This window comes from Tetrao urogallus, assembly GCF_951394365.1.
Source record: "Tetrao urogallus genome assembly, chromosome: 5".
Lineage (NCBI taxonomy): Eukaryota > Metazoa > Chordata > Aves > Galliformes > Phasianidae > Tetrao > Tetrao urogallus.
The window spans coordinates 15,406,384-15,550,562 of NC_136818.1; the positions used below are offsets into that span (position 1 = coordinate 15,406,384).

The 144,179-nt window shown below is 39.4% G+C and overlaps 2 protein-coding genes across 2 annotated transcripts; one reads left to right on the forward strand and one right to left on the reverse strand.

The window, feature by feature from the left end:
* Nucleotides 1-27,647: 27,647 nt before the first annotated feature.
* On the reverse strand, nucleotides 27,648-58,747 carry HFM1 (helicase for meiosis 1; the record flags this gene model as incomplete). Its single annotated transcript, XM_079536284.1, has 38 exons — nucleotides 27,648-27,714; nucleotides 27,931-28,088; nucleotides 28,333-28,438; nucleotides 28,718-28,778; nucleotides 29,521-29,619; nucleotides 31,411-31,520; nucleotides 31,670-31,752; nucleotides 32,326-32,444; nucleotides 32,831-32,926; nucleotides 33,363-33,515; nucleotides 35,041-35,144; nucleotides 35,779-35,936; nucleotides 37,983-38,066; nucleotides 39,012-39,097; nucleotides 41,290-41,421; nucleotides 41,510-41,607; nucleotides 41,814-41,861; nucleotides 41,953-42,059; nucleotides 42,765-42,856; nucleotides 43,468-43,548; nucleotides 44,037-44,084; nucleotides 44,979-45,112; nucleotides 45,869-45,963; nucleotides 46,445-46,590; nucleotides 48,251-48,352; nucleotides 48,444-48,487; nucleotides 49,343-49,431; nucleotides 49,516-49,716; nucleotides 50,134-50,292; nucleotides 50,378-50,506; nucleotides 50,870-51,021; nucleotides 51,603-51,735; nucleotides 52,443-52,513; nucleotides 54,722-54,769; nucleotides 55,733-55,995; nucleotides 56,765-57,077; nucleotides 58,196-58,317; nucleotides 58,677-58,747. The coding sequence occupies 38 exons, from the start codon at nucleotides 58,745-58,747 to the stop codon at nucleotides 27,648-27,650; spliced, it is 4,362 nt and encodes a 1,453-aa protein (XP_079392410.1).
* Nucleotides 58,748-83,707: 24,960 nt separating this feature from the next.
* CDC7 (cell division cycle 7) lies at nucleotides 83,708-99,954 on the forward strand (the record flags this gene model as incomplete). The annotated part of the gene is made up of 12 exons (XM_079535558.1): nucleotides 83,708-83,811; nucleotides 85,961-86,061; nucleotides 88,338-88,424; nucleotides 90,133-90,268; nucleotides 90,869-90,962; nucleotides 91,045-91,187; nucleotides 92,166-92,421; nucleotides 92,969-93,064; nucleotides 93,844-94,010; nucleotides 95,531-95,613; nucleotides 98,466-98,615; nucleotides 99,581-99,954. The coding sequence occupies exons 2-12, from the start codon at nucleotides 85,968-85,970 to the stop codon at nucleotides 99,952-99,954; spliced, it is 1,680 nt and encodes a 559-aa protein (XP_079391684.1). The 5' UTR covers nucleotides 83,708-83,811; nucleotides 85,961-85,967.
* Between the last annotated feature and the right edge of the window lie 44,225 nt (nucleotides 99,955-144,179).

Genomic DNA, 144,179 nt, shown 5'->3' on the forward strand with positions numbered 1-144,179 from the left:
AGTGAGTGAGCAAATCCCAAGTCCCGTGTTTCATTTAGTTTAGAAATTACAATTGTTTCTTTCTTCTTCTTCTTCTTCTTCTTCTTCTTTTTTTTTTTTTAAGCACTTGGATGGGTTTCAGGAGAAACTATGAAAGTAAGAACATCTTGAAAGAGCCTGCAGAAATAATTCCAAATTTCTCCTCACTTTTTTCGTTTTACCTCAGTGGAACTACAAGTGTATGAGGGCTGGCTTGGCCCAAGGTTAATCCTCTTCTGGAGCCCAGGAGATCTGCAGAAGGGTAGCCTGGATCCCTTTCTTTTCTCCCTTAAGGGAATACTATTTTGATTCTCATTTCACTATTTAGAAGCCCTAGAAGTTCCCGCAGCTGCTGGGTCACATAACAACAGACAGACTCTAATTTCTCATGCACGGCACCCAGCATGGTGTATCAGAAAAAAGGCCCCAAACCTGCTCCTGCATTCTAATAAATGCATGTCACTTTGTAGGAGATCAGAATCCTGTCCAAATTCTGCTAAGTCTAACAGAACAACAGTTGCCAAATGACAAAACCTATCAGAAGGAACAGAGTAAAAAGGCACGTCTTTGTTTCAGATCTTCACAGCTTCAGTACTGGCAAGAGAAATGTCAAGGTTTCCAAAATAAAGCCAGTTAACCACTGTAACTGCTATTAAATGTAAACAAGGACATAAAAGTAGAGATGTTGGAAGCCAGGATAAGAATATTTGAAACAGTAGCTGTGTATACAAGGACAAGCAGACAGCATTGCTCGCTCCTGGGGCTGTGCAGCGCTGGGAGCAGCGGCACAGAACTGCAGGCCTGCACTGTGGGCAGCCTCAGGCTGGGCTGGGCAGCACTGCTGTGGGTCAGCAGGAGGCGTGGGGCTGCAGCGAGGTGCTGCTCGCTCCCTTTCTGTGTCACACAGGGTGCACGCTTTGCAAGGAAGCACTGGCATCCTAACCCAGATAAAATCGCTTGGATAATAATACAAAAATGACAGCTCCGTAGATATTAGTTACTCTAAAAAATACCAGTATTTTCCTTGCATAGACAGCTGTTAAATAAAGGCACTGCTCAGTGCTGATCTTCCATGGGACACTGTAGATGAAGACAGTGTATTCCCATGAATTATGCTATTGGCTACACACAAAAATTACATCCATTTAATTTAATCAGTAAAGAAAGGAATGAAACACAGCCATCGTGCAGACTAAACTCAGGCAGTAAAATGACACTGCACGCATCTGTCCGAGGCTTACAATTGTAGCAGCCTTGTGTCCTGCAGATACAATGCTGGCATTTTCTCTCTGAGCACAACAGAAAATGGTCAAGATTTTGGATGCAAGGATGAAGAGAAATGAGACAGTGACCCACAACCCATGGAGTGAAATTGGTCTCAGAGCAGCTAAACGATGCCCAACAGGATTGTCCAGAGCAGAACTGCACTTCTGCCTGATTGTGGCTGTTAGCGGACCGCCAATGTTTCAGTTAAACTAAAAAAGAAACACGCTCAAATAATTATTTGGCAATTAAACTTCTGTGCTGTTGGACACACATCGCACTCAAAAATAATACATGTTGACAATCCATTATGGCAGATTTTATGACAATACCTCAGTGGTAAAGATTTCCACAAATCCTAAAGCTGGGTGTAGCAAGAAGTCTGCACACCTGTCATAAGCTGCCAAAACCAAAGAGCTGCCAACGCAAAATGAGCTATAAAAACAGTAACAATCAGGCGTCACTCTCATTAAACACCTAATGATGCCACAGGCACATCAGTGGGGAAATGCTTATGAGAATCACGAGGAATTAGGAGAAAATAAATAAATAAATAGAATGGCTGCCTCTCAAACTGCTTGCCAAGCTGCTTGTGCATTCTGCCACAGGCAGTTTCTTGAACAAGATGGAGGACAGTTAGGGGCTATTAGGTGCTGCTGGTAGTGAAGGCAAACCAAAGAACTGATGGTAGAAATTAGGGGCTGTGATTTGCTTTCAGTTATGTCTCATATCTCAACATTTCATGGTATTTAAATGAAGCTATTCCATCAGCATTGCTCCCGTCTCTGCACTCATATTCTCCTTTCTGGTACGGATTGTCTTGGGAAAGTTGCCAAGCGGTGACAGAGCAGTGCAGAAAGGAAATCACGCTCGTACGCTGGGGGTGGGGAAGGCTGCAGGTAAATAGACCCAGTGCAGCATGGTACACACGGGCTCTTGTCTCAAAAACTCCATGTTTAAATGAAACAGGAGCCAGAACACTTTACAAAAAGCACACAGGACTGCTAGAGACCCCAAGCCATCACCTCCGTTTGCACCATGGAGGTGTGAGCACAGGGCTGCTTTAGGAGATTGCAAGAACAAAAAAAAAAATTTCCTTTTAAAATGCTGGAAAATCCCTGTGCAGCATTGAAGATCATTCCTGCCAGATGCTGAGCACCTCCTTTATACTTAGGAAGGATCTGAACCTTGTAATTAAAGACAGAGGGAAACGAGGGTGGACCCAGGCTCCTGTAGGAGTACATGATTACTTACCTGCCAGGACCTGCCCAAAAAGCCAGGCTCTCCCTACATAATTCAGTGACTGCACTGGTTTTTTCTAATAGTCATTGTTTTATTTATTAATAGCCAAGCTCTAAGGTACTTGTTGCCTTTTCATCTGTAGACCTCAAAGTGCTTCACAAAGGAGATCATTATCAACAAAGGAACACAGACATCTGCTTTTGGGCTCTGCCACAACAAGACATCTCAGTTCACCTAGGCAGTAGATTTGCCTATTGAACTTTCTTCAAGCCACATGCCCCACAAACAACCTTCAAACCTCAGATGACTTGAGGGGGCTGTTTTCAACTGAAGGGTATTGCTCACAGGGTATCAGGCAGCCCTGCACAGCACCAGCCTGGCTGAAACAGTCTCATGGAGACACTCAGCCCGATGCTATGGGGCAACCTCGGGGCACCACCACATCAGAGCAGGATCCATCATCTCGAGGATTGCCGTGGGTCACAGCAGCGAGCACGTGCAACTGCTCCATCCCCAAAGACAAGTGTTACTGTCCTCTGGCCATCTTCAATTGCTACAGTAAAAGGACAGGTGAGGAAATGTGCTTAGGTTGATACATTTTTTGGCAGTTTTGCACTACACACAGAGTAGGATTTTTCATCATAATGACCTGCAGCTGAAACAGATGTTTTGCTTTAGTGTTCTAAAAGCACAAAACTTAGCATTAATTTATTCTCTCAAAGTGCAGAAAAAAACATGTTTAATATTGTTACTCACATAACAGAACAATGTGAAAAATGGAAACAGATGTTTCTCATTTAAGCATGAATAAGAAGGAAGTGAAAGAAAAAAGAAAGATGATGGAGTAGTAATGATTAAGAGAAATGTGATGGCTTGCTTAAGTCAGGACCATTTCTTCTGGATCTCCAGTCAGTCCTTAAGCATCGCATTAATGACGTGGTCCCCAGTTCAGTGAGCACGTGGAAGTGCTCAGCTCCAGCTGGGAAAATGTTCTCACATGCCTCATTGATAATACTTTAAAAAACTATACAGCCAAATGAGTGCTTCGTAGTTAGCACTCATTGCTGAGGGTGGAGGTGTTGTTCCTGTGGATACTAAAGCACTGACTTCTCCTACTGCAGACATCCACGTTTGAGTTCCATCAGAGAAATTGAATCAAAATGAAAATACATTGTTTCCGGAAACCAGAAGGGCTCTGATTGCACAGCAGCACATGCAGCATGTTGTGTCACCCCAAAGCAGCAAGCTGGGTACCTCTGTGTGCTCCCTGCCAGAAGGCCCAGCTCCCGGGTTGCAGTGCCCAACACAAGCCCCATAGTGCCCGGCCGCAGGGCCCCACACTGTACAGGCCTTACCCCACTGTCCCCTGCAGCAGGGAGCACTCTGGGACTTTCCTAGAAGCCTTTGGAAAAGCTGCAGTGACTCAGGTTTCACTGTGGGTAAACATGGCCATTCCCAGTCCACCAAAGAGGAGAAATAGCTAGCTTGCAGAAGTGAAGCTGGGAAAGGGGTGCAACGTGCCCTGATAGCTCTGAATGGTGGGATTTGTGTGCAGCCCACAGAACAGACCTTTCTGACAGGACCGGTATGACTTTCTGTCCTAAAGAGCCAAATCCCTGCTCCAGAGACCCCACCTGGCAGAAGGCAGGGATGAGCAGAGAGGTGCAGAGGCAGCCTGGCCCCTAGCAGCCTTGCAGAAGGGTAGCTACTCCCGATGGTCCCAAAAAGGAGGAATAGCAAAAGAAATGTTCCGATTCCTCATGGATTACAGCACTGTTAAAAAAATCTTTCTCTCCAGGCTGTACTAATCTATAAAGAGTCATCAGACAGAAATACAAGCAGTATACAATGCCTTCCATAAAGAAATACTTGGAAGGAAAATCCGAAAGCCAAGAATCAAATTCTCTTCTTTGAGTTTGAAGGAAATGTCCCAGTTCTAGAAAACTCTCCTTTCCCACTAACTTTTTAATATTAAAATAATATTTCTGGAATTGACACTGATTTCAGTACAGACGCTGAGAGAAATTTGGCCCTGTGTGCAGCCCACAGACTGTGCATGCAGAATTAATAATCTCGTTAACATTACTATATGCAAATGTTCCCAGAGTGCAAAGAGAGATTTGTATTTCAGATTAATATTTTATGGGAATTTTGTGTGTACACGATAAATGAATAAGTGAAGGGACACAAGGGGACATGCAGAACATGTGCATCACATGCAAAAACTGCATTAATTCTTAAATGTTTGCAATGGGCACAAGATGGTTAAGGAACAACAAGATTTATTATTGTAATTACATAGGAGGAGAGAGCAAGAGAAGAAAAATTAGAGATCAAGGGAGCTGCTTCATGTTACAGTTTCTCCAGCTGCAGAGCTGGCTTGAGGAGTCCTCCAAACCTTCCTGCCCCCAGCCCTTCTACCCTACATGCCTTCCCCTGGTTGCGGATTCCCATCCCTTTAATTCTACCACTCCAACCATTTGCATGTTCGAGCTCTAAACAAGCTCTTAACTACAGCATGGAATCACACCCTTAGTCGACTTGGTCTGCCATTCATTTTCAGCTGCTGTGTAACAAGGGGCAATGCCATATGACATCTCAGCATTGATACAGCACCGCCCGTATGAAAAAGGGGCATGGAAGGGAGGACTGAGAATGGGTCTCAGAGGCTGGGGGTTGAGAGGCAGATCACTGCTTCCCCACTGCTTCAGCGCCTGGGTTACCCCCTTGCCCACCTCTCCAGTTGTCCTTATTCCACTGAAGTTTTATTGCTACCCTGAAATGGCACAAAGCTCTCTTGTGCTTTAGCTATAAAAAATGTAATATTGTATTTGTCCAAAAACCTACATGAGTAAAAGAAGATCCCTGAGGGGATATTATTAACTGCCTGCTACTTATCATTGATGGTTATTCTCTGAGACAACTCTCCTGTTTAATCTTTATGCTCTCAACAATAACCCCTCTCTCTTTTTGATCAAGTGTTTAATTTTCTTGAAAGATTTTCTCCGACTTCAGTTATTATTGAAAGGGATTTTAATTTTACCCCAACTCTTTAATGGCTAAATCTTGCATATCCACTATTTCAGATAGGGGTATTTCAGTTATTCTAAGTAAATAGTTCAAGGATTTGGTCTTGATAGGTAGATGGAAAATTTCAAATCAAAACAAAATTGAAATTGCACTTTCTCTTCCACTCCAGAATAGAGGTTCTTAGTCTCCTTGAGTGACCTGTCAGAGCACTGGAATAAGAAATGGAGACTGCCAGACTGCTGCAGAGCATCGTCCTGTGCCAGGGAGCTCCATCAGCGTGAGTGGCAGCCCTGAGTGTGTGAGCAGTTAGCTGGGTATTTCATCTGCAGCTGATCAAAGATAAAAAAGACAAACAAAGGGAAGTGATGATGTAGAATGTATTCTTGCTTTCCTGGTCTCCACAGGCAGTATTACTGCTAAGTTTCCTCTAATTGCTTATAGAACTTTAAAGAATAACGGGAGAGAAAAATAAAGAAGCCAGAAGAGGTTCAGTGGAGAGCGAAGCCCAGAAAGCCTTGCAGCCTGCTTACTTTCCCTTCCCACACACATCCTCGCTGCCACTTTATCTCTGCAGACCAGTGGAAGTTCTGATCATGGGAAAATTAACACTACAATTACACTTAAGAGAGCCTCTCGGCCTGATGCAAGACAGCCCTTAGTTCATCATCCTCACCTTCTCCTACAACAGCCTATCTTCATGGCTGCCCTCTCGACACAGACTCCCTCACAGGATGAAATCAGCGTTGCCAAGAGCTGTGCAGGACATGGCTACTCTGTGACTGGGAATTGAGGGGAGGAAGAGACTCATGTGAAAGCGAGCAGGGCCAAGCACCAGCAGACACAGGGCTACATAGGCCTGAATCTCTACATCAAAGCCTTGATTTTCCCTATCTGTAAAAGCTGCCTTGAGATGCTTCCCTTTTTCTCCAGGTTACCGGGGCTAATAAAATAATGCTTATATAATATCACATTGCCTGAAGGCTATTTTTCCTAAATCAACATGTTTTCAAATATTCCACTTGCAGACAAACTAGTCTTCAATACAGGTACAACAGACTAAAATGAGGCCTAATAACATCCAGATCCCAAGATTAATCTAATATTTCAACATCTTTCAGAGTAAGCATCCTTCCTCTGTTGCATTTCTGTTGAGGCAGTTAGCCTCAGCAACCCCATTTGCTTTCTCAGCATCTGACAGCAGAGCACACAAGCAGTACAGGCAGACGGAACACAGTGAGAGAGAGATGTAATCACCAAAGAAATGGAGCAACAGACTTAATAAGAGCGTGCTCATCCCAGCAGGTCAGCTACACAGCAGCTGTGCACTTCTGGGCCAGTACCAAGTGTCTGCTACCACCCTGCAAGAGCCTTGTGGCTTTAGATTTTATTCCTATTGACTGCAATGTGTAAGTATTTCTAACGGTACTGCTGCTTCTCAGAATGCACTAGCTCAGCTCCAGCATAGGACAAACTTTTTCCAACACAATCTTTCTAATCTCTCAGCTCCAATGAGATGTGTAGAGAATCTTTCAGCGCTGCCCTTCACACTTGCATTCAAGTCCTCTCTGCTTAATGAGCCATGGGCTGTTGCTCTGAAACAGAGGACATTAACAGTTCAGAAAAAATAAACCCCTGCAGATTAATCACCTGGCTTCCTCGTGGGTCCAATTCCAGTCAGCAGACAGTGTGAAAGGAGAATATCCCCATGTACACTGCCTGGCCGATAAGCGCGTTAGTTGATCGCTATGCCTGGCTTTGACAAGCATGTAGCATATGGGTCCTATTCCATTGTTTATTTCAAATGAATAACACAGGTCTCCAAATGTCACTACATTCGCAACAACTGACAACTGTGTAACCATTACACATCTCTCTTCGCACTCCTCCTTCTCTGTGCGAGCGAAATAATGCATGTTTCATACTTCTTACTTGTAAAGTGAACGTCTTATTGCTTTCTGAACAGCAGTAAACTGCTGCGTATCCCTTCTGAGTCCACTACATAATAATTCTCACAAAAATCAGGATCTCATTTCACCTTGAGAGCTACACTTTGCTAGGACCAAGCTAATAATGGCATTCCTGCTTCTAGGTAAACCACTGGTAGCTTTACTGTTACTTAGCCCGTGCACTCCATTTCAAGAGGAGGTACATGAGGGGTAGTGTGAAAAAGAAGTAGAATCAAACATTGGCCAAAAGAATGGTAAACCCTTTGCCAAACTTCAAACATGGCAGAGGCATGACACAGCTTAATCCTCTAGAAACACAGAACAAAACCAGCCAATTGTGCTGTCAGCACAATCTCCTGAATCTCATAGCAAAGCAAGCTCATAAAAGACAAATGGGATATGGCATTAAACGGTTCAACAGACCTGAACTGCTTCAATTTATGTAATGACAATAACTCCCTTTTGCTATAACCCACCTTTTCAGCCCTGCCAGCCACAGCCTTCTATGGTTTGAGGGACTTTTTGAACATGATTCTAGCATCAAACAAAGTAAATATCAGCCTTATCTTCTTGATCATTTCTTACTCACCTCCTATCTATTACTGGGTTGAAGCCCAGTCTCACTGAACTCCTGATTTAGCATATTAGCAGGGAAGGGTGAACTTACACCCTCATTTCTTTCCTTCACATATGTACTAGCTTGTTTCCCAGGTTTCCATTTTACAGTCCTTAGAGGCTATGGGAGTGTGATGCTTTGATTGCCTTTACCTTATCTTTCCTACAGGTCATGCAGGTCACTGACATACCTGGAACAAACTGGGACTGTTATTTCAGCTGTCAGTCATGCTTCAGCTGGAAGGCAGCATCCCATCAGCAGGGAGATGGAAGCACGGCAGAGCAGAGCAGAGGACAGTAGGGTCTTTGATGGCAGCTGTGAGCTTCAGCTCCTGCCTGCTAACAGGTATCCATGGGCACCGCTGCTCCCCTGGCTCTGTTTCCCTTTGATCATGTTGTGTTTCTATTGGAGCGTTTCAGTAAACAGGGCCCCTGTGATCATGTACCAGAGGCTAGATCCTCCACAGACTGAAAGTCAAAAAAGTCACAGTGCTTTTCCTGAGCCCTATATTCTAAGCCTCCCTCTGCCACCAAGCAGGGCCCCATCAGGAATGATGCTGAGCAGCACTGGAGTTAATGAAGATCAGCGTGAATGAAGCACACGCAGCATCGCAGATCCCCTGAAACCAGTCCTTTTCAAAGAACAATCTGGATGTTACAAAACAAGCCACGAATGGAGTTCCCATAAATACAACAACACTTCAAACCAGGCTTCCTTGTAGACCTTCAGCCCGTGCTAGGATTGCAAGCCCTGGACTTGTGTGCACTAATTCCTCATTTCATAGAGGCAAAAACGCTGCCAGGAGGGATGCAAACGTTCGCTTTATGATGATGCATAGACTCTGCCTGGAGCTTCCCAAAGAAGCCTCTCCTTCCCTTCAGCAGCATACAAACAGCGCACACTACATGCTCTAAATGGGATTCGAGTCACTTCTTTCATCACTACTAAAGCAGGTACTGCTGGAGATAAAAGCCGCTGTCTCAGAAAAGCAGGTATGACATCTGGTACATAGCACCAAAAATAAATCTCTGACTTCCTCTCATACCTGCCAAACCTGCTCCAAGGAAATAAACCTGGGAAATGTTATAAATGCACACTGCTCTCTGATTTCAAAGGAAGAGCTGACCTATTTTTCAGTTTGCCCATTTTAAGCATTTCCTATGACAAAATCGGTTTGCTGAAACAACTGGTTATGTTTATAGTAACCAAAACCGTAAAAGAAAACTGCATGCATGACAAAGCCAAGCGGCCTGGTGTTTGCACAGGAGGTAATTCACGCTAATACTGCTATTTATAGTGCAGTAGCACCTCGGGGACCAGGGGCGCTCAGCACAGCTACCTGGTAGGCACTATGCAAACATGAAATCTGATGGTCTCTCCCCTGCTGTGCACTCATACCTGGGATTTATGGAGCCCAGTTGTGTAAGTGGCCGTATAATGTGGGAGTGGTCCTCTGCTGAATTATTTTCTCTGCTCCCTACATTCATTCAATAGTCAGCCTAGCTTATAACATGGGAGATCTGGGTATTGGTGAAGGTGACCTACTTAAATCAGAAACAATTAAAGACCCGCTTCCCTGCTTCCTATTTACAAGCTTAACTAAGAAACCACACACAAAGAGATCACACTGAAGAAGCTGGGAAATGTTTCCCAGTGCTACAATTCTGGTCATACAGGAGGGTCTGCTGGGGGGATCAAAGAAGGAAGTACATGCGATTCTTTATTAGCAATGTAAATAGGACACATTTGGAGGCTGTCACCACCCTGATCGCTCATCTGCTTTTATTAGTCCTCATTCTTTATTCTTATTGTCTTTGGTTTTCTGCTCTTGTCGTTAAAGTTAGTTATGTTATATGCATCTGTTTAGCATATTCTATATGAAAATGCAAATGGAGATGAAAACAGTAAAATAAATATATGCAGCTCCCACATCACATATATATTTGCTGTGGCACGTCAAATACAAAAGAATTGTTTATCATTTCTGAAGTCTGCTTCTTCATTATGTGCATTACTTTTTTTACCAGCAGATGGCAGCTTTCCATTATTTTAAATAGGTTCTGTTATTATCAGAGATTTGAAAGCAGCTTGCAAAAAGCCTTGACTCACTTCAAAATTAATTTTTACTTCAATTTCCTTTTGCACCACCCCCTCTAGAAAAAGCAAGGGCTACACTGTTTGCTTCAGTTTACAACGCTGCTGCTGACTGAGGCTGACAGTTACCTCTGAGTTACCTGACCGCGAGTTCCGGCAGCGCTGTCAGCTGTTGTCCGGACTCAAACACTGCCTGCTGCCACCTGCTCTCTGATTCCCAGCCTGCACGGAGGAACTGCATGCAGCATTACTAACAGCAGCAGCAGGAGGTAAATGGGGCTGTACAGAGGGGCCAGGGGTTTATTTCCCTCGGTGTCACATGGACACTGAATTTAGAAAACAGAGAGTTAAATCCACTGTCCTGGCAGCACCAGGCTGCCTCCTGCACTGCTGCTCAAGAAGGCTCGAGGGCACAAGACATCTATGCCAGGAGATACGGCCTGCAGGGTGCTTCCAGAAATCTGCTGAGGCCAAGAGCGGCCCTTACCCAGTCAGAGGTGCAGCTACAGGGCGATTCTGGCTGCCCTAGCACAGAAAGGAGAGTGATTACTTTATCCAGTGAAAGCTTCTAGCCGGGAGCACAAACGAAAGGGACAACTTTGTTGGTCCAACACGGCTTTAATAAGTGGGCACAGACAGACCTTGGGCATTGCCTAACGCACACAGCACTTGCAGCAGTGTCATCCCCGCCCTAAAATAGCAGGCCCTAATGCACCAGGAGTCACATTCCCATCAGCACTGTGCTGAGACCCTCAGTCTGCGTCAGCCCACCCTCCCCTTGTCACCCCAACAACTGCCTCCGCCATGTCCCTGTGGCCCTCGGGCAGCCTGATGGGGCTGGACCTGGCCACCACCCACCACAGCACGCTGCGCCTCCTTTGGGCTGCGCAAGCCACAGGAATTTTGGCTGGATTGAAGCAATTACACGAACCCTGGCTTCTTGCAAGAGCAGCACAAAAATGGCAGCAGCAAGCAGAATTCCCCTCGCCATACACGCGGGCAGCCAGCGCGGCCTTGCACAGCATGAGGGTCTTTCAGGCACACACCCATTTCTGCCAGCTCTTCAGCCACCAAGCATGGCAGCGGGTTGAAGCAGGCTGCACAGAAAAGGGGGTGGGAAGGAGGAGAGGGCTGCCCTCGTGGGCCCACAGGCTGGGACCTGACAGGCTTTGTAGCTTTTTATTCATCCGTTTTTTTCATTCTGCTTACATGGCAAACTGCCCCTTCCCTCAGGCTGTACAGGCCCTCTCACATCCTGCAACTTCTGAATTTCTGTGTTCCTTGCATTCTCAAACTAGAGAGGCAAACAGGTTACAATCCAGAGATCATTTTTCACCTGTTTAATACCTAAACAAAGCTAAAGTTCCTAAACAGTGTGCACAGATAAACACCAGTCTCTAAGCTATCTTGGGAACACAGCATTTTCCTTCGCAAGCAGAGCCACAGAGCCTCTTATTAACGGTTTGCAGAGAGTGAGAAATTCACCAGGGTACTAAATTAGGAGAAGATGAAAACAACAGAGCAGGCAGATGCATTATACAAATGGGCAAAGACAGATGAAAAACATGGAGAGGAGGAAGAACATCATTAGGGAAAATCAGGAATCCTGTTATGCTGTGAGAAACAACATGTACATGATGTCAGGTGCAGGTAGGCCAGGAGAAGGGGTTGACTACATTCTCTTTAATGCCACAGATTTCCAAAGAGGTGGGACACTCCACATGGGTAACCACCACGGGTCCTCATGCTCAGGACTGCGTTTGTAGAGTGTAATTCCAACAGTCTTTTCTAGGAATAAAGAGGAAATGGATGTGTTTATGAATATCATAATGATCTCCAGCCTTTGGTAGATCCTGAAACAATCACATAAGGCAGAAAATAGGCATCAGTCTCTTCCTATTGTGTGCCACTGCACAGAGAAAGCAGGTGTCCAAGTGAACGTGACGCTGTCCTCTCAACTTTTGTTTCCATTTGGGAAGTACTTTAAATAATATTCACAGTAGATTTAATATCGGTTATTACTCTGATTATTGCATTCCTAAGATAATAGATTTCAGAATTGTATTTTCCAGTTGAGGATTAAAGAGTTACATCTAGGCTTTCCACCTTCTTTAATAAAGAAAGATTCAACCTAGTCTCAAAAGCGGAACATTAATATAGAGGAGATTTGCTGTCATCTTAGTAAGGGTTAGCAGTAATCATTTAGCATTCCCATTACTTTGCCACCTAAGTCTCAATCTGCTCATGTTGAGAAGCAAACTGGCATTCTTAATACACATCACCTGCATCACACAGATGCTCAGGGATGTGTCCCACAGCCGGACCCCAGCTTTTCCGCTCTACCTGGCAGAATGAAGGCAGCTTTGTGCCTCAGGGCAGGAGCAGGGCAGCTTTTCACACCTGTGCTGCACAGGTGCTCCAGACCCACACAGCCTGCTGCCCTCAAGGGAGGTGGCTGCAAACAGGACAGAACGTGGCTGCTTCTCTGGGCGGGCAATATGCAAACAGCATCTACAAGATGCATTTGGCACTGCAGCGCATAGCCAGCACTGGAAAGCTTTAGAGTGCCAGGCAAGCAGAGGTCCTTTCAACTGTCAGATAGTGCACGTCAGCAAGCAATCATTGCCTTCATATTGCAGGCACAGAGTCCCAGCTCCTGCTAACAGCTCATGTCCCCAGAAACAGGGGTTGGGGGATGGAGGAACAGAAGCAACAAACTTCCTAGGTGCAGAGCTGAGCCCTCTCAGCCTCACTCTCCAGAGCTGAGCTAGCTCCTGGCCCTGCTGCTGTTGAAGGAAACAGAGGGGAAATCCCACATACGGGTGAGATGCCGTAGCTACACCCCATAGATTTTGGCTGAGATATAGTATTACTTCATCTCAAAGATGCCTTGGCTAAAACAGGAGATCTAATGCCACACAATACAGGACGGAGACTCTTAATTTCCCCCGAGTCTGCCCCTGAGCACTCACAGCTGGTTCACAGGCCTAGGCACTGTGTCACATTAAAAGTTAAATCAGCATCAGGACTCAGCCTCTGACTCTCTGCCACTCACGCTCTCACCGTGCTGCACTAGGAGGAAGGAATACAGGCAATCCAAGCCCATAAGCTCAGCTATGAGCTTCCTCTTTGCCCTCTTTCTTTCTCCAGCTCTATCTCAAAAGCAGAACAGCAACCAGGTGATGTATTTGCTGTCAGTACCTTCTGTTTTTCTAAATTCCTATCAGAGCACAGAGAAGCCATGAGGCTTGAGAGCCACAGATTTCACTTGCAGCAAATTTCCCACCTCCCTCATGATTTACCATTCCAAACTTTGCCACTTGAGTTACAGAAAAAAGAAGAGACGAAGACGGAACAAAACTTGCTGTTTTGCCCAGGAAATTGAAAAAAATACCTAATTAGAAATTATACATATAGACTATGTTCTTGCCCCAAAGTATCACTACAGTGTCACGCAGAGACAAGAAGGGTTGAGAAGTCAGAATGGAGAAACATGGCCATGTACCAGGTAGGGAACAGAAGCAGATCAGAGCCTCACAGCACTTGGGTCTACCAGGTGCTAGCGTGCAGGACAGGGACAGAACAGCCCACGGACAGAAGAGCTTCAGGACATTAAATACCTGGTGGCTGCAGCAACCAAGACAGGTTTGTCTTCATCTGCTCCTGAGCAGGGCTGTGGGCTCCTTCCCGGTGCAGGCGGACGTGGGTCGCGTCACGTGCAGCCGTGTCCCTGGAGTCCAGCTTCCTGCAGCATGCTCTGCAGAGGGCAGCAGCTCAAGCAGCTCGGGAACTGAAGCCAGCGAAAACAACTCAGCCTCTCATGTCACATGTCTCACTGCATGTCCTTGCACAAGATCTCTGCCTTCACCAGTTGATTTTGGGTAAATTAGAGTCCCACAAATGAGCATCCCCAACCTAGCACCACGAAAATGGAACTTTTAAATAAGTGGATGCTTGAAAAGATTTGCACTATGATGTGTTTAGCAAAGCTAGGAATTAAATGTATGGCTAAAATTCAGGATATGATTGTATGTGATGGAAGCCAGGCCGCAGCAGCAGCCAACCTATGATTAAAGTCAGGAATAAAACAAGGTCTGGACACCTACAAAGTGGAGAATACCCTCGAATGAAGCAAACATCTCAAACAAAAAGAACCACTAGAGCCCTTTCACCTTCTGACAACAGGTAAACTGAAGGCTAAGGGTGCTTTAGTGGCAAGTTTTCCCTGACTAACAACTTGCAGTTTTAGATGAGCACCTGAGCAGGCCCTTGGACAAACTGCATGCTGCTAAGTGCTCTGCAATTCTGCTTGGCTGGGGTGCGCGGCAAATGACAGGCAAATTCTCCAGCCAAGACTCACCTACTGTGGAACACATGAGGGAGCAAGAATATACTCACTAGGTCTGCGTGTCCCATAATATAAAAGTGTGGCAACAATTGCTAACAAAAGAAATTGCAGCACGTACTGAATTTCATGCACGGCTTGTTTACTGAAGGTACGGATCCATACCCTGGAGTGAATTCTGCTCAACGAAACTCCGAGTTTAAGTAAACGCAAATAGCCTCCACTAGAAATGTGAAAAATAAACAAAATATAATTTAATTTAATTTGAGCACCCAAGCAAGTCATTTGCAAGTCTGTTTAATGTTTAGGAAGAAAAAGCCTTAGTTCAGTCTCTACAAATGGTTTTACTTACTTCTGTTACTTTCCATCTCTTGAGAATAATCTACTCCTAATAAGGACAATTGCTTAGATTTATTACCCCACAGAGGCCTTGTTAAAGATCTAACAAAAATCCCATTTAAATGAAAGGACAATAGAATCTTTAAAGTCAGTGTAGAGTTTAATTAAAACCTGAAACAGAATCCATGTCTTTATGCATAAGAAAAGCAAAAACAGATTTCAAAGCTGTTAAACTACATGTAATTGGCATAAACTACCCATTGAGCCAAAGTTAAAAAAAAATAATGTAGGCTATCGTACGGAAAGTGGAGTCCATTAATAAATAACAAACCTGATACATGTGCATAGGGGTGCATTTCTGCATGCGTTTTTTAATTTGTCTAATTTGCTAGGCAGATCTTAGAGCAAACACGAGACGTGTGAGCTGTTAAGTTGAACAAATTCAAGTGGGACAAAAAGGGGCTGACTGAAATCAATGCATTAACATGCACCAGTATTTAAAAACGTTTCATAACGTTCCCAAAGAGAGCATGTAAACGGCAGCAGTCTCAGTGCAAAACTGCTGTGATCTGTGTTCCCATGTAGTCGTTACCCACACATGGGAGTATACAGCTCCTACAGTCATTTTTCATGCATGAATTCTTTAAAACTCCCAAATCACTGACAGAAATACACAGCAGGGCCTCCCTTTTGAAAGTTAACACCTTACGAACTCTTGGAGGGGAGGTGAAGGCAGATAGCAGCCCATGCATTGGCACCACTCTGGGACGCTCTGCCTGCAGCCCTGCTGGCTGGCCCAGCAAGGCCAGAGCAAAGGCCTGCAGCTCCACTGCTGCCAGCACACAGCTTGCATGTGCAGCAAAGGGAGGTGAGCCCGACAACTGCTTCGGGCACGCTGCTTCCTTTTCAACATGCAATACATTTGCAGGAAAAAAAGAACAAATCCCTTACTTCTGCATTAAATGCAAGGCACTTTTCCTTCTCTGCCTTTGCACACGCCAAGGGACGCCCGGCTGGCAGGCAGACCTGGGCTGAATGCTGCTGCAGACGCTGGCAAAAGCAGCAGCAAGATGATGGCTGCACCCTGTGCACTGGCTCTGTTCGCACCAAGTGGGTGTGAATGACGAAGCCGACCAGCTACCGGCTAGGCTTTTCCCCATTTAAAGTAACAGCTCTTTCCAGTCCTACACCACAAGGCCAGTCTTTGCTTCTACACTGCATTTCTGCACAAGCGAGAGCCGGCCGCACACCTGACTGAGCCACAGCGGCTGAAGGGATCGGCAGGGCCAACAGCCGCCGGCAGTCACCGACTCCCAGCCATTCCTCATGGAATTCTGTGGCCGTGCTCCTCGGACCGCACCGTCCTCCACAGCCGGGGCTCTCCCCGTCACCCACCCAGCGCCGCCGCAGGGAAGATGGCGGCACCACCGACCCGCCCGCCCGTCTCCAAGGTGACGGCCGCGAGAGCGGCGCTCGAAGAAACGGCCGAGCGGCCTGCACCGGGTCCGAACCCGGGCAGCGCCGCCTCTCCGCTCGCAGCCCGGCACGGCCGCCTGGCCCCCGCGAGGCGGCGCCTCGGTCCCGGGAGAGCTATGAGGGCGGCGGGAAGGCGGCGGCGGCTCCTGGCACCCGTCTGCGTGCAGAGAGGGAGCGCAGCGCCGCCTTAATAAAAATAAAATAAAATAAAATAAAATAAAATAAAATTAAAAGCTGGCTGCTTTCCGTGTACAGTTTTTCCAACGCAGATGGGCCATTCCTCAATGTGCCTCAGGCCGGAGATCGTTAGCGTAATTAAGAAAGGGAAAAGCCCGATGTGAGGCCGATGTAAGAGCCGTATTAGAACACTTAGCGTGCAGTGCATGCTGGGGGTTGTATTCCTCAATGACCTTTGTAAAGAAATATGTTCCGAATGTCCCATCGCAGTCTGAGGGCAGGCACAGCTGCTTACGGACGTTAGCCAGCGCTTGAAATGATGTTACCAATTCCACTTGGCTCATTTCCCTTTGCATCCGCATTGCAACTGGAAATGTAAATTTAATGCTACTCTTTGTTCAGCTCTTTCACTGGAGACACACGGCCAGCAGTCTCAAGGCCACATGTAAAGCTGCGAAGATGGGACGGAACCCTGGTGAATCCCAACACACCTGCAGCTGTCTGTGAGGCTACCAGGACTGCTAAGATACAATTAAAATATACACTTGAAAAGACATTTACTAATGCTAGCGACAGCTCTGTTTAAGTTTAGGGTGTAGAATCTCTATTTTCTTAGTGTATTTCACCTGTCCTTGACATCCTATACATGAAAAAAAGGCTATTTATTATTTTACAATTCAAATATGGGTGAATTATAATCTTGAAAGATGATTTTTCAGTCTGCTTTGTTTTCTGCACACCTGCAATTTATCCCAGTAACAGCATTGCTGAGAGGTAGGAGATGTGGTTCCCAGGGAGAATACTCACTCACTCACTGAAACTCATTACACAGGACAGCCCACAGAACTTCACTGGCACCACAGCTGGTGTCGCACAGGGCACAAGCAGAGCACGCTTTAACATGATATTCTCCATGAGTACTTTCATTATTGGTCATGTTCCACTTTCCCCACGATCACATTTCAGTCATACTGACTTCCAGAACGGCTGGCCAGTCAGCACAACCCAGCCTAGCAATAAGAATGCCTTCCTACTCACATCCACAGCATTCATCCACAGGAAAGGCAAAATGCTGATAGTGAGATGGAGGAATGCCCCAAACGTGTCACCACAAGCCTCTGTACTTCACAAAAGCAATAAGTGGTTCTTAAAGCCGTGCCTCTGAAGGACACCTGATTTTTTTTTCCCTTTTTAAAAAATCGTTATTTTCTTTTGGTAGTTAGGAGATGAACTGCACTAAGCCCTAGGTCAGATGTCCCTTTCCAAAATGCAAGTTATGGGACTGCCTTTATCTCAAAAAGCTTTCTATGAGAATCTTCCTTAGCCATCCTACCTTGCGCATCTCTTTCAGGGGAGCAGACTATGACCTGTTTGCACTTCAAGTTGTTCTGAGGTGGCTGACACTTTTCAGGAGGCTGGTCTGTGTGCTCGCCTTTATCCAGGGCCCCAAAACTTTCCTTGCAAGCCTGCAGCAGGATGCTTCCATGTCTGACAGCGGCCTTACCTCTGATTGCAGCCGCAAGTTTTGCAGTGAACACTTATGCACTGTCAGCACCTGACACTGTATCAGCCTAGCACTCAGAGAAGGTATGAAGGATATGAAAGAATACAGATTCTATGCATCCTCCCAGCCCAGAAAAAGAAACAGTTTCTCACAAGGTTTGGAGTATGCAAAAGGTGTGGCCTGCACTTAAGGCGGGGCCACCATACCCCAGGGCACAGTGAAATATTTCAGTGCTAACAACTGAAAACTTGAAAGTGGAGGATACATTTAAAAATCAATCCGAGAGTGACAAACAACCCAAAAAAGAACATACAGCTACTTTGAAAAGCATTAATGCAGAATATATCTTAGTCAACAGCACAAGTCAGCGTTATAAGCTCTTCTGATCCTTAGGTTTGGTCTTCCAGAAGAAAAGCACATTAAAAACGTGGCAGACATATTGTTTTTGAGTACACTCCTCTAGAGCTTGTACATACCTGAGTGAGCATGAGACTCAAGTCCCTGGCCTGGCCCTTCCCACAACAGGTTCAGAGGACCACCAGCCAGTGTTCTCTGGAAGTCTAAACCCAAAAAACAAAACCAGGAGAGACAAGGTCAAGTAATACTTAGCTCTTTTTGAGTTGAGTCATAACCCTGAATTATCAACTGTCCTTAGGTGCAAGCTTCGCTTTCTGACGAGCATATCCACAGGATCCAGATTTACATAAGAGTAGGTGTTATTAGAACCACAGGATAGAAATATTTGTTCTAAATCAAATCTGATCTGTTAGACGGCTAGATAAAATTTAAAAAGCTTGAAAATGAATGTCCACAGTGGGCTACTATAGAATAAATCTATCTTTCCATTCCTTCTTCCAATCTGATCATTTCCAAGTGATTTACAGAGCACCTCAGCCACTGCTCAGCCTGCTCTAGGGAACTGCCCAACCTCCTGTCACTTCTAGAGCTTGGCTCTAACCTGCAAACAAAGTCCCAGCTCTTTCACAACACTGACAAGATCTCGGCTCACTGCATTTTCCTTCTTCGTTCCACTTGGGAGTGCCAGATGTTCCTTCCCTCTGAGCACTGCTCAGTTCCTCTCAGAAGAGAAGACATCTGCCTGTCCTCTGGTAATTCAGTGGCTAATAGGCAGTCCCTGTGCAGCCTGCCTCTCCGTGCCCTACTGCACTCTCAGCTACAGAGCACAACGAGCTGTACTTCTGCAGCAAACTCAGCACACACTGAATGTTCATGACAAGCAGGCAGAATCCAAGGTGGATTACATGAGCTGTAACTGCAGGATTCTTTTTTCTTTGAAACAATCCTTTGTGTTTACATAGATTGTAGAAAATTCCAGTTTTCTTCAGCATTTTTGTTGTTGTTGTTTGCTTTTTATTTGCTTTTTTGAAGCTGGAGATATTTTATTCACTCAAAACCCAAAGGAACACACTTAACCATTCTAAACCTAAACACTCTTTAGCATTTTATTAGGCAGGCTACTTCTGCTATCTCTATGACTAGTCCCATTTACTGTCACCTCACTTATTATTTTGCTCAGTAGTGCTCAACTTCATCTGCATGTATATGCAGATGCATCCTTCTAAGAAAAAAAAATGCAATCAAGCCTCTACTCAACTTCAGATCTACTTAAACTGACAGTGAAGGCATACAATACACTAGGAACTGCCTGGAAGTATTCTCAAGAAAATGCAATTAAATTTAAATAAAGTAAAAAAAAAAAAAGTTAACAGCAGGTCCAATATGAGTGCTGAGAATAGAACTTAATGCATTGTTTCTTTTTAGTTCCATTTACTTCCATTTTTTTCTTCTTGCCCTATGCTTAAATACTGAAGAATGCTAGCAGGAAAAAATGGTTGTGTTGTTTTCCTGATGTTTCTCTGAGCAGTATAAGATGGCCATTCTCCAGCAAAACTTCTGCAGAGGTAGGCTGTGATAATAGAATGCGCTTAAAAATGATGGCCAGATGGTGGCACAGTAAATGCCCTTCTTTTGAAGGGCTGTACGCACATGTTAGAAATATGCCTTGCTCAATATGCGTATTAGAGAGCATTAGACACATGCACTTCTCACACAAAGCAACTGCCTGCCAAAACGTATGTCAGCACACTATTTACTACCAAATCCAGAAGGAGCTTGTGATTCTAACATTGTTCCCATTAATGAGAAATATGTCACTGTACAAAAGCTTTTTTTCCTTTTTGTTCCTTCTTATCAAATCCTTCAAACAGCTGATAAATAGCTTTTATAGATTGGAGAATCAGACAGAATTCTGAATCTTTTATTTTACTAAAACCCCAGGGGTCAACTTATCACCTGAAAGCCATTTTACATGGACAATTTGACTTTCATGTGGAGTGTCAGAACATACCCTAGATGTGAATCTAAAATAAATTATACAGAATACTGCCTTATTTGTGCCAAAATTTATTGGTCCCACACTACAATAGTTTTGAAAATTGTATTCCTTAAGCTACAGTGCAGAGATATTAACTGCTTGAACCAAAAGTGCATTTCTGATTGGCTGCTATACACTCTACAGACAAATTTCTATCGAATCACACACTTATCTGAAGCTATTTTCTACCATTCCAAGCAATCAACTTTACCTTCTTTCAAAACATACTCTGTTTTATTACCATGATCTGCCTTACACACTATCATTTCTGTGAACCTGTTACAGAAACTAAGCCTTCATGTAAGCCTCTGCTAATAGAATTGTCCAAAACAGTCACACCCAAGAAGAGAGAGATGCACTTGTACCTCTTACCTTCCTAACACAGGTTATTTTCCTCAAGCAAACCTCCAGCCTCTGAAATGCATCTCTGTGATATATCACAAGTCAAGCAGATCTTTTCCACTACTATTAACCACTTTCTCAATCAATTCTACTGCCATCCTTTTGAAATAAAATTACTTTGATAATGTGTCGATGTTTTGCAAATGCTTCTTCTACACCTACCAGTACAATTTTTAGATCAGGATGATCTCAGACCTAAACTTTTTTTGATTGAGGAGGAGATACTGAAAATGCTATGAATGATCCAGCTGCTGAGTGACTATTCTTGGAGTAGAAATTTCCAGCTGGGCAGAAAAACCTCCTCCAGGCATAACTCATAAGACATGAGAATGGTGCCATGGGATGAAATAATTTTGTTTCTGCAAACAGCAATCTAACAAGTCCGAACTACAAAAGTTAAAATCACAACAAGCAAAAAACCTTTGGTAATCTTAGCAGTAAACTCTACTGTCACATTTCTATTCAAATGAATTTATAACACATAAAAAGCAAAAGAAATTGTTGAGAAGGAAGTTCTGCAAAGTTCTACTCCTAGCCTTTCAGGGAAGGAAGTGGCTGGTTGATGACCACAGCCCACATTTGCTTTCTCTCACATTGCCTGTCTTCTTAAAGGAATTGCTTGAGGATCTCTGGGAGCTCTGTCAGCTTGCTGGGGAATGGCAGAAGTCCACTTGCAGAACTTGGCTTTGCTTGTTGTCTAAGCTCTATGTGAGTATTGGTGCTGAAGCCATGTTCAATAGTTGAACATCTTTGTTCAGCAACTAGATATGACTATGTTGAAGGTAGTTCATCATTAAAATAGTCTAAAGCTATATTTCTACTGCAATAAATATATTTTAGAGAATTTGTGTGGTGAGCTGGAATAACTGGTATAGGATGGCACATACAGCTTCAGCTTTGAAACACTCAGTGTTCATCCTGGCTGAGCACTCCAACTGATCAGTGATGGCCTATGTTGGACAGTAATTTTAGAAGCATGAACTTATCTTCAGTAAAAAAGACAACCTGAGGGAACTATCTGGGACAGCAAAATTAATACTGCACTTGCCTGTAATACGTCCTACCATTTATAGAAGTGACTTGGGCAAGTTAGCAGGACTCTTTCTGTCTTATCTAAACAATACCAGAACCCTTGCACCACAAATTCACAGTACTGAAGAAAGAATGAAGAAATTGAAGTTATCCGCTTGCATTGATTAAGTATTCTGAGCATTTATAAGTCTTTAAGCAGCCAAGATAAATGTTTTGGAACCCATTTCTAAAAAATGATTGGTTAATTAGCTCTAAAGCAGAAATTCACAATTTCATTGTTGATACAACTGATAGTTGCCTAAATCTAGCTGGAAGTGCGATCAGATATCAACCTGCAGCAGCTTAAAAAAGTTACACAAGCTGACCTTAATATGTGTGACTATCGGGCTTTCACTGCAGAAATATATATATATTTCAATATCTTTTCTGTGCTGAAATCATGTAATTTATATGCAAATCAGGCTATATTCTACAGCTGTTTCTTCTCTGCTGAAGCCATGGGAATTATTTGCACTTAATAAAGCCTCATAAATAGGTTTTGCCTCCAAATGGGGGGAGGGGGGGGGGAGCAGCAAATATATCATAGCCATTTACAGTTACAAGCATCTTTTTATTTTGAAAGTTATATCCATCCCTTAATGGGAAGTTTCACAGTTATGAAAGAAACACTGTTACATTTGTACAAACAAAATACCCTACCAGCCTCCAAAACAAAGCGTTTTACATTTTCCCCTATGGTCAGCCATCTAAAATATAGAAACTGTTATGCAGCATGAACTAACATGAAAGTCTGTGTAATTGTTACATACTAGCTCCATGTCCTCTATTTTTAATTCAGACAAAAATCAAACAAATAAACAAAAACCCAACAAACCCCTTGCTAGTATATCTGGGCACTACTTCTATTTGAAAAAATATACACCAGCTTTATACAAAATACATCCACCTCACGTACTGATTTCTGCAAAACGTGCAACATTATCGCACACCACTGCTCAGATGCCTGCAAGACCTGGCACATGGAAACAGTCAATGTAAAAACTGCGGGAGAACCAGAGCACATCTCACATGACCAAATGAAACCAAATGAATGGCTCTCATTGTAGCAGTTTGCATACTAGAGTGAATTGGAAAGCAGCTCACCAGCTGATATAAAAGACCTGTATCTGGACTTTGCATTCAGAACAGGACATGCAGTGCAGGACTGCAGGTTAATACTAGCACAGCTTTCCCAGCCACTTCACAACTACAGCAAAGCAGAACAGTGATCAAAGAACTCGTAGAGCAGGAGACAAATAGTTCCTGCCTCCTCCTATTACTCATGAGGTGCAGCCCAAGCCTACTTCATCTGAAAAAAACTGCCAAGAGCATATAGAGACCAGGAATTGTCTCTGGTAGAGAGGAAGGGGCTTAGAGGAATACAATTTTCTCTCATTAGAGGTTTGAGGAACAAAGAATGGCAACATGGTTAAACAGGAGACCTTACCCTCAGCTCTGCAGTGGCAGCCAATAAAGCCAACAACTCTTCCAGCCCAAACTGAATTTCATCACTGCAAACTTAGCACAAAGTATACACCTCATTATATTCTTACGTAAACCTTCAATGAGATTTTAGTGCTCCACAGAAATTGAATTTTGCTCTTACTGAGTAGTACTTCTCTATTTTTTGTTAAACAAAAGAGTGGGGGAAAAAAGGACATCCGTGAGTCTCATTTCATGGATATCTTTTAAAGATTGCACCAGTAGAACAACTGACCTACTGCTCTCACTTCTACATATAAAGCAGAAGGGGTCAAGAGGTAAAGCATGGCACCCTTTCATTTAGATGAGAGACCACTAATTCCGGCATGATGGTGTCTTAGGGGTGTCATTTGTGCTCCACAAAATGAATGACTTTAATTATTTTCAGATGCATATTGGTTCAATTCAGCGGTTTCTGTTCAATCTTCATTATTGTTAATTGCCTTTAAGAGCACCAGCTTTTATATCTCACTTAAGTAAGAACAAGTCCAAAAAAGTAAGATTCCTACTTGCCACAACTTTCATTATTATTTTAACAATTACTGTACAGTTTAACTCATTGAAGTGCTCAAATATATGAAAGAATTCCATGTAATTTAAATGAACACGAGACAAGAAGCATACTCTTGTCACTGTACATTTGCAGTAATCCACATACTATAAACTTACCTTAAACAGAAGCGTGTCTGGCAACATGTTTAAACACTATATATACTTTTCTGCTAGTAATTTTTGATCATGTCTTTTGAGTGCATATTGCATTTTCTTAAAGCACAGACACAGCTGACCTTACTTTATATTTTGAAACCAATACATTTGATAAGAAAAGGAAGCATATAAGGAAGACGAAGTTAAATTAAAAGCAGGTATGAGCATGTATTTTATTACAGAGTATCAGACAAGTAAGACAGTAAAATCTGACTCCTTGTCACACTGAATTTTCTTTCATGGCTCCACTGTGGGAAACAGTATTTTTATAACATACCTTTTATAAAATCATCCACAGAATAAAATCAGTGACATTCTGAAAGAACTACTTATACAATTCAAATGATTCAAACTCAAGTCACTTATTTAATGTTACAACACTATGCAAAATTAAAAAAATAACAAGATCCTCTCATATTTCCACAATATTTTTATTTAAGTCAGTATTTTATCAATGGGAAGCAGCTGAATGAAACAATCTTACAGTAAATTTAATTAGTATATTTTATCATCGACGAGGCACCTCAAAGGAAGCTGCATGCAGCAAAATCAGTGGGGCACAGCCGTCTTTTGCTGTCCAGAAATAGGACCATTCAACATAGAAAAATAACATCCTTATGGGGGTAAAAGAGCCCAAGCACCTCGTTTATGCAAGAGAAGCAATATTTATTTAATTTACTATTAATTTAGAGCACAGCAGCTTTTCCACACTAACTGCACATAGTCACTTTCATCATCACATAATTTGATGGTTCCACCAGAGAGTAATTCAGCCCACTTACAATCTGAATCCTCTTCTGACACTGCCTGCCTCTTTTAGGGCATATTGGTAAACAAGGTTTATGACCTTTAGATTATTCAGTTATAAGACTAAAATTAGAGAGCTCTTAATAGCTTTGTCTATGCACTCCTTTTGGGGCAAGAGTAGGATTTTGGTCCCCGAGTCGTTCATGTCTAGCATCTGCAGAGAAACACCAGAGTTCCTGCTATGGAAATCAGAAATGGTTTGGAGGAGGTAAACTCTGCTTTTTACGTGTCATAACACGTGACTAAGATTTGCTTAACTGGGACTGCTGGTCTAAACACAGCACTAGTACAGTAACTGTGAGTTACCTCTATTTGAATGTTTTAATTTAAAAAATAAACAAAAAAATACCAAGGGAAAAAAAACAACAACAACAACAAAAAAAAAACCAAAAAAACAAGAAAGCTCATACAAACAATCCAACCTTGAGTAGATATTTCTAATTCTGCAGTCAGTTGTCCACATAAGTTGTGAAGCATAGTCACTGTGTATCAGAATACAGTTATTGCCAGGGAAATACACTATGGTTATCAGTTTTGATCTTGCAACTATTATGATTTGAAAAATGGAACAATAAGAAAAAAGATGTTACCATATGAAAAAATCATTCCTTCTCGAGACAGTGAACACTTGTACCACCAAACTGATTCTCTGAAAGTGACTTATACTGTAAAGAGACATCGAGCTAATGTGAATAATAAAGTAAAACAACAACAAATAAACTACTTATCTTTGAAACAATGTTTTTTCATTAGTGTTCAACATTATTATAAAGGCACTGCAGTATTGAATATATGTTCTGAAGTGTTGCCAGTAACAATATATGCCAGTAACATTTTTGTAATTTTCCAAGTAAGATATGTAGGACGATGGCTTCCTATGAAAAATAGTCAGGAATTGATCTTAGAAGCCATATGCAACGTACTTCAAAAAGCCTTGAAAGTATTGAAGTGCATTTACTATAGTGTGTTCTGACTATGGATAAAATTAGAAGTTAAAGCCTTTTAAAATCAACAGAAGGAGAAATACAGTATCCAAGTCTGCTGTGTTCTGCTCTAGCAGAAAGGAAACATAAAAACAGTCAAGGAATAAGAGAAAACTTAAAAATGAAAAGATCTTATTACTGCCACCCACTTCTTCAAGTCATGAAAGGGACTAAATACCAGAATTTACACTGGGTGCCAATAATCAGGCTGTCTAGGAACAGCTAACTCCTCTGAACTTACCTTTGTGCAGAATTCAAAGCAAAGCACAATAGTATTCAAGTTTATGTTCAGAGTTTAAGATAATCTTTTCAATTCTACCTAGAGACCATGACAAGCCATTTTCAGTGCCACTACAGCTTATGATACTGTGTATGACTAAAAGAACACAGGGATACATTAGGTCTTGATTTCCAATTGCAATCTGGAACACCTCTGGGATGTGTAATGATTTCCATACGATACTCACGTGGGTTTCATTCTGAGGAAACCAAGTTGCAGGCAAACTAGTGTTTTCCATACCTAACTCTGGTATCAGACTGTTCTCAGTTTCAGCCTTGATACAGTCAACTACTGGGTTGAGAGTAGGAAGGATTCGATAAGAGATCTGACACGCAACTGTCTTCTGGCGGCAATTAAATAACTGAGGTGCACCAAAGTGCGTTGAAAGATTGGGACTGCTGGAAACTGCACAGTCTAAAACACGTATTGTTTGGGTGTTGAGGCTGCTTGTACTTGGTCATTCTTTCTTACGGAGAAAGAGGGATTTTTATATATGTAACATATTACTAGCCAAGAACTATAGAATCATGCATTCGAGTGAAACATCACTGTGTGTGCTTGCACTGCAAGCAACATTGCAAGAACAAACAGCTAAGGTTCCTTGTGCTATTTTAAAACTTTCACACATTTTGAATAATTAACATTGAAATTTAATATTGCCTAAAATCCAGATGAAGAGAATATCATATTTTTCTATCCAATGAACATGCGATATTTATTGTTCAAACACGAGAGCTGTAAGAAGATAGCCAAATCCAGTACCTGGTTGCCTAAGTATTGAGATGTGTTGAGATGCATACAGGTCTTTTTTATGAGATCAAGTACCAAAGTGAACAGTTAAATACAGCTTTAGAATACTTTTTATAGACATTAAAGAACTGTTCTGTTGAGATCTAGGACAGATGCTAACATGATGGAAGTTGCAGTTGTTTCTTTTTAAACAAGCTGGTAGTACTATCAGAAGGAGTAATAGCCTAGAGTAACTTACTATTCCATCACTCTTTATTTTAAATTCAACTGTTTAACAGAATCAGAAAAACTCAGCGTTAAAAAACTGACAAACAAAATAAAAAAGCTTTAAGAAATTTCCATTTCTTTTTTCATTCATTTAAACAGTACTTAGGAGCAGGCCATGTAATTAATAGCTTACAGCGTCAGCATGAGAACTCCTCTGACACATTCCTATGTTGTTTCTTTCCATCCTGAAAGCAATGAGGTCAGCAAATGAAAATGTAAGCAATTTTCAAAATGAGATAACATACCCAAATTCCATTAAATAAACAACAACTTTTTCTTTTTTTTAATATGTAATGATCTACTGTATGGCAGTAATCCCATTACTGGTAAATAGCTGCAAAACAGAGAAGAAATTCTTTTTGTAGTATGTGAAATTTTGGAAAAATATGTGCTTTTTTCTTTTTCTCTCTCTCTTTTTTTTTTTTTTTTAAACACTTACAATATATTCTGTTTTAAAATATGTCATCAAGTAGTCCAAGTAAAGGCTTGACATCACTGGTCTCATCATCAGGAAGATATCTAATGAATATTGAGCAAAATAAAATAAAATTAGGTACGGTACATAAAACCTTATGAAATAAAAAACACTATTCAAAATATTTTCTTCCTAAGAGTAGTTAACTGGTAGTACTACCATGCAAATTCATCTTTTGAATTTATAGTAAATCAACAAATTGCCATGAAGAAATAAGCACTTCACACTTAGACAATACAATAATACATACAACTTATTACCTAGGTTCCATTTCTTCTTTCTGCTCCTTCATGAAAATAAAAAAATTCTCTTTCCTAGTGAGTTTGGAAGAGTCTGGGATTATGTTTGAAATTGAAGAATATTCTATTTTTTCCAGCTCTTGTGAAAGATTTGAACGTTTGTTTTCTTGAGAAGGGAACTGCAAGGTAAATGTTAAAATGTTAAAAAGAACTGCAGGATGGGTTCTTGTAGTCTTAGTTCTTTGTGACGCCAACATCACGCTGAACACAGAAGGCATGCTTGTTCAGAGTTTGGACAACACAGATAGGTTCAGAAATTCTGTATGTTCAATTCAATTCACATGTCAGATACGATAAATACATTTTCATATGGAAGACTAATTTAATTACTGGAAATCCTGTCATAGAAACATTTTCACTCACCGTATTTACATGTCCACTCTGTACAGATAATTCCACTTTTGATGAGCTATTAAACACAGAGAGAACTGAGTTCTGAATACTGGTATCACTTTGTAATAGGCAAGAGCTGAAAATGCCAAGTGGAGAAAATGAAGTTATTTTTACAGAAGTGCAAAATGGCTTACTTTTCAGTTCAGGATTTTCCCTCCACACCTAAATAAAAAGTCATTTCAAATTAGTCAGCAATTCCTATTGTTTTAAAATTGAAATTTCACTCCATGCTCTCAGTAAACAATCTTCTACATATCCAGTTATGCATGTGAACATTGAACTGTGAACATAAGTAATGTAAAATATAGATAATCTTAAAAATGAATAAAATTGCAATAAATTATATAATGCTTACTCTTCTGAAATGTCACTTGTGGCTTCACTTGTTGAGTACTTGTGAAGCAATTCATGCTCATCTGAAATGTGAAAGCAGGTATTTTCACGTTCCATTTAAGAATCAAACTTTTAAACCAGCCACCAAACAACAAAAAAACATTGCAAATGTTTTACATATCATAAATAATAAATATCTAAGTGCCCCAGCAGGAATAGTCCTCAGGCCAGAGCTGCAGCCTGTGGAAAAGAGCCTGTGGTGGAGCTGCCACCCATGGGGATGCATGCTGGAGCACCGTGCTCCTTGAAGGATGGGCCTCATGATATGCAGCCATGTTGGAGCAGTGCTTGGTGAGCTGCAACTAATGGGAAGCCCACAGATCGATTTGGGAAGGAAGGCATCCTATGGGAGGGGCCCCACATGGTGAAGAAGGAAAGAGTGATCGTTGTGGAGCAGCAGAGACGAAGCATTGGGACTGACTGCAGCTCCCACTCCCCTACACCACTCAGGAAGAGAAGTAGAAGAGGGTGGATGAGGGGAAGGTGTTTAGTTTGCTTTTTCTTCTCACTGCTCTAGATTGTTATCAATAGATAAATATATATATAAAAATAAAAATCTTTTGCTGAGTCTATTCTGACCATGACATAATTGGAGAGTGATCTCCCCTTCCTTATTCCAGCCCATGAGGTCTTTTTCATCATATTTTCTCTCCCTTTTCTGTTGAGGAAGCGAAGTGAAAGTATGGAGGAGCTGAGCTATCTGATGTATTTAATCACTATAATCCTGTAAAATAATTTGTACACAGAATTCGTACATAATCTTACCTAATTCTCTACTGAAAAGGTTGCTAGCAACTACTAATACTTCATCATCAAGATCATCCCAAACGTCATCTCTCAGTTCAGCATTCACACCCGAAGCATCTGAAAAAAAGCTTTTAGCTGTATCAGTCAAGTGAACACACACTGAATGATTCAAAGACAAAGCTGTAATCCATGGACAAGTGCAATAGAAACTGCTCTGTTTTAAGACCAGTTCTTCAATCTATTGAAAGAAGGACTGTCACATATGCGCTTTTTCATCAGCATTACTTTGAGATAAGTTTTCAAGCATTTCCAAGCATTATTAAGATTTTTAATTAAAGTGAGATACTTGATGTTTGAAAATACACTGTTTTCTGGTGCACAGTCAACTTCCCTCACTTTCTCTCCCTTTGTTTTGTTCTCTTTCTTCATCACCAATCCAATTCTCTGCTTTTTACCCACCTCCCTCCTCAACCTCCCCTCTAGCACCAGAAAGTGTTTTGCTTTGTTGCCACAGTCCCAATATAGTAAAAGAACTCTGATCTAGATATCCCTTGCAACACAGGGGAAGCAGGACAGGCTGAAATAAAAAATACTGTTCAAGAGACATCAGAAAGCACCCAGAAGGCACTTCTATTGTAATTTTGAGAATACAAAGTCAGCGTGGTGCACGACTGCAGACATACACACAGTTTAAAATACCTAACTATAGGTTACTACAATTTCACAGCATATTCTCAATTTCCTGCATTTATTTATACAGAATGGAAACATACCATATTAGAGACATAGTTGATCCCACATAAATCATAGAATTTGGGGCCTCATCTCACTAAAATTATTTCTGGTGCATTTTTAAAGTGTAGCTGGCCCAATTTATATGGCTAAGGTTATGTTTTCTGGTACTACTCAATCGAGATGGTTTTCAGTTGGCAATATTTTCCCTTGATGCTGTATGATTTGCCTCAAGATTACACAGCTATAATGATACCAGAATATTCATCTGTCTTTCTGTGAGTTTATCCTTACAACACATTCATATCACATACTAACTGGCTCACACAGCTACTGATGATATAGCAACAGCTTCCATCTGAAGACTAGGGTAAAAAAAAATATATATATAGCAGGTGGTGAGTACACAGGCAAATCTTTAGTATTAATCTAAAGGAATATTCCATCCTCAAGATATTTGGTAAAAATGATATGATATAGTACAGTTGCTATCACTTAAGGCAGCGGGAGCCAAAAATACATATATCAGTTTACCTCAACAGTGTTTCTTATATGTATGAGTATGATCTAAACGTTGGATTTGCTACTTAACCAACAGACAATCAAAACCTGACTCATGTAACTCTGCAGTCACCAAGTAGACTGGTAAAGGGCGTGCATTAAGGAGAGCACCATGGTTATACACTAATAACAAAGACTGATCATTTAGCCTCACATAAAAAAAACTTTAATGCTCTTTCCAATGAAAGACAAGTAGAAAGAATTTTTTCTTTTTTCTAGATAGTGATGTTTTACTGGTTATGGACAAAAGCTCCTATTTCATCAACTTCTTCCAGTAGAGAAGGAAAGAAGAAGAGATATAGAGACACAGGTAAAATGCCTTTCATACTGCAAGTGTCTTCAGTGGAAATACCTTGCATAAAGTATTTAGTTTTGCACTCTCATATTTGAAATTCATTCTCGTATTTGAAATTCATCGTCATTGTTTTATTTAGAGATATATGACTTAGATCTACATTTGCATTTCTTACTGATTTTAGAAAGAAAGCCAATTAAGGCCACACTATTTCCCTGTACTGGGTGCTGTAGTGATTTCAGCAAGTTTCAGTTTACACACAAGGTACGCTCAACACAAAACAACAAATGTTATGATTTCAAACATTAGTCATAACTTACCACTCTTTCCATAGTCCCAGGACTGGAATTGTTTTTGAGATCTTCCTAAGTTATTAAAACTATCTACCTGGTCCACTGAATGTGACGAAAATGACTCTTCATTTCCAGACCTATTTAAAACAAAACAAAACACTGACGTGTCAGTGGAACTGTTGAAGAAAGCTGCAACAAAGAAGAATTTTATTCAGAAAACAGGCACTAGTTAAAATAGAACTACTACTTAAATATATTAATTGTTGTTATTTATATTCATTAGTACCTTGATGATGCTGGCATCAAAGATTTGGGTGCAAAAACAAATTGTTTGAGATCCACACTTTGAGCCTGATTTAACATCTGCATCTAAAGAAAGCAGGTTATTGTAATCAATGAGACAAAGACTGAAAAATGTTTTTTAACAATCTGAATTACATCATTAATATTCTATCAAGCTGGCATATTTTTTTAAAAATTGCACATTATATCTTTCTGGCATTTAGTTACCTCTTGGGATCTCTTAGAAAAAGTTTTTTTTAGTCAGCAATATTTTCCCTTGATGCTGTATGATACTTCTCAAGATTACACAGCTATAGTAATACCATACTGAATTACATGCTTCTATTACAGTTATCCAAAAAGCCAGACTAGGTACCACTAACTTTGTCTATATGAGCTGCAGGCTAATCATTCTTCTCTATTACATACAAGCAAACATTAAAATAAAAACATGGAGAAAACTGCATCATGGGAAGTACTCCAAACATCAGTGGAACGTCTCAAAGATTCCCGTACCTTTACAACCTTTCTACTTCTTCACTTTTTGCATTCCATGCAGACAATCTTGCAAGTTTGTATTTCCTTATGAGAGGAAATACATACAAACACAAAACAGATTAAAATAAAAATAATGCAGATGTTGACTGTATTCAAACAAACCTTTAACCGCTTTACTGGGGGTACAGACGAAGTAGAGTTCCTGCTCCTTAAATCAGCCAGGTACAAACTAAACTTTGAATCTCCACTCATCTCAGACTTTGGAAGTACTCCAGTTTTACCTGAGAAAGGATATTATAACAATCTTCAATTAGTTTAAAAGGGATAAATCATAATTATTTCCAAATCAATGGATATTCTGCCACTAAGTTTGGATGTCTTCTATTAAGAGATACTAAAGATTTAAGACACTAATATTTACACGAGAGGTCAAGCTTGACATTTCTCTTAAATCATATGCTAGATGATCTGAAAACCTTAATAGCCATTGTAATCTCTATAAAAGTTATATTAACAAAATGTGGATTTTTTTTGTTTGCCTTTTTAGCAAAAATGTATGCCTGAGTTGCCTGTGTCATTGCTGTTAATGTAGACATTGGTATAAACAGAACTACTGTAAATTATATCATCTAAAAGTAACAGAAATAACGTATTTAATGAAACTCACAGCACTCATGTCCACACACATCTTTATTTTTACAGCGATGGTTACATTCTCTGTTACTGTATTTCTTATAGGTATTTCCTTCTTTACATCTGCTTCCTAGATGAATGGAATAGCGAAGTGCTCATTTTTTATTTTGTATGCATTGTTGAGAGAGTTCCTCGTGCAATGTAGGATGGGCTAAAATAGTCTGGATCCCTAGAATTTTGTTGCCTTCAACAGAATATTGAGCTGCCCTAGCACTATAACTGGAAACAAATTAACAAACACTGTGAAGAAACAGAGGCTCTAGCGCTATTTCCAAAATCAAACAGCACCATTAGATAGCAAGCTCACAATATTTTTCCAACTTTCAAATTCAAAGAATTGCATAGTAGTACTTGATAAGCAGAAATAGTAAAGCAGTAGCATTACATATTTGTTATAGTTGAGAACTAAACAATATGGATAAAAGAGATCTAACTTTCTACTGAACAGAAAATTCAGCTTTCTGTTGACTTTGGAATTAGCCAGATGCTGTGATATCATTGTTTACCTGTGTCCACTTTTGCTGCTGGTAGGCTTTGTGCTGTGCCAGAAGATGTATCAACAGAAGACGCAGCTTTCCGTTTATTTATAACTACTTTACTTCCCACTGCTCTTGGTGTTAAGTAGAAGGCTGTATATGTTTGCTGTATATCAAGGCCAACTTTGAAAAAAAGAAAAAGTATTTCAAACCGCTATGAACTATTTCTTGAACTACTGATTATTTCCACTTTTCTGAAGAGTTCAAGGAAGTATGAATCTTTAACAAAGACCATGGAAATTTGTTAGGAATATGGAACATTAAAAGCAAGCTTATTATTTGAATGGATTTATTGCAGATAATGTTTAAAAAAAAAAATAAAAAAATCGCACATCTTCAGAAATTAATGCCATCACTACTATGTGAGTAATACAGCTGTACTGTACAGAATACATTATTTCCATTAATAAAAATTTTCCTGTATTGTCGTAGAACTAGGTTTACTTGCAGTGCAGATATAATTTCCTATAAAACTGCACTGTACTCTATATTCAAATACTATAGTCTAACTTATGTGACTGCAGCTTTGCACTGACAAAGAAATGACAATGTTAGTAGAATTTTTTTATTTGAATGCTAATTGTTTTCAGTTTTAACAAAACCAAACTTGCTAACAGACTATGAGAGATAACAGTTACAAAAAAACAGAGTATTTTGGACTTCAATTAGGCAAATATTACTGAAAAACAAGGCAGACTTTTCAAAAAATGTGAGATTTCCTTAATGCATGGAACAGATGCAGACTGAAGTAAGAAGACACTAAGAAAACTTGCTTTCAGTGTAACTTCAGTGTTGCCAATGGGACAATTTCAGAAAAATTAACATTTTTTCCTCTTCAAGATTTATTGCACTCAGTTCAACTTGTAGATAGCAAAATATTAATAAAATTACAACTCTTTCTCCATCTCATTTGTTTGGAAAACACTTCTTCCTGCCTGAGACACAGGTTTGAACACAGGAGTAAGTATTATTCTAGGCTGAATTATTGTGATTGTCTTAATATTTAATGGTTTCCTGGAGGAAACAAATATATTTCAGTTAATCTGGCATGGAGAAATATTTTTAATACTGGAGCAGGATGAAGAATTTACTGCAGCCAGCTTAATTTTTAACATAGTTAAATTGTGTGTTTGAAACATCATTACTGTTCTTCATCTACTCCTGTAGCTTCAGCTTCATGGAAACTGGCACTGAGGGAAAAAAATGTTGAAATCTTCACACCTTAAGAAACAACACTTTTCATTGTAGAAGTTTCATGCTACTAAAGAGGAGATGGATCTGCATCAATACATTTTATATGCAAAATTCAAAGAACAGAAAACCTAGCCATTTGCAAATACAGTTCTTCCCAGTGCAAGTAACCTATAAAGCTGACAGATTCATTCAACTTAAAGGTAATGCGAAAAAGAAAATTTTAAATTGTCTTAACTGAGCAAAATTCTCTCTCAAGAACAGTTTTGTTTGAGAACATTAATATCCTACTAAGTAAATGGATTTGTAATGAGGGCAGATAGGTAATACTCAACACTATAAAAAGAACAGAATTTGTTTTCCAGTTGATTATATTTTGATCTGATGTAAAGTTTTAATAACATATTTTATATCTTATGCAGATGCTTTTCTATTACAAGTATGTTAATTAACTCACCATAATCAGAACTAATTAAATTTATACTAATGTCATCTGATTTAAGAGCTCTTTTCACTTCAATTTTCTTCATCCAATTTCCAGTTTTCAGCAGCACAGAATCCCTGCAATGCATCAGTAAAGCTTCATGAGATATGGTCAGTGAAAACAAGACTGCATACAAGACTGTATCAGTAATTATGTAAAGGTTATTGAACCTTTCAATTCTATATCATCTATGGTCTTAAGCCAGGATCCTGCAGATCAGTTTCAATTCTGCCAAAATTCTGTCAGACAGTGGCCAGGACTCTTGTGCAGATTATGCAGTTACAAATGACTTTGTCTCTTTTTCCATTTGCTCCAAACATAAGTTATCTAATGGAGAATTGAATTTCCTCTCTGACACAGAAACAGTTGTGACAATCATATTATTAAAGAAAGATTGCTAATACTCATAAGTAACAAGTTGAGAAGATATATATGTATTTTAAGATATTTTACATATTTTGACTGTCAAAGATTTTTACAACATGGCATCACTGCTGTCCAGATATTTACACACACCCTCTGTGCTGACATGCGTGTAAGCATGTTTTTCTTTTTCTTTGTATTGAGTTGTGCAATATTTTAGGAGACAACTGAGTAACCACAGGATAAAGACTAATATTTGCATAAATAGAAAGTATTGCAAAAACTGCAAGACAAAAAAGGAATAAATGGCAACAAACTCAAAAGATGAAAAAAACTGATTATACATACATTATTTTCTGAATAAAAATTACTTGATTGTCAGCATCTCCTACAACCAACGTAACATAGTGAAAGTCTGACGCTGTTCTCCTTGTCTGTAGCTGCTCAAAGTTTATCAATATGGTGGTTACTAAAATTTCAGCCATTGTATCACTGTATTTTGGAAGCTAGGAAAAGATTATATACAAGATGACATAACAGCTAAAATATGCGAAGTAAAACATACATCCTTCCATAAATTTTTAAATGTTGATACAACCACAAAAGCTCAATTTGTGCAATTTGCAATACAGTTTCTATGCAGTATGCTTAGACTCCTAGACACTCCTATATGTCCAGGTGGAAGCCAGCCACAAGTGGTGTCCCTCAGAAACCCTCCTCAGGACCAGTGCTCTTCAACGCCTTTACCAACAGACAGTGGGATTGAGTGCACCCTCACCAAGTTCACTGATGACACCAAGCTGAGTGGTGCAATTGACACAGGAGAAGGAGGGACCTGCACTGGCTTGAAAAGTGGGCTTGTGTGAACCTAATGCGACTCAACAAGGTCAAGTGCAAGGTCAAGACTCTTATACTTGAGTCGGGGCAATCCCAGAAATGGGTAAAGACTGGGAGAAGAACTCACAGAAAGCAGCCATGTGGAGAAGGAACTGAGAGTCCTGGTGAACAAAAAGCTGGACAGTAGCATGCACTTGCACCCCAGAAGGTTAATTGTACCCTGGATTGCATCAAAAGGGGGGTGTCCAGCAGGGCAAAGGGAGTGATTGCTTCCATCTACTCTGTACTTATGAGGCCCTACCTGCAATATAATGTCCAAGCCTGGAGTCCCCACCAGCACAAGAAAAATGTGGAACTGCCGGTGCAGTTTGAGAGGGAGGCCATAAAGATGATCGAAGGGCTGGAGCATCTTTCTTATGAAGAAAGGCTGAGGAAGGTGAGCTTGTTTAGCTTGAAGAAGAGAGGTTCTGGGGAGATCTCACAAGCCTTTCAGTACTTGAAAGGAGCTTATAAGCAGGAAGGGAAGTGACTTTTTACATGGTCTGATAGTGACAGGATGGGGGGAATGGCTTTAAACTAAAAGAGAGGAGATTTAGGTTAGATGTCAGGAAGAAATTTTTTTGTTCTGAGGGTGTTGAGGCACAGGAACAAGTCGCCCAGAGAAGCTGCAGATGCCCCGTCCCTGGAGGTGCTCAAAGCCAGGTTGGATGGGGCCCTGGGCAGCCTGAGCTAGTGAGCGGCAACCCCTGCCCATGGCAAGTTGAGTGGAATTAGATGATCTTTAAGGTCCCTTCCAACTCAAACAATTCGATAATATGGCACTATCTTAGCCATAGCTGAACACTGTATTTAAGTACTGAGAAAAGAAAACAGAATATATCAAGTCCCCTAAAAAAAAAAACCTCCTCTGTTCAATGCAAAGAATAAAACTAAGAGTATTTTGATGAAGTTTTCAGATTCAAATGTTTGACATTCCAACATACCTCTATGTATGCCATTGCTGAATCTTCCTTCCGTGAATAACTTTAGGGATGCTTATCAACAAGTCAAATGAAAAACTAAAATAGAACTTGCTATAAAAACAGCATTTGACACAAGAATACAGCTTTTAACCTCAAAGGCATCTTCATTTGTACTGACCTCACAAAATGCTATAAATTTTTTATTTCAGAAAACTGAGGCAAAGTGGTTATTTGATATAATGCTTATCATAACCTCGGAGAACACAGAATCAGAGCATTAGATTACACCCTACCATTGAAACGGTACCAGTTAGGTTAATATAATCACTTATTCTTTCTATATGTTGCTAAGTGAGACAGAAAGTTAATGTTAGCTAATGCTTGTTCAGTAAATTTTATTGTAAGGTTGTTTTTTTTTGTCTCTCGGATGGACTCTTTTGAAAAAATATTTAAATATTTGCATTATATTTAAGATATTTACATATAAAGCTAGAATGTGAATATATTGGTTTGCAACTCTAACATAAAATGCTATTTACAGTGGAAGGGAGAAGGAACAAAGTTAATGTACTAGAGGGAATGTTTATTCAAAATCTGTCCTTCAGAGTTTGAGTTTCATGCTAAGGTGAAAGGTCATGATATTGTATACAGTGTACTCTCAGAGAGGGCTGGAATCTCTTAACAGCAACATATGTGCTTTCATTTAATAATATCAGAAAAAAAACAACAATAAAACAAATAGAAAAGCCATACCTGTTCAATGTTAAGTTCATATTTTGGAAGGTGCAAAACAGATTCTTTTATCTGGTTTCCAAATGGAGGATGTCTGTTCAAAATCTGCAAAAATTTAGTTTCATTTCTGATAAATTCAACTGATCAGTGATGCTAGTACAGAAGTAAATTCAAGGGATCAAAGTCACCAGAGTAATTATACCATTAACAAAAGCCCTAATCACTCCTAGTTCTCTACTGTCAGTGATATCCAGTATAGAAAAATAGCCAAAAGAAAAGAAAATTCCAACATTTTTTCCACAGTGCTCTCTCTTCTGTTTGGTATCAGCCAATGAACTAGCTTACATGTTGAAGAATTAGGCAGGCTTTGTGTGCTGACACTTCTATGCTACCCTACCTTTAGTGAAAACAAAACAGAAATGAAAGGAAAACTTGAAAAAAGGGTAGAAAAGAAAAATTAAATTCTTAAAGCCAGAACAGAAATAATTGAATAAGATACATTTCATTTAGAAATCTGTTCCAGAACACAGGAAAAGCAGTTTCCTCAGAAAAGAAGTCAAGAGCCTAAGAACTTGTTCTAGTGTAAAATCTAATTTGCCTAGAATTAGGAATGTTTTATAGATGATTCAAGCAGCATTTTATTCTATGACTATCTTTAATTAAAATATCAAGAATGGAAATTCAGGATTTTCATCATTAACATTAATTAAGAATAACATTAAAAACAGAAGCGAAGAGATATTTACAAATGTTATTAGAAGGGGAATGCGCGTCGCCTTCTGTTTCAAATCGTGTTAACAATGAAATTCTATGTATTTAAGCAGCCACTTTCCAAAACTAGCCAAACCCACAAAGTCAGTCATATTAAATTTCCTAAACTAAAGCATTATACACATTTTCAAGAAAAAGCAAAACAAAACAAAACAGTAACTGCACTTTTAAACTTCTCCAGCATAAAAGAAGAAATCACTTCGAATGCTCAATTTTGCTGGCATTCATACAGCAGATACATTATTTTCTTAATGTTTATCTGCATACAAAAAGACTTACCAATTCAAGTTCCCTTGCATTTATGTCTTCTATTTTTTTAAATGATGTGAGCCCAGCATTTACCATAGCATTTGACAACGACACACCTGTGAAAAAGTTTTATGTTGTTAAATGACAATTACTAATCTCAAATTATTCTAACTGTATTACAGCAAGTAAAAACAAAGCAGAAAACATTTCATGGTATGCTTTTTCTAATCTTTTTGCCTAGCAAATAGCAAACATCTTTTTCTCAACTAAATATTTAAGTATTAAATTCACTCATCATTAGTAAAGGCAAAAAGAAATGCATGGAAAGCAAATATGAAAACATTGAATATTACAATAATGACAAATTTTATATAAATTCTCTAGTATAAAAATCACGTTAGATCACTTTCTACAGGAGTAAACACCACTTTATACACATTTTCTAGTGTAAGACAGAGTTTAGATCAGGTTCTACAGGAGTCAACAAACAAGCATTCTGTGTATGTATGATTAAAAAACAGAATGTCATTCACATGGAATAAAATTTCTGAAACAAACAATTCTATCCAAGGAATTACTTAATTATATGTTAAAGTCAAAAGGATCTCAACGCATTCAAGCAGACTAATAATAAAAATAACTCCAGGAAAAAATATTTATGATAATCTGCTAGGAATTGATGCAAGTTTAGCAAAATATTTTCTTGTTACATGATAAGCAGACTGGCAGAGAATTCTACATGCAACCTCATTCCTCTTCACGATTCCCCATTCTTTTAAATGTTAGTCAGATTCAGTCAATGCACTATGTATGAAAAGGCATTTTCTCAGCTAGAACTACAGCCTACCACAATGACCAAAATAGTTTTAGATAAAAGGTAGTATCATATACTTAGAATGAGTAGATGTATTCATCATGCATAATTCGATAGGAACAGTAAGAGAAACCGGAAAATTAGGTGGGAAACTTCTCAAGAGACTCTTAGGTTGCTTTTTGGAGAACTTGATAAAGCAAGGATTGATAAAGCAATCTTTCAAGAAATGACTCATTTCAACTCAAGATCTTCACAATTTGCAAAAAACATAAGGGATTGTTAAATTGTTAATCTCTTCTTCCTTTTAGGTATATTTCAACACCTCTTGGGTGGACATAAATACAGATGAGGAGAAAGTGTCTTATATCATTTGTCTCTTATGTCTTCTCACTAATGGAAACCTTTCTACCATTTCAGGAACTATGACAAAAGAACTAGCCTTCAGCTTTACTTAAAAGAATTGATGCACTATAGGTGAATTAGCTGCAGAACTAATAAGTGACATCCTTAGTTTTCAGACTGTTTGCAGAGCTTCTGCAAATGAGAGGAGAAATGACAAAAGGTTTTTTTCCCCCAATTTATGTCCAATCAAGAAAGAAAAAAAAAGGAGACAGAAATAGAACTGAATAAGCACTGAAGGTGATAAAATCCTGGATTGATACTTAGCATAGATCCAGAAATAGTGGAAACGAGTTACCACCACAGAAGCTGACGCCTTAATCTCTTAGCTTAAATCCGCATGAATGAAGCAATACTGCTTCTGCACATGAGCTGATCAATTTGTCATGCACTGTACCATACAGATTTCCTGGCTTAATTTGCAGACTGCTGTACTATACTGTTTCGTATAGAGTAGATGTATCTTTAAATAACAAACACAGAGAACTGCAGTGAATTCAGTAAGCATGAAAGCATGATAACATCAGACAATGGCAGGAAGATACACTATTATATTAAGCATACATACATTTTTGTTCAAGAGCTTCAACATTTCTGAATTCCCTTTCAAGTAATTAAAACAAATCAGAATTCCCAAACAGAAGTTTATCTAGTAATACAGCATGCTGATAAGGAAGAACACCATCAGAAGCTTGAGAACGCATAAGAACCTTGCACTATAAAATTATTTCTATTTTATGATTCCTATCCATCTCAATGCCAATTAAGTAGTTTCCATGCATATGAGGAGTAGGACGGACACAGACAGCTTTTTAGAGAGAAAGTTAAAGTCCACTGAGAGGTATGCAATTATACAAATGTGAAATTTGTTCAAAATATGGAGATTAAATTAAGAAACAACATTCTGAAAGCATGAATAATATCAATACATGGACTATTTCTATCCAAGAAGGTAACGACAAACTTGTAATAACTTTGGTACTTACCTGTAGACAAACAGGCAACTGGGAGACATTTAATTACGTAAACAGTCACTACAGAAATTAGGAGCTGTTTCACTCTACACCTTACATCTCATTTCTGACAAGTACATACCAATTTTTTCCAATTGCTTGGACACGTGAAGTGAATTTTCCCAAAGTCTGCACTTGAAACACTTAGCTAAAATCAAAGAGTTTAATAATGCAGAAAAGTTGTCTTTACTTGACGCCAAAAAGTCAGATAACCCTGAAAAAATAAAATTTACTACATATCAATCAACGAATATATATTTTTAGTTCTTATGGTTATAGAAAAGGATCAAATTTTACCGTACATCTAGTAACTCTTATGCCATTTCTAAATATTTTGCCAGTATCTTGTGTCAAAGTAAAGTCTTGAACAGGAATGCATCCTAGGTGAGCCTGAATAAGACTGGAAAAGAAATATTTATGTCTTGGTACATAAACTCTACTCTAAGCTACACGTAACAACATAGAAGTTTCTTCTGGAAAAAACAAGAAAATTTGGAAGCATAAAATAAAAGATCTGGTCCATTATGAAATGACACACTGTAGCAGGGATTTCAACAGACAAAATGAGAACTTTTCATTAAAATGTAATCACAGTGCAATACTTACCAGTTTACTTTCATTTCTCTTGTTTTAATCCTCCCCTCCATTGGAAACCTATATGTGAAAATATACTTATTGTTCACTATTCATAGCTTTTGTTGCTAAAAGCAAACCTCACTTTTCCTATGTACATAATTTTTTATACCTGATAGTTATTTTGTCCTTGTCTTTATTCAAAGCATTCAGTATTTTCTTCTCATTTGTTCTTAATTTGACATCTAGAAATTCTGCGCAGTTGGAGATCATTGTAACCTGTAACAGTTTAACTTTTTTCTTATCTCTTTTTCTATAAAGGTTATTCTGTGACAGATGGGGAAGATTTTTCAGTTTTCAGATGATTATTCCACTTGAGCTTATCCAAGACCAAACACATTGCCAAGACTTTATTGAATGCAAGGTAAATATAAATAGTTTTTGCTATTTCTTATTTATTTCACTTTACTTTTTTTATCCCTTAGTAACAAAAACAGCCAGGGGAACAGGCATTCCATTTATTCATGGCCAATCTACCACAAGATCTGTTTGAAAACAAAATGCCTTTTGTAACGTAACTGTTGCAATAATAACTTGCTAAATGATAGTAAAAAATGACTTAGAAAGACAATAACATTTCTTTAAAAATAAAAGCTGCTCTTCATACAGCTGGTATTTACAGTAAAATATAGATAACTAAATAACTCCATAAAGTATTTTTTACATAAGCAGAACAGCCTTGGCAACTTCATATTTTCCTAAGAAAGGACAGTGATGGAAAGAAAGAAAGAAGTGGAAGTCAAAAGATCTCCCAACTAAAAAGACTCAGGAGTGCTCCATGTAGAATTTATTTAGGTCTCTAAATTTTTATACATCTTGTTAACAAAGCCCAAACTTTTTGGCAGACATAAAAAAAATTCTGAACGTTATTTTTTGTTTCTGTTTAAAATCAATTGAACATCTGTGAATTTTGATTAAAATTACCAATTCCTTCAAAGTTTCGGTTCCTTTAATTCTGAAAAACTGCTTTACTGTATCAAATGCAATATAATACCATGCCATTAATCTTCCGGTCTCTGTAAAAGAAGAACATACCTTCAAAAATTCATATGCCAAGTATTTTTTTTTTCAGTGTATGCATTTTTTAAGTCACAAAATGAATTAATTTTCTTATTAGAAAGCTGCATGACATTTAACACCACTGACTCAATATGCTGTGGGATGGATATTACTGACCGCATCAGAGAGACAGAAAAATATGCACCATTTAGTTTTCTCCAGTGAAGATTAATTCACACTAATATCAGACTGTGAACTGCAGTTGCTGAGAAGCCACCCACTGCTACTAGAGGATTGTAGAGAAGACCAGGTAGCCAGAAAGCCTCTCCTTCATTGGATTTTGTTATAGCCCATTATCCTGTGATAATGTTCTATAATTTTCCCCTATCTGCAACAAAATTTTCTGTGACATTAGAAGAGAAGATGTGTTCAGGCATTAAGAGAATGAACTTCCACGATTTGCTGGAAAAACAAATCACATATTTCTAGGCAGAGAATTTTTCAGATTCTACTCTCTGTAACATTTGTGTACTTGTATTAAAGGTTCACAGGAATAGCTGTGAACTTTTGTAGTTCATTATCTCAACATCCCTTCTGAAATTTAATTTTTTTTTTTGAAAAGTGTTACCTGTTGGCTTGAAATGATTTTCTTTATCCATCCTGATCAAATTGAAAGATGACAAATCATTCAAGTTCTTCAAACAGAGTTCTGTCCACAATTTGAAAATATATGTATTTTTAGCACATATTAAAAAAATTTACCTTACGTTCAAGTCAAGAACAACATCATCCAATTACAATAAATATACATCAAAGTAATTCCACTGAATTCAAATAAAGTTCTTGCTTATGCAACCAGAAGTATTTCACTTTGCACGTGCAATGTATGAGAACATCAGTAACTATGAAAATTATTACAGCATATTTCATGTATGCAGGGAGAAGAAGCTACAGACGCTGGAATAGGGGAAGATAATTTGTTGAAAGGGCTTTTTGAAAGTACTTTTCTACCAATCAAGACATACTGATCATATTCCAAAGTGTTAATAATTAAATAATAAAACAGCACAGCATAGTAAAGTGTACTTGTTCTCTGACTGGATGTATTGAAATAATAAAGTTACATAACATGCATAAACATGGAAGAACCTGGCCTAAAACATAACATTTTATTGAGACAGCTGACAAGCTACTTACCTTGTAATTTTGCTTCAATTCCAATTTTATCCAATCCAGATGAAAAACCTTCAAGAAAACAACAATTTCTTTTTAAAAATTTAATACAATTATATACTTTCTCCTTAATATCATAACAAATCAAAAACAATTCCCTAATTTTTTTAGGAGCTAGATGGCCAAAATGAAGAACTGCTAAATGTTTCTGTTATTCCAGGAACAAATAAAGAGCCTCAAACAATATCCAAGTTTCAACAAGTGTTTGTTAGAACAGATACAAAAGGATTAATGCTCTACATGCTCCTCTGAGACACACATCAGAGTCCTAAGAGTTGTAGAAACATCCATAAACATTAGCAGAGTGCCAAATTCACATATGGAATCTTCCTACTGTAGAATACAGGAAGCTTCCTAAACTGTAACACTTGTTCAAGTAGTACATATACTATGGTCTATTCCATTACATTCTTTTTTTTTTTTTTTTTTTTTTTTTTTTTTTTTTTTTTTTTTTGAGTTGTTTTTAGCAAGTGAATAACCACTTCATAATTGGATGTAGTACAGGTGTCAATAATAACAAGGATACGGTCATGGCTGGCAATTAAGTTGCTGCTCTGGACAAGACAAATTGAAGAAAGGAGCATATTAAAATTTTGTCTTAGCAATTAGCATTATGACTAGATACTGTATGCATACATGGCTGAGTGTATTAGAATGAAAAAAATAGATCACTACGAAGCTGTAAATGGCTTCTTCATAGTTTTTAACATTATATCACACTGAAATTCTTACTATTTGTATTAATGCAAATAAGATTACTTTTCCATGAAGTGTTATGGACCACATTACACAGCTTGTCTTCAACCCCTCAAAAAACAATGGCCCGTAAGAAAACAAAAAAAAACAAATAATACTGATTTAACACAGGCCAATGTCAAAATGTAGAACAACTGCAAACAAACAAACCATAATGAGCTGGATTTTTTAAAGCTCTAATGTACAAGAATGTTGATCGTATCCATTCCAAAGCTACAGTGACATCTGTGATAGTATGTAATGCTATTTCTGCATTTAAATGCTCCACAAGATGTTTGTGCAAGCTGTCAAAACCAAAGAAACAAAAAAAAAAAACCTCTGTAAGTATATTTATCAATTAGTAATAAAAAAAAAAAAAAAAACTTTTTTTTTTTTTTTTGCTTACTGTAAACTATTCATTTTAATCAGTGAAATTAATAGGAAATAATTTTAAAAAGTAAACAATCAATAATGTAATTCACAATGTGGCTTAGCATCCAGAGAACAAAAATCATCATCTTGGGAACTATGAACTTTCATAAGTATTTAGAAAAAAAGCTACATGCATTTCAAAGTTACAGTGCAGTATTGATATTTTGAACATATTTGAAAAATTGAACCATAAAAAACCCAAACATCTGTGACTAAAATTTTGTGTTTCAGAGTTAAGGTTAGCATCTTAACTTTGGTATATGTATCTCTCCCGATATTTCATTCATCTCAAGTGGACTCTGTAGCCTGCTATTTTCTAAGCTCTATTGTCTAAAAATTCAGATACATGATCTGGCTTCAGCTCTTGCTGTTCGTCTTTATAATATAAATAATTTAGGTTTCTTAAGTTTTCCAGCAGGAATCTAGAGCTAACTTTAAGATGACCTAAAATATGTTATTATGATTATGTTATTATGAGGCTGTTATCTCTGATTAGCTTTCTAGTTTTCTTTCTTTCTTTCGGGTCCTTAAATTTCTTCTAAACAGAGGAAAAAATTCAGAGAAAATACATTCTGTAGAAAATATGAAATGTTTCTGCCACCTATTTCATTTTATGAAAAAGTAATTACCTGCTCTCTATTATATCTGCACCATTTAGCATTTGTATATACTTCTCCCTTGTACTCAAACGAGTCATAATTACTGCTGTAGCCGTTGTGTCAAACTGGAAAAATTAATACATAAATCAATAAACAAACGCAACAACAACCCTGCCCTCCTCTTGTGGGAGCAAAATGAATTGGGATATTGTGAAGGCAGTGTTTCCAAAGTGCTCCTCTCTTCTTCTAACTTAATGTTTTCTCATTCTGAAGTCATGAGAAGTACATTGCAAAGTATGCTGTTAAATGTTTCAGATATTTTTATCATGCAATCTGTAAATTGTGTGCCAGCTTCCTGATTTTCTCCAATCCTTACTCCACACACAATTCAAGTGTAATCTTTGGATCTTTTACTACAGCAAGGTGAAACAATGTTTTTTTTAACAGATAACAAAAAAGCAAATATTTCTCTCTCATTAACTGTTAACAACAAAACTTGAAAAAAAAAAAAAGCTGCAATGAAAGTTTTGGAATTGTTTCTTTGGCAAAGTTAGTTTCTACTTATCTGCCTTTAGAAAGAATTGCTGTAACACAGCAGTAACTTACTTGAGGCCTTCCTGCTCTCCCAATCATTTGCAGAATATCAGTTTCACTGTACTCTTCAAACATTCCTCCAACATAGTGCATTGTGGATTTTATAACCACTAGATGTGCAGGCAGATTGACTCCCATAGCTAAGGTGCTAGTAGTAACTAGACCAGATCAAAGTATATTGACATCAGGATGAACACCACTGTTACACATATATTAAACACATAAGCACCTAATTTTCATCATGAAGAACTCATATTTTCTAGCGTAGCCAGTGAAAATGGGGACATTACGCACTAGAAAGAATTAAATCTAGGATACTGACACATATTTGCATAAGAATTCTGTACCTGATTGTCAAGTATTATCAAGAATTCTTTACCAGAATACATCTGTTTAAAAGTAAATGTTCAAATATTAGTTAACAGAATATATACTTTGGATTATCTGCAAATGTTAAGGAATTTTTTCAAATAATCCAGAACACAATCTGTCTTCAGTAAAACACAAACGTTGAGGAAATATCATCTGTAGTTCTTCACAATCAGTATCTTTAAGAGTTTTGTTTCAAGTCATCCACCATCAGTATTATTTGTATTCATGGTACAAAAAAAATGTATAATCACCAATACTATCATAATTCTCTACCAATACACACTTTCATGGAAGACTCATTTACATGCAGATTATCTCCATTGTAAATTTGTTTTCTCTAATATATGATGAGATTGCAGAAATTCAACATGGAATGTCAGCTATGCAGGCCAACTGACACAGTTACTCCACCACTAGGAAACCAAAGTATTATTTTTTAAATGAACCAATGGCATGAGAATAATACTGGCTTTCATACTACATACATACTACATACATACGCATACTGGAAGTTTGCTGAAGCATAATGAACCAAGTAAAACATGGCAGAGAAAGTAACCAATGCAATTGCATTTGCAGTCCATGTATTCGTACACCTACAGTGTGAATAAATCTATACTCCTCTATTTGAAGACTTCTTCCCCTTCGCAGTAGTTATAGAAGAGTGCCCAAACCCTATTCCCACTCATGCTCTGTGAGTGTGAACACACTGTGTTCAAACTGTGGCACAGGGTTCTCTAGTTTTCATTGCAAAGAGCAATTTTTGAACTACTGTCTCCTGGGGTTTCAGGAATAGCACTCCTATAAGTTTTGCTAGATCATAGCAAAGGATCTACCTTAACATTTAATAGTGAACCAAGACTATTGCACAGATTGAAAAATCCACCAAGATTTCACTGTAGTACATAAGCAACACAGTCAATTTTCACAGGGTCTGAATTCCTGGATATGAAAAGAGGAGGCCTTAACAAGACTATCATGTCTCAAACAGATATCTTTTCATTTTACATAACAATACATGAAATATTTCATAGCAACCTCCCTGTTCAGGGAACCCATGGCTGCAAAGCACAAGCCAAGAAAACATCATATGAAAGCTGAGAAAGGAAACATTAGCAGAGAATTCCATGTCAACAGGATTGCTCATCTGAACAAGAAGGAAAGTACTGTGAGCCAGCCCTGAACCAACATATCAAGGAGGATGACCTCTATGTATGCAGAAAAGAAGTTCTCTGGATTTTAGTAATATATATGTATATTTTAGTAATATGTATACTCAAAGAGCCAAAGTATGTATGAAATACAAAAGCATCTTGACCTGCATTCTACTAAAGAATTCCTAAGGTTAAACAGAAACACTAGAATCATAAAATGTTACCAATTCCAAACTCCATCTTTTCAGAATATATTCAGAATATTTTGACTTTCAAATTTAAATTTACTTACAAAGTACGGGTACATCTCCTGCAGTAAATGCTCCTTCAATTATTTTTCTGTCAGAAAGCTCCATACCCGCATGATGATAAGCCACACCATACATCAAAAGATCTGATAATGTAGTAATTACATCCATTACCTGATTAAGTTCACTCATGCAAATATTCATTCACAAGGTAGAGAAGTAATAGGTTATACTTACCTCTGAGCTTGGAATCTTTCAACGAATTGGCAGACTTCTGTAACCTGCACAAAAAAGAATAAATAAATTACAAAACAGATTCATTAATGTCAGCATGCAAAGACAGAGCTTCACATAAAACTAGATGCACAATTGCACCTTTAAAGATTATAAGAAGCACTCCTTGGCAAGTACATTTTTTTACATACTTTCTCATAGTACTACTGTATTTGCATTTTTAAAATATGTTCTTAGCTTATGACTACATTTTAGACTATCAAAAGGATATTGTCTTAAAATAACTTCTTAACCACACATTTTTAGCATACTTTCAATCTCCACTTTTCCCAAAGCAAACAAACTGATTGTTTAGAACAGCTGCTGCACCCTTTCCAGCCCAGTTATCTTTCCAAGACACGACACACAATACAGCTCTCTGACTCAGACACAGAAATCAAATACAGATAGGGTTGGCAGAAATGTGGGAAACAAGGAAAGCAACAGAGATGTATTGCTTGTGTAACACGGAGAGGGCAAAAGTTGGATTCCAAAAATTGGGAAGTAGCTTCTGTGGTTGTGAAGTTGATGATTAATATACATTTATTAAAGGTATCTGATAATGCGTAGACTTCTCATGAGCTTAACTTACTGCACTAGTAAGATCTTGTATACTTAGTCTGCATAATACAAGATCTTACAGGTCCATGGAGATTAACATTTTATGTTGCAAAAATAAGTTTTTAGAAACAACAAACAAAGTATCCCCCAAAAAGTGCCAGTTTAGCAACAGAAATGTCAGCTGTGATGATTTTGTTGCAGATACTCCTCTGCTAGAAGATGTACTAGGTCAGCATCTTTGCAAATGTCGTAAGCTTACTAGAACACAGAAACATAGATCAAAAACTTAAACATAAAAATACCTTTGTTTCTGCTCTACACTCAGTAGAAATTTGGCATCTTTTGAAAGAACAGAAGCAGCTTGCTGCACTCCTTTTCTTGTGGCACAGAACTGTAAGTAAGAAAAATTTTATTTTTTAAATCAACACTTGTGAGTAAGAAACAATTTCAAATGTAACTAAAAAACAACTCATACCACCAGCACTGGTTTTTGATTAGAGTATGCTTGTATAACACTAGCAATTTTGTAGTTCAGTGTTAAGTCAAATTTGAATTCTGTCTGACTGTCACTGCAAGGAAAACCAAGAACAATTTTGCGTAGCTTCACTGGTCGTTGATCCTCATCTACTTTGTGACATACAGCAGGGATCTTCCCATCTGAAAGCCATTCTGCAATCTTTGAAAAAGAAGAAAAAGAATTTAAATAATCATTTTCTGTTTTCAATCATGCTTTACTCCACCTGCATTACACAATAATTAATTTTCTTTTTATCACACAAACTACTACTGCATTGCACAGTGCTCTCACCATTAAAATCATAGGTGAAGTTCTACTAGACCAGTATAATTGGTTCTGTAATGTCAAGTCTGTTTAGATATTAAAGTATTAAAGATAAAAAATCCCAGATATCCAAAACAATAGCATAGCCACTTTTGGCTGATACTTCTCTATGGCTGAAAACCATTTCTTATGATAACATCAACCATGTAGCTGCCATCAGCTGACAGCTTCAAAATGACAACTCTGTTATTCAATCTTTACTTAGAACTCTATTTTATATTAATTCAAATGCGGTTAAAATGCAACTCTTACATCTTCGGCGTTTGGAATTGTTGCTGAAACAGCTACAAATCTCAAAGGAGGAACATGGCGATTCTCTGAAAGACGCCAAAGAGAAGACTGAACCGTCTTCATCCGACTGACCACAACTTCCAACGTTGCGCCACGGCTTTCATGCTTTATGACATGCACCTATCAGGAATTTCAAAAAACATTTGCAAAATATTTCTCGTTATACTCCAGATGGTTGTTAAATGTTTTACTTTCTAAGAGTTTTCCTTTCTTCTTCAAGAAGAAAAAGAGCGTATAGGATCATTAATTTTCTTGCCTCATCTATGAGAAACAGTCGCACAAGCTGAACTATAGAGTTGTCTTTCCACCTCCTAGTCATGCTATCCCATTTTTCCTAGGATACAAAATGTCAAGAGGAAAACGATGTTTGAAAGACAAACATATGCCTGAAATAAAGTACATGTAGGCATGCTTAACTTTTAACACATCTTTAAATAAAATCTGTTAAATAAAGCCAAGCTAACTTCAAGCTAACCTATCATGTAGGTTTCATCTGACATGCTGTTATATTATTTGCTGCTTATATGAAGCAAAAGCATGCAACAGCAGATTACAGACAACTATAAAGATCATAACAATGTTCTGAAAATTGCTACTTTTTGTTGAAAAAAAATGAAAAGCAGACCTGGCAGCATATGATTGGTTGACCACTAAATCTGCTTATTCTCTTTCTGTAAGAACTTGAACTGAAACCTACAGGTGTTGTGATAATAATATGAGCATGATGTATTTCAAATAAATCGTCCACCACTGTATCTCCTGTCAGTTCCTTGCAGCTGAGTCCTATGGGTCCAAATTTTTCTTTCCAATCATCAAAACGTTGACTGCATAGAGCTTTTATTGGCGCCACTAAAAATAACATGAAATGATCAGTTACATCACGAACACCAGACCTTCAGCATTACTGATACAAATTCTAAGTGCAGATGCGTTCACGAATTCTCCAATTTTCAGTTTTGTTCTCCAATCCATAACGTTAACAACAGGTTATCATACTCCTTGTGTGTAGATCAGTTTTGAGCTTTAGGCCAAGAACCATGGCTCTGTTGCCTTTGAACAATAGAAAGAATAGACAGAAAGCAACAGTATGAAACCTTTCCAGATAAGCAAATACAGAAAATGTATTCTCGTACAGCAGCAGACAGGCACACAAAAGATTCTGCTTAAATTCTGGCTCTGCCCACATGCATCTGATTTAGTTTCATTTGCTTAATTCTCTCCTTTTCATGTACATTTTGCCTCATAAGAGAACAAACTCTTTACAGGATTTTTATTTTTATCTGTATTAAGCTATGGTGGTCACTATATTTATACACTACTGTTACTTACATAACTTCAGTATTATTAAAGCACTCGATCTATACCTCCACACTCATAGAATGACAATTTTACTGCTGTCATCAAAATGCTCAAAGCTGCATAATACTTACTATAAACAACTTTAGTATTTAACCAAGGCATTGGGACTTCCATAAGTAATCTGGTAATAGCTAGTTCAAACATTACAGTTTTTCCAGAGCCAGTTGGAGCACAAATCACAAAATTTCTATCTGTATAAAGAAGCTGGGAAAGAACGGCATAGCAGTAAATATAACATAGCTATTGTACCTGTTCACACACTCCAAAAGAATTGTCTAGGTGAAAAGGACACACACACACACATATTACATTGATATACATAGTTCCATAGTGAATTTTGTATGAGGTGCAAAACTTAAATTAGAGCAAAATAAATGTGTTTGCTATACACCTGCCACACAAACAAGAAAAATGTTGCTTCTCTAAGGTTATTAATGCAAATCTACCATTCTGTGACAAGCACAAAAATGCCAGTAGCTTAAAAAATCGCACTTAGAAGCTGTGATGAATGATGCTGGTATTTCCCATAGAGTTGGATAAAATTTTTAAATGCTTTTAGAGACTGCTAAGACTGATTTCCCCTCTCCGCAATATGTCACAATCTCAAGTTATTTGCTTTTAAAAAAGCATACCTGATAAGAATAAAGGATGGGTAAAAGGCACTTTCCCAAACGGACATCCTTCACTAAAGTTCTCCTTTATACTCCTTTGAAAACCATTTAAAACCATTAGCAATCTGTGTAAGTACACCCTGAGCAGAATCCTGCTTAACTACTTCAGGAAGAGATTCGAGATATCTTGTAGCTTTCAATTTCCTTTTCAGTTTTGAATATTAAAATTTCATTTACATTTATGCAATATGTTTATCTGCAAAGTACTACTTACAGCTGCAGCTAATGTTTCATACTTACATCATCCAAAGCTTTAGACTGTGCATAGTTAAAGTATGGAAACTCCTTAAAAATACACCTAAATTGGGTTGCTTGAGAGCATTAAGGAATTGAAAACAACAGAGTGAAAAGTTTAACATTTCTTTTAAAATTGTGAAACGGAGGCTTTTCTTGCAATTTAAATTCAAGTCTAAAATACATCACAGTTATAAAAAAGGAACTCACTAAATGATTCAGTAGCTTTGTTTAGATTTAGATACCAAGTATTTCACTTTCACACAAAGAAAATAAACCCAGCACCTATCTAAAAGATCTCAGGATTATACCACAAATTAAGAACCTCCTCCATAGAAGCATCATGGAAGTGCATGCAATTATGTTATGTGAAAGCATTTATAAGAGCAAGCAGAGCATTGCTGTTAAAAGTATTTGCAGTGTCAACTGCCACATTTCTGCTACATAACAAATGTAATTAACAAGCACAGTACTGCATGCCCAGTTGTAAAGAAATCCACCTATGATATCTTAATGCTAATGGTGGTTTTAAAGGTATTTTCAATGGCTAATATTATGTATTTTTCAGACAAATATGTTCCTATCCATAATACAAGCAAGAGGAAGGAGAGCATTGTTTCATTATAGATCCAAATGAGCAAGTTGATCCTCGCCTGGACTTGTACTGAAGCCACACAAGCAGTCTAACCACAACCATCTGATCAGGCTGCAGGTGGATGCAAACACAGCTGGATGTAACACCAACAGCAGCACCAACAATGAACAGCTGAGAACTTAGATGAATGTTACATCCATTTAAAAAGACTCAATAAAAATATAAAGAAAAAGGAAGGATTAAAATAAGAAATTAATTAAATTAAGAAAAAAAAAAAAAGATTTCTTTTAAAGGCTTCTCTAAAATTACTCCCCTAAATAAATGACCCATTTTCAAAAGGATAAACATCAACCATCTGCAACAGGAAGCATCAGAACTACTGAATAGTTGCTTGTTTGGAATACTATGTCAGTTCTCTAACTGTTCACCTGAATTCAGTGGCTAATGTAGCCATTTACTCTTCATGATATTTAGCCTATCATTTGATATCTTACTAGCAACAAAATATTTAAGAGTGAAAAATGCAAAAAAGCAGTTTGTTATACCAATGGATAGTTACTTACGTTAAGGATTCAAAGCAGGAATAATAATAATAATAATTTGCACAAAATCTGCTTAAAATTAATGAATGGAAATATACCATATGCATACAAGACCAAATATCTGTACAAGACCAATGATCTGTAAGAAGTATGCTGGTCACTCTGAAAGTAATGCCTTCTATTTATTTCCACAGATAAAAGAGTGTGATAATGCCACCTGATTGAGCAAAAGCTGCAAAATACTGTTTTTCAACGTAGACACCACCATCAGCTGTGCATTTTTGCCAGCCAAAAAGAAGAGCCCACATGCCATGCTTCTAAAAATGCACGAGTGGAGGCATTGTTGTTGCACTGCTGAAATGCAGCACCCACCACCTCACTGTGGTCACATCTGCTGTGTGGTCTCCATACACGTTCAGCTAGCATCAATGTATTTCAAAGGTTTGATTTTTTTCCACACGGAAACATTCAACAAACACCTTTGCTTCATACACACTCCCACATGGAAGGTCGTTCTGTCAGACTGCCCCTCTGCTGCCATCTGTCGTACAGCAACAAACTGAAACAGAAAATTGGTGGGAAGGATCAACCTCTGCTGCGACACCACCGACATCCACCTCTGATATCATGGGCCACCATCATAAAATAGCAGGCTTTGCTTTCAGAGCAGCCCTCACATGTAAAGCCTGTTTTCTCTTGAGAATTTGGGGCAAGAAGTAGGATTCATTTTTCCTAATAACTCTAAATACTAATTTACTTTTTTATTTATTTAAAGTATTAGAGATTATGTATGTTTATGTGTGTCAGCATATATAATGTAGCCTTAAAAATATATTCTGCAAACTAAATTTTTCACATTTTTCATTTTAAAAATAAGTTGCTCTGAGGATAAAATGTGAACATTTGAAATAAGAGCCAATTTGCTTAGCAATGAATATGTTTATTATAAATTGTCCTATTTTCACTCTAGCTTATGAAATCCCAGGCATAAACACCCATTCATCATTTGATTCCCCCTGGTACTACATTGCAATTCAAAACTATTGCAGAGTAATGCATGAGTTCCTATGGCTGCAAATTAAACCTGTAATTTTGTAGACATAGAAGCATTGTAGATCAGTAGACCAGATACAACAGATAAAAGATACGTATTTCTGTAACAGCCCTCAAAATTTCCAAGCTTCTTCCCGTAGTTCCTAAATAAAAGTAGATACATTTATAAAACCAGATTTCATTATTTTCAACCAATAGCCATGAAATCCTGACTCTAAGCTATGCATTTTGTGAGGTGCTGCAAGGCTGTATGGAACAAGGAACAGGTGACACAGAAGGAGCTGACAGGACACAGAGGACAGAAGCCTATCATCTGAAAGAATCGCTTTGTAGCCCTTTGCTGAACTCTGGTTCCAGGGTGCCTAGCTTGTATCAGAGAGCTAAATCTGAATGCAGTACCTACACATCTGAGAAGCAAGTTAAAAGTCATGCAAAAGTGCTGAGAAGAAGGGGAGAATCCACTTTATCCATATTTACTTCCTGACATTCATTCATTCATTCATTCATTTATTTGTTTATTTCCTAGTCAGCCCATTCCACAGGGATTCCTCCTTCCTCAGGGCAGGACTTGGCATTTGACCCTACTGAATTTCACCAGGTCCCTGCTGGTCCCTCCTCTACAGATGGGTCTCTCTGAAGAGCAGCCTGGCTCTCAGGTGCGCTCACTGGTGTCCATCCCCATTTAATGACATTAATAATTACTCAAGCTCACTGCACCACTTCCCCAGGTCACTGAGAGGGATGCTGTGCAGCCCAAGTGCCAGGACAAAGCCCTGCTTCTGCACTGGAGGCAGGCATACGAGTAGAGCACAACCCACTAACCTGCCTCTCTCAGCCAACCATTTTGTAACACACTTGTAATGGATTTGTAACTCATTCAGACTTTAATATCCTGATTTAGATGCAAAACCATTGCGGAAAACAGTGTTCCTCAACTCTAAGATCCCACAAAAACCCTTGCTGAACTCAGTGACATGTAGTGCTCTCATCTTATCCTCTCATAGTTGACTAGTGTCTAGTAACTCAGCACAGCAAGGAGACAGGAAGCCATTCCTGGCCAGCCTCCAAATCTCTCTTTCTACTTTCAATAGAACAGTAATAATTACCTGTCATATCCAGAATCTTTGAAGCACTGGACAATGATTTTATTTTAATTCCAATTTTAGATGCCATGTCCCCATCATTTACCCTATGTAGGGTAAAACCTGAGTCTGTAGTTACTGGAGGCTGATGATTTTCTCTCCACGTATTTTTTTTGACTTCTGTCACGTTTTCACTTGTATTAAAGTGAGTATCAAATTCTTTCACATCCACTGAACTATCTTTAAATTCTGTATTTTTGTAAATGCAATCAGGCATTTTAAATAAGCTGCAAAAGATGCAGGATTTTTATTACTCTGTTGTATGTTAAATAGTTTCTCCAATATTTGAAAAATAAACATATTTATATTAGAAACACAACTAAAAATGTTACAATAAGAAAAGTTTGCATCTAGTTTTATTGGATCTGACATTCCTCTACATGAAGAAGACTCCTTTCAGGGTACATTTTAACTTTAATTTCATTCCAGAAAGAATCTGAAAAAAAAAATCTGAACTCCTTGTCCAGATGCATTCTGAATCCCAATAGTACATTAACTGCCAATCTCTGCATAATTAAAAAAAAAGAAAAAAAGAAGAAAAATAAAGAGAGAGAGAGAGAGAGACATACGAGGTTCGAGGACTGAGAAGAACTGGGCATAGGAGAGGTGCTTATCTGTAAAACCTCATCTCATAGGCAGCACTGAAATCGTGCTGTGAACTGTTAAAGATATTCCTCTCTGATCTGTCGTCTTGCTCTTCACAATAGATAATGAAGTTGAAATGGTATTTTCAATAACCTGTCCTATCTAAAAAATTATTGACATTAAAAAACCAACCGCATGCTTATCTTCCTCATAGAAGAGCCTGAACTCAGGACACATTTAACTACAGTACTAAAATTCTGCCAAAAGGAAACTTCTTTTTTCTTTACACTGAAAGGATTTAATGTCTGGAGCCCTACTGAAGTACGCAGAGGATCAAAAACTCTGCATTTGAGAAACAGACCTAAAACAATCCTACAATCGCCGAGTTATCAGAACTGACTGCAAACGTACCTTTTTCGAAATGCTGAGTGAACACTCTCATCATCACCAATTTCTGGAAAATTAGTTAATATTTTAGTCTGTGAGAAATTTGAATCGGGCTGCTGAAAAATCTCTGTTCCTATTTTATATTTAGCTTGATTGGGGGAGAGAGACATTGAAGCCATATCCCGACTTCCATGCTTTTTTGTTCTTTCTCCTACACATAACTGGAACATTTCTTTTTCAGAGGCTATGCCAAAATGAGTAGGTGCTGGTGATTTGTCATTTACTTCCTCAGTGATACTCTTACATTGTTGTATGAACTTTTGGTTCTTTACCCCTCCTAGAATAGACAAGAATATTCATTCATATTCCTATTTATACTCATTTCCTTAAACATCTTCCAGATAAAAATCAGTCAACTTCACATTTATTACATGAACTTACCCTCCTATTTTATTGCAAGAACTCTCTACATTTTATGACTCATTCTGACAAATACATCTCCTGACAGTTAAAAATTTGGGCCACTTTCCTTGTTTGTTATTTAAAATAATGGAATAAAGCCACTCCTGAGCACTACAAAGTAGATGAAAATTACTTCCAGACACATATTTCACTTTAATCCCAGAAATTTGTGAAATGGAAAACTGTTACTGTGCCTCAACATGTAGACAATCTGTTTTAAAAAACGATTCAATGACTAGACTCGAAGTACCTGCTAAGAACAGCTGTGAGATAAAACCTGAGATCTCAACAGCCAAAATTCCTAATGAAGTCAAGTCATCTTAGTTATTTATGATTTGTACACGTAGCTCTTGGTGGAAGCAGTGTCCTGATCTAAGTGACTTTACAAGCATTCTCATTCTCTATACTCAGCAAAAGAGGCAATAGCAGAAATGAACAATTGAATGCAAAAAAATTAAAGGATAGCTGTATTACACAGCCTTCATTTTGACCTGCTAATCCTTTAACAACAACCAGGTTCTAATTTATTTATTTATTTGCTTAGACTTCTGAGCATGAATGTGGGAAATTAAAAGAGGAGGGAGAGTGAGAGGACAGCAAGAGAAGAAAAAAAAGGAAAGAGGAAAATACAAGGGGGGAGAAAAGTTAGGTTCATACAAACTCTGTGTCTTGGGTGGGAGAAGGTCAACAGGTTCACGTGCTGCATTATTCTTGTAGTTGCTTCCCACCTTTCCATGAAGCACCGTAACACAAAACAAAATAGCTTACTCCTTCCATCGCCCACTTCTGCACAGTGAACTTGCAGGCTGTATGTGCACAAAGGGAACTAGGCCAAACCTTTCCTATAACCAGGACCATTCCTCTGAACTAAAATATGTTTGCATTTGCATACATACAGTACTCAATAATTCACTGCATTAAAAGAAAGAGGAGGAATTGTATGTCAAGTTAATTATCTGTCAAGTCATTTAAAAGGAATGCCAAATATTTTACCCATGTAACTGCTGGCTGTGTTTTTTTCAAGTTCCCTCTGTAACTCCTCTGCAGGTGGAATTTCATCAATTGCTGGAGCAGGCGCAATCCACCAAATGTTTGACTTGTTATTTTCTAGATCTCTATCATAAAAAATGCAAGGAAAAACCATTCTTAAAGCAACACCTAGATTAAAACAACCGTTTCTCCTGCTAAAAAACTTTTAAAATCATGTGATTTTTAATCACAGTAAATTTAAGAGGCAAAAATTCAGCCGAATTCTTCTTACACTCAGAAGATACACCTGCATTATCCAAATCTTGTTAGCTAACCTGAGAAAAATATTTGAAAGTATGAGTTCCTGGAACCATGAAATTTCTAGCCTCAGATTTCTATTAAGAAGTGGAAATGGAAGTTACATTAAAAAAAATCTGCCGCTAAACAATTTGCAGTCTGGAAATACTTGGGAAACAACTATATGTATTTAACTGTAAATATTTACCTTTTGTTTGTATCTGGTCTTTCATAAAATAAATTATCCAATGAAAAAACCTCGTCCACAGAGCTGAACATTTTTAGATTGAATGTTAATCTCTAGACCTGTAAAAGGCAGTACAAGTAACTGAAATTAAGTTTCTAGAACTGGGCCTGTACAAGGAACATGCATTTCACCAGAGATACATGTGCCAATATTTCATCTCTAAATTTACTTTTGCTTTTAGAGATCTTGTCTGAACCCTTAATGAGGCTTCATAAAGAGAATCTCCCTCATGACATAATATAGATCCTATTAACTATGACCAAAACATCCTTTAGGACAGTACTTCAAACAACCTTCACATTACTATATGTCAGTAGGAAATAACTGGTTAATACTGACAATCCAGGTAGAGCTTTCTCTATCTCATTTTTAAAACTAATGCTGAAATTTGTTTAGACGTTTGCAGACTCATTCTTTTCTCGGACTGTTTCCATTTTGATGGAAAAAAGTACAATATTTACCACTGGAACAGACTGTCAATTTTACAAAATAAATGAATGGCTCTATTATTTTAAGTACATATATATTAATTCACAAGTGAATCAGACTTCTTTTTCACTTATAAGCAAGATACTCAGCTGGTTAATTGGACTGTGGGCCCAATTCCTTAATGAGATTTGTTAGAAAACAGCAGAATCACAATTCACAAATTGTTTTTAAAACATACATTAATAAAAGTATCATTCTGTTAGTACCACCTCTAGGCACTATGCTATGTTTACATGTTGGGTTGAAAAGTTCCATTGCTCTTTATTTTGCTTAAGGATGGACTGAAAAAGCAAAGATCTCACTAGAAGAATAGCACAGAAATGATCTTATGAGTCAAAACTTTAGGTTCACTTAGTAAAATAGCAAATCAACTTTAACAATTTAGAAATGCCAATTTAAGATAACTCTGATAATAAAATAACAAAGCAAACATACCTTCTTTGCCTATAAAGACAAACTAAAGATGATGATCTTTGTTGGTTCTTTTTTGCTCCAGCATCTCATTATAGTAACATAAAAAAAAATAAAAAAAATCTTACAATGCTTTGCAAACAGAATTCAGGTTCACTTAATTACTGTGTACTGTCACTTGTGAATGTAAATTAAAAAGATATATTTTCCTTCCACAGAAGCTGCAAAACTTCAAATACTCCATAAGAATCTTTCAAATTTAAAACAGAAAACATTTCACAATATGAGCAGAATATTGAGTGTATAATCATAACTGTGACTACAGTGATTCCAGAATTTCAAACAAGAAACCTGTCAATGCCCCCACCGCATTCCTTTTCAGTGCAAATCTGCAACATTTCTGTAAACCTCTGTCATTTCCCAACACCAGGTTTTGCCATTTCTTCCAGCAGCAGCAGCACTAGAAATCATAGTAATGTAACAAGACAGGCTAATTTTGCCATCATTCTATGGCATATGCAATGCCAGTAATCAAAAGCAGGAGTTGTCTCTTTGGGTATAAGGGCAGCAGAAAGCATCCAATAGTGCCACCAAGCTGCATTCAATCAGTGAAGGGCCACTGAAGAAATAAGCACCTCTCCATCAGCTCCAATGAGCTGCAAACACGGCTGAGCAGTATTAAATGGTTTTCATGCATAAAGTACAGAATGTGCAAGCCAAGGTTGTGCAACACCATCTGAACATTTTTTCTGTATGCTTCCCACCTTTGAGTAGTCTTTGTTATTCACATTAGTTAAACTCCAAGGTGCTCCAGGCTCCCTCTCTACACAGCCTTCATTCTTTGACTGGCTCTGTTAACTCCAATTGCTCAGTGACTCAAAATGATACACACTGAGGGGAAAACCCTGGCTCACCGCTCCTTTATGTGTTGCTGTATTCACACATCTGCTCACTGCCTGCCCGTCAGGATATCTCCACAAGAATCCTGAGCCAAGAAATTGTGAAAAGTTTCTCAGATTCTTATGTGCAATAAACCAAAAAACCAAAACCAAACAAAACCAAGGAGGCCTCAACACTTAATGCTGTCAGTTAGCACAGGGAAAAAATACTCAAGATGGCAAAACAAAGATGTGCAGGTGTCTGCAGGAGCACCACCAAATATTGATTCACTTACAAAGGGACACGTGCCAACTCCTGTAAGCAAAGACCTTTTTGTGTATCTGCTTAAAGAAATAGCTTTCTACAGACACATGGGATTTTCTTCTGTTTTGAAGCTGCGTTGCTCTTTATTTCCCCCTAAGCCTCATTGCCTGCCTCAGCCGGCCGCCTTCACCTCAGCGAATTCTCCAGGGGGCGCCAACGGAAGGTCCCCACCTTCAGGAACGCCGACCTAAACAAACGTTCGTGCTCGCTCCCAGCCGTGGAGAGGTGCCCTTGGGCTGGAGGCAGGGGTCATCCCCACCTGCCAGGCTCACTCCCCGCTCCCACGAGGCCGAGGCCTCCCTCTGCCCTCCTCCCTCGACCGAGGAGGGCGAAGCTGTCAGCGCGCCTCCCGTCACCCCCGCACAAAATGGCGGCGGCGGTGAGGGAGAAGCGGTGATGGAGCGCGCTCGCTTTCCCTCAGCCCGCTGCGGTCAGAGCTCCATGCACGCGCTCCGCGCTGCGGGTGCCAGATTCAGGGCTTGGCCAAACACGGACTTACCTGAAATTACTCTGTTGTCGGGAAGCCCTTGCTAGTTTTTACCCTGACACAAATCAGCATAGGAGGCGGATATCGTGTGACTGCATTATTAAAAGGGTTCCTACAGGAGGGAGAAATGAATACACTGGAAATACTGCTCCTTAAAATATTTTCTAGCGGATTTCCGAAAAATTGTGTAGATATATTCTTGCTGCTGCATTAGAGCAGCAAAGGTGCCTCAGACAAATTACATGCACTGAACCAGCACCACGTGAAGGATTTGTGAAATGCAGAAGTGGGTTGCTATTATTCTCCCCCAGAAATGCTGGAGCTTGCAGTTCAGGACTTGCCGTTAGAGCACAGCTTCCAAACAAGTCAATTTAAAATAAATAGCAGAACTGTCTCAGAAAGACTCAATTTTGAGCTGGTTCAAAGCTTCGTGCCATTCAACAAATGCTATAGAGGCAGCAACTGTAAATATGTATTTCCTCATACATAAATAGATGAAAAGGAGACATAAGATTTTCTCAAATATTGATTGATTTTAACATAAATAATTTTTATTTAAGCAACTTTTTTGTTTCACTTTCTTGAAAATATTAATTTTTAACTTTCGATTTCAGATTTGTAGACATCGTTTACATATGTATATTCTCAAGTGCTGTGGAAGTGCCTGGTCAATTGAAAGTGTGCAGGAAAGGCTATATTCATTTTTACAATTCTTTGTATAGGAATTTTTTTTCCCCCCTTTATTATTACTTCTGATTGCCGATTATTTGACTCACATCAAAACTCTTTAATATTACAGTATTCCAAAGCTGGCACCACGTGTAGATGCTTTCATCCACCTCTCATCTAATGACTGGGCAAAGAGCCAAGGGCAAGAAACACTTCGTTCCTACTTCCAACATGACAGGATTTTGGCCAGCACAGAGAAACAAAAGATTTTATGATAAACAGCTTAGAATGCAAACAAGATTGCTGATGAACACATTGTCTGAAATTAAATTCTGAAACCACCAGAATTATTCACTAGTTTTTATAACAATGGGAACGTTTTTGAGGACTACTCATTGTATTCTTGCAATAAATTCTGAAACCAGAAAACATTTTTACTTCTTACTATTAGAGAATGCCTGCTTCAATTCTGGCCTCGGGCAAGTTTCCATCTTAGTTCACAACATCTGCTTTTAGCTGACCAGACTTTAAAAGTTTAAAGCGATAATACAAACAGTTCATTTTTAAAGCTATTTTTTCTTCGATTCCCTTCCCTAGGTGACATCTCCCTCAACACACATACACAAATCACATAAAATATATAGCAAAGCAGTCTCTCAACAGCTCTGAGACAGTTTAATTTTTGATTTCCCTCAAGCCTAACATCTGATCTGCCATATGCTTTGAGTCTTTCCAGCTCATAGAGATACATACTAAGCCATAAACCTCCATATTCTGGAGAATGCAACTAAAAAAACTCATGAACACCAGACATTGGTCAGTGATCCATATGGTAACAGAGTAATCCTCACACTAAACACAAATTTGTTAGAAGCATCAGTTTTCTCCAGAACTTACAAAGTGAACAGATCAATTAAGAACAAATTAAAAACAGAAAAACAACGAGACCTAAGAATGACAGTTGCCGGTATCCTATCTTAGTTTCCTTTGTCCAGCTTTATCCACAATTTCAAAGACGTGACAGCATAAACACTGGTCTCTAAAAAGTGCCTCACCTCATAACAAATCACTGTGAAATATCAGAAGGTCTTAAAATCACATACAAACCTTATGATTTTGTACCATGTGCTTGAGATTGTGGCAATGACTCATTTATTAAAGAAATCATAGTAAAACTTAAGAATTTAAAAAATATCTGCAGTTGTAACATTCTTTTCAGTCAAAACCAGGCAATAAAAATATAGCACAAACTAGGTTGCCTAGTTGAGGAAAAGCAGGGGTGAATTTCTTCTGTTTTGTCCTGCTGACTAGCACTTACTTGGCCCTGTTGTTGCACCCCTGCAGAAACTTAAACATGTAAGTAACTTGACTCATGGAAACTAAAGTTACTCATGTGCATAAGCGTTTGCAAGATTGGGTCTTAAGAGAGCTAAACGCAGCTTCCCCTGGAAGCTGGCAGTGCTGCCCTGCATGTCAGCCAGAGGGGATCTCCCAGACTGATACACGGCGCTGCTCCCCTGGGTCCCACTGAGCAGGCTGTTAGTGCCTTGCCTCTAACATATGCTTTCCCAGGAAGTGTAGGTCTTGAACTTTGATTTTTATGCGGCTAAATATATTTAGCATATGGTTTTTCACAATGAGTTGGGTGAAACATTTTTTATTCCTGTACTTCTTTACCTTCGTTCCCTGTTTTCACTTTCTCATCCATACATTTTTTCAGACATGAACTCCTACAAAACCTGTCAAGCAGACTAGCCACCAAGGACCGTTTTTATTATGTGCAGTATTTGTATCTTACTTCTAATTAACAAAAGAACCACATTCCGTATTTAGAACCCCACCCTGAACAAATCTCATCATGTACAAATGTCATTTTATATCACTCAGTGTTTAGAGAGTAGCAATTTTGCACATAGAAGAGATAATATTGAGAATAGATCTTATGGTTCACAGAGCTGATACTTTGTAGTTTTTGTATGTTTAATCTGTTGGCTCAGTTGATAACATGAGGTACAGACAGAGGAAATAAAATGAGATCAGTGCTGTGGGAGCATGTTTCATCAGTGTGCACTCCCTAGGAGGCAAGTCATTGCTGCTTCCCTTAACATATGTGGAATCTCCCATTGATAAAGTCCAGGTGGATTCAGATTCTTAATAAATAGCAAATAAAGCTGAAAGTTGTATCTGCAACTGTTTGGAAAACAACTGCTATTTTCATCTTGTCATTTCCAACAATCTGCTGTTTTGTTTATTTTTTTTAAATGTGAGGACGGAGACTACAAAAATTTGTTGTAGTCAGAGCTTAATAGAAGCAAAAAGTATAAAAAACCCTGAATTTATTAGCTTTTTGCTCTAAATTGTTGTGGATCAATGATATATTGATCCATGTAACATCTGGATGCTGAATTCTCTGATGGTTTGCTCACTGTCACAAAATCCTGTCAGCATTTCTTGTTTTGCACTGGAGACTATGGTATTCCATTGGGAAGAATGATTCAGAAGATCCTGAAAAGTAATATATCCGTACGTTTCTTCTTTTTCTCTAATGTATTATAAAATGTACAGATTCTCCTTCTGGAATAATTTTATCATTTGTAAAAAACAGAAGCACTTTTAAGAAAAATAACATCATGAATACTCTTAAGTTCTACAGTAAGATCCCTGTTCCTGCACAAAACTTAAGTCATGTTTGATTTTTGCAGTGTGAACCTATTCATAATTTTATCAAACTGGTTCCCTGCGAAATAGCCTATTTTGCTCATGTTTTGAAGTAGTGTGAACTGTTTATGGATTTTCAGCTTCAATAATGAAAACAAACAGAGCAATCTTCAAAGATCAATCCAAATCACCAGATAAAGGAGAATTTTGAAAATTACGTCCAGTCTTCCAAGTCTTTAGTGCTACACATATTCCCAAACACCACCTGCAGAACAGTTAACTGTGAGTTCAGATTATAACCAAAAGCTTGCTAACTTGCAGCTGCTAATTAAACTGGCAAAAAAACCCAACCCAAGAACTATGGAAAGAAGTCGCCCACAAAGTCAGTCAGGATATGCAGGAAGATAAGGGAAATAAGATCTTACCTTGGAAAAGTTGCTCATACAAACATTTTAACATCACTGAGACATTTGTCAATGTTAAAGGAACAGTTTTGAAATATGAGTCTAATAAAAAATGAATACATATTTTGTTTTTCACATGGCATTTTTATTTATCACATGAGTTTCTGTTTAATGAGATTTTTTTTTTTAATTTGACATATAATGGCATCTGGAATAGACCAGAGATAAGGAGACCTCCATCCTTGGTGTGACATTCTGGACACTTAGTCATCTGTATGTCTGATTCCTTCTCTTGAAAAAAATTTATGTTTGTGATTCTGTGTCCATTCCATTTTCTCTAGGGAAAAAAAAAACAAACACCAAAAAGACAGCAAGTAGGTAATGACCTCTTCAAGATATTCATCCACACTCCATTGCCTTCTGAAAATAAACACAAATACAAAGATTTCTAGAGAAGCTGTTTCTACTCTCTCCCTTCCTTCCTTGATCCCATTCCCTTAGTAAGCTCAATTTGATTAAGTTCCTGAAACACACAGACTGTGTTTAAAGAATCAACGTGATGCGTGTGTAAGGTGAAATGCATTCAGCCTGTATGATTAACAGCTTGACGTAGTCAGGTCAAAGACACATATGTATTCAAGATAATTCTGATAGTTCTTACCATCTTTCCTGAGGTGACAGTCTGCTTACTCAGTTATTTCTAATAATCTTCTGTGCTGTAGCTGTGCAGTGCATTTTAAGTTAGACAGCAACAATGTGCCAATTAAGTTTCTGCAGAGCATGTCATCAGAACGCACTACAGATCCTTAGCTTTTTCAAACTAGGTCCGTGTATACAGATTTTGTTTGATCTCTGTTCCGTGTCAGCCTGGTTTTGAAACAAACTGCAACTAGAAGATAGTTCTTTATGATATGTTAGTTATCAAGAATGTAATCTATACTGATAGAGTGAGAAAGAGTTCATGCATGAACTGTCACGATGTGGGCCTTTGAAAGGTGCGAGGAAGCCATACTGCTGTAAATGCAAAAAGAGGTTGACATTCTAGTGCACACAAGAATGGTGTAAGTATCTAATATTAAAGCATCTATTATATCATAGCTATTGGTCTCACTGACTTTCTTCTACATGTCTATTGCACGAGTCTTGAAATCATTTGAACAGGATATTTTTCCCAGTTTAACCAAATGTGTATCTATTTAAATTTCAGTGATGTATATTTGGTTAGAAAATCTTCTTGAAGTAAGTGTAGTTCAAAATTTGAAAATAGTGTCTTACATTCATATGCAGTGAGCTGTTCAGGTAATTCAGCTTTAAGCTATGGCACTTGAGGCAATTTCACCCGTTTTGACACATTATCTTCTGAAAAAAATAAGGTTATATGAGAAGCAGCAGAATTAAAAGCCTGAATACACTCACATTTAAGAAACTGTCCATCACCAGATGTGTTTATTCCAAGCAAAGTGCAGACTCCATATTGCAGGACGTCAGAAACAGGTATTGCATCAAACTGAACATGTTCTGGGAAAGTTCCAACTGAAAAGTAAAGGCAGTGACTGAAGCTTGGGGATTTCTCACCATCACAGAAACCTTTGAGTTCAAATTCCCTCTGTACTTTGGCACAAAATGTTGAAGATGGTTTACATGCACTCAGCTTAGCCTCAAAGTAACACAACAGCTTTGGTGACAGTGGAGAGTCAGAGATAGCAACATGTTGCAAAGGAGGAGAACTTCTGTCAAACTACATTTATTGATAAAAATGGAAGAGGCAGCAAAGAACACTGTTGAAAAATGCAGTATGCCGACACACTACCAAAAGAAACAGAGCTAGAAATGAAACACTTTTATAACAAGCTGACTACTGACAACGATACAGAAAGTAGGTGACAGCATTTCAAAGTCAAGACATTCTACATACTTGTTGATGTGTTTACAACATAGATGAAAGAGCAGTTTCAAGATTTCACAGAGAAATGCAGGCTGACACATTGACATTGATAAAGTTTTTAAAACATCTTCTTATATAAAACCATGAAGAAAACTTTGCAATTTGCATATTTAGTCCAGATAGTTACTAATCAGTCCTGACACTTCTTAATTCAAGCTATATAAATTTACTATTGTTATTATTATTATTTTTTAAGATACAAAGAAGGGGACATGTTTAAATAAAGATGAAATGGTCAGTGGATTGAAGACTGTAATTATGGAAGAACAGAGGATGTCATAACACTCCACACTGACAGCTTTGTCAGCCTTCTTCTGAAGGTGTTTTATATGTTTTCTATTGGAATAGTCTATTGAAAACTGAAAGCCTTAGCTTTCGATTCTGGGGAAGATTTGGGAACTTAAAGAAACAAACAAGTTCCTACAAAGCATAGTCGTCTTCTCCATTCCCATTTTTTCCAGACAACATTGTTACCACAGCACTCACTGAAGAATTCTTCCTTCTGTGTAAAGCAATTTAAGCACACATCTCCCACTTTAAGCGAGAATTCTTAAGCGCTCAGTTACTAGGTTTTGTGGTCCAGGTTTGCTTCATCTCTCTGTGGTAAAACTGCCCAAAATGGTATGGAATAATTAAACCTTATGTAGGAAGAGTGTGTATGTGGAAGCATGAGGAAAGTCACCTGAGGATTGGGAGGTTCCTCCAGCCAAACCACAGCATTCCCCTAGGCTATGAGAGAATACAGTCTTGTGCTCACTTGTCCAAATATTTAATTCATGCAAAAGAGCCCAACCAGATACGCACTGTAATTAAGCAAAGTAGGTCTAGTGACATTTGGTTCACATTCGCAAGGAGAAACAAAGGGTCAAATCAATATTTAAGAGTGGAAAATTTGATCACATTCTAATAACTCTAAATTTCAGGAGCAGATTCTATGTAACTTTAAAAACTGTTTAAAGTATGATGAAAGAAATGGAAAATTAAGAACTACCTTAACAAAATGCTTTTGGAACTCATACTAACTTACAAAAATTAGTAAGATCAAGTGAACTGCTGTTGTAGCACTGCCAACATATATATAAAAAGAAAATCTATCATCTGTCAGTGTCACCTTGTTTTATCTTGTTTTTCTCTTGGCTTTTGCAGAGCCAGAGTTGTAAGACCAAGGAGGCCGTGTTAATCTCCAACAAGAGCCCCTGTGTGTAAAAACTCAGAAAATTTCATCAAGTCACCACCTTTTAAGAACAACTTTTCCTTTTCTCTCCACTCTTTCTTGTTTTCTCCAAAGCGTGACCTTTGGACTGTATTCATGGTCTGTACATTGACTCTGGAAGTGGGGGGATTTGAGACAGAAATATTTCCTCAGGCAGTAGAAGTGGCAACAGCAGGAATACGAGGGAGAACAAAGCATTAGGATAAATCTCCTCTAAAAAAATAAAATAAAAATAAATACAACACAGTGTTAAGCTATTCCTCCCAGCTACTACATACCACAGGGAAGAATCTTAATCACCAGCACATAAGGCATACAATATAGATCTTCACGAACTTAAGACTGAACTTACATAAACCTGCATTAGCCATTAGAAATAACAGTCATTAAAAAAAATTGAGTGTGAGAAAGAATTGCACTGAAGTGTTAAGGCATAAGGCTGGTGCTGATAAAATTTTAAAGCACTTATTTATGGTGTTGCCTATCAGCAAACTGCATCTGACAGCTCTGCTGCTCTCGTCGAGCTACTGCTTTCAGGAATGCCATAGGAAGGTAAAGAGAGACAAGGCAATTATTGTGATGGAGGCAAGATCTATCAGTAATAATGTAACAGTAACAACTGTGCAATAAAACAGTGGACATCAGATCAGTGAAAGAGATTTACTCAATAGAAGAAAGGGAAAAAAGGAAGACCAGAGGGAAGGGCTCTAAGAGTGGCTGAGAGACTCCTGGAGCAGGCATCCAGACAAAGAGGACAGGTAAGTAAGAGCTAGTGAAATACTAAGGTCAGCAAAACCATGACTCGCATTAAAACAGAGGAAGGGAGCAATAAGAAGCATGTTTCCACTTTGAGTTGGTCAGAAAAGAGAGTTGTCCTCCTGGTAAAACTCAGATACCTCAGACTGTTTTGCTTTTAAAATACTTCAGTTGTTTCATGACTTTCCATCAAAACCTTGGGCAAAGAAGCTGAACATTCTGATTATGGTGAAATTTCAACAGATCATGGCTTTGCTTCAAAAGCATTTCAGTGGTTTCTAATTCACTCATGAGAACCTTGTAGAAAAAAAAAAAAAGTATTCAAATGAGACTTTGAAGGTGCAGAATTCTTTTCTTGATTTCAGTTATATTTTTGCAACATCTACAATTTTCTTAGTTTCAGTCTCATTGTGGAAATCCTGGCAGTTATATATCACATATTTATACATTCCAGTCTTAAAAACAAGCCATCTTTTTACCACAATGATTTCCACAGCTAGAGAGTATGTAGCATCTATTCCTGAAGCCACAGGTAGTTGAAATTTGCATGAAATGGTATTTTTATGTCATATTTTGATATTATAGAAAAAACTGTTGGCCATGTGTTTGAAAAGGATTAAAAAATCATTATCCCCCTATTAAATTGGGGAGTGGGGCTTGCTACATACCAAATTTCTGTTGTGTATTCATGACATTTCAAATGAGTGCTGTTTTAAACATCAAAACCCGCATGAAATATCTATAGAAATATTGGAGAATAGAGAAAAAAAACCTGATACTAAACACCAAAGGAGGTACTGCATTTCATTACTATGATCGTTGCATTAAAGCAAGCTTTTAGGTTAATAATCTAGCAGTTCTTAGAAAAAAAACAATATTTCTATCACACACAGCCAATTTCTCTGGCTTAAAATGAACTCCTTTCAAAGAAGTTAACAGTTAATATTGCCAAGGGATTTTTACCCTCTTGCAAAGCTGTCTAGTTCTAAAACACTGGCTGGAAATAGGACTTCAAGGCAGTAGAGGGAAGCATAAGCTGAGTTCAGGAGCTTTCTGTGATTCTGCATCCATTGAATCATTAGTACTTCTGAAACTCGAGAAAACTGGGTATTGTATAAAATAGCTGCAGGGAGCAGCTTCAGAACATTAAAATACAGTCCACAGGCAATCTTCTAAAAGAACTCCTCTTTCCATAGTTCTGTCCTCCTTTTTAATATTTTAAGCTAGATGCCTTAAGTGATATATGTATTACTTTCCTTTCAGTATGAAATCCCTATCTTTGATGGCCTGCTTTGGTCTCGGGGCCCCAGTGCTGCTGTCTGCTGGGGGCTCCACAAGCGCTTCTCAGCCTGCTGGGATTCAGCACACCTCAGCCAGGCCTGCTGGAGTGGCGTACGGCACAGCTTTCTTTGTATGTATTTCTCTGTTCCTCTGCGTAGGGCTATGAAACAGTTTTCTTAGGAGCTGCAACTCTTTGTTCTTGCACGGGTAGCTCTTCAGAACTGGAAGCGCAGTAGACAAATGGAAAACAACAAGTATACTGTTGGTACTTTTCATTAATCAGTGAACAGAGGGTTTAACGCTATTTCTGTTATGGTGAGCATACGAGCAGTAAATACAACATTGCCTATAACACTAAAGTAATACGAAATAAATGTGTAACAAGAGGAGCAGAAGCCTGGAGTTTTGGGGAAAGAAGAGGAGTTGACAGGTTTTAAAGGTTGGTTTTTATTTTTAAAATTCCAGAGGTTAGAGGCAAAGTTCCCTGGGGGTTAGAACTTTAAAAATAATGTAAGTGCTGGAAGTATAAAAGATACAATAAGGAAAGGCTTCAAGCCAAGTCTGTTTTTCTGCTTATTCGTTCTGGGAGTGGATTTTCCTCTTCGGTCCTTTTCACACCACCGATGCCAAAATATGGAAAACAGGAATACTGACAATGCAAAAAAAGCAAAACAAAGCAAAACCCAACACCTAAATATTTTAAAATGAGGATCAATAGGTGGAATGTACCTAGAATTCATAGATTTTAAAAATGCATAAAATAGTACACTAGTCAAGCAAGAGTCTTGTTTTCCCCAAATGACCTTTAACTTAAACAATTTAATTACGCTGAAGCAGAACAGAGACTTGAAACAGAGAAATGTTCGCTCATGGAAGGTGCACAGAAGAAATCTGCAGTATCTAAAGGATCACAAAAGTAACAACAGTGGAAAAGTGAAATTACAATTGCCCAGAAACAGTTTAAGACAATGAAAACTTAGCTCTGTGCGCTGATTAAAGAAAAAAAACCAAGGGGAAGCAAGCTTGCATGCATGTTGTTAGATCATATTGAAAGTGACATTGTGCTAAAAGGATTCAGCCAAAGAAGTTGCACCAGTGTAAGGTAGGGCAGAATTGGGTTCTATCACATATATTATACATGCGCTGCTTGTTCTCTTCTTCTGTTCTGTTTTATTCTGACTTAATAGTTGCCCCCCCCCCCCTTGTCTGCAATGCGGACTTCATCCTTGATCCCAGATAGCTTCCTTTTCCTGTGTATTACTACTTTCATTGCTTTGTCCATCTGTTTTTCTACCAGTTTCATCCTCATTGTAATCTCCCATTAAGAAATCTATTGAAGCTATCATGAGATCTATTTGCATTCCTAATGTGAGATGTTTGTATTTTGACTTCATTGTTTCCCATTATAAGCACACAGTAGACACTTTGAAATAAATCAGTTGAAGACAAATTTTAAGGTAAAAGTAGACTTGTTTGTTTGTTTTTGTTTTTAAATCCTCAGCTATCTCCATAGGCTCTTCATTGATTTCAGGACCTATTCAAAGTTTCTTTCCTTTCCTCCATGGATTTTCTCCAGACTCCCCTTTCATCTAAAGGGTTAGACTTTCCATTCCACCTTTCCTTGGGAAGACATTTTCATCAGAGTTCTGTGGGCACCAAACACTATCAAGTAAGGCTGTGTCACACACACAGTATGTACTGCTTTGCATTGCATATATACAAATAAGGTTAGCAGGGAATAAGTTCCCACTGGCCAGTACCATGCAAAAGTGCCCTGGGATAAACAAACCACTCACAACACAGAGTATCCTTAACTGTGACCGAGAGGTATATTTTTGGTAAAAGCAAAAGGAAATTGGGTTTTCAAAGCCAAGAGGAACTGTTTAGGACACAAAGCCTGTGGCTACAAGAAGATTGAATGTAGTAGGATTGTGATGGAATAACCTCTCAGCCTTTCTTCTGGCATGAAAGACAGCGTTCATAGGGAAGTGGAGCATTGCAGTTGCCTTATTTCTTTGCTTTACTCTTAAGACAGCTTGCTAAGTCGTGGGTTTCCGCAACAGCCTCAAGATTCTTGTAACTAGGACAAACATGAAGCCTTCATAGTTTTCTTCAGCAACTACCAAATTAACACCATAATCTTCTAGCAATTTTTCCCTGATTAGTACTATTTTCCATTCTGTCCTTTGTTAATTTTACTGACATTGTTTAAGAAACTGCAGCAAGCTGTTTTTGTTGTCTAAAAAAGTTTTAAATCCTTCCATCCAAAAAAATTTATTTTTGATCCTTCCATCTAATCCTACTCATTTCCAATTTCTTATGAAACCTGTAGGATAATACCCATTTCTAAATGACTCCTTTTATTTTGCTAAAAATTCCATTTAGCAGAGGGACAGTAAAAACCAATGATCAGTATGACAGCGAGCAACACCCGAGGAACGCATACAAGTGACAGTTTATTACCAAATTTGTACAAAACCAGTGACATCTCAACACCTTATTTGTACGGAGCATGTGTGGGTAGCCACATAGCTGATAATTCTGATGTACAACGTATGATCATCATGATGTTTCCTTTCAGGGACACTAGTAGGAACTCCATTTTTTGGTAGATAAAAGAACTGAAGTACTCATTTCTGTGGTTTAACCTGGCTGGTAGTTACACACCACAATGCCATGGGATGGCCAAGAGAATGGAAAAGGGGAAAAGGAGGAGAACTTATCAGCTGAGGTAAGGGCACTTCAACAATAAATATAAAAACAACACAACCAACCATTGAAAAAACAACCAACCAAACCACAGCATACAAAAGGGGAAAAAACAACACAAAAACAAATGAGTAAGTGATGCGTTAGTAATTGATGCACAAGGCAATTGCTGACCTCCAGCCAAGCCACCTCCAAACAGGCCCCAAGCAGCAGCAGCAGCCACCCCCGCCACTGCCGATGCCATATGGACAGGCACTCCTTCAGTAGGCTGAGGCCACCTGATCAGTTTCTGCCACAGCAGTGAGATTACTGGCAGGGCAGTGTCAGAAGCAGAGAAGTCCTTGACTGGGTATGAGCAGTGCTCAGCAATAACTAACACTGTGGTATTACCAACATTATTGTCATCTCAAAGCCAAAGCACAGCACCATGCTAGCTACTAGGAAAAAAATTGACTCTATCTCTGCTGAAACCAGAATGCTCATGAATTTATTTCAGTTATCTTAACATTACATGTTTTGGGAACGTCTGTTGGATAGCAGTATTTCATTTCCCAGAGGTAAGTGCTTGGGCTTTGCTGCCTTCTCAAAAAGCAACATTATTTTTGATCCATTTAACTTATCACCTACATGTTTTGTAGCTATAATAGGAAGCAGTTGCGTAACGAGCTCACACGTTTCTGTAGCTATGCCATATGGTCCTGTGGTTTGCATACTGCAGACTGAAGAACAAAATAATTGAAATGCAGTCATCCAAATTCTGCCCAGAAAGCAAAGCGTTTGGCTTGCACACATTCTATCTGGAACACAGCTACACCAAATTGCAGTATTAAAATGTCCTCACAGAGGACATGAAGGAAAGCCACAAAGTCTGAAAATTGGGTTTTGACTTGAGGAAATGTAGGAGTACTTTTGGAAAAAAAACAACAACAAAAACTAGCGTACTACATCATGCCCCTCAAAAACATAAACAGAAAGCAAGCAGCCAGTTACAGGCAACATGACAAGAATAATGTTTTCCAGATAAGCTTTTGCTGCTTGGTGGAGCATTAGAGACTTACAGCATTTGAGGGTTCAAAAAGTTTGTTTTTAAATGACTGTCCCACCTATTCCAGATACAGCCATCTTTTCTGCTTGTACTGTCCCTGATGTGTCTGGAGACCACTTGTCTGCCACTTTATTGCATAGGGACTTACCACACGGAGAAACAGAAAGGGCTGTTTCACATGCTCCAGCTCACAAGTGCACGTGCACTGTGTACTTGTAGCACGTGTGCTCTTAGAAGAGTGGCAAAGGACAGCTCTGTGTGGTACTGAACTGAGGTGTGCACCCGACTGCTGGTCACCATGAGGAAGCCTGACACCCTGAGCAGAGAGTGGAAATGTTCAGCTGCCTGTCAGAAATCCCAAGCCGTCCCTCATCTTGCAAGTTTCTCCACTGAAATAACAACAGAGCTGAAAGTTTCTGAGGATTTGGACTTATTTTCTAATCACAGGCTGCCTATTTTGACACTTCCGTATGTTTGGGATGGGAACAAGGAGGTGGCAGAAGAAACCAAACAGGATTCTCACATCATTGCATTGCTGGCCACATGCTGGAGCCTGAAAAAAGGACTTCTGCAGCATTTTAACACAAACATTTCACAGGACAGAAGCCACAATAAACTTCAATGTTTTCTTGTGCCAGCCTGGAGAAGTTATCACCTTTTCATGTAATTAGCTAAGTTGGTTGTTACAGCTTTCCACATAAAAAGAAAAACAATTTCATTGCTGTGATTATTTGTAGCTGAGAGTAAAAGAAAAAAAAATAACAATATCAGACAATTTTCTTGAAAAATAAATGGATCAGTCAAGTTGCTGAATTCTCACGAGAGAACTCATCCTTGAAATTTAATATAGTATAAGCTCAGCAGTGTACCAGTGCACACTTTAAATAATGCTTTTCCAAGACATGTTATCCTCTCCTTTTAATGAAAGCAAAAAAAAAAAAAAAAAAAAAAAAAAAAAGAAGAAAAAAAAAACCCCACAGTAAGCTACATATCTACGTATCTAAGTTCAGTAACTATCACCTCTGCAGCCGTGCACTGCAGTAGTACTGGAAACTTAAAGGTACAACTACATCAAGTACGAACACATTGCAAGAAATTAACTGCTTTTCTTAGATTTTAGCATTGTTACCCCAAGGAGAAAACAAAATAATGACAGAAGAATTAAGCATATGACAATCAGCACTGATAGTTGTTCTGATTTACTGCTGCATTGGGAGATCTTACAATCATGTTATTTAGTTGCCTAGACTAGGGCTTGAGGTGCCCAATGTAATATTTGCCTTTTGGCAAAAGGACCTGGGAATGTGAACCATGAATACATACAGCTACACACAGATGCCAGGCTAGAAACACAGACACCAAGAGCTACCTATAAAGAATGCTTTCACAGAGAGCCTCTTGTATACATTACCTGTAAAAGAGAGGTACTGGAGAAGCGAAATGGCAGTCCCTGTATTTCTTCCTCAATAAAATTCAGCCATTATTACATCTGTGTCAGGGCACACAGAAAGCCAGCAGCTCCACTGGTGGCAGTAAGGAGGGATGCTGGGGTTGGGCAGGACGCATCCCACCACCACAGCTGGGAGCAGGACAGGGAGAATTCTGCAGAGCCAAGACAGCCCCAGCCCTCACCTGGCACCTCCCTGGGTTGTGACAGCCCAAGGTTGTGCCAGGATGTCAGGACCCAAGTCCTGTCTAGTTCAGAGCAGTAGCCTAAGCAGAGTCCTGGCTACCAAGCTAGGACTAAACAGGGCCCAGCAGTGCCTTCTGGACCCTAGCAAGTCTGAATATCTTTACCACTTCAAAATAGCTTTGCAATGAGGAGAAGACAATAATAAAATCACCCTAACAATGTCCCTGACTTTCCTCCCTTTGGAGAGGTAGGAGTAGAATTCCTATCAATCTCAGTAATGCAAATTAGCATCTATCCCCTATCAGGAGAGAAAAAAAGGAACCGTCTCTAAATGTTTGGATCAGTAGCTTACCCCTTACACTCCAGCCTACAAGATGATTTAATGTGCAGAACACTCATGCTGTAACATTCTGCATTTACACTTTCAGTAGATGAAATGTAACTGAATACCATAGGCACATTTTCTGAGTTTGCCTGAACTTTTGCTGCCAATCTTATTAGAATACCACAATAGTCTACAATTCTACTTTCTAGATGATTTACAAGATATTTTTTTTCTAATGATCAAACCCAAAGATGGGTGCACAAGATTTTTGCACCTCAAGATTTTTTTTTCCTTTCCTTTTTTTGCAAATAAAGCTTCTTAGGAATTAGAATTTGTGTCTGTTTTAAAAGAGAATTTTTTTGGCTTATCAAATGTTTGTAAACCTCAGAAGTTGCTATCCTTGGCTCCAAAGCTGTCATAGGCAACCCAGCAAAACAAATGTTTATACTTACTTACACTACCCCGTGGTTTGATTCTGCTTATTGTAAATAATATCATGAACAGGCAGCAAACACATATTGTTGGAGGAATAATGGCATTCTTCTGTCTTAATACTTTAGCTAGTATTCAACATGAAGAGAATTAAAGAATCTCCTGGGGGAAAAAAAAAAAAGTTAACTGTATTGTCTTCAAAATAAAAACAAACTCCAGAAATGAAAGCTACCATACTATAATTATTCATTCTTCAAAAAAATAACACAGTGAGTACTTTAGATTTACTACTTTCAGAGCTTATTCAGTATTATCAAAACAGATAGCAATAAAGCCTGTGGTTGTATACACATGTAATGCAATGGGAAGCGCAGTGAGAGCAGAACAGCAAGGTCCTAGGTTTTAGTAAGTGAGGACTTGCTCAAATACAACAGCTGTAATCACAGAAACAAAGGAAAGAAGCTGCTTACCTGCAGAAAGCTTCAGGTATGCAGAGATCTCCAGTGATACACCCTTGTCTCCACTGCCAACCCTTAAATGAGCTCTGGGAAGGGCTGGATCCTGGCTTCAATCCTTCTGGTCACTCAGAGGCATTGAATGCACCTGAGCTCACCTGGATTGGCCCTGCTTCTCCCACAGGTACTCAATCACTGTTTCAGGCTGTGACTTGCACTTCTGCTACAACGAGCTAGTATAAAAGATGTTTCTTGAACTTCCTAAGAAGATCATGTGCAGAATGGATCAGAATTGGTGTATGATTACATTTTGCTCTGACTAGCATTAGGTATGTCCATAACAGCTACATGCAGGTAAACATTTTCAGAACATCTGTTATCTCACTGACTCTGTCAGCCAATACTGTATCCTTCGGAGGATAATAATTACTAAGGAATATTCATTGCTGCTCTTCTAAACACACATGCCTACCCAGCACAAACAACCCAATTCAGTGCCTTCAGGATGGTTACATATTCTTAAAGTTAACTGCCCACTGAATTGCTTGGTTGGATTATGTTCAGTGCAGCTCACAAATCCTTATTTCAAATGCAAAATAAATTATTTTAAGAACAGTAATGTATATGTTTACAGGTTAATAGTCTTGATAACTCTGAGATGTTGAGAGGCTTCTACAAGATGTGCTCCATGGTCTTGTTTCTACAGAAACATAAAATTCAATGTATATCTAATTGACAATGACAGAATACAATTTTTCCCACAAAATATCTTCAGCTCTTGACACAAACTTAAGCAGCTTAGATTTACTGGACTACTTCTAATTTTCATTAGTTTTGCTATGGCAGATTTCAAATGTACAGGAGACTAAAATGCTGCTTGGATTACAGCATATAGTGATAAAATGAAACAAAACTCTAAGGGCTGAACTGTAATACTCAGCAGGTATTTCCCTTCTGGTGTTTTTCCCTTAAATTATCATTGGTTTAGGTCATATACAGGCATTTACGTACTGTTGTGTAATAAGTTGAACACCTCATGTCTGCATTGTTCTCTGTGTCTCATACTGCAAAACTTCAAGGAGAATTCAGTGCCAGTATTTCAGAAAGTGCCTATTTAAAGTGCAGTATAGATACCCAACTCTAACAAAGCAATTTACACAAATTTCACTTGGTCTCTTTAGCCTGATATTGCTGAAGAAAACACCTGAGTCCCCCTAATGTACACTTGAAGAGGCTGATATCTTGACTAAGTAGAGCATCAGGGCACCTCTGCTCTACATAAACATATCAGGAGGCCAGGTTTCAGTGCCAGGGGCTCAGTCCCACAGGCAGCCAAGCCTCATTCACAGCTCTGGTGGATTTGAGTTCACCTCTGGAGTATTTTAACCACGATCTGTAGCTGAAGGGAAAATTAAATGCTGATGGTTTAAAGACCAGAGAGCTTCAGGCTCTGCATTGTAGCATCATACACGCAGCTATGCTAGGTCTGCACACCAGCACCTCTGCACAGAAGAGAACGTTTTCACCACATTAGTCTTTCTTAGCCATATTCCCATTACTCAAAATTATTTCAGCATGTATGATAACACACAGGTATTAAATTGCTTTGTTCCTTTCATACGCAGTGCTTGGAACACAGTGATGGGGACTGGGTTTAGTCCATTTCCCAGAAAGTGCCTCTACCAAGAAGAAACATACAAAGAAAAGTGTATTTCATCTGTATAACCCAATGCTACATTACAATCATATAATATCTAATTATGTACTCCATAAATCTTCATATTTTGTTATGAAGCTCATAGTAACAAAATCTGATAAATAGATTCTCTCCCTGGCCACTACCAATTGAGTAGAAAAAAATACTTATTTATGAAGTTTTATTAATAAAATGTGAATAATTCAAACGGCTTCTTCAGTGAAGAAACAGCAGTAGAGTATGCTCTTATTTGCATATAGATGAAATGATGCTTTAGTGTCAGAGTGAAGAATTAAATAATACGAATTCTTACAGTGCAATCCTGACAGCCTCATAAATATCATGGTCATAAGTTGCAGTTTCCTAAAATCTCATTTTATCTTTTATTACAAAAATATGACCAAAGGGCCAAGTTCTTCTCATTTTACATGTGTGAGTATTCCCAATGACAACATAATTATGCAGTAAGTGAGGTTACCAGACTCAGCTTTATGTCAGATAAAGGAGCAAAAGCATAGTGTTATCGACGTATCTATTAGGAGAACAGAATCATTTAACTATTAAAAAAGCACACCTTATATGCTGGTGAAATGTAGAAAACAGTGACAACTGTAGCTCTACATTCAAACAGATGTTTCACATACCAGTAATATATAATACAGGCAAAAGAAAAGCACTCAGTTTAATATTCATAAGATGCCAGTTTTCCCCTTAGCCACGTAGGAACCATTTTGGCCAGGCACTGTATTCCTGTTAAGCTATAAGCAATCACAGAAATTGCAGCACATACAAGAATATTCAAATTACTTTAAATGGATAGTTGCTGCCAAGGAAAGCTTTAATTTTGTCTAAAAGTTGAAAAAGTCTCTGAAGCATCACTCCAGACCAGCTATACTGCTTTGCTTTTGGCTGTACGTCTCAGTCTTTTGTCGAGGCACGGCTGTTGAGCTGATCTTGTAACAGACTGCAGTAGCAGAGTATGGAAGGACAAGATTTGGGTAGAAAGAGCTCAGGTGCACAAAGTGCATTCTTCTATGTGGCAAATAAAAGCAAGGGCTGGAGACTCTCCTTGAAGTGCTCTGAGAGATATTGAGTAATCTGAGACACAAAGTGGGCGCAGTCATCTCCCCTTTACCTACAATTTTTCTTTCCCATCCCACAGCGCAGTGCTGAGCAAGAGGGACAGGGCAATCAAAGATGGAAAAGGCATACAAAGAAAGGAAAGTCAGATGTGGGGTGGTAGTAAGAAAGAATTATTTATTGAGTTTGCGAAGAGCTTGTAAATATAGAAATTTATTTACAAAATATAGCAAAGATGAAGACATCAAAGAGCCAAGAAATCCACCACAGCCCTCATCTGCTTTTTTTTTCCAAGAGTTAATTGTTGTTAGTACTGAGTTGAGTACTGATAGACAACACTATCTGAACTTGCTTGGGTCCACCTACCAGGAATTATTCCCTCCTACACCACTTTTTGGTAGATTTAAAGAGCTCTAACATTCAAATATTTTTTTCTGTGTATTTACGTATACACTGCTGTGAACTCAACTTTCAATCCATTTGCTTCAGTAGTTAAATTAAAATTTTAATTCTTCAATTACATAGCATTTTCTTTGACAGGTCTTTTCTGTACTCATTTCATTCTTCTGGTATCTATCTTGCAGAGCACATTATGCTTGAATCACCTTCTACACACATGTAAAAATTGCCACCATTAACATCTGCACTCTGCCTATGCAACAAGGTTCGCACGGACCCTTTTTGCTACAACATCACACTTGGAACTTGTGTTCAGTTACTTGCCGGTTGACTTACTGGCCCTCTTCAAACTTTTCCATCATGTAGGATAACCACACAAGATTACTTATTCTTAGGTATGTGTCTTTTACTGACCTTATTAAAACATAATTTATTTGAATGGGACCTGGATTATGAAAGGTCAAGAATTCCTCTGCATCTTTGGGGTAATTTTTATGTCTATTTTTAACTCTCTCTAAATAGGCTGTAGAAGCTGCTATATTATAGTATATTTTCTGACACAATATTTTTTGACATTTCAGATAGGTCTAACTGATCAGAAAATACTGGCATAGACAGTCATTGCCACATCCAAGCACATTATTCTTGGGCTCCCTAGCATCACAAAATAAACTCATTTGCATGTGAGAGCAAAGCTGGCAATCTCAGCTTTCATGTAAAATGGTTAAGGTATGGAAATGGAAAATGAAAAACAGAAAGAAAAAGCGTAGTCCCATGGTTTTCAAATCAATCTCTTCGTGTTAGTGCAAGACTCATGAGTCCTGAATGATTGAATTTGACAGTATTCCTAAAGGGCACAATAGCATGAAGAGATTTTTCTCAACCTGGTGCTAAAGAGAGAAAATTCTGCCATAGAATCATGTTGCTTGACAATAAGAGGAATTAAGTTAGGAAACATGACATTTAGGCTAATGAAGACTGAATAACATATTCAACAGCCTATATTAACATTAAAGTGTACACACTGGTATACGTATGTATTGTCAGGGCAATAAAAGCTTGTAATATACTATTAGTATACTAAGTAGTTTCTAATTTCTCACTCTTAAGTTTCTAATTTATGAGTAAATACTTTTTGGGACTAGTGGGATGTAAGGATCTCCTACCTCTGTCTGTGCTGGAAACATTCCTCAGTTATCTTTTTGAGATCTTTCCTTTGAGACTGAAGCACAGTAGAAGTACAAGGAGACTTATGCTAGCTTAACTGACCTAAGAAGAAGTTAATAGCTGTGTTCTGGCATCAACACAGACTATTTTAGATCTGTCAAAAAAAAAAAAAAATAAATATAAAAATAAAAAAAAATTGATTCACCTGCAGATTCTGGCAGCAGTAGATGCAATCTCACAGTAAAGTTTTGATCCTTTCTTGGAGAGCTCCCAGAGGTTGGCTTTGGCAATTGCTTGTCAGCCTTAAGCAACGTTCTTCTTGGGCCTGGCTTGTCATTTGGCTTCTCATCCTACAGATCCAACCTAGAGATAAAGCCACAAAGAGGAGACAGTTCAGCACTTTGACTTGTAGAGCATTAGACATGCTGCTTTGTTTGTCATATTTGCCTGATGCAATTTCTTCTCTTTTGTTCTGAGAAGCTCTGCCTTAGTACATTGTTAGAAGTGGAAATTCAATGTTGAATGAGAAGATGGAGACTTCTCTGTCCCAACAGCAAAGAAGGAAAGGGATTTCTGCTTTCCCAAGCCAGCATAAAAGGAGCATTTCTTCTGCTTTAGCAAAGGCACAGAAGCTGTTTTACGTATTTTACAGTCATTCTGAATAAAATTAGCTAGAGATACTTAAGCAAGGATTAAGGAAATTGAGTGAAAACGGTATACATGATCTATTATTTTTTTGTTAGGATGTACATGAAGAAAGACACTGTTGAAGGGGTGAATTTTGGGAAGATATTTTTATGAAAGTCACAGCCAGCTTGACTGAACTTCTCTCTTAAGCAGATGAGAAGCTAGAACGTAAAAAGCACTTTTAGAGATAAATGAAGGTGAGCATTTCTCACGGTTGGCATTTCTGGCAGACTAAGGAGGACAATAAAATAAGAGACAATATTACATTATATTGCAAGTGCAGTTATGCTTGTGAAACAAATACTAGTAAATTGGACATAATGGAGAAGAAGAAAATGGAAAGACAGCACAAGGGAATACAATGCATTTACACCAATAGGAAATAAGAAAATGGAGAGGAACAAGTGATCAAGACAGATAAATGATGAGGGTCTAAATGAAAAAGCTTTTAGGTGCTAGAAGGAAGAAACTAGAGATACAACAGAGAAAGAAACCACAGCTCTGTAGAACCTATTTTAGAAGATAAAATGAAAGGGATTTGTCACTGCCCATGAACGCAAGCGAAGCAATAGTGAGAAAAGTAGTATCGGTATTGCTAACAGAAATGCCAAGAACGGAAGCTTCATAGAAAGGGTGATGGTTCAGTACGTAGATTCCCACAGCACAAAAGCAGACAGAGCAAGAGGCAGGCTGCGATTCTGGCCATGAGGCAGCAGGGCTGAACACACATAATCACCAGATCTTTTGCAAATATGAATTTGAAAGTTATGGCTATACAGTGCAATGGAATGCTCAGCAGGTAACACCGCCCCACCAGGTTAACTGAAAATAGCAGTGCCTGATGCTAGCAGCAGGACAGTCCTGCTTGAATGAACACTTACATAACGCTTCCAACTTCTAGAAGATTACATGGATAAAAGAAAGCAGAATTTGTCATTATTTTGTCATTATCCCTCATTTAATTCATGTTTGCTATAATCTGCTCTTAAATACCCTCACCCTTCACCTAAATTGTTAAGCCTTACTGTAATTTAACTGAGCAAAACCTCTGAGCAAAAGCTGCTGCACTGCTTTGTTAAGATATCTGAACGAAAGGTGCCAATTAGAACTGTTGGGGAAAAAGATAACGCGTCCCACAGAAAACACAAAAGCAGCTGAGCAACATATCTGGGCACCCTCTTTCGAAACCGTGTAACAGGAGACCACGCAGCTCGGTAAAGGCAGCGGAACCTGTTTCTGCTTTGAAGTTCTCTGCGTGCTGTGAGGCGCTGCCGTTCGCTGCCCTGGGAACCTCGGCAGCGTCAGGGGTTCCTGTTCTTCACCGAGGGATGAAGTTACTTGTGCACAAATGCAGAAGAGACAGTCTTTAATAAAAACGACCCTTATTTTTCACCTCAAAATAACGACAAAAAGTCTAGATAAAAGAAAAAAAAACCAACAAAAACCCCAAACCAAACTCCACACAAACAACAACGTACATGGAGCAGCTTCACGGACTCCCGAAGAATTGAGCTGAATTGAAGGCAGATCTGAAGAGAACCAGATCTTACCCCCGGCTGGCAATTATTTCGCAATAACCGCACACACAGAGAACAAGATTTACGCGGGCCGTTATCCAGCAGACACTGCGGCCCACACGGGAGGCCCAGCAGGGCCCCGCCGCCACACAGCTCTCCCCCCGCTCCAGCAGATCCCAGGGCAGCCCCGCGGCCGCAGGACGGCACGGATCAGAACGGACCGGCAAGCGCACAACTCGCCACCCCCGCTGCCGGCCGGCCGCCTCTCGGGGCGGGCCTCCCGCGCTGCCTACCAATAGCAGCGCGTCTCCCCGCGGCCCACCGTCCCATTGGCCGCGGCCGCGGCTTCCGCCGAGGGCCGGGATTGGTCGCGGAGGGGCGGTCGGCAAAAGGCGGCAGCGGGCAAAACTTCGGCGCGTCGCGGCGGCCGCGTGAGTGAGTCCCGCGCGCGTCCCCGAGCCCCCTCGCGCCCCCGCTCCTCGCTGCACTGCGGCCGGTCCCGCGCGGCCTTCCGTTGGGCATCGACGCGGCTCGCTCGTCCCCCGCCTCCGCTGCGGTCCCTCGGGGCTTCTCCTGCAGCCCGTCCTGGGGAGGCCCCGCCGCGCCGGGCCGATGCCCGCGTGTGATCCCGGCAGGGCGGGGCGGGAGGGCTGCGGGACGTGGGCCGGCGGCCCCACTTCTCCGTGCCCGACGGGGGAGCAGACCGCGGGGTCCGGCCCCGTTTCCCGCACGGCGCGTGTCTCGAAGCTCCGGCCCGCCGCTATTGGTGCCCGCGGCATGGCGTGTCTGACCGGGAGCCTCGCTGCGAGGGCTGCGCGTAATGCTAACCCGCCGTGACACGTTCCGCGTGTGAGCCCTTTGTCTGCGAGTACCGGCCTTCTCTAGCTCGAGTCCTTCGTGCGCTGTTGGTGCTGCTCGAGTCGCGGTGCTCCCGGTGGCTCTGTGGCAGTTGGCCATGCTGCAGCCGAGGACGGCCGCTAAGCGCTCGGGACCTGACCCGAGAGGCCCTGGAGCTGTGTGAGCCGTATGGCCGCCACCGCCTGCACCTCGCTCATTTCCAGGCCGTGCAGAACTTTTTTTCTGTGATGGAAGCTAGAACACGTGAGGGTGAATTGAGCTGAAACTTTGCATCATCTCCATCTTCCTCTTTTTTTCTCTCAGATGATCCCTTCTGAATGTTTTGTAACATAAAAACTGGATGCCTGACTTGAAACTCCATCAGGTTCCATTTTGCAACCGCGAGGCCCACTTCCAAGTTTGTAAACTGTTTTAAAATATATTCAGGTATTCCCAGCATTCAGTTCTGTAGCCATCAGCACCTGTTTAACACAAAGCAATGGAAGGGGCACCCTGTGTTACTGAGCCCCCTCTGCCCTGCCCATGTTCCCGAGGTCCTGCAGGCTGAGCAGTTTTGCTTCCAGCTTCCTGAACGTGTCAGCCTTGTGCTGGCAGAAGCTGGAGCTGGGGTTCCATTTCAGCATGCTGGTTACAGCAAGCTCTGCCGTGCGCTGATGGGCTGTCCTTGCTCTGCTAACGAGGCCGTGTTCAGGGCACTCCTTGCTCTGCTAATGAGGCCATGCCATTGCAGGCTTGGAACAGGCTCGTCTGCCTGCTCAGCACTAGCAGGGCAGTGCCTACCTGTGAAAGGCTGCAGAGTGCTGCCTCGCTCCAAGTTGCATTCTCCAGCAGAGTTCCTTCACAGAAAGAGGCTGTCGCCTGTCCCTATTCTGCTGCCTGAGAATGACAGAATAAAGGTAGCCAGGATTCTCAGGGGACAAAATGTATTTCTAGCTTGCTGAAATAGATGAATCTTTCATCTGATGTTTTTCAAAATACGTTCCCCTCTTGTAGAATAGTTCAGGCAGAACTTTGTGGGCTCGGCAAAGGTACACGCAAGGAAGATCCTCGAGAAAAAATGGTGCCACTGTGAGAGGCAGTGGTGTTGAGCTCCTTTGTCGCTGTTTGTCCTTCGCTGGTGCTCTGCATCTCTTTTCTTCATGAAATAGGATTATCTTTTTTTTTTCAATTGTACATTAGTATAATAATTTACACCTTTTTTTACAAGATTTGGGAAGAATCATTTCAAAATAAATATGCTCTATTATTTCTACGAGAGATTAGAACAAATAATCATGCTTTTGGGTTATGTTCTCTAGAAGAGGGGGAAATCTCACATATTGAGAAGATTTTCTCTTATGTGTTTTCAGGTTTTCTGTCTTTGTAGGCGTGCTGCAGTGTACAATGCAGCTAATTTCTTGTGGACCAGTTCCCCACTTTTCAAAGCAAATTTCAGAAAAAATACATAGCTTTAACATGAATGAGCAAACACTCCACATAGAAGAAAATCATTTGTCTCTAAGCTTATCCTGCTTTCTTCCTTCTCTTCCCCTTTCTTACCTTTTACTGGAGATCAAGTGGGTTTACTGGTTTGATTTTCTCTGGGATGGTAGGTGCCTTGCAATTTTAGGCAGCGCACAGGAATTCCTCACACTCTGAGTGCAGGGCACTGAGTGTAGTATCACATAAATTTGCTCCCTCAAGTGTCCAGAAGTAGTTTTCAGGGTCTTGGATTTTTTTTCTTTAGTTTTGTGATGGAGACAGAGTCCAAGTCTCACTGTGATGAGCAGCACCCTCATCAGGCTGAAGACACAAGCAGAAAGCTTGCACCGAACAGTAAGCTTTCAGGTACGTGCTTAAACAGGGACTGCTAACAATACGTTTTGGTGTTGATGTGCTTCATCACTTCAGGAAGTTTTAACATCAACTGTCATATTGTATAAAGAATTAATGAAATGAGAACATTTGAAATTGCTGTTGACATCAAGCATATTCCTGCTTTCCACGTGGCTACAGTTCATCAGCAGTAGTTTGTCACAATTCCTTTATCCCATTTATATATTACAGAATATATTATTTTAAGGGATAATACAATTTCAAAAGGGACTTCTTGAGAATAAAATTCCGTTACCAGACAGTGTCTCAACAGTAATATTTGCCTTTTAAAATAAAATCACCAGCCTTGGCCTTAAATATCTGTAGATGTGTCGGTGTGCACAAACACACTGTTCTTGCTCATGCAAGAGAAGTTTAAGTACAGACACGTGCACTGATAGCGGTTTTGTTGCTGTTTTTATTTTGTTTGTTTATGACTTAAATCTGGGTGTTCTGTACACAGGCACCATCCTTGCTCAGTAATTGCTGGTGGTCAGACAGTTTATATATAATGGCTACTGATTTTCCTAGAAATAGTCCTCTGTCATTTTGCTGCACATCCGTGTCCATAATTAGAGCAATGCTGAATAGCATTTGATGTCTCACTTTGCAAATGCTTTTAATTCTGGGAAGTAAACAAATTGCTTTAAAATCTAACAGAAAACATTGCAAAGAATGGCTGCGTTTTTAAATTGTGTTGTGCCAACAATGGAGCGAGCACTATGCCCAGCTGGGGATTCAGACTCCTGGAAGAGAATGGATGATGTTTATGCAGCTATCAACAAGGACAGTCAATGTTTGTTTGCTTTGGGGATCTTTCACATGCGAAGCTATGTTGCTAAATTTTCTCAGTGCCTAAGATATGTACTCCTCTGGTGTAGGATCACTCAGCTATTAGAGCTCTGATAACATTCAACTCCTTCAACTCGGTTGCACAAAACCAAGTAGCTGGCAGATTGGACTGCAGCAGTTGCAAGAGCTTTTCATTACTGCTACTATCTACCATAGGGCCATTGGTCTGGTGACAAGTTAAAGTCAGCTTTAAGTCTGATCTGCTAGTTTCTGAAGACTTAAAAGATGTGGGCTTCAAGTCTTTATTGGAGTCATTTGCATTTTGCCAAGGTTAAGTCCTTTTTTTCAACCAAACAATTTTACTAGAGCATTTCCAGTGCAAATTCGGTGTAATCAGTAAGAATTGAAGCTTAAGCTCCTCTTTTCAGAAGCCAAACTCAGATATGAGTGCTGGAACAAAACTGTAGGTTGCTTTATTTAGAGCAGGTTGCATAGCAATCTAGTTCTAAACAAGGCAATTCTGACAGAGCTGTTAAGATGTATATCAGCATTTTGAACCATTTGCTATGCCTGTCCTATGGCACACAGCCTCTAGGCATGAAGGTCTGTCTAGGATATTACAGAACTAATAATGTTCCTATCTTGAGCAGTAAGACCCATGTTTTACCAATGCGATGGAATTTATATTTTTATTAAATTGAATTTATTATTCATTTTTAGGATGAAAATGATAAACTTTTGGGGTTTTTTCCATTTGATGTAGTTTCCAAATAGCATTTTTTTCATACTTCTGCATAATCAAATGTTCTTTAACCCTGCTTCATACGCAGCTTCAAGAGAAATAGAGAACAATTAAAATAGAAGCATTCAGGAACTGAATGGAGAGCTAAGTTTTGGGAGGAATGCAGTACAACATCCTTGTCCTGCCATCTAGTGATTGCAGCACAAAGTACAATAATTTAAATGCAAAGCAAATATGCTTTTTGGCATTTGCTATTATAACAGTTTAAGAGATTATATTGGTGATCTTAAATAATAATAATTTTCCTACATTTTTGATTCTTGGTTTGCATCTCATGGATGTGCTCCTTTGCTTTCATAAACAACTATTATAGTTTTGTCTTTTGTGGCGTTGACATTGCACGTCTTAGGGAACATTAATCAGTGAGCATTAATCATGTGAAGTTTTACAAAAACAGCTTTTCCTCTCTCAGGAATTTCTAGGTGGCAGGTAGGTTAAATTTTTTGAAATGCTGCAGCATGGAAGGGAATGTGAAGAAGATGATCAATTAGGCAGACAGTAATGCCAGCAAGGATAGGTACCCCTCGTCTGTTTTTCCTTCAGTTTGTCAAGTTGCAGTACTAGAAATTGATGTATGATTTATGATCTGAACTACAGACCAGATACTGAATCGAGCAATAAAATTCTCAACTGAATTTCCCCATTCTTTCCACAGCAGGAATAAAAAAAGATATCGAAAAACTTTATGAAGCAGTGCCACAGCTTGTAAATGTGTTCAAAATTAAGGAAAAAATTGGAGAAGGTAAATGTTTTATTGTAGCGTACTTAAACTTACTTCTCTTTTGGAATGTATAACTTAGCAGATATAAATCTAAGATGCCAATACAAGCTATTTAAGCCAGATGCCTTTTGATTTACTTTTAGGTGTATACAGTACTCCGTTCTTTTTTTACATGGAAAATCTATTTATGTGCATTTATGTTTTGACATATTTAATTACTAGGTTTGTTTCTGCTGAAACTGAGGGCAGAAGTGGAGGAGGAGGCTAGAATATTATAGCTGCTTTAGTTTCTTTGTTGTTGTTGCTGGGTTTTGTTTTTAGGATATACAGGATCAAATTTTGGAACACTTAGGTACTCCTGACCTTCAGCGGATACCATTGTAGATACTCTATTAGAAGGTAGGTACGACTGCAAGTAGATTCCTAGTGCCTTCTGAGTCTGGGACTTCAGCACTTTTTGAAACTTTACTCAGGAATGACACTCCAGCAAAGATGTGTATGAGAAGCAGGGCAGCTTTGTAGCTGTTTTGCAATGGAATAACAGCGATGGCAAACCAGGGGGCTTAAAGTTTGTCTGTCAAAGAACGTAAAAAGCGCCATTCTGCACAGTGATCCAAAATTTCTAGAAAACGTGCAGTTCTGTTTGTCATAAATAAGATAAAAGAGTCAAGCTAAATCTCCAGTTATGAATAGTACTCCAATTTCTCTCCTGGGAGCAAACAATGCTCTTGAAAGCCAAAAATACCACTAGCAGTTCTGTGGCATAAAGACAAGACAAGCTTCAACTTAGGATTCCATTCAGGAGTCTGTTTTGTTTTAGCAATTCTCACCACCAAAAAGAAGGTCTTAGGTCAACTTAGTAACCCATGTTGCTATGAGCAATTCTATTTGATTTATGGGACACTAGGTTTTTTTACGACTGCAAGAAGTATTTAGAAGTTTTCCTGGCATTTTGATGTATGTATATGATTACAGACTGTTAAATTTAATGTGACACAAACACGGTAGTTAAAATATAATCAAAAGTAAATTTGAACTGCTTGTTCATAGGGAAGAATGCTCTGACTTGTATGTTCAGGTGTCTCAGATCATTAGGATAAATTAACCTTCCCAGAGATATTTTAGGATATCCTTAAAACTGTAACAGATAAAACTGTAATAATAAAACTTAAAGCTGTAATATTATTGTACAGTGTGAATGCTCTCTTTCCCAAAGGAGTCTATAATGTTCTGTCTATGTGGTAATGCTGGAGGCCAACAAATAGTAAAGCTATACCTTTATAAGGTAGGAAAGAAGCCTTACTTTATAAATAAGATAACAGAATTAAGGAAAATGTAATGATGTCAGAAGTTCCTTGAGTAGCAAAAGCAGTGCTAGCCAGATTAGCATTAGATAGCTGACTTACATTGCAGAGAAAGAAGAGTTGGATGTCAGATGAAAGAGAGCTACCTAAACAAGAAAGCAAATCAAAGACAGGAAAATTTACATTCAAAGAGCTCTATGTCCCCGGCAAGTTAGACAGTGTAACATTTGCATTTTTACTGACATTAAAAAAATTGCATACAAGATCACTGAATTCAGTAATAGAAAAAAGAAACTGCTTATTCTCTCTTCTAAAATCTGCTTTTGACGTAGTGTCAGATGTGCTGTAAGACTGTGAACATTTAGATCATTTCTGTAAAAATCTGAATTGATTTAATTAAAGTTGCTTTTCTCCCTTTTTTACAGGTACTTTTAGTTCTGTTTACTTGGCCACAGCGCAACTACAAACAGGATGTGAAGAAAAAATGGCTCTGAAGCACTTGATTCCAACCAGTCACCCTCTGCGAATTGCTGCTGAACTTCAGTGCCTCACAGTAGCAGGGTACTTAAAAAAAATCATGATTATCATGATTAAAATGCTGAATATTGTCTTGCTGCTCTGCATTTATGTATGTAAAGTTTAGGTGCTTCACTTGCATTTTTATTTTTTTTAATCTCAGAAATGTTTGAGACTTATAGCAGGAGCAAATAAGAAATGGATTCTTATCTGTAAGGAATGTCCTTTTTTGCTGGTCTCAGTTTGCAGACCATACTACATTTTCCATCTGAGAAGTTCCATAATGTATGTATGTGGGAACAGCTGCTTGGAAAAAATAATCTCTTAGTAAGAAATCAAAGTTTTGGAAATGAATTCTAGTCACCAATGTGCTCAATAGCACATTTTCAGAGTAGCCAGCATTGTGAACTCTTACATCTAAATGCAGTGGTAACTACAAACTGTGGCCCCCTGATCTGTAGAGCCCTCATCTCAAACTGCAGAATTCAAATGGAACACAAGTACAACATAATTACTGCTAATAAGACTGTTGCCAAAGTATAAATCAGATATTACAAGAAAGCCAGACTGAAGTTTACAGGAAATAAAGGAAAATCAAAATTCATCTTCTGGTCTTTGTTCCATGACGTTACTTCTCTTTTTTAGGGGACAAGACAACGTTATGGGAGTTAAATATTGCTTTAGGAAGAATGATCACGTGGTTATTGTTATGCCATATCTGGAACATGAATCCTTCTTGGTGAGTCCCAGACTTCTTATGTGTAATAGAACTTCTTAATTGAACGTAGTTGCATAATAATAGTATCCAAATAATCTTTCAGGACATTCTGAATTCTCTTTCCTTTGAAGAAGCGAAAGAATACATGTTTAATCTGTTTAAAGCACTGAGGCGCATTCATCACTTTGGCATTGTTCATCGTGACGTCAAACCCAGTAACTTCCTCTACAACAGGAGGCTGAAGCAGTAAGTCTGTCCAGATGTCCATAGTGTGATCTCGTCTGGGGATGTGTGTCTTGGCAGAACAGATTAAATGAGGCTTTTGGTTTTCTTCCTTCCAGCTGCCTAACATGTGCTTAACTAATAAACCTAAAAAAGGCTTTTTATTTGTAAAACTTTTATTTCTGTGTTTGGGGACTTGAGAATGGAAAGATTTTTTTTAGCATTTAATTTAATGTCTGCCTTACAGAGTGTCAAGTACCTGAAAAAGTGAAAATTTACTGTTGAGTATAGATACAACATTTTTTAATAAAAATGAGAATAAAATCAGTAACGGTCTGGAAAAAAGCTAATAGGTACTTGTTAAGCATAGGCTGGCATTTGTAACTTTCTACTCATGAATTTTTGTAACTAATGTGTTTGGTATCTGAAGACTAAAAAGTCACGTACTGCTATTTTTTTGGAATGGATTGAGTAAGGTAATGTTTCATTGCTAGCGGTCCTGTGGTGACTAGTGAGAAGGGTGCAATTAGTGAAGGTCTGGTGGAGAAACAATCTGATTAAAGATAAGTGATTTACAGTGGCCTTGCTTGAGGTTTGGCAAACTCTTAGCATTGTTATTATTCCAGCTGGTTTCACTGCTGCATTGTGCCTCTGTCCATGACAGGTCAATTCACTTGGCTGCTTTTTGAGGTAATTTGGAACTGCAGAATGAGAACCCAAGAAAGAGATTACTGGGTATAATTTTCAAAATGTCAGCGGTGAAAGTACACTTGAAAAGCTTACAAGAAACAGCAAAGTAAGAGAAATAGGTGTGGTGTAAAAGTGAAGGGACAAACAGAGCCAGACAGATGAGACAAACAGAGCACAAGGAAAAAAAGAACAGAGTTGCTGGCGGCAGCAAATAAGCAACATGAGTAGTAAAATGTGAACAAACAAGTAATAAGTAGTTGATAAAACTGGTTGATACTTTTTGACTCTTGATTTTAACTTTGTTTCTTTTAGGTATGCCTTGGTAGACTTTGGCTTGGCACAAGGAACTCCTGATACAAAAATTGAACTTCTCAAAACTGCCCGTTCTGAAGGCCAGCAGGGAAGTTACTCACAAAACAATCCCAGTATAGCTTTGGGAAATGGGGATTCTCTCGCTGTCACAGCACCTAAACAGATTGCTCAACAGTTAGCATCAAGGGCATCTGACAAAAGCTCACTCTCCAGCTCACACTCAAAAACACAGATTAAACAAGGAAGAGGAGGAAAGGTTATCAGTTGCTTTCATTAATATTTTTGCATGTTTAATGTATTTTTTTATCCAACAGGGGGAGATGTAATACCTGAACAAAAGCTGTGCTGATCTTGCAGATTTGATGCACTGAACCAATTTTCACATTGGAGCAGCTAGTTTTATGTAACACTATTGGCGTCATCCAGTATCTGTTAGATATAATTCAGCATTGAAACTCTAGCATGAGTTACTCTAGACAACCCTAAATCTTTTTTTTTAAGCTCACATGCTGTTAAACTCCTCCCCAAACCAATGATTATTTGTGTATGCTTACTTGCATATATATAACAAATGCAAAACAGATGGCATTTCAAATCAGCTTGGGGCACATGAGTTGTGATTAACTCTGTGAGCACGTTTGTTGTTCTGTCTAGATGATGTTTTCTTCACAGTGAACTGATGCCTGAAAATGACTTACCGCGTAGGTGTTTCAGTTTTATGTCACTGAACACAGTTCTTGAACTCCCAGTATCCAGCTGAGCACTGCATAAGATCCTTACTGTATTCTTTGTTGATGTTGCAGGAGGATTCTGTGCACCATTCTGCCCAACGCTCTGTCTTTGGAGAGAGGAATTTCAACATCTATTGTTCCACATACCAGGAGAACTCAAATACAAAAGTAAGAAACATGACTCATCAGTAAGAGCAATTTGTTACGTCTTAGAGAAATTATAGAACTAGTTCTATAAGATTGGGCAGAACCCTGTGAAACTAAAGTTCTCAGCTGACAAGAATACAGATTATTAAGTGTGACTTCACTGAAAGGCTTGAAGAGTTTTTCACTTGTTTCAGTCCCTTTTGAAACTCCTGAAGAGGTGTTATTTGTATGTCTCCCCAGCTCATCTTCTCTGTATGCTAGTTGGTATCTTTCCTACACATGTACCTTTCCCCCAAGATATCTTTAGTTTGTGAAGCTTTAGCTTGTTATTTTGCAACTGAAGTTGTAGAGAAAACAAGTATGTAATAAATGTTTTCATTTTGTTGTTAAGAATTAATTTGATATGGAGAAAAACCCCAAGTAAATTAGAAGGCTTGTCTAGCAATGATCATCTTATTGTAGAATTAAAACTAGTACTACTTTGGTTGTGGCATTAACTATTTCATACAGGTTTTTTTTACAAATGTTGAATCAAAAGAATGCTTGAAAAATTATGCTAACTTGAAAAAAAAAAAGCTTTGAAGTTTCAAAATATCTACTGGATATTAATTTTTGTAACCACTGAAAAATGAAGTACATTTATAGATATTATGATTTGGTAGAAAGATTTGCTATCTCCTGTTTCAAAATTGGAGCTCCTTGCTGATGAGAGTCTTTTCAGTAGTTTTGAGACAGGTATCTATGTATAAAGGGAAGCTTCTTAAATAGTTCACCTTCTAAAAAAAATATCTGTTTTGCAGCTCATTAAACAATCTAAGATGATAGATGTTTCATCTAGAAAGTTAGTAACAAAGAAGAAGATTATTTCTACCAAAGCAGTGAGCAGGAAAGCTGCCAGTGGTTGTCCATCAAACCTGACCTGTGACTGTTACGCAACGGACAGAGTTTGCAGTGTTTGCCTTTCAAGGTAATTTGCTTCAACAATGCTGTAAAATTACTTACTATGCTGTCAAACAAGGTCAAAAAGCTTGAATTTACTGGAGAGCTGTTTTAGTAGATGAAAGACAGCATTTGTACAGCCCTTACGACACTAGGTGTGCTCTTCAAAAAGAACAGTTCATGGAATTTGTGGAGTAATTAGTTCACTGCTGTCTGCAGTAAGAGATTCCCTGTTAATGATTTTCTGTTGCTGTTGTATTTAATTATCTGCCTACATGTGTTGTAGCAAATAACCTGAGCTACAACACTTAGACAACAGTCTATCATTGAACAGTTATCTAATAGGCCTAAATTACGCCAACTGCATTGAAATTCAGTGATTGGACTCTTGCTTTCTGAGAACTTCAGGTTAAATACATTCATCAGGCTGTTTGCATTCTGGAAATCATGAAACATAGAATAAAAAGGAAAGATGACAGTGCTGTATTACTTAATTTGAAATATTTTAATAGTGAACAGGCCAGAGAATCTAAATAACACAGTTCAGATCAATTCCTCTGTAGTTCGTTTAGGGGACAGAAATTTATGCAGAGAAATCTGCTTGGTAGTCATGAAACGGTGTGGTACCTCTCCCCTGACTGTAAAAATACAATGGTATCAAAGTCAGTTCTGAAATTAAACATGAGGAATTTGCTAGACTCACAAAAAAGCTGGCCTGTAGAAGGAAGGCTCTTTGGACCTTCTTTTCAAGAAAGACTTTTAATAACGATCTCACAACTTTTAGTTAATCTAACAAGAAGTAAATTCTTATCAACACTCAGAAATAGTGAGCCTTAGTTTGCTCTGGATAAATAGAAAGCCATAACATCCACACCCAAGAAACCAATGCATTTTGTGCCATTGGTTAATTAGTCTTAACTTGAAAGTTCCTTTGAAAACACATGTCATTGAATGAAACTGAAAATATTGTGACTGAAGTATGCAGTAAGTATTCTTTCTATGTATTATAACAAGACCAATAATATAATTGGTAATTATAATAAGGTTATTTCATATGAGCTAATAATTATACACTAGATGATTATAAGATACTTCAGACATAAAAACTGAATGAGACATTTACACATCTCACATCTCAAAGTATATTCTGAAAATATTAATCATTATAATTAGAACTAATAGAAGCTGTAACAGATCCCAAGATGACGTGCCCAGCAAGTCTGGAGATGACAGCTTTGCCAGTTGAAGTAGACAAACAGTGTGTTCCTGAGACACTCAGAAAAGAAATTCAGCACTTAAAGAGCTGTCAGGAAGATGATGCTTCAGAAAATAAGGCAACAGACATGAAAGGATGGGATCAGGTTCCTGATGAAGCATACGACCTACTACTAGACTTAAACCCTGCAACAAGAATAACTGCAAAAACTGAATAATGCAGATTTGCACATCTGACAAAAGTATATTCTAAAAATATTAGACATCATTGTAATTAGAACTTATTTATTTCTGAATGTATATATTCTAAACGTATTTGTCTCTTACAACAAGGTGTCAACAAGTTGCTCCCAGAGCAGGAACACCTGGATTCAGAGCACCAGAAGTACTGACAAAGTGCCCCACTCAGACAACAGGTACTACACAACAGACAAAAGCTAAATGTCTTTCTTTTTTTCATACCTATCATTTATGCACTGACATCATCTTTTGTATTGGAGGCTGTTTACACATGAAATTCGTTTTATTATCCCTTTAACATTTATCAACCATTTCCCAATTTTAATTTAAAGTTAATTACTCAGAATAAGAAGGAACTAGGAGTATTTTCCCATGTTTGAAACTTGAATGTCTTTATTCCTTTGAGGGGTACTGCCATATGCAGGAGTTCAATAGCACATGTTTTAAAAGAAAACAAAGTTGTAAGTTTTATCAAGTTTCTTGGCTCGTTGGCTTATTTATTCAAGAAAAATCTTAAATAAATCTTAGAGAGATATGCTTTAGACTTTTCTAGACTGTTTGCCACATGTATTTTGCTGTCACAGGCATAATTAATTGTATGAGTGCAATTTTTATGTTTTTTATGAAGTGTTAGTTAATCAGTACTTTTCACTGGATTTTTTTTTCTTCTTTACTAATGCTTTAAATAGATAATCTGTACATTTCATGATTTTTTCTTACTAAGATTTTTAATTTTTCAGGGCTAAAACCTATACGTTTCAGTAATCTGGTAAATATTGGGGCAGAACAAAGGGATGGTTAATGCATTAGCTGATGCAAGTAGGCTGGGAGAAACTCTGCGTACATGGAGAATTGGAGGACTGATACAAAGTTAAACATGTCATGTGTGACCAGAGGTTTTGATTATGAAAATGAAGGATAGAAACCAACATTCTCAAAATCTGTATTTAAAATAAGTTGATAGCCATCTTTTTTGCTGAGCACTTTGTAAGAAAATAGTCAATTTGCAGCATTTGAAAGTGCTTATACACACTCAGACTAGCCTTACAATACATTTGATCATCATATCCCTTGATAGCTTAATGCTATTTGAGACAGGATCTGTGCTGTGGGCATGGCTGGGATTTCAAGAGGAATGGCAGCCTACTTGGAGTCACTGTGCCTGTGCAGTAACAGCCAGCTTTGTGAGCTAGGAGACATCCAGAAATCCAGGACAAGTTTAGACAATCCCTAAATCTGTCTAGACAGAATTTATGCAGAAAGAAGACATACTTAAGAAATTTTGGACACAGGGTTGTCTTCAGTGTGCTTTCAGACAGTTTTCTGTTCTCTAGGGTAATGGAGGGCAGGATTACAGAAAATATGGGTAAATCTGGAAACCCTCGGGTGTGGCCCTAAAGGTATTGAGTCAGTGCTGCAAAGCTTCTGTAATATGTCAACAAAGTGCTTAATTAGAACTGGGTAGAATAATACTAATATTTATGAGATAATGCTATACTTGAGCTAACAAATCTCCTTTCCCAATAGCATCTGGGACTGCTGTAGTCACCTCCTTGTACTCCTGCCAATCTTGCTACTAGTTTTGGTCTTTGTGCCGAGACCAAGTTATCAGCTGGATCCAGCTGGCTGTCCAGAGCTACCTTAAATAAGTGAGCCAGGTTTAAAACACAGAGAATACAACCCAAACCTACATCTTGGCCCTAAGTAGATCCAGTTACATTTTTTAACTTGATTTGTTCCTTTGTTTCCCCTTAAGATGGTATCCCTCACTAGTTAGATACTAACCACTAGGCAAATGCACAGAGAGGAATCATGATTTTGATGTCATTGCACAAGATCCCACAGTCTGCTGAAGATGCCAACCCTATCAGAACTGTAGGATTTAGTAGTAATTTCACTATATAATTGTCTGACAATATCAGGAAGAGCTAAATAATTATCTTTAAAAGTTTTCACCTTAATGACTGTCCTTCCCAACCACATATTAAGGGTGATGCATAACACTGTAAGCAGCTAGTGTGATCAACATCAACACAGTACTGCTAAAACTTTTTCATTGAAGATAAGATGCAGAATTCTTGCACACTGAATTATTGTACCCATAAATAACTTGGATTTTGATTTTTGTAAAAGACTTGAAACCTGTGTTTGTAGATCAACTTAGAAGTTTCAGAGCTCTTTGCCGTTTCTAGCTAAAATGTCAGACTTAATTACTGCATATTTTACTGCCTATTTTTGGAAGATATGCAGGATGACTAGAGGTTTATTTCCCAACTTAATTTTTCTCTTTAGAATTTGAGAGTTCTTCAGACTCTCTCCTTCACTTTCCTTGCCATCTCTCAAAATGTGCAACTTAGCCAAAAAATTACAGCAGACAGGTATTCTTATAACTTTCAGTATTAAAGTTTCCATCATGCTCTGGCTTTTTCCATCAGAGAACTCCCTGTACTCTTCATAACACAATGAAAGTGATGAATAACTCTTACAGTTCTTAAACAATCTTGTCAAGTGGTTTCATATTAGAGAGCAAGCAAGTCTGTAGTAAGACAAACCATTTAGTACATCTAACTGGCAACCTCAGTCCCAGAAAAGTAAGATTTACATTCCATTCTGAATTGTTTTGTATTCATGAACTTTTATATAAAGTTTTCTCCAATCTAACCAAACTTATTGAAGTATCAAAACTAGCCATTTTTTCCTCTCTCAGCTCCCTGATCGGAATAACTCCAAATGTTGTTTCAGTACATTTCTTAAAGCAAATTAATGAAATTACTCATGTGAGAAATTCTATAGACAAACATTCTCTATAAAAGAAGGCATCTGATTTTATTTACAAGTATACCAATTTGCACTGTTTGCTGAAGTGTTATTATTGTGACCACAGTCTGTAGGTAATTCAGAACATTGCTTTCTCTGATGACAACACTTCTGGTCATAATTTCTTTTTCAAGAATTTGGGATTTTGCTTTTGATGAAACTTTACTTGTTTTGCTTGCTTATTTGTTACTAAGCTTGCTTTCCATTACAGCAATTGACATGTGGTCTGCAGGAATTGTATTCCTTTCTCTGCTCAGTGGACGGTATCCATTTTACAAAGCGAGCGATGATTTAACTGCTTTGGCACAAATCATGACAGTTCGTGGATCTCGAGAAACCATTCAGGCTGCTAAAACTTTTGGTATGCAAATCTTAATTATGGGGAGGAGGGGAAAATGTATGCCTGGTCTGCTGTTTAATACAATGATTTATGATCTAGTTGTGACTTGTTTTTATTTTAAACAAACTTTTAACTTTGGGAGTCACTTCGGAGGTAAGTCACACTTCTTGCATGCAAAATAACACTTATTTATACATATATACAGAGTTTTAGGAAAGCTTTTATTTGTCTATCTTTTATAATTTTTTATGAGGAGTAATTCATTCCGTGGATTTCCTAACTTTGCTGCCTTTCAGTAACTCAGGGCCACTTGAGGTGAAATATGCCAGCTAAATGTTTCCTACTTCTTAGAATTCTTGAAGTAATATTATTCCTGCAAAATTTGCTATGGAGCCTTAAGTTGTATTGACTTAATATTTAGAGGATCTAAATCTTGCATTTTTATCCAACTTCAAGAAGGACCAGAAAAAACCAACCAACAACCAAACGAAAAAAAAAACAGTAGAAAATGCAAGAGGGCCTGTTTGGAGGGAGAAGAAAAAGCACAAAAATAGAAATAGCCATTTTCCTTGACTGCAAGCCAAACATTAAAGCACTTGGTACCTGGAAGTGTAACTGACAGCATCAATTTTAATTCTCCAAACAGGCGTTTAAATCAGTAATATAAGCAATGAACTGAACTGGGTTTTAAGTTTTCAGTTCTGTTAAGATGAGGGTGAAATGGCAAATGGTGCTGTGTGGACTGAGTGACGACTTGTCAATTTATAACTTCATGTAAAAACACAGTTCTGTTCTAAGCAGAGCTACTTCTGGCTTTCTGGGGCCCTTACTGTCAAACATGGCTGATTTGGTTTTTTTTTAATTAGCTTTGAACTAATGTCACTTAAGCTTCAATACTTGAAATTTCTCTGAAACAAACTTAAAAGTTGAGTCATAGAGCACGTAAAATAAAATGTCGCTGACTGTAAAAACTATTTTTCTCTTAGGTAAATCAGTTCTGTGTACCCACGTTGTTCCAGCACAAAACTTACGAACCCTCTGCGAGAAGCTGAGAGGAACAAATAGCAGCTCTAACAGATCCCACGGTGACGTGCCCAGCAAATCTGGAGACAACTCAGTTTTGCCAGTTGAAGTAGACAAACAATCTGCTCCTGGGGCAATCAGAAAAGAAATTCAGCACTTAAAGAGCTGTCAGGAAGATGATGCTTCAGAAAATAAGGCAACAGACATGAAGGGATGGGATCAGGTTCCTGATGAAGCATACAACCTACTTGATAAGCTACTAGACTTAAACCCTGCAACAAGAATAACTGCAAAAGATGCTTTGCTGCATCCCTTTTTTAAAGACATGAGACTATGAGAACATGCTCTGTTCATGCTTTTGTACGTTTTATGTGAAAATGAGATAATTAAGGAGTTTTAATCCATTGCCTTTACACTCACTGAAGTGCTATTACACTGTGCACAGCACTACTGAAATTGTCTCACAATTGGACTGCAAATGCAACTTCTTAAAAAATGCTTGCAGATGTAAATATTACATAAACGTTACTGAAATGGTCAAATCCTGAGATGCTTTTGAGATGTTATTACTGTGCATACCTGTTCTCTAAGAAAATTAACTTTGATTTAAAACTAAAGAGTTTCTCACAATAAGATTAATGCTGAAGATACTCTCTCAAAACATAGAAATTTGCATTGAAGTACGACTGAAATGAAAAAGCGCTCGAGGGATTTTTTTCCATAATTGCATACCCCTGCTTTGCTTCCAATTAGTACCTGGGAGACTAAAGTGCACTAATTTTGTTGAGATGGTTTTCAGAGAACAGCTTTACTTCGGGAGTGTTGCTGGAACAGGGGCTAGATAGTGAAGTTTTATCATCAAAACAAAAGCATCACTGTTTTAAAAGTACTTCTTTTCCCTGTCTGTTCCTTTCTACGTAGGCAATAGTGATAACTGCAGTTACTCATTTTGCATAGCCTGTATTTCTTCTATGCCATTGGTAGCTGTCAATACACAACAACTGTTGCCTTCAGAATGTCTTGTGTGACATGTATGTTTGATTTCTGTTATGGAAACTGATTTTCACAGAACATCTTTTAAATAAAGGATTTGTTTTTGTAACTTCAGAAGTGTGTCTAGAGATGATTCTATAAAAATAGTTAGGTAAGGTTTCCCTGTGGGATACTTCTGTTCAGGAAGAATTATGCAGCTTTCTTTTCTGCTTAAGTTCCTCAGTGATGTACAATACTTTTCAGATAGACCAGTGTATAGAGCTGTCATAGCGGAAGTATCTTAATTATCAAGGAAATCTTACTGCCTTACATTAAAAGCTAGCTAAATGTCTGGTCACAAGTAGGAATCCCCCCCTCCCATCCCTAGTACCCTCTAGCTTCATGAATTCGTTGTGTGAAGTAAGTCATTCTCAGCAGTTACCTCTTTGGAAACCCATCATGCTTTTGGAGACTGAAATTTAATATAGTGTTTTTCCAATTACATTTCTTGAAATGCTTATGTAGTTGTTGCTATAAAAGGTTACAGCCACTCCAGGAAAAGATTGCTGCTTTGATAACTTTTATATAAGCCTTCACGAAGAAGCTGGTAGTTATGTCATGACCAGTGCTGTGCCTGAAGAGTGATTATTTCAGTACATTCAAAGTCTCCAGTACAAAGTGATGGTAATATTGCCCTGTCCCTGGTGTCAGCTGTTAAAGAAAAATATCTGTAGATGTCAGACTACTAATGGTGGGTTTCAGAAAATCTTGAAACCCACAGTACTCTGGGGCCCAGGTCTTAGTAACTTTTGCTGTTTATATAATTTCAACCCAGCACGTCACTGAGAAATTATTTATCTAGAGGAACTGTGGCCAAATTTGGCAAGCGATACTGTCTGCCAGTGTCTGCAGATGTATTGTTTCCTCCTACGTTCACTCACGCTGTCTGTAGTCTCATGAGAGCACTAGTTGATGGAAAAAAAAATGCCAACTATCTATTGTGAACTTTCTAAATCACTTCTGCCTTTTCAGCCCTCCTGCTCACCACTGCATTGATCAGATGCTTGCAGCAGGCACTGCAATCATTAACCACCATGTAAGTTCAATAATCAGAGCAGGAATATTCCTGCTGATGGTGCTTTTACTATTGTTAAGGGTAAATAAAATTCTGCAAGTAACAATTCTAAGCTTAGATTATTTGATAACAAGCTAGAACAAAGCATTGTTATTCTTCCTCCAGATAGCTATTTATTTAAAACGTCAGACATTACCTAGGAGTGGGATAAAACAAAGAAAAATGTTGGAAAACAGCAAGGAAACACTAGAGGTGAACAACTAGTTGCCACTGAATTCTCCTTATCTCTCCAATGGTCCTACAGGTAAGAGCCAAGATAAAAGATTTCTTTAAGTTAAATTACTTGACATGTTTATAAAGTGGATGTGAATTTTGTGTCATGATAACTGCAATTAGGATGAACTGCATGCAGAAACAAGAGTGATACAACACATATTCAAGCAGTTGCAAGAAACAGCTGGAGCACTGTTAAGTTCTGGACATTGTGCTATAACAAGGATGTTAATACATTAGAAAGAAACCAAATAAGGCAGCAAAAATAAGCATAGACCTCGTTGGATAAAGAAAAACTGATAGGAATAATCCTGAGAACAAAATGTTGGGAGCAAATCTAAATACATTTGTGTATCTAGTGTAGGGAAGACAAGCTTATTCCTGGTCCTACGTAAGTCTAAGTGAGGAAATGGTGGCACATTTTAAGCTTACAGTATGTTTTCTTGTTGTAAATGACAATTAGGGAAGGGAAAGTCATCTAACTAGACATGGTTGAAGAAGCACCTGCAAACCAGCAGCAAGTTTTTCTGGATAATGCTGACAACAAAGTAGAAATGAATTTCCAAATCCTACTGAGATTGTAGTGCTCTCCTTTTTGAGATCAGACTCAATGGCTTTTGAGATAGGACTTAAGTGTTAAAAGGCTTACATAAAGCAAATTGTTATGTGGATAAATAAATAAATCATGCATCAATATTCTATCAGAATATTCAGTATCCTCCTTATTTTATGCATTTGCCATACCTAGAGTTTACACAGTCTTTGCTATTCAAATAATAAAAGCAATTTAGGACCAATATGCGGCCAAAGCTTCATGTGCAGGTGCAAAAGAATTTTGATGATCTTGAGTGGCCTTTAGAGGCCACTGGGTCTGATGAAAATGTTTCCATAACTGTCCAATATCCAGCCAAATTCCTAAGCTGAAGAGCTAAACTGCACTTCAAGATAGAACATAAAGAAATTTTCATTCCAGAGAGCCCCTGACATGGCCAATCTGGTAATCAAGGCATTGTGATTTTGCAAGAATTTAAAAAAATTCACATCAAAGTCAATGTAGGCTTTGTAATCTGGTCAGGCTACTGTGCAACTTCCTGCTTTAATTACAACTGCCAAACAAAAAGCATTTCCTTTACCAAGATGATTTATTTTCTTAGCAGATTTCTTACTAGTGCTGCTGGTTAGCAAAATACAAAGGAAAAATCTCAAATCTTCCATCAGAGGTAGTTATCAGTGACAAAGAGGCACTTTCTTCTCAACTAGATGGCATGTTTTAAAAAATGTGTTTGCATTTAATACAGCACACCTGAAATTTTCTTGTGTGCTAGGAACAGACCATATAATACAGTGGGATTCAGGCAAGTCAGCTTTCTCCTTTTTCTTTATCATCTTACTTCAAAGATGCTTTTCCTGAAGGGAAAAAAAATCACTAAGCACCCAAAGCACTTAAGAGAACAACAGCGTTTAAAACGAAATTAATATTTTCTATGGCTTTGTGGATTCTTATTCTATAACCAAACAATATCATTCTCAGTTGGTAGGCTCATAGCAAAGACTGTTTCCCAAGACATTACTCAATTTTTATGTAAATAGTTGCAATGGGTCCCTTTTTAAATTATTTATTTTCTATTCAAACTATATGGCCTAAAATTAATTTTACTACTCACGCAGCCACTGCGTGTTTGCTTCGTCTTGTCCCTTTTCCAGAACACAGTACATGTTCCAGATCAGTGGCAGCGTAAAGGAGGTTCACACTCCTTTCTACTGCTGCATTCCTGGTTGACCAGTTCAAAGGGTGGTAAATATTGAAGTTGGCTGCCTGCACACAGTGGGTGGAAACTGGATGGGCCCTTTGATCAGATGCTCGTGGAGGTGGGTGCATACAGCTTTGTTACTCTGAGCATTCCTGGTGAATGGATGTTTTGAAACAGGGCACAGCATGACTGAACATCCAAAAACCTTTGGCCAGGTGCTTAGTTCTGCCTCTCCATGAATCAGCCAGTTCTAATTTCATGTTCTTCTGACTCTGCAAGAATGCTGCCTCTATACAATACACCACTGTATCATGTTCAAAACTAACCACTGAAAGCATTCCTGCTATCCCCAGTTCATTCCATTTCTGGAAAGACTGAAGTTCTCCTGTGGGACTAAGGCAGGGAAGATGGTGCTTTTGTTACATGTCATTTGCTTTCTTGCATAAACTGCCATGGTTTTCAGAGAAGTCAGATTCTAATCTAAGCCTTCATTATGTGTTTGGCACAAAAATACTAGTGCTTAAGAAGTATTTTCATGAGCATTTTCCTTTATATGGCATAATCATACAATTTATAACAGTTAGTGCATAGGTGGTTTTACTTCTTAATGTGAAGAGCTAAGGATGAAGCCTAGCAATTGTAATACTTGAAAAATATTACCTTTTTCTGTGATGAAAGTTTGTATAAGTTGATCTAATTAATGCCCAGAAGGAGGCAGCTTATTGATAAGATCTCTTGTCTTTCTTTTCACCAGCTCTCTCAAAAAAATCCTACTAGAAGATTGGATTCCCTGCACTGTGTTGCTGAGAAGTGTTGGTCTTCAGTGATTCTTTCATGATTTTGTATGTTGCTGTGCATTAAATGCAAGCACACAATCACTTCCATTTCCAGTCATCCTGTGGGCCTTCTTTCAAGTCCTGCCTCTGTTCTACTACCTTTTGGCTTGTTTTAGAGATTTCAGTCTTCCTCATCAAAACACTTGACTTGTACAGGTAAGATATTCTAGAATTCTCACTACTATTGCATTTTTCTAGTCTGTATTCTTATTACATCTGATATTGAATATCAGTTTTAAACATGGGAGAAAATCTATCTTCTGTTGAAGCTTCTACCAGATACCTACACACTTGTTTGCCTTACTCTGAAAGAAAGTGGTAAAATGAGACAGTAATGCTGAATTTGTAACAAATCAACCACTTCATTTTCCTCCAACACATCCGTATCTAGCTACGAAAGTTATCTCAAACTTGCTTTCTAAACTCTCCAAAAATCTATTCTGCCCAGTGATATCCAGCCCATTCCCATGGGCTGCCTTAGCTCCTCACGGGGCTCTCTTCACTTTCCAAAAATATATCTCACTGCAGGACTCAGACTAGGGGTGGCCTTGTTCCTCTACCACTTTTTGCTGTGATGGATTTTGGTGAGACAATTGATAGTTCATGCAGCACAGATTAGTCCTGCATGCAGCTTACAACCAAGCAGTTTTCACCTGCTGGGATTCCTCGTGTGTGCCTTTTGGCTTATGTTTTCCACTGCTGGTCTGCTTGCAATTGGCTCTGTAACTTGAGCCACATTTACTATGAATAAAGTAACACGTAGTTCAAATTAATAGGTATTTCCCCCAGTTGTCCTTGTAAAAAATAAAAAATAAAAAAAAATCACCATGTACTGAATATTCACTAACAGCCCGTTCTGAGAGAGGAGAGGATCAAGATACCTGCTGATTGCTATGACTTCCTTTGTTAAAATCAATGATTTGATTAATCTGATGCATTGTAACTTTGATCTGGTTAATCTCCGAACAGCCAGAAGAATGAGAGCTGCAAAATGCTTTGAAAATTATTTTGGGGATGGATGAAATTATACTGGACTAACACGGCTCCAGAACTGCATTCTCTGGCCTTCCTTCAGGGCAAATAAAATAAAACATTCCTATGAAGATTCATTTCATAGAGCACATGATACTTACTGCTTCTAGGCAATGTAGATCCTAATGAATTTGGTAGGAAAGACATCACTTCCCTCTTAAGCTAACTGCTCCTGAACCACATACCTTCTGTGATCGTATTGCCTCTAGGATTATGTTCTGGTTCTTGAGATGCTGCACTCTGCTTGTGGCCTGCCTATAAAACATAGGGTAAAAAAAAAAAAAAACAACAAACACTCTACCAAAACAAGTACTCTTCAAATATTGACTGTCCATAAATGTGGTTTGTGAAATGGTAATGCTTGATTCTATAATGTATTAATTATTCAAAAGAAGTAGTTATACCACATACAAATCACAGGGGGGTGCTTCCAGTCTGGCTCTGCCTGTGGCCATGCAGGGCTGCTGTGGGGGAGTGCAGGGAAATGCTGGGACCCCCGCTACATCCCACTCCATCCCCCTGGCCCAAGGAGTAGCCTGTGTGGAGCAGCAGCCCCCCTCTTCTCATCCCACTAATCATTTCCAGTTTACAAAACTGACAAACAGAGAGTAATAAATAGCTCTTAAAGATATGCAGCTTATTTATCAGGAGCAGCAGAGCTGGCTGCAACAGCACAGGATTTTTGCCTTATCAAAACAGCTGAAGAACTGAAAGATGGATGCTACCAGATACCGCAATAAATTCAAATTCCCATCAAATAAACCTCAGCAGCCAGTAACATCCCCAGCTCTGAGGGAGTGAGATCTTCCTGCTGCCCTGTGCTCCCACACTAGGGTGACTGCTGCCTTGAACCACACCACGTAGCCAACAGAAGGTAAATCCTGCTGATAAATGACAAAGAAGACAGTGTGATCCAGGCCTTATTTCTAGTTGTTCATGAGGAAGTCTTTATAACAGCAATAAGAATGGTTGCTTTTTCCTTCCCCTCTCCTTTGACTTCTACATGCTCCTCCCTGAAAATGCATTTATCGAATTTAATATGCACTTAAATACCCCAAACTGAAACACAGGATCTTAAAGTAAAATCTTTAACAACTCAAGATCTTCAACAACTCTTCCCAAACTTGCTGTGGTTATCAGAGAATTAGTGTAGGTCTCCAAGCAAAGCTCCTTGATTCTTCACTTTTCTTGTGTGAAGCATTGCAACAATTCTCATTGCTGGAGAGAACAAAGCTCAATAGAAAGACTCTCACAGACCAGTGGTGGTTTGCCAGTAGCTCAGCAGATTTCCTATGAGTGTCAGGGCAAGAATGTGATTTCCTCCACAAATTTTCAGGTGCGTCTCATTCTCAAAGAGAACTGAAAGTTTCACTTTGCCCTCAATATCACCACAGCTAGGTCAAGTGAGTTTTTAAGTCAGATATTTGTTACAGAATAATATATAAAATATGCATACATGAACTATTCCAGCTAACGATCAGTATGAGTACGGGAAGAATCTAAGTAGGCAACAAGCAGAAAGTAGATGAAAGCAGCAACTAAATGAAATTGATTTCAGTACAAGAGGAAGAGTCATTTGCTTCCATAGCTTAGAGTAGAAGGAAGGAACAAGTCCACTGCAGGTTTTCATAGACAGAATCCCCCAGGTAATTGAAGAAATACTGATCAGCTTATGCACCCATGCATTACTGAATGCACTAAATCATTTGAAAGTGAACTAACAGCAGTGATGCTGTCTGCTATTTCCCTATGAGGGGCTGACATGCACCTAACAGTCCTGAGGCCCTAGCCCTGGCTGCCCAGACCAGGGACCCACATGAACAAGCTGAAGGTCTCTTTGAGGCTGGGACACCCAAGGTTCCCTCCTCTGAAAAAGTGTATGGAAGGACAGAAACAGAGCACAAGTTTCAGGACTGCATGTCTACATCTTACCCCTTTATGGGAAGGCAGGCTAGGGAAAAGAATCTCTATCTTGGTTGAAAAGTGCTTCCTAAGCATAACCTTGTGAAGTAAAACACTCAGAAAAACAAAAACATCCCCCTCCGTTAGAAGCCCATGCCAAAGAAGTGTAAGCACATGCCTTAAGTTAAACAGATGTTTAGGTTTTTGACTGAGTAGGGCCTGTGCTGACTCTGCAGTACTGCAGATTTGCAAGAGCAGCCAGCAGCAGCGCTGTCCCCTAACGCTGCTGGTACCTCTGCCCTGCTGATACACACTCCTTGGTACGCACCCTCTGCCTCGCATGACAGATTTCTTAACGTACAGAAAACCATAGAAGTACTTTTCAATCTCCAGCAGCACATTAGGCTTGAATAAAGCATTTGCATTTCCTGGTATGAAATATCTACATGTATTTGTGTGCTGCCTAGGCACAAAATGTTTTCATAACATGATTATTGACTCAATAAAACCAAAACTTTGCATTAAACCAACTGTGAGCAAGAAAGAAAACGCAAGGGAAGGTGAAAGTAGAATGAAGATAGTTATAAAATACTTCTCAACTACTGACATGCTAAGAGGGCACCTTATTGATAGTGTTTAGAAATGAATACATGTGTTATAAATGCTTGAATTTAAATTCTAAACTGTTCTTGAAAACTCTTTGCCCTTTGCTACCCTAAAGCAGCAGACTATTCCAAACGGACTTTATCTGCTTTAGAGACAAACTGCATCACGGGGAAGCTCCCATTGCCAAGTAGTTGGCAAACAGCCTTGCAATTAGGTACTTCTCTCTACCCTAGGGAACCTGAACGAGAGCAGGAGACAGACCCAGATTTAACTAAATGAACTGCACCCTCTCTAAAAGCAGCATGCCAAGTTTTAGAATATTCTGGCTTTCAATAAAGTTTTAAAGATAAGTTTCCAACAGTCATCTCAGCAGCCTGCTCAGCACACACACATTTCATACAGAAATACAGTTCAGACTGAGGCCTGGGTAGGCAACTTTGCCAGAATTAGGACATATATAGAGTATGTGTCATGCATTGTCTGTAAAAAACTGTCCATTTTTTACAGTTGGCAAGAACACATATAGGAGACAAGGGTGGCTGTGAAAGAGGTGGAAAGATCTGCTGATTTTGCTTTGTTTTCATGCAAATAAAAAATGTCTATGTCACAGGTACACAAACATGCAGTGAAGAAATGAGCATATCCATGCAAAAAGTGGTTGTGTAGATAAAATGTATGAGACCCTTAGCTGGTGCCTCACATGCACAGTAACCAACTTGCTATTCAAGTTACGCTGTAAAGACCTCTTTCTTACAGTTTTCTTTTTTGAAAAGTTGCAGATACATAAATCCTTTGGGAGGAAGAAGTAAGAGGTTCATAACATGTACAAGCCTAGCTGCATATAAGTATTTTTTATTCCTTCCTATTATCTCAAGCATAGAAACCAGGGAAGAAAGCCTAAGCATTTCTCTTAAAAGGTTACATGAGTTTGCTCCTTTTGTGCGTCAAAGCTGCAGTGCCTTCCTCTCCTGGAAGTTTCCTTCCCAAACTGGCTGAGTTTGCTGAAACACACTGGTCCCCAAAAACTGAGATCATCCATCACAGATGCATGCACACTCATAAGTATAAGCAATCTGCGTAGTTCACAGAGCATGAACTTTAATTCTATCTCCTTTAGGAAATACTCTCTTGCCTTTCCCTTCCTAACACCAAAAAAGTATCCTGTGGAACTCCATGCAACAGTGATTACAGAGAACAAAACAAACAGCAAAATAAAAGCAAACATTTCTCATAAAATTACAAAGCTAAACAAAAGGTTTGGCCAGGGACTAACCCTCCCAGCCCTGCAGGTCAGGCGGTAGGACAAGCTGGGTGAGGAGGCCATGATGCCAGGGGGCAGGACTGTGCCCAGGCCTTCAGGTCTGACCCCATGAGGTGCTACTCACAGCCAAGGCTCACCTTGTTCTTGCCAGAGTGAAGGACCAATGTGCAGCTTGAAAGCTTACAAAAATTCTACGGCTTTTGTATAATGAGAACTTGCAGCAAATGCAAAGGAATGAAAAGGAGATCTCTAGCAGAAGGATTCAGATTCCCTATGAAAATGCTGGAGGCAGCTCTAATAGCACACAGTCTGTATAATGTCTTTTCCAAACTGACTTTTCCATTAGGTCTCATAGTAACAAACAGTGCTAGAAGTTAGATACTTCTCCCTGGAGAGCCACGCTGCATAAGTGATCTCTCAGATAGGCAGCAATGGAGGTACCAGCTCTCTCCCAATCTGGTTAGCAGCCTCAGGGAGCAGAGAGCTCACCTGACATCTGTGGGCTGTGCCTCAAGACCTTTGTGATTCCATGTGCATGAACTTTAGCCTTCTTGTTGTTATAAAACTGTGACACAAAAAGTTCACAAAGCAGCTTGCTTACGGTATTGATGACGATACAAGTATGCTATCTCAAAACACAAACAGGTTTAATTCACCTTTAAGGAACGTAGTATTCTGATAATGACAGTCTCTAAGTAAATCGAGGAACAACAGAACCACAGAAACATAAAATTCATTCTTCTATGAAATGCACAGGATCTGCTTATTTCTTCATCTGCTCAGACAATCTGGATTTCCATTCAGCTATTACTTAGTGAAATGAGAGCTGTAGAATTCTGGTAAATTAATTACAGTCCACTTTCCCCCATCTTTTTGTATGTTACAAAACAGGCTGGCTGCTCCTTCTTGCTGCTGTTTCCAACTAATCCTTAGGAAGGGCCACGCTGCAATACTTCATATCTGTGGGAGCCATGTTTTAGCACTATTCCTTTCAAACCTAGATGGAAATGGGTCTCTTCCTCACCAGAGGAAGCCTTGCACAGGTATGGGCAGCCTGTGTGGTGCAGCAGCACAGCCCTGGCAGGTGAGCATGGGATTTGGGAGTTTGGGCCATATCTGCATATACATATACAGCTACTGAGCCCACAGGAGCTCCAGCTATCACTACAGACCATGAAGTACTTCTCAGCAGCCAGCACCAAGCTTCACACTTGCAGCAGGAGGCCCAAAGCCTTGTAACGTAACACAGAAGGAATTGAATATTGCTCCTGTTCTGGTCCTTGCACCAGGAAATCTGTTTATACAAAAGCCTGATCTCATCCCATGAAGCAATCAGTACCCCTGCACATGGCAAAAGGAACACCCTGACAGACAGGTTAGGAAACACGCTGGTAAGCAGCTTAGCTTGAGCACAAGCACAGCCAGACCTCAACAAGCACTGTTGCCCCTAGGAGCACAAGCAGTGTTGTCCACTCGGATGAAGCGACTGCCACCAGCTTCAGCAGCTAGCTGCAGTGCACAACACCGCTGCCTGCCAGCTGCCCTGCTCCTTGCAGGAGTGGAGCCTGAGCCCAAACCGCAAGCCTGGGCTGTGGCAGGGACCTGGGTGGCGCTTGGGTCTGGATGCAACACTTTCATCCCCCAGTGCCCCATGTCCTCAGTAGACTTTAAAACTACTGTAACCCCATTGCTTTTATCACTGTGCCTTCAAAAAGAAAGACAGCTGCCACAAAACTTCTGTCACTCTTAGAACAGTTCCTTATCCAGCTGCTAGGTTAATTTAAGCTGTCAAATAAATTCACCGTGAAATTTTTGAGGTTTGCTCCATTTATACCTTCTAAAAGCAGCCTGAGGGACCTCAGCTTTGCTGTCCAAGCGAGTATTTTGTTGTTTTAACTTTGTATTGAACACACATTGCTGCCACCTTTCAGACTCCACTTGCCTGTGCCCCACAAGCCGCTTCCTGCCACATCACACTCACTCATGTCTGTTTTTCCCTCTGACAGCCACGGGCCCGGTGTGCTCCCGTTACATAACCTCCTGCTGCCCGGCGCAGGAATTTGGGATGCCGAGCGGTGTACTTGGCAAGCTCAGATTGTGCTTCCTGTGAAACTGGAATGCGGAGCAGCTCACTGAGCTTTGGAGTTTGTACAGCAAATACCCCATTAAAGAGTTTAGTTGGGAAAGGAAAATAAAGCAGGCATCGAAGCAAGCCTACTGCTGGGTCTGCAGAGCGACACTGCTGGGATCAAGTATTTTAAAGTAGGTCAGCGTGCCATGCCATGAATACAAGCAAGTGGTCATTGTGGTCAGTTCATTTGTGAGTCCCTTGGCTGCAGCAGAACAGCCAAAGTATGACTGACACAACATGGCCCAGAAGGGACCAAAATCTGGCATGGATAAGAGTGAAGCAGAGCTACACGCCTGTCACATCACTTGTGTCCTTTTTGGACATTTCTTTAAATAAAGGCACCATTTTCATCAGCAACAGGAGAACTAAAGAGCAGGAGCAGCCCTAACTTGCACAGTCACTGCAGTGATATGTTTCATTCAAGATACGAACTTTTACAGTTTTCTGAATGGTCTTGGCTTTATCTAAGCATAACCTGACTGTAGTAGAATTGCCTCACTCCTTCTTTCATTACATTATTTGCTAACTTCTTTTGATACATTATTTTTTTTTTTAAATGAGTCTTTTTGGCATTGAATAATTTTTATCATTCTGACTTTGTGATGGTCTTTCTCTGAAAGAGAACCAAGCCAGAATTTTTCACCTCTGGTTGCTTTCCCTTCGAGCTGGAGCCCAAATAGATCTCCATGATGCAAAACTGCGCAGCAGGATTGAGGTGCCATCACCTCCTCCTGGTCCCAGGGTTTTGTCTCTCCTTGGAACCCAGCAGGTTGCTGGCACACAGCTGCTCTGCTCAGCGCTGACACTGAGCAGATGATTAGCAGTTAGCAGCTTTATATTCCTTCAATTCTTAAAGGAGCTGCCCATTTCCTAGAAGCAAAAGGTGTCATGCTCCCCTGCAGCTCACATCTGCCCCTCTGCTGCTGCCTGCTCCCAGGATAGAAGCCACCACATGGATTTTCTTTATTTTTTACTCAGTTAGGAATCTAAATACACACTAGTTATGGGCAAGATCTAGCAACAGTTAAATAGTCCTCATTCTCCTGAAGATAATGGGATTACTCATAGGAGACCATTTTGAAGCATAGCAGATTGTTTTAAACATTTCTTCTGGCTTAAAATATTTAGAATGAGATCTCCCAAATTTCCAGCAACACAGCTGTTCTGTGTCTGGCTTTAAACCCAAATCTGCTTGTACCATACTAGTACTCTCAGCAAATAGCTGCCTGAAGAACTCAAAAGCCTCTTCCTCGGCATTGATTATATACTGCTTAATCAAGGGGTGTTATTTTTACTTTTGGGGGGCTACTTCAGTTACATTAATTTCATTTTATAGCATTTATTTGAGTATGCATTCTGTCACACAAGTATTTGATAATATTAGGGATCACTCAGGTCTTTAGTGTAAAACCTGTGAAAAGTAATGTTTTGAAAATGTTTCTGCAGAAATCTTCATTTTCAAAAAAGCCTGACTTTTTTGTCAAAAGTACAAAAAAAGTACAAACTTTCTCATAGGGAAGATCTGTTTTTGAAAAATTTCCTGATCAAAAAGCAACAACCACAAACAAGTTCTTTCCCAAGACAGTACCAACTCAGACACGCTCAATTTTGACATTTCAACGTTAGAAAGTATCCCTTGAACCCAAAGTCATACGCACTCTGAAATTTTACTTAATGAATTTAAAATGTCCCGGTATATACTTTTATTTTGTTATTTTTTCTAATCATCAGCATTCAAAACATTGAAATTCTAAAGGAATTTATAACTACTGCCTTACATAGAAAATCAAAGTAGATTTTAACCTTTATAGATATATTCATTCCGGAGTTGGAGTCAAATACATTTTCTGGGCTTGGTTCTTTACCATACCAAATAAAAAAGGAAAAATAAAACACCCTCCCTCTCCTCCATCTACAGACTGAATCAGAAGCATCTAGTGACTTGCAGGCTGGGTGGATACAGAGGGAAGTACTTTTTTTTGATCCTGATGATTATTGGCCTGATTGTCTGAACCACAGAGTGAATTATGGGTGTTATGTGTAAAGAAAAGAAAAAAAAGAAAAAAAAACTTATTTCAATACTCTGTTGTTTATTAATCTATAATAAACAATAATAATTTAGATATTAAAGACTAGGATCTGAGCTTGCAAGCTTTTGAGTATATTTACTTCACTAGGAATCAAGGCAACCACAGTCAACTCTTCTTCCTAGTTTAAATTTAATAACCACTTAAAGTTAGTTTTGTAAAAGTTGGTGTATTTGACTATGCTTAAGAAAAATAATAATCCAAGAAGAAACATGTAAAAACATTCTTACTAAAGCAGAAGATCCACAGATTAACCACTTCCTACACTCTCTTGAAGTAAAACAGTTTTGATCTACACCAACTAAGAAGGCAGCATGCAACAGAGAACCCATTTTGCCCACTTCTATAATCTAGCAGCCATCATGGGAACAGGTCTCAATTTCTCCATTCCCTGCAATGACAATGCTACTTCACCCCACCTATATGCATAATAAATGCACCTTTCTCACAGCAGCCCCATCTCTCCAGTGGTACCACATGCAACTAGAGAGACCTCGGAAGCATACACAGCCAGGACTGCTGTCCAAACCCCACAGTGCACTCATCTCCAAGCTTAGCTCACTGAACCTTCAGTCCATGCCAAGTTCAAACTAGATACAGTCCTGCGTTTGCAAGCCATTTCTTTATCCACTTAGACAATAAAGAAGAGTCATAGATTTTACACTAAGGGACATGGTTCAATAGGGAAATATTGGTGGCAGGGGGTTGTTGTATTGGATGGACTTGGAGGTCTTTTCCAACCTTGGTAACTCTATGATTCAATAAACACCAAAGATTTTCCAAATAAAGATCTCTCTTTGAATAAGATGTTCAGGATTTGTACATCTCAGCACACTTAGCCATCCAGCCATCACGAAGCATTGCCTGACAGGACATTTTCAATCAGAAGTACAAACAACAACGCAGTCTTTCAGCTATCAGTTCCCGGCTTTGTGGGGCAGCACAACTCCAAAACTGACCCATTTGTGCTTTCTGCTGTTGCTGCTATTAATATATCCCTATAACCACATACAGTTTCATAACTCAGAAGTTCCCCTTTGGAACTGGTACATTATATCCAAGCCAACAGCCTCCTGGCAAGCTGGCGTGACTAATCTGCTAATTTCTTTGCCCTAAGACTCCTCACAGAAGAGAGTTGAGTGAACTATTTGTGTTCCCCTGACTGCAGTTCAGTTTCAAGTTAAATGTTAAATAAAGTAGGAGATGAAGGATAATCTCTTTGTCCTTGGGAGAAATGTCTTAGACTTTTACGGCCGGAGTACAGCACACGGCTTTTAGTGAGTTTCCTCAAATCAGCTGTACAGTCACTTCAAAAAAATAATATATAGTATGAACAACTATAATTTCAGTATGTTTACCATCTACAGACTTCAAACGTGTGAGATGCAATGCGCAGCTACAAAGCGAACCACTGGAACAAAGCATCCTCCTTAATGCCACACTGTTTGAGAAACTCTGGTCTACGTCTACAGTGAGGCAGATCAGCATCCAGCTGCACCAACAATTGGAAGACCATGCCAAAGTGATGGAGAACTACAAGGAGAGCAGAAATGGACTGAAGGGACTGCACCAGAGATGTTCAATCCATGGCCTGCAGGCTGCATGCAGCCCTAGATAGCTAGTAATGCAGACCCAAAGATTGTACGTTTTTAGCAACTATGAACACGACATTTGGAATGAAACTTGTGGCAAGGTAAAGTTATGGTGAATAATTTTATGCATTTTGATATGTTGGCTAAGTAAAATTCCACGGTGAGCAGTGAAAAATGCAAGGCTTATATTTCCATTTTGATAAAGGAGTTTGAGAATAGGTTTCAAGATTTCTGAGAAAAACCATCGATTTTTTTCTATATTCGCAACTTCATTTTCAGTTGACATAAATATATTACCTGACAATTATCAAATGGAATGCACGGAGTTGCAATCACACATTCAGATGAAAAATTTGATCATGCCTGTTCACTAAACTTTTATAAAACCTCTTATCACAGAAAAAGATCCCTCACTGCAAAGCATATCATGTTTTACTCATGGCATTAATCATGCCTCTTTCACTTTTTGGAAGTCAATACATTTGACAGTAACTATGTTCAAAGATGAAGCTCAAGAAGAGTAAAATTAGATGGAAAATCTCTGATGATCCCTGTGAGAACTCGTTTAGAATTGCAACCACTTCCATAAAACTAGATGCTGATGCATTAGTTTCACAAAAACAAGGGCAAATAGCTCACTACTTTTATATTTACATTGCTCTTTTTTATGTTTTAATTAAAAAATACATTAACATTTTTTGTAACTTATATACACTTACTATATTATATATTTCATATGCAGCCCAATACAATTCCTCTTTGCTCAATGAGGCCCCAGAAAGCCAAAAAGTTTGACACCCACGGAGTATGGGAGAGCCAGATTTTCTTTCCAATTTGCTAGAAAACCAGAAGTATCAAGCTGTTCATTTAATACAAAACAATGGGAAATGCACAGTCATTGAAAAGGGCACATCCAGATACAATCAAAGTTCTAGAGAACATACATCTAGAGCCCTGTTTATCATTTTTAAAATATAGACTGGATATGACAACTCTCATGGACAACAAGTATCAACAAGTGTTGATCCTGAAAATAAAACCAGAGACTTCGGAGAAAATGCTCAGCTTTTGGAGAACATAACAACATAGTTGAGGTAGTTTGACAGCAGCTCACTTTCTCAGCCATCCTTGCCTTCAAAAAGACAGCAAAGCAGTTTTAATCAGACTACAGAGTAAGGAATTCTTCTTTAAAGTAAATACATATGGAGCATCTCTGCCACTGTAGAATGCTGACATACCTGGAGTTGCTCTAATTGTTTTCGTATCAGTCTTTTCCATCTTGGCACTTGTTGATTTATATCAACTTTTTAAAAGAAGTTTGCATAGCTTCCATCACAAATAGGCAATGCAGAGTTTTCCTATGCTGCTTTGGTGGGTTTCAGTAATTTTTTGTCAAAATACATGCCTATGAAATATTTGCATTTCTGTCCTGTGGAACTCAGGATACAGAGCACTAATAGAAGACAGGAATCTATATTACCCAAATAGTTTATTCATAGAGAATATTCCAGAATTTGCCTCACTGAATAGCATTTGTTAAAGTAAACCAGATTAAAGTCATTTGGTTGATCTATCCTTCTCATTATTTCATTCAAGTCAGCAGATAAGAACATTCTCTTGAGAATTTCTCGGCTTTGCAGAATTCCTGACACTACAGTCTGGCATTTTGAGTGTTACAATCAAATGAATCCCAGCCGTTCATTCCCCCATCCAACATACTCTTTCACTCAACACACCCTTCAGTTAAACAATGATACATTTCTCCCTGTGTTAGTTAGGAGGCCTTGCTTTCTATTCTAGCCTCCTACAGGGAGGAGGCTCTGGTGTTTAGGCTGTCCATACATCTGTCACTAGTTTATCCCCACACGCAAAATTACTTTTGGCCATTTCTACCATATCTGCTAGAAGTCTTAAGAGGCATCTAAATTTGCATCCCATGAGGGACCACCTGGAACACGTATGCAACTGTAGTACAAGTCAGCAGGGATCCACCCAAGAGCGCATGAAAACTGAGCAGAAAGCCAGAAGCTTTGGTATGACGTCCTGTGTCCAGCTAGGTTCCTACATGCATAATACAAACTCTGAAATACTGACAGGTATAAAGCACGTTCATGCCTTAAAATCTGCTAAAGTAGAGCCATGCTGCTGGCATACTCCCAAGCCCTTGACGCACATTAGCAGAGTTGCACAATTTGGCTGTTCACTTTCTTTCCTGTTGTCTGTTTTCATTTTTTTTTCTCCTAATTTTTCAAATACTTGTAGTTTGCTGCTATTGCTTGTCTCCTCTTTCTCCTACTAAAAAGAGATTCATTCTTCCATTGTATTTCATGCTGCCTTAGCTCTGGAGTTGCCTTTCACGTAAACAGCGTCACTGGTTAGAGGCTGCCATTTAACCATTATTCATTGTTCTGCAAACTTCAGACAAGGTCTCTGCTGTGCAAACTGCTTGCATTGGCACTATTTTCTGTGTTAAGCACAAACTTCTAATGGTTTGAATTTTCTCTCAAAGAAGAGTCCAGGCAGAGTCTCATTTTGAACATGGAATGCGTTTCATTCACCGAGTTATCTATTCCATCTTTGTCTGTTGTTCTTTTGAACTGCTCTACTTTCTGCTGTGCTCCTCCATAAAAGGCATGGTTTACAACAGAAAATTCTGAAAGTGCCTTTATTTTTTCTCCTCCAACCGCTTACATTACTTAGTTAGATTTCCAGTTAATACAAGCTTACTGCAGCCCTCAACAGTGATTGTTGCTATGTTTTTGTACCCCTTACGTTTGTTTCCATTTGTACAGGTCTTATTTCAGTTGTTTGACATGTTTTAAGTTGCTTCATCTGTAGTTAATCTCTTCATTGCATTACTTACTTAGGTACCGTTTGGACTCGGGTAATCTGATCTCATAGCTGGAGTTATTCCAGACTTTTAGAACAATATTATGTGAAATTATGCTTAGTTAGGTGGCAGTGTAACTCTTAGCTAGGCTCATTTTCCTAATGGGTGACTGCAAGAATTTTGAGGAACTCAGCATGCTCTTCTGGTTGCACTAATTATATTTCTGGACTTCAGCTGAACACAGTTCTATATCCTGTCATGTGCAGACAGGCAGAACATTAGGAATGGAGTATAATAAAACAAAACTTAGCTCACAGCTCTAGCTTCTGGTGGCTAGCAGCTGACAGGTTGGTTTTCCAACCTTGCCTAGAGAACACAAACCTAGATACTCTCTTGGCCCGAATCACTTCTAGTTTCAGTGCTCACTATAGGGTCCTGTGCCCAAATCCTTTCAAAGTAGGACATTTTTTCACCAAGAGTAAAATGAATGGGTGTGTATTTGCAATCAATGTCTCAGTACAATATGCACCTACTTCCTACTGAAGTTTAAAAAAAATTATATATATAAATAAAACTAGACAGGAGAAATAAATAGTGTTGGTATATTCTTATTCCCATAAGCATTCCTACTAGAGCAGAAGAAGTGACCCGTATAAATGCTCACCATCATAATTGCAGATTAGACAATCAGAATCCTAAAATTAGGAGCAAAAGTTACGCACACACAATACTATTTTCAAGTCTTCAGCCAGACAGTTCAGCCTTCAAGTTTTCAGGCCAAACTGCTTTTCATACACAGACTGTCTGAAAACACTGCTGAGCCTACATTTTAACCTCTCTGTAACAAACCAACACTTTTAATGTTAATTTTGATTGGAAATCTCACCTTTCATTACAATTCCTAGATTTTGAGAAATGATAGGCAGATTACCACGCAGAAGATTCAGATCACCCTTCTTGTAAACAATTACTGCCTAACACGTTCATTAGGGATGCTTTCTGAACACTACCTGCTATTACTTAGTAATGTCTACCACTTCCCTATCCCATTTCTAATTAAGCTAGATATATAGCATTTACAACCACTACACTGAGATCTAACATTTCTGCATTTCTCCCCCATACTAAGTAGTGTCTAAGCTGTAATTGTACTTTACAATTTACAAGTGTTTATGTAGTAGGGCTTATGTAGAAAGAGAGTAAATACTTTTATTTTCTAACTCCTTTTTACCACTTTAATATTATTAAAGAGAGTTGAGAAATCATGCCTTTACAAAAGACACTCTGGAATTGGTTTTATAAAGTCACTGTCATGTTGCTTTTAAGAAATCAGTATTTTAACATTTGAATGAGTTTTCCTGCTACAATAGTAATGGTAGTTCTGACCTGGTAGGCAAGTCCAGGACTGCTTCAGCATTGTTTAAAAGTCCTCAACGCTTTAGCACCTTTCTTGACTGCAATAATAATGATATATTTCTTATGGCCAGGCTGGCTGTTTCAATTCTATTCCCAAATTCTGCCAGAACTCAAGATTTGAGATACAGAACATGTTTCTGGTAAAACATTCTTAACAGATTCAACATATGTGTGATATTGTACACAAGGTGACAAAGCAAGCCATGAATACAGGAACTCCCACTTCTGCCAGACCAGAGAGGTTGAAAATAAGCACATTTCCTTGACAATTTACTCTCAATATACACATTGCTTTATCTAATACTGCCTTTTTTGATGACATATTTTCTGTTCTGGATATATTCTGTTCTACACACACAGAAAACACATCTGGATAAAAGGCTGCAAGCCTTCTCTTCCAGAAGGCCCCCACTCCTCCCTGGGTTTTCAAGCACTTCCTTATCAGGGAGTCAGAACTTGCCAACTGCAAGTTGCTGCACAGAATCGGATTATCTAGTCAAACCCTAGAAACAGCCCCATCCTTCTTAATCAAATATTTATTTAGTAGTAAAGATCACGTATGGAGTGTTTATAACGTATCTCGTAATTTATTAAGTAGTATATTTTCTATCAAAATTTTATAGGAAAAAATCTGCTTAGCCAGAAAATAAAGTTTTTTTTGCTAGTGAAAATCACAATGGAAATCCTGCTATTAAACCCCTTTCATAAACACTATCAAAGAATCATACCAAATAAGGCTTGTAAGGATCTTTTATTTAAATAAGTAACAAACTATTTATACTTTTACAAGAGTCTGTCCTATTTTAGTAAATATTTGGCAAAGTTATTTGATTAAGAGAGCAACCTGACCCTCATTTAACATAGTTATTTGTCATAAGTTAATCTTCCATCATTTCAGTTTAACTACGCAAATAATTTTTGATACCTTTTGGGTAAGGAATACTTTTGGATTGCTTGGTTCAGACTAGAATTACTGAGATAAATGGCCAAGTATCTCTGACAAACTTTTCTACAGACATCTTAAATCTGAAATCACTCCCAGCAATTCAACACTATGTAGAATGTGGAAAGGAGTGCGATCACCCTTTGTTCCATGACTAGATGCAATTTTTATTCTCACATCAAACCTTATTTTAAGGACTCTTCTAGACACCTTTTTTGATCTCTGGAAGAATTCTGCAAGTTGTGATTCTCTGCATTGGCATTCCAAAGCTCCTCATCCTCATGGCACACTACCTAACAGAGTGCCACAAATTCCTGTTCCTATCGAAGTCACAGGAGAGCTTGGCATTTGTCCTGCAAATGTATGAGGCAGCACAGCACCATCATGCATGCTGCAGTCACAGTGAGTTGGCTTCTGGAATTTACCAGCCAGCAGCACCTGGGCACATTGTACTCCTCAGGTATCAGCAGCCACATGCAATACTTACAGATCAGTCCTGGCCTCTATCCCACAGCACCACTTTGCTCTCTGATATTACACATTACTGTAACGCTCTTGACTTTGACTTTTCTGAAGGAATTCTTATTGATTTCTATAAAGTGCTTCTCTCTGATAAGAATGTAAACTCAATTACTCATTCCTTGCACACACAAAGATACTAGTTTCAGTGGAAATACTGGATGTAGGAGAGATACACGGTTAGCTTTAGAATTGATTTTTGGGAGAGGCTGATTTTTCCAGCTAAGCTTTTGGACAGTATAAGCTCATTTTTGGCAATGACTGTATGAGAGCTGTAATGCCTCTGAGGAGACAGGCACAGGCTGTGCTCCTGAAGCTTTGGGAGCAGCATCTGGAATGACTGACCACATCTGCTGCAAAGAAAGGTGAAGTTATCTTAGTGAAAGGGACTGGAGTGTGGCTTTGCTCTAGACAAGTGATTAACATTAGGTGAATGGATGGAGCATCGTCCCTTAATTTGTCTGGGGTGCAAATATCTTCCTACATCATCTAGATCTATGGGGTCTAGGGGCAGCTATGAAATTCTTAGCTTAGTATGGAGTACCTGAACCAAATAGTGGCTTTTGAAGAGAGCAATACATGTGAGCTATTTTCAGCCCACGCATTCCTTTCTGGTGACTTGTGGTGCCTGCTTTGTGATGGTGAGCTATGGTACAAGGACAGGCAGTGGCAATCCCATTTCTACTACAGTTTGGCTCTTGAAAGTCACAACACAAATACAAATTACATACATTGTGGTAAGACACTGCCATACCAAAATTCCATGTAATGATGATAGCATCAAGTAAGTCAGAATGGCAGTAAGCATAAAGCCCTCCATATACAGGTCACCCAAAAGAACTTGGTCAGAGAGCACTGAACCGTGACACGAGCCTAAACCAGTCCACCCAGATGAGATGTGTTTCCTGCTAGCAAGATAAATGTTTTGTTTTCTTTTTTCCCCAGGGTGTGCACTGGCCACCATATTACAAAATAATTTCATGATGCTGAAGTAATGGGTGATTCCTGCTATAAATGCAGTATTGTCAAGAAATTCAGCTACAACACAGTTCATGCAGACAAGCCTCAGCCTTCTCGAGATCCTGTTGTGATGGATTGTAGCTGCTCTGCAATCATTTATGAATACTTCATGTTTACATAGTTACTGGTACGTTTAGTGTACAAATAGATGAGAGTAGGGCACAGTGAAGTCTTCTCAGTGAACAACCAAGTGCTGATAAGAGACAATCTCAATTTATGATACATGTACATTGGAGGTCAAAAGGATTAGGCTAACTTGAAATGGACTTTCTCAAAGGAAAAGGAACAAGAGAACATGGAAAGACGTAGAAGCAGCAGAGTGACTCACAACCCATTAGGAAGTCTATGAAATTATATCTAATGTGCAACAAAATACTTGCTATGCAATGTATGCAGATTTCAGTAACAAGTCAGACCCACATCCCAATCACTTTCATCCTCCTGATGAATTAAACTACACGATTTTGGGAAGGCTGTTTTGCTGCTGCCCATTACAGCTTTCAGGAAGAGGTACTGTGTTCTCAGGACTCATTCAGATTACAGCAGCCAGGCTCCTGTTAGGATACAACACAGTTTCATTCCCATGGAAGTAAAGTGAGAAGCCCTAGAAAGCTGCCCTTAGGAACCAAGGAGCAAATCCTTTTGTAGGTCCAGATCTTTCTGGAATACCCCACTAATTGCAGTGAAGATGGCTATTTATCAGAACATTACTGCCAACATTTTTTGCTATCTGTAAATATTTGGGCATATTCTCAGAGCTCTAAATGTGCAAATTTCTGACAAACAAATCAATCTATCAATGTAAGAAGACTAAAATTCAAGTGTTGAAGAAAATAGGAACTTCCTACATTCCCCAGTACAGACTTGAAAAGAAACATGCTTATTTCTGAAAATGAATTCATCATGAGTTTAGTGAAACTTTCCACTCTAGCACAGAAACAGCATGAAAAGAGACTATTTTAAAGAGAGCAAGTTGTCAGTGGGCATCTGTAGCACTGGTGAGACACATCTTAAAAGATCAACAGCATGTGAAAGGCTGTGGATTTCACAGCTAATAAACAGAAAAGTTGTTCAGGACCCGATGGAAGAACAGTGTTGCTGTTTTTCCTCTATTTTCTGCATCTTCTTATCTGCCAGAGTCATTAAAGTAACCTCACAAGGTTCAAAAGACATCTCTAATGATGGCTGGTGACATCATTCTAATAAGGATTTCATAAGGTGCTGATTACAAGCACCTTGTGAAAATGGAACTCTGCAAAACAGGTCCAAAATAATTTCAAAGACAGTTAGAAAAATAGGAAAGAAAAAAAAAAAAAAAGCACAATGAAGCACCACGCTTTAAAAAATAAAATAAAGCACCAGAGCAGTCCCTTTTTACCTTCCTTGGCCACAAAATAAGAAGTACATCCCATTTTGTACTGCACTGTGATAAAAATAGCACGCATTTCAGAAAGTTTCTGATTCTTCATTCATCTTCAGCTACATATAAACAATCTGCACAAAAGTGCTTTCCTGGTACTTGTCCCAGATTTCTAAATGAATTATATTTTTACATAAATGCATATGCATTTATGCATATATATAATTAAACCTATGCATTAAAACACTCAAGTAAAGCTAATACATTTTGTGGTGCTTTGCATCGCTGCTGGAGAAGCAAAAACTTCTTAATAATTTTAAGTTTCCTGGCAAAACGCTCATAACGTGAGAGCTAGTCAAGAATAGTTAAATGTTTTGCCAACACATAATAGGATTCACTCTCCAGCACTGACAGAGTTAGCTATCTGTACTAGGAGGATGTTTTAATATCAAGAGAGATGACTTCAGCTTCAGAACATTAAAGAGATGAAGTTTATAAAAAGATTGTGATCCAACTGCCAATATACCTGTTCTTTCACAATATGGCAATCAACAGGGTCCTTGAGTAAACTTTCTTACTACAGAAAACGTTTTCTTTCAGTGTCACAAAATGCCTTTGGACTGTTTCAGGGCTCCCATTTTCACACTCTGATACTTAGAAGGAAGATTTTTATAGATTCTACAAAAGTCAAGAACTGCAGTGCATGGTTTTAGCAACTTCTACAGCTGTTATTTATGTACCCCACAGGTAAATAGGACCGATATGATGTATTACCTGATTCAGTGCCCACTGGGGTCAACGGGAACATTTCCATCAGCCTCATAGAGCTTTGCACAAGGCTGTAAAAGAGGCTTTCAATGAAGAGAAATGCTGTAATCTGTCAGTTCTCATTAGCAACTTGAAATTATAAACCTGTTAGCATCCCAGAGAACACAGTAGAGCTGAATGAAGAAGAGCATATCCAGACCCTTGGGGCTCAGAGCTTGAATCTGTTTCTCTTTAAACAAAGGGGAAAGTACCCCTTATACTTTCTAATTTTTCTAGATACAGCCTGCTGGTTTCATGTTATCTGACTGTTTCCCAAGAAATCACGTAACAAACATCAGATTCCCCAAGCAAGCTGTCCTGCATGCACAAGCAAATGGCATTCACTGCCCCACAGTGCCCTACAGCCAGAGGTGGTGGCAGCAGCCTCGTCTGTTGCACTGAAGAGTCACTGCAGCCAACACAGAGCACTCAGCCTTCGTACTCAGCATGCAAGGCATGTCTTGTTTATAAATATGGTTTCAATTATAATCCCAGACAAAAAACAGGCCTATAAACAAAGATACAATAAAGCCTCACAGGACAATGCTGAGTAATGACAGGAACAGCAACATGCAACAGGAACCTCATTTTTAAGGTCCAAGCAACTTCCACCGGGAACTGAGGGCATTCAGCAACTATCAGTTTCAAGCCATCGATAATTCTCTCTTTTCCTGTTCGTGTCAAATTAAACTTCCAGCATGAATCATTACCCAGAACACATGCCTCAGACACACTTGGTTATTTACACAGAATTCATTCTTTCCTGCAAATTCCACATCTTTGTATCTATTAAGCACAATTCCTTGCTGTCAGTTGTACTCCTGAGAGGAGGGCAGCACCGAGCCGCCTCATAACGAGGCATTCCCAGCACAAGGAAGTTAATTACAGCATAAAAACCGCTGACAGAGTGCCTGCACACAGGAGGGAAACATGCTGTGGGACAAGCTAAAGAATGTCAGGGTGGAAGGTGACTCCATAGTTCATGAATTCCCAAGCCTCAGCCTCAGTTAGAACATTTTTTCTAAAAAAGACTCTTGTGAGACATTTGCAGGTTTTGAGGTACCACTGATCAGTTATTTTATGTTTTTAATAATTTTTCAAAATTCTGAAATATAACCAGAGGTGCCTGTGCAGGGCCTGGAGCACGAACAGCCCAAAAAATCAGAACTACTGCAGGAGTACAGCCCTCTGCATGGCCACACTGATGGGACAAATGGCACCCACAGCCCTGCCTGCTTCAGCCTCACCTGAGCGGGGCCGCAGGAGGCAGGCTCGCAGAGAGGAGGGGTGCTCCTGTCAGTAGCACCTCTTTTCTGGGAGCAGAGCAAGCACATGGAGGCCTTAGCACATTGCTTTCGCATGCAGAAAGTCCAGCCTCGAGCTGTAATATTTGCAATACAGAGATGGCACAACCCGCACGCAGGTCTCAGCAAGCTCACTGACCCTTCTACTTGCCTCCTGCCTGCCTGATCCATTCAGCAGCACCAGGACCTCTCCTTCCCCCAGAAGATCTCAGCTGTTCTCTAAAGTGTAATTACCCATCAGCACTAAGGGATAGCAACATCCTCCTCTCACTGACAGCTGACGTGGTAGGAACAGAAGCCAAGAGGCAATAATTTGCTGTCCCTGTGCAGGTTGACAGTGCTGCTCCATGATCTGTGCCTGCTCAACAGGCCTGCTTCCCACCTGTGGCACTGCAAGTGGCAGCAACATGTCTGTCTCTGGGAGCCTGGCTAGAAAAAAACATCCTGTCAGCTGTGTTTTATTTGTTAATCTCAGCAGGGTCCATATATTTACATCTGGTTTCTGCCTCTCTCAGTTTTCAAGGTATTTTGATTCCAGTAGAAGGACGCATCTTTATTGGAAGACACTCAAGACCACAGCTAGCAATAGCAGGCTCTTCTCATCTCAAAGAGTTAATTAAGACTTCCTTCTCTCACTCCTAAACTACACCTTGTCCTTAATGCAGGACATTTCTTTGCTAAATCTTGATATAAAAAATATTTTGTTCTTTGCCAGTGACATTAACCTATGTGCATGCACACCTCAGACCATGTAAGAAGCATGACTACTGCCTGATAGCATTCCTAACGTGTTGTTGGTCATTATTTTTCACAGAAAAGTCACAGAAGGGTTAAATAAACCTGTTCTAGGTTTCTAAAATAGTCACAGGCTATAAAACTGAAGTCTTCCAAATCACAGACTGTTGCTTCCCCAACTTTGAAAGTGACGCCCTCTTTCATGAAGATACGTACATCTTCAATATAAAATATACCAAATTTTAAATCTTTTTCCTAATGTACCATCATCTATATCCTCATTAAGCTCATCCCATATTTCAGAAGCAATCGTGACATTCAAATATTAGTGCCTTTGCTCCACTCAGTCTGCTGTCTGTCTGTGTGCTCTCCTCCAGTTTTTCCATCTACAACACTTATTTTAGCACTCAGAGTTCCAAGGAAGCCAGGAAAGATTTCAATCGCTGGTATCTGGAAAAAACATCTTCAGACAAAACCCTGCAAGTCTGCTTGGTCTCAGCTTTCACTGCATGAGCACCAGCAGGGCACCCTGCAGCATCATCCAGCTGATGCAAAGCACCAGTCCAAGGGCAGTGAAAACTGCTTGCTTCTTTTTGTGCACAATAACTTTCTCCTTCCCTGAAATAACCCCGATAAGTTATTTTGCAGAAGCAAATATGTATAAATGACAGGATTCTAATATTGGAATGTTTCATTCTGGTGCAAACAGACAGCTCCAGTGTCCCCCTCTTTGCCCCCCTGCCCCTTGGGTCAGCCAGGAAACGTCCAGAACAACCACTACTGCCACATTGTGCAGCACTGTCTGTGACTTTGTTCGCATGAAGTAATCATCAAGTAAAGGTCAGAAATGTAGTAATATCTAAAATATGTACAATAAACATTCTAATCTTTCCTAGGTACTTAGGAACTCCCATTTTCTGCTCGTGGATTTCAAAAGTCCTCTGCTAAACGTAACTCATATCAACAGAGACCCCAACCCATGAAAGGCATCAGCCCTCCTCCAAAGCAGAAGTTCCCATCTCTGGCAGTGGTGGATCAGAGGTGTTGGATTGGCCAGACTGGGGCAGGAGGTGACCACAGTGTTTTTCTCTGTGCTGAACAAGACAGATCTTTGTGAACTATGCACAGACAGGAAAAACATTTCAAGACTGAGCACATTTTAAAAACAAACAAACAGAAACTAAACAAAAAAACAACCAAGAAATCCACACCGCAGAAAAATGAATTGCTGTTTGCAAACACCCACAGAGCTGCCCATTGCTAATGAAATCCTTCATGGCAGCACACATGAAGAGACGATGCACTGGGAAGGAACAGACAGCAGCAGCCACTGCCCAAGACACAGGCCGGTGCGTTGCAAAGTTTGGGCTGCTTGAATGTATTTGGTTCCAGCAGCCTGCAGGCAGAGCGCAAGCAGGTGCCCAGGGCCTTGGCCATGAGAGCCCATGTGGGGAAGGGGCTGCAGCTGCCCAGTGCCAGTAGAAAGTGCGAGGCCTGGACGGCTGGGCAAGGAAGCTGCCTCCAGCTCATTTCCAGCACAGGAGGAAGAAGGACACTGTGTACATTTCTGGGGGATATAGGGGGGTGAATCGAGCAAGCTGTTTTCCTGCCAAGGGAACACACACTCCTGCCAGCGTCTTGGACAGCAGGCACTGTGCGGCCCCTGGGCTCCAAAAAGAGCAAACACGCTGCAGTCCTGGCACCTCCATCTCCTCCCCAGCCGTTTGCAAACACAGTTATCCTCATCGGGTCTCTCTTTGCCAGAACGTGTGCTTAATCAGCTGAGCACATCAAGCACAGAGGGAAAGCAGTTTTTTATTGCAGACTGAAGTCAGATTTCAGTCTGAATTTTTAATGTGCTCTGGTCAGCGATTCGTTTTCTCTTTAATTTGTTCCCAACCACTTTGCTAGTGTTGAGGTATTTGTGTTTTTATTATTTATATGAGACATAAACCAAAAACACTTTCCACCCTAACTAGCAAAACAGTCCATTGGGCTGTTTCTCTTGCACAAAAATGGTCTCTGGAGGCATGACAGCTATCTTCCTTCTCACTATGCTAGCCCTTAAACAGGAAAGGTTTTCGTCACGGCTGGCTCTACAGATCTCTGATCATAGCCATGCCAGCAGGCCTGTACCATCACACAACATGACAGAACGCCAGTCCTGCATCCCACCACGCACTGGGCTCAACATCCTGTGAGGGCACACAGACAGCAGCCTGCCAGGCAGCTTGTGTGCAGGACATTATTCATTTCAGTATGAGTAGAAAAGCAAATAAACAGAAAACAAGTTCACTGACTTTAGCTGTGTGCTGCCTTGGAGGTGTGATTTGGAAATGAAATGTCATGGGCTGTTCCTGCATCCAGGAGCGGTTTTGGCAGAGCAGAAGGGAAGATCTCTTTGGAAACCAGTCTGAAAGATTGAAAATCATCTGGGCAGAAATGGCACCTGGCTTTACTTTCTGCTAGGTAAAAGGCCGGGAAGATAGCGATTCACCACTCTTTGACTTCGCCCTAGAGATATATTTCATAAAATCCTCAGATTTTTTTTTTTTTTAAAAAAAAAAAAAAAAAAAGCTTCAGTTTATTGGTTTGTTGTCATTGCAGAGAAACTTTAGTTAATTCTATAGTAACTGCTTTGCCAATAAGAGAGAAATCCATCTAATCTTTAAGCCAGTTAGCATGGATAAGAATAACCTCTTTTCATAGCATACACTTTGGGACAAGCTTCAAACCTACTGCAGAAGCTGCCTGAAGTAGTTTATTCACTCAGCTTCCTGTTGAGCACATCTGTGCTGAAAAGATACCACTACGCAGACATATGCTTTCAAACCCCTGCACCACAGCACTTCACAACCTTAAGAGCACAATCTCCAATGCAACGACAAGATTTCCATCAGCATGATGGGAAAGCCTGACGCATACTGCTAACCACATGGCTTATTGAACATTGGCTTAAGAGAAGAAAGCAGGAGGAGTGTGTAGTGGACAGAACATACATCTGGAAAGAGAGGAAATAAACCTAATTAAGAATAGGAAAAGCTTAGGGAAGCAGCTAGGGACAAACAAACATCCTAATAATGATATGAAAAAGTCTGACAGCAAATTCAAGCAAAAGGACTTTTCTTCCCCAGTTATCTCAGCTAAGTCATTTCCATCACAACTCAGAAACAAAGTGTTCTTGGTGCTGGTTTTGACTAATTCACCAACACAGAGTATGACAACTGTTCCCTAGAGCCAAGGCAGAGAATACCTTTTGAACCTCCACAAACTGTCAGAATTTCTCTTCTGATTAAAAAATGTTCTTCCTGCATCCATCCAAACATGAAGGGGAGAGGAGGAGGTTGGCAAGTATACTATGGCAGCTTCTAATACACAAAAATGCCTGCAGCAAAGGATGAGCAAAGTGCTGTACAACTCACTTGATACTCCTTGAGCGGCTATCTACTTTACTTTCCAAATTTCATCACCAGTAGGGATGGCTGGAAGTTTACGCAGCTGCTTTAGGTACCACCACTCCATACCGCACCTGTCCTTACAGCCAACACACCACCAGACAAAGAGATAAAAACAGAAGTAATGCTAACACTGTGATAAGCCTGGAGCTAGAAGGAAATTGCTGAACAAAATGTTCTCTTTCACAACAGCATTTGTTTCTAGCAGTTATCTCAGAGAGTTCCTGTTAATGAACTTCTGTATCTTAACTGATCTGAGCTGCCTTGTCCAAGGTCAGGTAGTATGTTCTGCTAGACCTTGGCTTAGCAGTGACCAGACTGGAGAGTACATGCTTATCTTATCCATGTTAGTATGGTAGAGACCTAAAAAGCTCAGGATATAGCCTTGATTTTTATAAATCATCATGCAAAAGAATACTGAAAATTCCTATTAGATTACAAAATGCAAAGCCCTCAAAATTAATTATAAAACAGACTCCTGAGAATAAGTGGAATGACTTTGGAATCATTATTCCCAACTGTTGCAACAAAACTGTATTGAAATTCTTGCATCTATGCTGGATTTCCAGCTTTCAGTTTCAGCTGTAAACATTCAAGGAAATAACGTTCGTGTTTCCTGTTTTCCCCAGAGGAAAGAATACACAGAGCTTTCCAAAGCCTTGTGAATTCCTTCAGCACCTCCTAATTGAGATCTTCCTTGCCAAAGAATGAGTATTTTACCTTGTGGTTGTTCTAAAAAAAATGTGTTATGATGTGCTGAACATTTTGTCAGCATTACGTTCATTAGTCTATTTTCATGCGCTTGACAGTAATTCTGTCCCTGGATGAACAGCTTAAAGTCAGCAATCATTTATGCAAGGCTATATATAAAACAGAGTTACTGAGGACAACATCACAGTGCTCAAATATTACAAGCATCCAACCTTCTGAAAATGTGGGCCTGAAGAAAAGAGATACTACCCTGTTCTACCAGGGAGGCCATTTGCATTGTGTCTGAGAATGACAAGAACCGTGGCCATGACTGAGAAGCTTGGCAGAGGCCCTGTCAAGCAAATCAGTTACAAATCTAAGTGCAGACCAACGTAGAAGCTGGCTGGCTACCAAGTGGAAAGGGCCCAGAGAAGAGGCATTTCTTCTTATCTTAGGGGGTTTTGTTGTTGCTTTTTTTTTTTCCCTAATGTACTTGTTCTTAGATACATTATTTAATCAAGGTTGGAAAATCTCCACTAATCTGCTCATTACCTTGACAGAATAGGACTTCACAAGATATTCCAATACATCTGAACTCAGTTTAAATTAGAGGAATTTGCAAGGTCTGCCATGCCAAAAGAGTGCAGGTCCTTGCTTAAAGCACAGGGACAAACAGTACCCGCCATCAAAGTGGGGAGCATGCAAAAGATTTGGAACACTGCTCAGAAAAGTGAAAGCGATTGATGTCAGTTTTAAGGAGGAATGTTTAGTTTTACAAACAGTACTGTTTTCCTCAATTGGCTACATCTGAAATGCAGCTCATTGTTGGCTCTCCACTAACCCTAACTATAAACTGCATTTGAAGCCTATGCCTTGCCGTAACCCTAACCCTCCCTGACCAAGACTCAGTCTGCCCACTGGAAAAACTTGTCAAGATAAGGCCAAGCCTTTCCTTTCACAGTACAACCTCATTTGGAGCTCAAGGGATTTTGCTTTTAGTATGATTTTACAGCAAATTCAAGCTTACAACTAGGAAGGAAAGCAAAGTCTGTTGCTGTGGGGTTAAAATAATGCTGCTAAAGGAACTAGTGGGCTGCACAAGGATTTCAGCCACAGCCTCCAGACCTTGCTTGGTGGCCCTTCTTAAAGGCTCAGCCCATACCAAGAGTTAGAAGAGAGACAAAACACAGAGCTCCAGGCAGACTGTGGCTGCACAGTCCATCAAAGAAAGAGTTAGGACAGAGAAACAGCCAAGAGCTCCAGAGTTGGGCTACATAGGGGCTACCAGAATGAGGGATGGACTCTTGAAAGATGCAACCACTAACAAACTTGTTTATCTTGATCATTTCTGTAGGTTGTGGGATGATGCTCAGCTCTTGCTCAGAAGCAGGGCTTGGTTAAGGTTTAGGAGAGAGACAGAGCCCAGAGCTGCAAGTAGAGCCAGATTGCAAAGAGGCGGACAGGAGAATAGCTCAGCTGCACAAAAACTTCACTCCTGGAAAATGCCTGGGCTATAAGCTGGGCATTACTATATACTAATCAGTCAGAGTTTGGAGTTAGGGCTCCAAGGAGATGCCAAAGGGAAGTAGTGTTGTGGAAATATTCCTCTGGGCTATAATTGAGGCCTCACAGGTAAAGGCACAACTCCCAACTAGGATAGATAAGAGCAGTTTTCTCACAAAGATAGATCAGCTTGCAGTCAACCTGCATTGGAAGCTGTAAGCACAGCACTGTGGCCATTTTCTTGTCTGAGCAACAGTATTTTATGAAGCCAAAACACAAATATTAACACTATGCTACCTGAATGCATTAATTGTTTCCTTATGTCAATTCTCATTCTGGACTCTTGTCACTGATGATGGAGTAGGGATTCAAGAAATAAATAGCTCTGTAATGCTACAGTGTTTGCTGGAGTCCTAAAATAGGAAAGGGAAGTGGTGAGATGGAGTTCCATATGACATCACACTACTTACACAAGGACAGAGAACAAACAATGCTGAAGATGCTGTAAGCAGTTGTAGAGCTGTAAATACCGAAATAATTAAGGCAGGTGGTAAAACTGAAGTAAAACTAACGCAAAGCTGTAATTCTAAAAGCAGAAGGAGAGATCAGTTGGCACAAATAGTCTATTCTGTGCTGGGAAGAAGTAGTCAAGGTTCCTTAGGGGTTAGATGCACTTTGCAATAAACACCACCTGCAAGTGCAGCACACAGCCAAGGGATACAGGGCGTAGAACAGGAAAGGGATGAGGACAGAAATCTTGCTATCCAGTCCCACCACTTTCAGGAAACAGTATCTCATACCAAAGTGCCTGGATGGTTTTCCTTGCCTTATCATTCAATTTTCCATATGGTTTAATAATTAATCACCTTGGCTGATGGTGCCATTTAACATTTTTAGGAAATCTGTCTTCTAAAACATTTCCTCAGATCATTTTGTAAACAGAGAAAGTTGCATAACACTGATTTTCCATGTAGGGCAGTGACACAACCAGTCTAATTCCTGGAGATCTGCCACAAAACACGGTTGTACCAGTCAGTCTCTTGTAATCCCATCAATATTAAAAACTAGCAGGAAGGGATAGGGCACAGAAAAAAATTGTTCGTCGGCTAAACAAGCCAGTGCTAATTAAAGCAGATGTTGTACCCAGGTTACTTTCCATTGTACAGCGAAAGTGTCTAGTGAGGTCAGACCATTGCACAACACTGTCTGCATAAAGAGGGAGGAATTCACTTTTCCAGACTTGGAGCTGTATCAGAGACAGCTCAGATGCATCCACAGCTGGTTCTTTTTGGACCCAGCACTGATGTGAGTAAGCACTGAGCAGCAAGTGATCTGGTGCGTGTGAGTCTTCTACTCAGAGCTGACAGGACACCACAGCCATATAGAAAGCACCTCAGGCAGTTACAGTTTGGCCTTAAATAAAAATAAAATTAAAAATATCCAATATACAGATATAGTCATCTTTAAAAAATTAAGCAATAATAAATATACTTAGTAATGGCAATATCTGGCTGTGCTTCCTTATTGATATCTAGAGCTAAATCTGATTTTGTGTCAGGCTTTCTGCCAGCACTGTGTACCAATTCCCCTGCTTTTTATTAAAACCAACATCATGCTGTAAATTAACTGAGTTTATATTGTACTTGAGTCACTCTCTGTTGCTGTCCTCCTTTTTCAAACCTGATGATATCAGACTGCCTCTGCGTACCTGTGCCAAAGCCAACAAATCTTATGCTCTTCCTAAGGCTTTTAGTATGGACCAGTGTTCTTGATCCTGTGCATTTCAGAAAAATGGAAAAGTTTACTGAATCGATACATTCTCATAGTTTCAGTGCTGTAATGTGAAGGAAGCATGGATGTGATAGAAAAACCTATTTGTGCTTGCTTGTATTGATTTCTTTCCTCTATTTACCTTCTCTCTTGAAACCTCATTCAACAACCAGAATTGCTTAGATAAATAGCAAAGCATATCCAAAAGAAACAAGAGTAAGCGTCAAAGAAAATCCTTAGGTCAGCAACATTTAAACAACATTGTTTCAAACCAGCAGTATTTTAAGCAACCCAACATTTCTTAGATTTCAGCACTAATAACGCACTTTTTTGAAGCTGCCAACTCAACAAGGAAAAAATGCAAAACACAACGTATTTCATTTCCTGTATGTTAGCACCATCACCTCTGTTAGAAAGCTGGCACTCCGTTATGTTTTAAAATAAAGTTATCTCACGTTCATCCAATTGAAGTGGATGAGAAACCATTTGCACAGGCTCCTGATGGGTGCTGGTAAGCTGACAGCAGGACTCTGGGCAGCCCAGCTATGTCTGCAGGCCTCTGAAATTGACTTGGTGGAGCACAGAGGGCAGTCAGCACCAGCTACGCTGTGTCCTGTCCCACCTGGTGGCGTACATCAGCATTTTTCCCCCTGACCCAGCTCAGGCATCAGTGCACAGTGCTATTCCTCCGCAGCAGTCCTGGGGAATTCCTCAGAGCTCAGAATCAGGAAGATACAGATTTACATATTAATGTACTGCTGAAGTATAAAAGCTCAGGAAAATGGAAGCAGCCCTAAGCACAGGCAGCTGGGGTCAGCTTGCAGACACTCAGTCTCCAAGCCAGCTCTGGTGCTGGGACAGCAGGACCATCACCTCACTCCAGGGACTTGCCTGCCCTCCAAGCCTGCCCCAGGGACATGCAGCCCTGTGCTTGCACCCGGGTCGCACAGGGCAGGCGATGCACACAGGATGAAAGTCGGCATGGTGTTCGTTTTCAGTGAAAGTAAAAGAGAAACAAGCAGAAAATTAAGCCATAGGCCAAGTTCTTACTCCAATACAGAACAGCTTTTGTAAACTTTAGATATCACCTCAAATTGTGAATTTATTATTTTCACATCGATGTTCCTCTCTGCTTAGCAAGCTTGTTTTTCCCTAGATGGCCTGCCCACAGTCATCCAGCTATTCTCGCTTCCTATGAGCCAAGAGGCATATATTTTAAGTGCAAATAAAGAAATTCAGTGCTTATCTGACGGTCTGTTTACTCCTATATATCACCATTGCGTACAGACTGTAAATACTTTCCATGTGCTAGCTAAAGCATTTTCTCCATTTCAGCATCTGCACCACTCGCACTTGCAGTCTCTCAAATTAGCATTAATACATTAAGGCTGACAAAAGAATAAACACAGCTCCAGAGCTCTTCTCCAACCATTGCAGTACAACTTTCCTCTAACATACAAAATCATCCACAGTACCTCAGTAACCTCAGATTCAACAGCCTTGTTTCAAAAGTAAAACTTGAGAAAAGTAATTTCAGACTGCCTTACCTTTGCACCAAGCCCCCATCCAGCTCTCACACCAAAGCCAGTGGCTCTCTATCTGCCTGCAGCACACCTGTGGGGCATTGCTGGTGGTCAGGTCACAGGTGCAGCCCATCAGTCTGGCCATGCTGTTCAGCTGAAAAACAGACTGCACTGGGTTCTAATAGCTGAAAGAGTAGCACCAGGCACATAGGAAAAATCCAGGTTGAGTAATTTAAAACTAAACACTGCTTTGGGCACCAAAAGCTCAAAACAATTCAGCACACCAACCTGATGGGGAAGCATTGGAACCACTGCATGCAATCCTATTTCACCAAAATCACTGTTCATGTGAAGAAATGTGGTCTCCTCCCACTCGCTGCACCCAGCAGATTTTTGTGGGCAACAAATTCTTATGGTCATGGGCAAAAATTGAAGTAAGACTTCTTAGTGTAACGTTCTATGTAAACCAATTCCGTAGTAAAAACATGAATGTCAGAGTGGCTAACTAGGACAGAAAAAAGCCGTGAAACACGCTCCTGGGCCTATTGATTAAACTGACTAAATGGCTTTCTGTTAGGATAATGCCTAGATGACTGCACTGTAGGAAAGTATTTACATAACCTCAACCATCCATTTATTGCAGTGTATTAGATAGTCAGATTTTAATTCACTGTTCTTTTGCCCTCCACGCCTCCTTCCTTTGGTGTTTACTCGTCTCTCTTGTAACCCTTACTTCCAGCTGGCTGCACAAATGGGAAAATGTCTTCCTTTGCAAGTGAAGTCATCGTCAGGCTGAGAAATGGATGAGAAGATTTCTCTAAAAAGTTATAATGGGAATTCCTCAGAGAATTTGCTGCAGGAAGCCCAGCACTGCTGTGCCATGCTGTCTGCTGCACTCACTCCTTCACCCTGTGGCACCCACAACATCAGGTGAGACAGCCACACTGCTCCCAGCACAGCGCACTGCCCACATTGCACAAAATGGATTTCTCAAAAGCAATCTGTGCTTAATGCTATTCTCCAAGAAATCCCCAACCCAGTTTAGTTGCCCCTCACCCTTTCTCTACTGTCTCATCTCACTTCCTTTCCAGGAAGTCATCCTGGATAAGTTCCACACAGAGAACTTCTGGCCATAGCTTTTCCCTTCTTAATTTCTCTTGTTTATTTGAATGCGTTACCTGCTCATTCTCACCTGAGGGGAACGTTGGAGAAAAAACACTGCCGTAGAGAAATTTTCTTCTTAATTACCACCAGTTGAAAGTTTTTATTGCTGTGTACATGTCTGAGTTCACAGGAGAGGCATAACAGGGTGTGTTGCAATTCAATAGATCATCAAAATGGGCTTTGTTTTAGCTCTAGAGGTCTTTAGGAAAATAAAGCCAAGATCCAGGGAAGATGTGAGATTCCTGCTGAAAGACTTCGTCAGGTCCCCATTGGGAGCCCACATGGTCCTGACCTCTGCCAGCATCTGTGCCAGTGCATGTGTGTCAGCTGCCGAGGAGCATCCCGCTGTAATGGACAGTGAATCACCGTGTGCTGAAAGTGCAGCCTGTGATACATGGAGGGTGTACTGTGTCCAGTTTTGGGCCCCTCACTGCAAGAAAGATATTGAGGCCCTGGAACGTGTTCAAAGAAGGGCAACGAAGCTGGTGAGGGGTCTGGAACACAGGCCATATGAGGAGAGGCTGAAGGAGCTGGGAATGTTCAGCCTGGAGAAGAGGAGGCTCAGGGGAGACCTTATTGCTCTCTATAACTTCCTGAAGGGAGGTTGTAGTGAGCTGGGGGTCGGCCTCTTCTCTCGTGTCATTAGTGATAGGACCAGAGGGAATGGCTTCAAGCTACGGCAGGGGAGATTCAGGCTGGACACGAGGAAGTATTACTTTTCAGAAAGGGTGGTCAGGCACTGGAATGGACTGCCCAGGGAGGTGGTGGAATCACCGACCCTGGGGGTGTTCAAGGAAAGACTGGATGTTGCGTTGAGGGACATGGTTTAGTAGGAGCTATTGGGAATAGGTGAACGGTTGGACTGGGTGATCTTTTAGGTCTTTTCCAACCTTAGTGATTCTATGATTCTATGATTCTATGATTCCCTTGAATTTCATGACTGATAAAAGAGCTATTTTCTTTCCTTTAGAAATGTTTTTTGGCACTGTGGAACAGCTTCATATGTCTGTATTTATAGATCTGGGCAGTAATTTCTCTCCACAGACTTAAAATCTTACCCAAAGAGTTCAACTAACCAATGTATGCTGCCTGTACAGCCTTTCTTCCCCTTCCTCCCGTTCTCCCCTTGCCTGAGAGCAGTGTGTGGTTTTACTGCCGTGGTTGCTGTTCTGAGGCATTTGGCGAGTCCTGAACACAAGCTGTGGCCAATCCGTTGTCTGCAGACCGCTTTCTGGAAGTATCTCTTTCACACCAAAGAGCTCAATGCCATGTATTAGTTGACTTCACCACGTGCTACTTCTCCCATGAGATTATCCACTTTTCAAACTCACTTTACTTCCAGACAATAGTGTCAAACTAGGGATATGCCTGCTTGTCCAAAATGCATGCTCAGAGGTGTGGACAGACCATGTTTGGTGCAGGAGGGGGGCAAGAAGCTGGAAGGGAAAAAGAGAAAGGAACCTTCCTGGAAAGATGGGTCACTGAAATGGCTTTTACGCTTCATGGGTACAAGGAGTGGTTAAGCAGCTATAGCGTGTGGACACGCTTTAAAGCAATTTCTAGTTACAAACATCTGGAAACAGGCTCTGTGAATAGAGTTCACAGCGGGTGGGACAGTCACAGATGACTCACGTGTGACTAACACCAGCACTTCCCTTAGAGGCCAAGACCCAACGCTGCCTTGAGGACACACAAAGGCAGCAGCGCTGCTGGAAGCAATTCTCCACGTGACAGGGACTTGCACAGATCGCCCCAGGACAACAACTTGTCACGTACATCACTGTTCCTTGGATGGGAAAGCTCTGCGTTCCACAGCAAAAGAAGAGATTGTGGGTGTTGGTCTCTGTGTTGCAATTAGGCCCAGAGCGACCAAAGACCGGCAGTGTCAGACAGAGCCTGTGGCTTTGCTGTGGATACCTCCAGAAATAATTAACATATTATTCATCTGCTTGAATGCACACTGCCCAGAACACCTGCTTCAATCTTCTCTGGGGGCTTTTCAATAAAACCTGTACAATTCACTGAGGCCTGAATAGCTCTGATGCTTTAATACTCACAACTTCATTTTGAAATAAGAGCTTGTGTTGCTGATTGGAGCTGTGAAAAAAGGTGTTACTGCTGCAGAACAAAACTCAGATGGCTGCAGAAGTGGGTGGGGTATGAACTGGGGTTTGGGGAAGTATGGCTACAGAGACCAGGGAGTAAGTCCTGCTTTCAATAGAAGTCTGAGGGGGGAGGGGAATGCTGGGGTTCAAGGAATCATTTTTGGATCAGAATTGCATTGGCAGCTGTTCAAACTGGCTGTTTGCCACCTCATACTGCTGCTATTTGGTGCTACAGAGAAGCTTAGGCACTTGAGAGATTCTCTGCTGTTGTAAACAGACACAATTTGACTGAAGTTAAAGGAGGGAGCTGGTTTATACCAGCTGACAACATGGCCTTTAGTTTGCTCTAAAAATGACAAACTGTCTCTGAGTAACAGCAAACTGTTTTTCTGCAGAGGTGGCATTGATGCTGGGTACTGGCATGTGCCTCCAGCTTTCTTTCAATGCTGTCAAAAATCCTCATCCAACTTTGAAAGCTCTATGCAACATGTCATTATCCCAGCTACAGACAGAGGCTGCACACCTGTGTGGCAGTGCCCTGACCTCCTCCAACCTCTTCCATGTAACTATTACCTTTGCTGAGTCATAAGAAATTTACATCACTGTTGTTTTTACACCAGCTCCACCGACAAATGCAGCCTCTGAGAATCCATCATTCCAATTCATTTCCATTCAGCTACAGGACTTCAAGGTCATCCGCCGATCCCAGCTGATCTCAGAACTGCTGTAGGACCTCTCCTGTGCCCACCAGGGAGACAGGGAAGGTGCAAGGCTCCAGGAGATCCCGTGGTAGAGGAGGAAGTACAGGCTGGTGGCTCCCCACCTTCTTGCTCTAAGCCAGGACAGCCCATCGCTTTGAGATTTGAAAAATGAGCGCAGCAAGGAATCATAACTTCCAGATGTAGAAAACTTGTTAGCAGGAGCACTGGCCTGCATACTCCAGATGCTTTCAGGACTATTCATATCCACATGCATTTACTCTCTATGATACATGTTGGTATTTTCCATTTTGAGTTCTCCCATTACTAGATGGAATAATACAGGCTTATATACTCACAGACACTAATATTTGAGAACAGAGCTGTATGAATAGATAGCTTTTTGATATCAGTTTTGTTCTTGGTCAATAAAAGCATAGAAATACTATAAAATTGAATCTGGGTCCCACAGAAGCGTGTTATTTATCATTACTCTAAAAGAAACGCCACCAACACAGTAATTAAGCTTTCTTGCAACTTCTAAAAGAGAAAATAACAAACTTGTCATTGGTTTACAACTGTTTAACCAGCTGTTGACTAAGAAGTATGAGATCTGACTTCCAACACGGGTATTCTCAGCCTATTATGTAATTTTTAATTTAAGCTCTTTTGCCTTTTCCTTTGAATGGAACAGTAATGCCATAAGCGAAAGTTTACAAAAGAATGCAACAGAGCAATCATTAGCTTGGCATAACCTTTCTCCTACCATTAGACAAAATCAATTGCACACAATGCCATGCCAGAGCTAGGCTGGAGATTACCTGTGACCTCCACGGCAGGCAGCCCCAGGGACAGGGGAGAGGCCAGTTGCCAGCAAGAACCTCTCAGTTTATGACAGACCCTTGTTGTCTAACATCTAGAAAACACGTCTCACTTCAGGGACACACATTTCAGGGAAAATACAGAAAAATTAAGTGAGTAGTGCCAGCAAAAACATGGGTGTACTTACAATAGCTTTGTAATGGGATAAAGAGTGTCATACAGAGTATGACATGCTGTCCAGACAGAACCAGCATTCTCCATTAATCTCATAATCAACACATTGATTCAACTTTCCTTTTCAAACAATAACCTCATTGCAGATCTTCTCCTATTTCTGTCCTCAATTAATGACATCCCTTCTCACACCATCACACTTAAGGCATCACCAGCTTAGCTGGTGCCTTTATCCTCACCTTTCTCTTCAGATATGTGTTTGTGTTGTCCTGTATCTGGTCCTGTCCCTTTTGGAGCTGACCGATGTGAGGTTCGATCGAGCTGACTCTTGTGAGGGACTGGGAATGGGTCTGAAGTCCATTTAATCAGGACCCACTGTTGGGTTTTCTCCCACTTGAAGCAGAAGAGTGAGGGAAAGTCTTGTTTTTGAACAGAGCCCCAGACCACGCTGGTGCCTTTTGCATCGCAGATGCAAAAGAGATGTACAGAGAGAAGGAGTGGGGATCAATCCCCACAAAACTCAGCAGCAGCAACAATTAGTCAAAAACCATTCACAACAGCTCCACCTCATGCTCTCCCATTCCATTTTCCCAGTTTGCCATGTTTGCACTCTTACAAGACTCTTTCCAAGACCTTCTTCCTCTGAGGAGCCATCTCCAAGCGATGCTGCATACCCGAGTTGCCTCTGCTGGCAGCCATCTGCCCTCTTGCTTTGTCCGGGCGCCACCACAAAGTCCTCTGGGGCGGTGCTGGGCCCTGTGCCGCCATTTTGGGCTGCCTAACAGACCCTGAGGGTCCAGCCGGAGGAACCCTGCTCACAGCACGCCCTGAGGGCCGCCCATCTTGCTTCAGCAGGAGTGACACAGACAGGGACAAGCTCACTTTCATGCATGACAGAGGTTGGTATTTTGGATTCCTAAGCACAGTTTTCAGCAGTTGAGAACTTACCCAGAAAGCAGGAGTAGAGCTTCATCTGTCCGCCTCCTCACAATGCGAACATTCACCATCCAGCCAGCATGCCAGCACCTCAGTTTGTCATTTGAGTTAGTGATTCCTAGTGGGCTTTATTTATATCTTACAGAGATCTTTTATCTGTTTCCTGAAGCAAAGACAGGCACTCAGAGCTGCTTGGCTTATGTAAAAAAAAAAAAAAAAAGAAAAAAAAAGATGTCTGAAAAAGCAAGCATCTGTTAATAAAGAGCTTATTGCAAGCCCAGATGTACCCCAAAGTTAACATCACAAGACCTGTCAGTGATAACCCTACTTGGATTGCTGATGCCCAGTCATCTGTAGAAGTGAATTTCTGGCAATAGCAGCATGGCCTGCAGGCCAGGGCTCTCACCATGCTCTGCCTGTGACCACGGGAGGGCCAGCAGCCCCCGTCAGCCTGCTGCGCCACACCAGCCTTCAGTGCTGTGTTTCCAGATGCTTTCCAACTGCTTCCTTCAGGATATTTTATCGCTCCCTGCCAGTGATTTAAACTTTCCATTATGTGCTTTGCCACTCAAAAATCCTGTGAAATCTTAAATACACCTGATGGAAACACTCTGCACATATGATCCTTGCAATCTTCCTATTTGTTTTCCATGCTTAACAGGTAATTTACTAATCACTTTGGGGATCAGAGATCACTAATAATACAGTTCAGAACAAAGATTTTCCAGCATCCCTAATTCTTGTTACTGCAAGGTATGTACCTATTTGTGCTGAAGGACAGAACAAAAACTTGCTGACCCTTTCACTCCATTCACAAAGAAAATCAGGAAGGTAAATGCTCTGTGAACTGGGAACGCAACAGTCCCGTACAGAAACTGCATTTTGACTTTAACTGGAACACCATTAAAAACTCACAAGACTGACAAAATGTAGATCAAGTTTGCTGAGGTACTTATAAATACCATCAGCTTTCTCAGCTTAACACTCAGTTACGATCTTCAAAATACCAGTTTTTGCAAGTACAGTATGTTCCTTACTAGAACTGACTTAGGCAGTTTACAAGCAGCAATAAGTAACAGCTGAGCAAAAGGAGACTCCACCCAAACATTTTTTAACCAATTTTTCTTATATCCATGCCAAAATAATTGGATGGAAAAAGAGCTGTCATTTTTAAAAAGTGCAAGAGTAACAGTTTCGTGCTGCTTTTCTTTTTCAGCTCTGCAAACCGTCTCCTCTTCGTGCTGTTCCCAAACAACGTAGAACTCAGCACTGTGCAGAACCAAACACCAGACAAGCAGGCCTTGGGGCACGGTGGGCCTGATGGCACCCCAGTATGCAGTGCCTTCCGTACACATAGCAGTGAGTCCCTTATGGCTCCCAGTGAGAGAGAATCTACAGAAATGTAATTTCAACTGCTACCTCCTTTGGGTAGGTGAAGTGATGTAATTTGATCTTTCTTATACAAAGAATTCCAACTGTAAATGCATATAGGTTCACGAGGTCTGCTCTTGGGCTGAAGGACTGGGATTGCAGTATGAAATCTAAGCTGCAAACAGACTTTCAGCCCCATAAATATCTGTTTTACAACTACAAAGTGACAACTATGAAAAGGTATCAAAAATATTGGCTCCTTTTCCTTTTATATTGTGTTGGAAGGAATGCTGTGATAAATTTAATTCTGTTTAAAATAGAAAGGATCTGGACTGTGTTTTTCATGAAATTGGCACTTGGTATTTTTTTGACATTCCCAGATGTTTGTTTCACTCACAAAGGTCTGTCAGAAACAAATTCCAACAACACCAATACTTTATAATATGGTAAGACTTGATTCTTAATGTACAGAAACTCATGTATAGAAGCTCAATATCGTATCATAATTTGTTGGGTATTACATGTTAAAATTAAATCCCCACATAAGAGATTGATCATATATTTGCACCACATTTCAGTCAAAATGTAAATCTTAAAGATGAAGGTGAAGAACAACTCCAGTATCTTTACGCTGTCAGCTCCAGATAACTCAGTTCCAAAGAGAAAAAAAAAAGTCTTAATTCAGAAACTGATATATGGCTGCTAAGAAGCAATAAATCTACTGCACCTTTGGGAGTTAAGCTTACAGGTTGCCTATGACTTATGATTGCTTCTAATTAATAGTCTTCTCTGTACTGAAAGAATCCTGATATTTAAAAACGAACATCAAACATTTGGAATTCCTTTTTTAGGGAGCTTCACTTTGTGAGTTAATAGCCATAACCTTTGAATAACCCAAGGAAATACAGCTGAGGCCGGCTCCCCCAGACTGCCCATAAAGAATATTTTGCACATGAAATACAGGAAACAAAGCAATAACTAGGATAGTAAACATCCAAATCCTTGCCCTGCTGGCAACTGACCAAGCTATCTGCTCTAACAGAGCACGACCCCTCAGTAATGAAAATACAGCTCGGTCTTGTTTGTTCATGTCCAGTGTACTTGCAGTTAAGTGTACAACAGACCAAGGAAACTCTGCTGCTTCAGATGGAGGACTCTCAGCTGACTCTTGATTTTGGCTGTTCTCAAGCCAGGCCTTGTGCAAAATAGGACTTGGGACATGTCACAATATACAACAACCAAACACCTGCAGGACCCAAACTTTGGACTTGGAGTGAAAAATGGCAGCAATCAACTAAATATGTCTACTGCCTTCTGCAAGCAGCCGTGATACTGAGAAGGCAACCAAAGTCACTGAATAAAAGAACAAAGAAAGGAGAAAAAGAAAAATAGGACAAAATCAAATCCTGCCTTAACCACAGTTTTCACTGAAGTTTATGGAAGAGGAGGAAACAGGCAGCAACACAGATCTCAATCAACTGTTTTTCACAGTTTGTTGATATTAGTTGCTTCAAATAAATGAATCACAGCATCAACTGTTAATAAACTGATATATACTTTATTGTGCACAAGAGACTAAGATGACACGAAACTGTGGTTATCAAAACTTTACAACTAAGCACTTTCCACAAGTCTCTGAAATACTGAACATAAAGTGTAGTACAAATGGGATGTTCTGACTGGCCACAGGTATTAGCAAGTACATTTCTAATGTTCTTGGATTTAAAAAAAAATCTGGCATTTGGATCCTAAAGAAATATACTTATCTATTTAAAGGTGAGAATACTGTGTGGAACTGGTAGGTACATGGCAGCGAAATATGGTTTACTCCGTGAACATCCCCAAAATGACAAACAACAAGATGGCAGATCAGTCACCTCACAGGAAGGGCTGTCAGCA